Raw genomic sequence first — 144,179 nt, forward strand, 5'->3', positions numbered from 1 at the left:
TCATGGGGGGAGCATCCCACTGAAAAACACTCGGTCCTTCAAAGGGTTTAGCAAAGGTTGGTTTGCTTGAGCTCACCCTAGAAAAGTGGTTGTTACTTTATTTTTTAATATATTAAATTGAAAGCCACAGCTTGCCTTGTCAGACGTCTTTGACAGATTATTTAAGAAGCGCCATGCTTTGCATTCTTATGACAGTCATCATTTTCATGTTAAGTATTCTTCATGGTAACAGTGAAGATGCTTTCCAAGTCAATTTCTATAAATATAAGGGGACACTCTGATATTCCTTTTTACATGTTATGTCCGAGATTGGTTAAATGTAATTTTTTATTAAATGTTTCCATTAAGATTCAACTCACAGCACAACAATTTGTTATCTTATGGTGCTGCTACAGTTGTATTGATTTAAAAACTACATACTATTAGCATGTGCCTTGTTTTATGGTTACTCCTTACTCAGCAATGCGACCATAGCTTCACTCTAATATGAACTCCATTGAATGTAAAACAAAGGCCCTGTCCACACTATGCCTTTAAACCGTATTAGTTGCGTTTAAGCCGGCTTAAAAGTGCTAAATACGGTTTGCGTCCACACTACGCAGCATTTAATACCGTACTCGAGACCACCTCAGGAGGTAGTCTCGAGTCCGGTTCTAATTAGATCGCATCAGGTAGTGCGGTTTATCAGAAGTGTGGACGCTGTAATACCAAACTACATGTTTTGTGTATCCTCCAATATCCCAAAATGCTTTGTGGTATGTTTGGCGAAATACTCAGAGCAGGCGCCCGAAGGAGTTGCTATCACTGTACACTCCGCACTAGGTATTCATTTTTATGCTTCAAAAAATCTTTCAGGACATCTCTGTTAAACTAGTGGGGAAAATCGTATTTTTCTTGAATCGTACTTGTACTTGCTAGAACCAAAGTCATTGTATTTATCTTGCTCTTAACCGTATTATTACATGTACTGTGATCCTTGAAATGTATTTTTGTTTACGACTGTAAGTCGCCCAGGATAAGGGCGGCTGCTAAGAAATAAATAAATAAATAAATAAATAAATAAATAAATAAATAATAATAATAATAATAATAATAATAATAATAATAATAATAATAAATAAATAAACAAAAACACAGCGTTAAATTAGGCGACTGCAAAAATGAAATGCGAGTTAAAAGTAGGATCGGGAATGAACAAATTACGTATTTTGTCAGCTCTGTTTGAAATAAAATTAAGAGGACCAGAATTAGGCTCAGGCAAGATATGAAGGTAAAAACAAAGATTGTTTTGTAATTAACAGCTTTTTCTGAGTTTAATTATAAAACAGAATCAGCTCAATTTGTTTAAAGGGACTTCACCTGATTAAAAATAAAACCTGAAAACTTCAAGCCCTACTTGTGTGTGTGTTCGGATTTACTTTTTCCGCAATACTGGTAATATTTAATTTATGCAATATTTAATTTATGCAAACTGCAGTTACTGACAGGCTTGATAATTGAGGCAATACTGAATCTTTCAGTTAATTCTTATGAAAAAATAAATAAAAAATTGGTGTATGCTACAGCCGGTAGATGGTGTCAAGTATTAAAAAAAAAATACTATTTGCAAAATAGTATTTACTAATTTCTATTGATAATATATTTCTGGCAACCTATTTTATGTTTGTCTTTTAAATACATTTGGAGACCACTGTTGTCTTTTTAAATATTTTCCGTGACTATGTTGCCATCCTTGGCGTTCACTGTTAACCAAAAGGTTTGTGGTTTGAGCTCCAACAGGAACTCTTTTTTATATTAAACTGGCCAGCCAGATTGCCTTCCCAGGCGGCCTTCCAAGAGAGGCCAAGCTTCTAATTTCTCCAGTTGTAAAGGGTGCGGTGGCCAAGTGGTAAGGTGTTTGGTCCCGTAAATTGAGGATCACGTCTTCAAACCCTGTCTGTACCTTGTTGCTGTCTTTGAAACACTATTTTTTGCTTCTAGCTGAAATAAAAAATGTTAACGTGCATTTTGTATTTTAATTTAGAAAAAAAGGGGGCACTCGGATTTGAACCGGGGACCTCTTGATCTGCAGTCAAATGCTCTACCACTGAGCTATACCCCCAACTCACTAGCCTATTCCAGCTATGCCCTTTTCTGCCAAGCACAACCAACGGTGCCGAGCTGCAGTTTCAGAAATGCAACCTATCAATGGCTAGTTATTTTTTACCTTGTGTCCCGCAGCAATATTTTTCAACAAAACATTCAAGAAGTATTGTATAAGGTCCGTCAAGTAATAGAATAACACGTTGTTATACATGTATCTCTTTGAAAACACTAAGCGAAATAGATAATAATCAGAAAATGCTTAACGTTTTTTATTTCAAGAAATTAAACTAAATACAAAATATAGTGTTGAAAAAAAGAGAGAAGCTTTATGGTTTCTGAAGTACGTTATAACGTTCCCCAAAATGTTCTGAAAACAAGGACACCAAGTCCAAGATGCCACTGTAACACATTTTTTAGTGCATTTTGTTTTTATTGGAAGAGAGTCAAATACAGCCAAAAAATGTCTGGTCATGGGGGGAGCATCCCACTGAAAAACACTCGGTCCTTCAAAGGGTTTAGCAAAGGTTGGTTTGCTTGAGCTCACCCTAGAAAAGTGGTTGTTACTTTATTTTTTAATATATTAAATTGAAAGCCACAGCTTGCCTTGTCAGACGTCTTTGACAGATTATTTAAGAAGCGCCATGCTTTGCATTCTTATGACAGTCATCATTTTCATGTTACGTATTCTTCATGGTAACAGGGAAGATGCTTTCCAAGTCAATTTCTATAAATATAAGGGGACACTCTGATATTCCTTTTTACATGTTATGTCCGAGATTGGTTAAATGTAATTTTTTATTAAATGTTTCCATTAAGATTCAACTCACAGCACAACAATTTGTTATCTTATGGTGCTGCTACAGTTGTATTGATTTAAAAACTACATACTATTAGCATGTGCCTTGTTTTATGGTTACTCCTTACTCAGCAATGCGACCATAGCTTCACTCTAATATGAACTCCATTGAATGTAAAACAAAGGCCCTGTCCACACTATGCCTTTAAACAGTATTAGTTGCGTTTAAGCCGGCTTAAAAGTGCTAAATACGGTTTGCGTCCACACTACGCAGCATTTAATACCGTACTCGAGACCACCTCAGGAGGTAGTCTCGAGTCCGGTTCTAATTAGATCGCATCAGGTAGTGCGGTTTATCAGAAGTGTGGACGCTGTAATACCAAACTACATGTTTTGTGTATCCTCCAATATCCCAAAATGCTTTGTGGTATGTTTGGCGAAATACTCAGAGCAGGCGCCTGAAGGAGTTGCTATCACTGTACACTCCGCACTAGGTATTCATTTTTATGCTTCAAAAAATCTTTCAGGACATCTCTGTTAAACTAGTGGGGAAAATCGTATTTTTCTTGAATCGTACTTGTACTTGCTAGAACCAAAGTCATTGTATTTATCTTGCTCTTAACCGTATTATTACTTGTACTGTGATCCTTGAAATGTATTTTTGTTTACGACTGTAAGTCGCCCAGGATAAGGGCGGCTGCTAAGAAATAAATAAATAAATAAATAAATAAATAAATAAATAAATAAATAATTAATAATAATAATAATAATAATAATAATAATAATAAATAAATAAACAAAAACACAGCGTTAAATTAGGCGACTGCAAAAATGAAATGCGAGTTAAAAGTAGGATCGGGAATGAACAAATTACGTATTTTGTCAGCTCTGTTTTTAATAAAATTAAGAGGACCAGAATTAGGCTCAGGCAAGATATGAAGGTAAAAACAAAGATTGTTTTGTAATTAACAGCTTTTTCTGAGTTTAATTATAAAACAGAATCAGCTCAATTTGTTTAAAGGGACTTCACCTGATTAAAAATAAAACCTGAAAACTTCAAGCCCTACTTGTGTGTGTGTTCGGATTTACTTTTTCCGCAATACTGGTAATATTTAATTTATGCAATATTTAATTTATGCAAACTGCAGTTACTGACAGGCTTGATAATTGAGGCAATACTGAATCTTTCAGTTAATTCTTATGAAAAAATAAATAAAAAATTGGTGTATGCTACAGCCGGTAGATGGTGTCAAGTATTAAAAAAAAAATACTATTTGCAAAATAGTATTTACTAATTTCTATTGATAATATATTTCTGGCAACCTATTTTATGTTTGTATTTTAAATACATTTGGAGACCACTGTTGTCTTTTTAAATATTTTCCGTGACTATGTTGCCATCCTTGGCGTTCACTGTTAACCAAAAGGTTTGTGGTTTGAGCTCCAACAGGAACTCTTTTTTATATTAAACTGGCCAGCCAGATTGCCTTCCCAGGCGGCCTTCTCAAGAGAGGCCAAGCTTCTAATTTCTCCAGTTGTAAAGGGTGCGGTGGCCAAGTGGTAAGGTGTTTGGTCCCGTAAATTGAGGATCACGTCTTCAAACTCTGTCTGTACCTTGTTGCTGTCTTTGAAACACTATTTTTTGCTTCTAGCTGAAATAAAAAATGTTAATGTGCATTTTGTATTTTAATTTAGAAAAAAAGGGGGCACTCGGATTTGAACCGGGGACCTCTTGATCTGCAGTCAAATGCTCTACCACTGAGCTATACCCCCAACTCACTAGCCTATTCCAGCTATGCCCTTTTCTGCCAAGCACAACCAACGGTGCCGAGCTGCAGTTTCAGAAATGCAACCTATCAATGGCTAGTTATTTTTTACCTTGTGTCCCGCAGCAATATTTTTCAACAAAACATTCAAGAAGTATTGTATAAGGTCCGTCAAGTAATAGAATAACACGTTGTTATACATGTATCTCTTTGAAAACACTAAGCGAAATAGATAATAATCAGAAAATGCTTAACGTTTTTTATTTCAAGAAATTAAACTAAATACAAAATATAGTGTTGAAAAAAAGAGAGAAGCTTTATGGTTTCTGAAGTACGTTATAACGTTCCCCAAAATGTTCTGAAAACAAGGACACCAAGTCCAAGATGCCACTGTAACACATTTTTTAGTGCATTTTGTTTTTATTGGAAGAGAGTCAAATACAGCCAAAAAATGTCTGGTCATGGGGGGAGCATCCCACTGAAAAACACTCGGTCCTTCAAAGGGTTTAGCAAAGGTTGGTTTGCTTGAGCTCACCCTAGAAAAGTGGTTGTTACTTTATTTTTTAATATATTAAATTGAAAGCCACAGCTTGCCTTGTCAGACGTCTTTGACAGATTATTTAAGAAGCGCCATGCTTTGCATTCTTATGACAGTCATCATTTTCATGTTACGTATTCTTCATGGTAACAGTGAAGATGCTTTCCAAGTCAATTTCTATAAATATAAGGGGACACTCTGATATTCCTTTTTACATGTTATGTCCGAGATTGGTTAAATGTAATTTTTTATTAAATGTTTCCATTAAGATTCAACTCACAGCACAACAATTTGTTATCTTATGGTGCTGCTACAGTTGTATTGATTTAAAAACTACATACTATTAGCATGTGCCTTGTTTTATGGTTACTCCTTACTCAGCAATGCGACCATAGCTTCACTCTAATATGAACTCCATTGAATGTAAAACAAAGGCCCTGTCCACACTATGCCTTTAAACAGTATTAGTTGAGTTTAAGCCGGCTTAAAAGTGCTAAATACGGTTTGCGTCCACACTACGCAGCATTTAATATCGTACTCGAGACCACCTCAGGAGGTAGTCTCGAGTCCGGTTCTAATTAGATCGCATCAGGTAGTGCGGTTTATCAGAAGTGTGGACGCTGTAATAAAAAAATTACATGTTTTGTGTATCCTCCAATATCCCAAAATGCTTTGTGGTATGTTTGGCGAAATACTCAGAGCAGGCACCCGAAGGAGTTGCTATCACTGTACACTCCGCACTAGGTATTCATTTTTATGCTTCAAAAAATCTTTCAGGACATCTCTGTTAAACTAGTGGGGAAAATCGTATTTTTCTTGAATCGTACTTGTACTTGCTAGAACCAAAGTCATTGTATTTATCTTGCTCTTAACCGTATTATTACTTCTACTGTGATCCTTGAAATGTATTTTTGTTTACGACTGTAAGTCGCCCTGGATAAGGGCGGCTGCTAAGAAATAAATAAATAAATAAATAAATAAATAAATAAATAAATAATAATAATAATAATAATAATAATAATAATAAATAAACAAAACACAGCGTTAAATTAGGCGACTGCAAAAATGAAATGCGAGTTAAAAGTAGGATCGGGAATGAACAAATTACGTAATTTGTCAGCTCTGTTTGAAATAAAATTAAGAGGACCAGAATTAGGCTCAGGCAAGATATGAAGGTAAAAACAAAGATTGTTTTGTAATTAATAGCTTTTTCTGAGTTTAATTATAAAACAGAATCAGCTCAATTTGTTTAAAGGGACTTCACCTGATTAAAAATAAAACCTGAAAACTTCAAGCCCTACTTGTGTGTGTGTTCGGATTTACTTTTTCCGCAATACTGGTAATATTTAATTTATGCAATATTTAATTTATGCAAACTGCAGTTACTAACAGGCTTGATAATTGAGGCAATACTGAATCTTTCAGTTAATTCTTATGAATAAATAAATAAAAAATTGGTGTATGCTACAGCCGGTAGATGGTGTCAAGTATTAAAAAAAAAACACTATTTGCAAAATAGTATTTACTAATTTCTATTGATAATATATTTCTGGCAACCTATTTTATGTTTGTATTTTAAATACATTTGGAGACCACTGTTGTCTTTTTAAATATTTTCCGTGACTATGTTGCCATCCTTGGCGTACGGAGTCCATTTTAGGACATCCTCAGACCTTACCCCTCCTCAAGTCAATCCTCACCCCTCCTCGAGTCAATCCTCATCCCTCCTCGAGTCAATCGTCAGACATCAGACCTCACCCCTCCTCGAGTCAATCGTCAGACCTCCTCGAGTCAATCGTCACCCCTCCTCGAGTCAATCGTCAGACCTCCTCGAGTCAATCGTCTCCCCTCCTCGAGTCAATCGTCAGACCTCCTTGAGTTAATCGTCAGACCTCCTCGAGTCAATCCTCACCCCTCCTCGAGTCAATCGTCAGACATCAGACCTCACCCCTCCTCGAGTCAATCGTCAGACCTCCTCGAGTCAATCGTCACCCCTCCTCGAGTTAATCGTCAGACCTCCTCGAGTCAATCCTCACCCCTCCTCGAGTCAATCCTCACCCCTCCTCGAGTCAATCGTCAGACCACTTCAAGACATACTATCCCCTCCCCCTTTTTACGGTTACTGGAATAGCTGGACAGAAGTTTAGCAGTGCAGTTTTACTTGCTCGAGAGACCGGTGAGTACTAGAACAATTTAAAAAAAATAAATAAAAAATACACAAATTAAATAGGCCTATATTAATATACGTACACAAACGTACCTTAATAGGACAGCGTGAGTTAGTGCAGTTCAATGTGTTGTACGTTAATTTGAAAATACGTTAAAGAAACTACGTATATTTTTTCACATTTTTTAATTACTTTTATAATATAGGTTGCTGGTGTTTTGCAGTGTTGAAAATCAGACGATGGAAAACCAGAACCGTATCCTTTAAATGAAAACATACACCAATAACTCATATTTTTCTAAGTAACATGCACACTTACCGTTTTATTTGCTTTATTTTAATTTTAAAAGTTGTTTATGTGTTAATGTAAATATTCGTGAAAATAATGTGTTAATAAGTAAGCTAAAGATAATTGAATGTCCGAATTACTGAATTGATAGTAGCTAGCTACATATAAAGTAATATAATAAAATACAATAAAAACATTAGATTTGGTTGCAATTATGTTATTTTCGAATAATTCAAAATTACATTTACATTAACCTCATAAAATAAAGTGTATTCGATTTATTTAAATTACGGCAATCTTCACTATCACCGTACTTCATTTCAACTAATCCTGAAACTCTTTAATGATGGGTACACCCAAAAAGAGATCGTGAGAATGCTTGAAGCCCGTGGTCACAAAATGTCGTAAGTTATTTATATTTCTCATCTTACTTTTGTGCATAATATATTAATTAACTCTTTTATATATTTGAGTTATCAACAAGGTTTTTGAAAGGACATTTATACTACAAACTAAGATTAACACTTAAGTTTGTGATCGGTCATATGATTTGTATCAACACACGTTTATTTATATACAGTTTACCATCTCATTTTGATATAACAGGTTAGTGAAAATACAGTATGTTTGTTTTAAGTAAATACAGTTAATACTACAGTGCAAACTTTCACCTACCACTAATCAATAATCATTCACCTTCAACAAAAAAAATAATAAAATGTAATCTTTAATATTTCAACACTCCCCCTAAGGTTAATATGTCAGTTACAATCTTCTTCTGTTTCACCTATGTAATTAATGCCAACCTTAAGTTATGTTTACTGTTTTAAGTGAAAGGCATCTGAGAAGAATTCTTAAAGCACTGGGATTGAGGCGAAGAAGTGATCACAGACCACTGCATGCAATACGTCAGGCTATAGAGGTATTCAATAGATTTCCTAGCTATCCCTTTGTAATAAAAACAACCTTTAAACTGTGATTTACCAAACAAATTATTTTAATTGTATGTGTGTGTGTGTATATATATATATATATATATAATGTGAATCTTGGGGAGGCCTTCATCCAGCAGTGGATTGAAAAAGGCTGAAGATGATGATGATGACATATAATGTAATTTCACTCTATATTCCAGAATGAACTTAAACATTGGTCACCAGCCAAAGGTATTCGAGCAATGCACAGGAGAATAAGGGACGGAATGGGTCTCCGGCCTTGCTACAGGTATTTATCATTTTCTGTACATTAATAGATAGCTCCCTGATAAATACTTACGTTGGGATCTTTTTGTTATTTTTCCTTTTGACACCTTTGTTTCATAAGGTATTTTTCTTAGTTTGTTTTTTTTACACATAATGGTACTTATTCAATTATGTCTCAAAAGAGTTTGATTTCTTTGCTTTAGATATAATTAATGAAGAATGAAGCAAACATTATGAAACACACACAGACACACATATATACACATACATATATGCGCGCCATATATGTACATACATTGCCCTAACAAAATATTTGATGGTACGAAATATTAGAGAATACCCGTAATAGCGGGTAGGACTACCTCCAGCTGCAATTACAGCTGTTAGGGGTATTCTCTAATATGTCGTAGTCTCTAATATTTAGTTAGGGCACTGTATAATGTATATAAATAACCTTATTTTTATAGAGATGATGTCCATGAATTCATGAGAGAGCTGGATGGTAGCGGTCTTGTGAGACGTCGTGCAGGGAGAAAAAGAATAGAAAGGAGGAATTACTTTAGTCACGGACCCAATGACAGCTGGCATATAGATGGTAAGTACTAAGTATCATATTATAAGTAGGGTATATAACAAAGAAGCTAAAAGAACATTGAATCAATTTTTTTTGTATTCATTTGCAGGAAATGATAAACTAAGGTTTTATGGAATTTGGATTCACATTTGCATTGATGGGTATGTGAAAATAATAAATATACATGTAGATCAAAGACAGAAGTGCTTTGACAATGAGTACAACAAAATCAGCTTTAAAACACATGCTGTAAAATAACTTTTTTCATTTTGTTGTCTCTATATGATTTTCTATCTCTACCTTTATTTAAACATTAATGTAACCACTTATATTTTTTAAATCTTTGATAAAAATCTTTTGTATGTATCCATCCATGCATCTATCTATAATCTATCAATCTATCTTTATGTAACTTATGTTTTTTTAACTCTTTATACAAATAGGTTTTCTCGGTATCTGATCTGGATTAAAGCAGGAACCTCAAACCGTAAACAGAACTTTATTGCAAGATATTTTCTGGATGCAGTTTCAGTGTTAAATGGTTTGTATTACATTAAGGCCTAATAGCTTCATAAAAGACAGACAATAAGCTCATTTGCTGATCACAGATAAATGTAATCTTATTTGTGTGGCTGTTCTTTCATTAATTATGAAAAAGTGTATGATAAAAGAAACAAACACCAAAATAACATGTTAAAAATATAAATTATTTTGATTAAAGGAAAAAAATATTGAAAGGTGTAACATACAGCATAAGGGTTAAAAATGTCCAACATTGTAGTTCTTAGCAATACCTTTCTTATATAACTTTTAAAATGCTTTAACTTGTTTTGAAGGTTGCCCCAGGCTCATGAGAGCAGACAGAGGGCAGGAGAACACCACAGTGGCACTCATGCAGATGGCATTCAGATACCGACATGAAGATTCATTATCAGGTGCAAACAGCTTTCGATTTGGAAAGTCTGTTCATAATCAGGCAAGTTTTTTTTTTTTTTTGAGAATAAAAATTTAAGAAAAAAAATTACAAATAGAAGGGAAAATACAATTAAGAAGATAGAAAAAAATACAATTAAGATAGAAATGTTTTTGTTAGCAACATGTTGTTGCTTCAAAGTCATAATTTGTAATTTAGTTTATATTCACTATTGACTAGATCAAATACAGGTACAGGTTGTCCAACTGTATAAATTGTAAACAAATTATGCATTTTAAAGAGCTGTATTGAGGGCACGCTCACAGGAAAGCTTAGAGAGCGGCATTTGAAAGACCCCAACCTCGTCTTTCTATAGATACACAGCATGTAGGGTTGTCTTTTACAATGCCGTCGGCATGTTCAATAACATGGAGGCGGCCCTAATAATGTTAAACCTTTTCATACAGAGGGCTGAGTGCTTCAATTGTGCCTTAAAAAAGTCCTGGATAAACAAATGGCAGAACCATTTTGAGGTACACATTTCAATTGTATAATGTATTATACCATGTTTTATTCAAGGGCCCTAATACATGGTACTTGTAAGAGTATATTTTGTTATTTTACTAGTTGTTTTAATGCGTTAGTCATACATTACCAGCTGTCCTATCCCCCATCCCCATTTTTTTAGTAAGAAACTGTCTTTGCATAAATGCAAAATCAGATTTATTGTTATTACTATTAATATTATTAAGTTTTATGGCACTTTATTTTCTTAAATAGGCCATGGTGCTGTCTGAGATACTTGATCTGCAAAATCCAATTCATATGTAAGTATTTTCTTTGTTTAATATTCATGCCTTATTTTGAAAATTACAAATGTAATGTTTAAATGCCTCACACTGAACGTTGACAAAAAAAATATATATATATCGTGACAGCAACCAGCTTTTGCAATTTTAGATCTTTCCATGACCAATTTAGGGATATTGACATTATATATATTTATTTATATATATATATATATATATATATAAAGGTAATGGTATGTGAAAACATTTTAAAGTGTATATTTTATTAATAAGTACCTTTAACAGCCATTGCTTACAGTTTTCCTACCTTTCTCTGATCCAAAATGAACTGACTGTAGAACAAAAGGAATGGAACCGACACAAAATCAGGAAACAGAATAATGCTGCAGGTCCCTTCGGGAAACCAGAGGTCTTGTACATTGCACCACCCACAGGTACTTTTTAGATGCATTGTATATACCGTAGTAAATATTGTTGTAGTTTTAAACAATAAAGAATATAATTTAACATTGAATTAATTGTTATGGTTGTAATAAGAAACAATCTGTGGTTGAAGTTAGAACTGTCTTAAAAATGATATAATGCTATTGATTTGTTTAGTGGTAACTAACAAGTGCATTGTCATTAACTAGATTGTTATTTGAACATAAGCAGGAAACAAGAATGCTTCAATTTACTTAGAAAGTGATTGTTTATGTGTTTACTGCAGATTACCACTAACTTTATTATTTGGAAATTAGGAACACTACCATTAAATGCCATTCACATTGTTTTTTTTTTCTCTAGGCACAACAAACATGCTGTGTTCTGTTGATGATGACCTTCTCACGTATGCTGATCGATTCACATGCACTGAAGAAGAGCCATTGTCTGTTGCGAATGCTGCATTTAGGCAGATTTGTGAGTCAGTGCTTGAGCATGCAAACTACCGTGGGCGTTCAACAGTTGAAGAAGCCACAGCTTCTTATATGTTGTTGAGCACAAGAATAGTGTTGGCTGTAGAAAACTTAAATAGACCAGCTCCATTAACATTTTCTGAAGCATGTGCATGCTATGACAGACTTGCCCTGGAGGGATGGAATTAATGTTAAGCATTATGTCCAGCCAATGTAAGCCATTCATACCTGACTTTTTTTTTTAAATTAAGTTCATGAACAGACCATTTGTTTCATAAATGGTTCACTTTTCTCTACTGCACAAACTACAACTTCTTCGCTCTGTATTGACTTTGAAAGGTGCTTTAAGACAACTGTGTAAGACCGGCAGCTGTATAAATGAATGTCCTCCGAGATTGTGAGCTCCCACTATTTCTAGTAAATAAAGAAAACATCACAAGTCATTTCCCTTGTTCAACAGATTCATTTATTTTTGTATAAGATAACTTGTATTCCGCGTTTTACAATTTTGTTGGATGTAAGTAAATACTTCCAGAACAAAATACAGCTTGATTAAATATTCCATATGCATTTCAAATTCTGTTCAAATTATTTGCAAAAGTTTTATTCAAAAAAACACAAATTTCTTAAACAACTCAAGAATCCTTAATGTTTAAAACTTTTTTTTTCATTATCCTGTAGATTAAAGAGAAAGTATCAGGGTTTTTAAAAAACAGAGTTATCACTCCCCACGTTGCTACAGCTGTTAACACACCTGCAACTTTAACCTTCATTGTTAACATTCTGACAAGAACTATGTAGTGGAGAGCATGAACAAAAAAAACCCACTAAAAGTAAGTTACCATTGTTTTCATAGGTAGTGCAGAATGTAAAGGGACCGTTATCAAATTACCACTTAAAACCATAACGTTGCTCTAAATTGATGATGTCTAAACCCTTAAAGATTTGAACAGCCTCAGAAACAGGAGGTCGAAGATCAGAACTGTAGTTCAGACAGGGGCAAACAATTGTTTTCTGGGGAGAGTTAAGGCTAGATAGGCCATGGGGCACGGCCTCTGTCAAAAGCAGCCTACTAAGCTCTCTGCAGTTGTTTACATTCCACGGATAACAGCCAGTAAAGAGCTCTAGGAACGTTGCACCCAAAGACCACACATCAGATTTCACGCTTGGCTGCATGAAGTTGATCATGCATTCAGGCGCCATGTACAGGGCTGTTCCACCCTGAGGACCTGCTACCTGTGCAACAGTTCTGCTTCCAAGTCTTAGAGACACCGAATCTCGAACATTAGCAAGCCCCCAGTCTGTAAGAAGTGCCTTCTTTGAACGTTGCTCTACCTACAAAACATATGTACAGCATGTCAGAAGTTAAGGTTACATTACTACTGAACTGTTAGATAATCTGGGTTAATACACGCACATTATTTAAAAGGTGCAAAGATGTGTTAAGTCTAACTTTACAAGTAAAACATGTATACAAAAAATAAATAGGCACATAAATAGTTAGCGAGAACCATAATCAATATTTTAAAGGCGTATACCGTTTATTTATTGAATATATTGCACCTTTTTATGCTGATCAGAATCAATACACTTTAGTAGTCCAGCCTTTTGAGATGGTGCTCACCATGAAATGGTAGTCGGCAAATTATATATGTAACAATTTTACCAGGGCAAAATTTCAAAATGGGACGCATCTCTCATTATTATTTTTTTCAGCAGATGTGATACTGACAGTGCCTACTGACGTTTTATTATACATTTTTAATATTTGCTATTAAATCAATGAACACTTGCCAGAATATTTGCTGGTTTGATATCCTGATGTATTATATTCTTTGAATGAATGTACTCAACAGCAAGAGCTACTTCCAGTCCAATGTAGCATTGCTCTTCTTCATTCAACTGAAGGGGAAAAATAAAACATCATGAATACTTTTCTTGCATTATAGTATAGTACCTATAACATGTAGAGGGAGTTCAAGATTAAATTAATATAAATTGTGTCAGATAAAAATTAGGGTTGCTGAGAACTGTATGATAAAATACCTTGAAATTGGCATCATCTCCATGAAGCACTTTCTCTAAACTTGCTCCATGGATGTATTCATTTGCAATGAGAATTGCTCTATCAGTCTTAGAAACAGCCATCACCCTGGCTATGTGAGGATGGGAAAGCCTTCTGTAAGAGAAAAATTAAACCCACCAGACAAAAGTTGAACTTGCATGTTGTCAGAGTAAAAAAAAAAAAAAATAATAAAATAGGAATCATAAGATGCAGACCCCACCTCCTTGCCTGCCACATTGATTTCTGGCATGACCTTGAAGTTTCTAGGATCATATCCTGTGTGGTGATTCTTTCATGGTGAGTCCATATACAGTACTGTGCAAAAGTTTTAGGCAGGTGTGAAAAAATGCTGTAAAGTAAGAATGCTTTCAAAAATAGACATGTTAATAGTTTATATTTATCAATTAACAAAATGCAAAGTGAGTGAACAGAAGAAAAATCTACATCAAATCAATATTTGGTGTGACCACCCTTTGCCTTCAAAACAGCATCAATTCTTCTAGGTACATTTGCACACAGTTTTTGAAGGAACTCGGCAGGTAGGTTGGCCCAAACATCTTGGAGAACTAACCACAGTTCTTCTGTGGATTTAGGCAGCCTCAGTTGCTTCTCTCTCTTCATGTAATCCCAGGCAGACTCGATGATGTTGAGATCAGGGCTCTGTGGGGGCCATACCATCACTTCCAGGACTCCTTGTTCTTCTTTACGCTGAAGATAGTTCTTAATGACTTTCGCTGTATGTTGGGGTCGTTGTCATGCTGCAGAATAAATTTGGGGCCAATCAGATGCCTCCCTGATGGTATTGCATGATGGATAAGTATCTGCCTGTACTTCTCAGCATTGAGGAGACCATTAATTCTGACCAAATCCCCAACTCCATTTGCAGAAATGCAGCCCCAAACTTGCAAGGAACCTCCACCATGCTTCACTGTTGCCTGCAGACACTCATTCGTGTACCGCTCTCCAGCCCTTCGGCGAACAAACTGCCTTCTGCTACAGCCAAATATTTCAAATTTTGACTCATCAGTCCAGAGCACCTGCTGCCATTTTTCTGCACCCCAGTTCCTGTGTTTTCATGCATAGTTGAGTCGCTTGGCCTTGTTTCCACGTCGGAGGTATGGCTTTTTGGCCGCAAGTCTTCCATGAAGGCCACTTCTGACCAGACTTCTCCGGACAGTAGATGGGTGTACCAGGGTCCCACTGTTTTCTGCCAATTCTGAGCTGATGGCACTGCTGGACATCTTCCGATTGCGAAGGGAAGTAAGCATGATGTGTCTTTCATCTGCTGCAGTAAGTTTCCTTGGCCGACCACTGTGTCTACGGTCCTCAACGTTGCCCGTTTCTTTGTGCTTCTTCAAAAGAGCTTGGACAGTACATCTGGAAACCCCTGTCTGCCTTGAAATTTCTGCCTGGGAGAGACCTTGCTGATGCAGTATAACTACCTTGTGTCTTGTTGCTGTGCTCAGTCTTGCCATGGTGTATGACTTTTGACAGTAAACTGTCTTCAGCAACCTCACCTTGTTAGCTGAGTTTGGCTGTTCCTCACCCAGTTTTATTCCTCCTACACAGCTGTTTCTGTTTCAGTTAATGATTGTGTTTCAACCTACATATTGAATTGATGATCATTAGCACCTGTTTGGTATAATTGTTTACTCATACACCTGACTATAAGCCTACAAAATCCCTGACTGTGCGCAAGTGTACCTAGAAGAATTGATGCTGTTTTGAAGGCAAAGGGTGGTCACACCAAATATGGATTTGATTTAGATTTTTCTTCTGTTCACTCACTTTGCATTTAGTTAATTGATAAATATAATCTATTAACATGTCTATTTTTGAAAGCATTCTTACTTTACAGCATTTTTTCACACCTGCCTAAAACTTTTGCACAGTACTGTATACAAAATGAAACGGTCTGGATCTTTGGTCTAATTTTAAGATACTGGGCCATCAGAAGAGTTAATTTGCCCTACAATTTATTATTATTATTTATTTCTTAGCAGACGCCCTTATCCAGAGCGACTTACAATTGTTATAAGATATCACATTATTTCTACATACAATTACCCATTTATACAGTTGGGTTTTTACTGGAGCAATCTAGGTAAAGTACCTTGCTCAAGGGTACAGCAGCAGTGTCCTCCACCGGGGATTGAACCCACAACCCTCCAGTCAAGAGCCCAAAGCCCTAACCACTACTCCACACTGCTGTCCTAATTTAACATGTGGAAGTGGTTTCTATGACATTACTACAATATTAGATATCGTCACCACAAATTAATCTGTTGTTCCCTAGCACACTAACCATCCCACCAAATTTAAATCAAATCCATTAAATGGTTTGAGCTATTTTGTTTACTAATACTAATAACTTAATACTACATCCTACAGTCTCCTGTAGGCAGGGTAAAAATAATTAAACAAAGCCTTATGAGAAAAGAAATAGGAGGCCATACTCACATGCAGACGAGAATCTCATGTGTTATGTCATTCAGAGATCCTTGAATGGGGATTTTTTTAATGGCAGCAACTGTCCCCTGGTAGGATCCCCTGTACACAGTTCCAAAGTTACCACTACCAATCACATAGTCTTCATAGACTTTAATTTGCTCTTCACCTACATAGGGAAGCCTAGGCATGTAAACTGAAAGACAAAAATCAAGAACGGTTTCTCAGATCAAAGTTAATTTGCTTGCAGTTACAAGATATCTTACTTAAACTGATCACCAATTATGCTTCTAAAACAATAAAAGGTAAAAGGAATACTTTAGGTCAGGGGTGCCCAATCCTGGTCCTGGAGGGCCGATGTCCCTCCTGGCTTTTGTTGCAACTGTGCCCTTATTAGAAGCTTAATTGGTCCAATTAATCAATTTAGTGTACAGTTTGAACAAAAACCAGGAGGGCATCGGCCCTCCAGGACCAGGATTGGGCACCCCTGCTTTAGGTAATGGATTATACTTAATGTTTAAGTAATTGATGTATGTTACAATACATACAATTAAAATCTCTGGAAGATTTACTGTACATACGAGAATTAATATCCAGTTCTGTTGCACTGCTGGAAGGTTGAGGCTGTAGCATCTGGTTGGGTACTGCAGAAGCAGCTTCAGCTCCCTTTGGTCGATCAGGAGCAATCTGGTGGTTTAATAAAGACAAATTAAATGTTACAATACGAGAAAGGTATCTAGAAACAAAAAAGTCAAACACACAGACTACTCTATAGTCAAGTCTTATTGCTTTCAAAGAAGTAGCATACATTTTATTTTTTTTAAACAACTCTATTGCAGTAGATTAACTTTCTGGATGAAACTGAAATCATAATGTGATATTACAGGAAGATTCAGAAATGCAGATATGCAAGATAAATTACATGAAGCTCAGTTTTAATAAGATTTTTTTTAAAAAAGATGTATTTATTAGTAGATCATGTTTAATTTCAAATATATTGCTACCATTGAACATACCTCACAGAGACTTTCAGAAAACGTCAGATCTTCTGAAATAATAAATTAAAACAATTAAGTCTGGACAAAAGAAATGCATATATATATTAGACACACACACACTATATTCAATGTAGTACAAAGTGTCTTACCAAATTGGACGTCTTCACAATCCACAACCTATAAATGAAATGTTCGTAAAAGAAAATATCCATGATTATGAGAATAAAGATGTAAATTTCATGTTTCTGGTAAATTACTAAAAGATCAATATCCACTGCTGGCACTATTCAGGAATGGAATAATTGTTGTCTTGATACAATGATTAAAATGTGTGTTTTGAAGAAATGCAATACTTGCCTCTTCCACATAGTTTGTTTTGCGGTTCCTTTTTTGTTCTGCAATATACCAGTAAATAAATCTGTCACACCACATTCAACTAATACATAAAAGTACATTATTTAGTGGGGGGGGGGTTTGTTTGTTTGTTTTTTTACCTGCAATTGAGTGTTCCAAACCGCTAACTTCTTCCTAGAATAAAGAATAAAAATTATATTGGACCAAAATATTAAATGTATCCTAACGTGATTATGCTCACCACATCATAATGTATTCACAAAGGTAGATAGTAATGTCAATGCTTGAAGATAATTTTCGAATAAATGCATAAATGTTACGATGACAGCTTTGTAGTGCTGACGATGGACTATTCTGTAGTCCTGTCAGGTCTTGTATCAGGGATGCACAACTCCAGTCCTGGAGAGCCACAGTGTTTTTAGATTTGCATTCCAACTGAACGCTACTACCTAATTCATCTTATCATTGGCTTGACAAACTGAAAACTTTTTCCCGATTCATAAATTATTGGTTTAAACAAACTTATAAAATCTACTCTGGGACCAAGATTGGACACCCATGTCCTATAAACAACAGTACCAAAATATCTTTACTGTCTTCCCTACCATTTCTTCAGTCTCATAGCTCTCCCTGCTCTGGTCACTGTCTGCCTCTACAAAAATAACAATTGACGACATATGAATGTATAGGTGTGGATTTGGTTTGTATATCGAAGATAGGCACATATGTAATATACAAATTGGACAAACTACTGAGACCACATGCACATTTTAGTATAATGAATTTAGAAGAATTAACAAGCGCAATTACTTATTTTCTGTTAATTATAAAGTTTAGGTACCTATGGGTCTGCGTCCAATGTAGAAGGTTTTTTTCCAGACATCCTTAATCTCACTAAGGCTTGCATGTTCCTTTTCAAAATCCTCTATAGGCCACCGAGTACCATCCGCATGGCAAAGAGTGAATGTTCCTTCTTTCATTTGTGGATTATTCCACAAGGCTTCTTTAGCCATTAGAATGATGTCGTTGTACCCATCAGTCTCTTGCATCAGAAGTCTGGGAGGCTCTTCTTCCATGATGACCTTGATGTACTTTCCCCCCCGGTTTTTTGTTCGTCCTTTCCACTCCATAGGTCTAACCCTAACCTTTAGTACTTTTCTTTCTTCCTTTTTTAAAGGATAGTGTTTCTTTTTTATTGGTAGACTTTTGCTGTGTAGTGCCTTTTTCATTTCTGCAAAGACACTTGCTGCATCTGTAAAATATTTGTGATTTAGAGGGGGAATACATTGTAAATGTAATAGTTTAACACCTGACCAGACATTTAAAAACAACATTTGAAGTATCTGCATTTGGTTTTGTAATTTAAATATTTTGAACTACAAGTATTTGCGTTTGTATTTAATGTTTTTAAAATAATTTGCCATGTGTATTTATCAAGTTTAGACATGTTAATCACACCTCTATCAATTGCTATTTATTCAACTCAATCAAATTCACCTGTTCATGATCTTCTCAACCTCTGAATTCGCAATTACATGCATTACATCCCAAGTCTGCACTTTGATGGATAGGTTTTTTTTTTTTGGTTTTTTTTTAATTATGTAGAACTCCAAGCTGTATATAAATATCACCTATTCAGTTTCCCCAAAATTGTGACTCCATATTGTGCCCTTGTACATTCATTATTATTAATGTATCTTCAGATTAACTTTGAAGGAAACCGTATCATAATTGTGAGTTATAAAGAATAAAAAGGTGTCCAGTCTCTGAGCCACCTCATGCGTTTCCCATACAACATCAGGTCATAATAAAAGGATGACTGGATGACTGGGAGAATTGGTCGCAATACATATAGTCGTCACTACGAACAATGAAAATGTTTTACATTCATGCAAAAAGCTGTTCGGAAAATATTTATTTTTGGCATCCGTACAAAAGATGAGTATTAAAAAAAGAGTCTGGAGAAAGATGCCAAAGAGACACTGCCTAGGTAATGCTTTCTAGTTTTTTTTGTTTTTTAGGTTTCTATTAGGAAGATAGGTTAGACACATTTTAATTAGGGACGATGGCAAATAAACCCTATGTAGCTACCAGATCACTGCTTTCTATGTGTTTTTATTGGGAAGATGGGTGTTTAATACATTTTTATTTGGGAAGATGGCAAATAAACTATAATAAAAATAAAACTAATTGCATTTTTAGTTTTATTTTTATTATAGTTTATTTGCCATCTTCCCAAATAAAAATTTATTAAACACCCATCTTCCCAATAAAAACACATAGAAAGCAGTGATCTGGTAGCTACATAGGGTTTATTTGTCAACTTAATATATTTAACATTATTAAATGTGGTAAAACAATTGTCGTTGGATTGTTTGCACTGCCATCTACAGTCCGGAGGATTAATTACATACAGTACAGCCAATCATCCCGACCTTCCTTTTAGTAAGGACTTGCACTGATAGGAATACAGCCCCCTTTAAGATATTACTTTTCAAGCTTTAACACAATTTATAAGAGGACTGAAATGACTCATAATTACCTTGGCATTTACTGACGACGTCTGACTGCGATGTCCTTTTCAACAGGGCTTTCACGCGTGTATCAAACCCATTGTCTGTCAGTATTCCTATATGTACAACAATCACAAATTAAATCAAATGTGCAGTTTACAATAATGTAATTATTGATGTAGGATTGTAATGGAAAACGTTGTTGTTAGCAAGGAGTGTGCAGAGCTGAAAAACCAAGTCGACAGTCGTCTTAAGTTAGCTACCACAAAATGCTCGTGGACTCGAGGAGGGGTGAGGATTGACTCGAGGAGGGGTGAGGATTGACTCGTGGAGGACTGACGATTGACTCGAGGAGGGGTGACGATTGACTCGTGGAGGACTGACGATTGACTCGAGGAGGGGTGAGGATTGACTCGTGGAGGACTGACGATTGACTCGAGGAGGGGTGACGATTGACTCGTGGAGGACTGACGATTGACTCGAGGAGGTCTGACGATTGACTCGAGGAGGTCTGACGATTGACTCGAGGAGGGGTGAGGATTGACTCGTGGAGGACTGACGATTGACTCGAGGAGGGGTGACGATTGACTCGAGGAGGTCTGACGATTGACTCGAGGAGGTCTGACAATTGACTCGAGGAGGGGTGACGATTGACTCGAGGAGGTCTGACGATTGACTCGAGGAGGTCTGACGATTGACTCGAGGAGGGGTGAGGTCTGATGTCTGATGATTGACTCGAGGAGGGGTGACGATTGACTCGAGGAGGGGTGACGATTGACTTGAGGAGGGGTGAGGATTGACTTGACGAGGGGTAAGGTCTGAGGATGTCCTAAAATGGACACCGTATTGGTGTTCACTGTTAACCGAAAGGTTTGTGGTTTGAGCTCAAACAGGAACTCTTTTTTATATTAAACTGGCCAGCCAGATTGCCTTCCCAGGCGGCCTTCTCAAGAGAGGCCAAGCTTCTAATTTCTCCAGTTGTAAAGGGTGCGGTGGCCAAGTGGTAAGGTGTTTGGTCCCGTAAATTGAGGATCACGTCTTCAAACCCTGTCTGTACCTTGTTGCTGTCTTTGAAACACTATTTTTTGCTTCTAGCTGAAATAAAAAATGTTAACGTGCATTTTGTATTTTAATTTAGAAAAAAAGGGGGCACTCGGATTTGAACCGGGGACCTCTTGATCTGCAGTCAAATGCTCTACCACTGAGCTATACCCCCGACTCACTAGACTATTGCAGCTATGCCCTTTTCTGCCAAGCACAACCAACGGTGCCGAGCTGCAGTTTCAGAAATGCAACCTATCAATGGCTAGTTATTTTTTACCTTGTGTCCCGCAGCAATATTTTTCAACAAAACATTCAAGAAGTATTGTATAAGGTCCGTCAAGTAATAGAATAACACGTTGTTATACATGTATCTCTTTGAAAAATAGATAATAATCAGAAAATGCTTAATGTTTTTTATTTCAAGAAATTAAACTAAATACAAAATATAGTGTTGAAAAAAAGAGAGAAGCTTTATGGTTTCTGAAGTACGTTATAACGTTCCCCAAAATGTTCTGAAAACAAGGACACCAAGTCCAAGATGCCACTGTAACACATTTTTTAGTGCATTTTGTTTTTATTGGAAGAGAGTCAAATACAGCCAAAAAATGTCTGGTCATGGGGGGAGCATCCCACTGAAAAACACTCGGTCCTTCAAAGGGTTTAGCAAAGGTTGGTTTGCTTGAGCTCACCCTAGAAAAGTGGTTGTTACTTTATTTTTTAATATATTAAATTGAAAGCCACAGCTTGCCTTGTCAGACGTCTTTGACAGATTATTTAAGAAGCGCCATGCTTTGCATTCTTATGACAGTCATCATTTTCATGTTACGTATTCTTCATGGTAACAGTGAAGATGCTTTCCAAGTCAATTTCTATAAATATAAGGGGACACTCTGATATTCCTTTTTACATGTTATGTCCGAGATTGGTTAAATGTAATTTTTTATTAAATGTTTCCATTAAGATTCAACTCACAGCACAACAATTTGTTATCTTATGGTGCTGCTACAGTTGTATTGATTTAAAAACTACATACTATTAGCATGTGCCTTGTTTTATGGTTACTCCTTACTCAGCAATGCGACCATAGCTTCACTCTAATATGAACTCCATTGAATGTAAAACAAAGGCCCTGTCCACACTATGCCTTTAAACCGTATTAGTTGCGTTTAAGCCGGCTTAAAAGTGCTAAATACGGTTTGCGTCCACACTACGCAGCATTTAATATCGTACTCGAGACCACCTCAGGAGGTAGTCTCGAGTCCGGTTCTAATTAGATCGCATCAGGTAGTGCGGTTTATCAGAAGTGTGGACGCTGTAATACCAAACTACATGTTTTGTGTATCCTCCAATATCCCAAAATGCTTTGTGGTATGTTTGGCGAAATACTCAGAGCAGGTGCCCGAAGGAGTTGCTATCACTGTACACTCCGCACTAGGTATTCATTTTTATGCTTCAAAAAATCTTTCAGGACATCTCTGTTAAACTAGTGGGGAAAATCGTATTTTTCTTGAATCGTACTTGTACTTGCTAGAACCAAAGTCATTGTATTTATCTTGCTCTTAACCGTATTATTACTTGTACTGTGATCCTTGAAATGTATTTTTGATTACGACTGTAAGTCGCCCTGGATAAGGGCGGCTGCTAAGAAATAAATAAATAAATAAATAAATAAATAAATAAATAATTAATAATAATAATAATAATAATAATAAATAAATAAACAAAAACACAGCGTTAAATTAGGCGACTGCAAAAATGAAATGCGAGTTAAAAGTAGGATCGGGAATGAACAAATTACGTAATTTGTCAGCTCTGTTTGAAATAAAATTAAGAGGACCAGAATTAGGCTCAGGCAAGATATGAAGGTAAAAACAAAGATTGTTTTGTAATTAATAGCTTTTTCTGAGTTTAATTATAAAACAGAATCAGCTCAATTTGTTTAAAGGGACTTCACCTGATTAAAAATAAAACCTGAAAACTTCAAGCCCTACTTGTGTGTGTGTTCGGATTTACTTTTTCCGCAATACTGGTAATATTTAATTTATGCAATATTTAATTTATGCAAACTGCAGTTACTGACAGGCTTGATAATTGAGGCAATACTGAATCTTTCAGTTAATTCTTATGAAAAAATAAATAAAAAATTGGTGTATGCTACAGCCGGTAGATGGTGTCAAGTATTAAAAAAAAAATACTATTTGCAAAATAGTATTTACTAATTTCTATTGATCATATATTTCTGGCAACCTATTTTATGTTTGTATTTTAAATACATTTGGAGACCACTGTTGTCTTTTTAAATATTTTCCGTGACTATGTTGCCATCCTTGGCGTACGGAGTCCATTTTAGGACATCCTCAGACCTTACCCCTCCTCAAGTCAATCCTCACCCCTCCTCAAGTCAATCCTCACCCCTCCTCGAGTCAATCCTCATCCCTCCTCGAGTCAATCGTCAGACATCAGACCTCACCCCTCCTCGAGTCAATCGTCAGACCTCCTCGAGTCAATCGTCACCCCTCCTCGAGTCAATCGTCAGACCTCCTCGAGTCAATCGTCTCCCCTCCTCGAGTCAATCGTCAGACCTCCTTGAGTTAATCGTCAGACCTCCTCGAGTCAATCCTCACCCCTCCTCGAGTCAATCGTCAGACATCAGACCTCACCCCTCCTCGAGTCAATCGTCAGACCTCCTCGAGTCAATCGTCACCCCTCCTCGAGTTAATCGTCAGACCTCCTCGAGTCAATCCTCACCCCTCCTCGAGTCAATCCTCACCCCTCCTCGAGTCAATCGTCAGACCACTTCAAGCCATACTATCCCCTCCCCCTTTTTACGGTTACTGGAATAGCTGGACAGAAGTTTAGCAGTGCAGTTTTACTTGCTCGAGAGACCGGTGAGTACTAGAACAATTTAAAAAAAATAAATAAAAAATACACAAATTAAATAGGCCTATATTAATATACGTACACAAACGTACCTTAATAGGACAGCGTGAGTTAGTGCAGTTCAATGTGTTGTACGTTAATTTGAAAATACGTTAAAGAAACTACGTATATTTTTTCACATTTTTTAATTACTTTTATAATATAGGTTGCTGGTGTTTTGCAGTGTTGAAAATCAGACGATGGAAAACCAGAACCGTATCCTTTAAATGAAAACATACACCAATAACTCATATTTTTCTAAGTAACATGCACACTTACCGTTTTATTTGCTTTATTTTAATTTTAAAAGTTGTTTATGTGTTAATGTAAATATTCGTGAAAATAATGTGTTAATAAGTAAGCTAAAGATAATTGAATGTCCGAATTACTGAATTGATAGTAGCTAGCTACATATAAAGTAATATAATAAAATACAATAAAAACATTAGATTTGGTTGCAATTATGTTATTTTCGAATAATTCAAAATTACATTTACATTAACCTCATAAAATAAAGTGTATTCGATTTATTTAAATTACGGCAATCTTCACTATCACCGTACTTCATTTCAACTAATCCTGAAACTCTTTAATGATGGGTACACCCAAAAAGAGATCGTGAGAATGCTTGAAGCCCGTGGTCACAAAATGTCGTAAGTTATTTATATTTCTCATCTTACTTTTGTGCATAATATATTAATTAACTCTTTTATATATTTGAGTTATCAACAAGGTTTTTGAAAGGACATTTATACTACAAACTAAGATTAACACTTAAGTTTGTGATCGGTCATATGATTTGTATCAACACACGTTTATTTATATACAGTTTACCATCTCATTTTGATATAACAGGTTAGTGAAAATACAGTATGTTTGTTTTAAGTAAATACAGTTAATACTACAGTGCAAACTTTCACCTACCACTAATCAATAATCATTCACCTTCAACAAAAAAAATAATAAAATGTAATCTTTAATATTTCAACACTCCCCCTAAGGTTAATATGTCAGTTACAATCTTCTTCTGTTTCACCTATGTAATTAATGCCAACCTTAAGTTATGTTTACTGTTTTAAGTGAAAGGCATCTGAGAAGAATTCTTAAAGCACTGGGATTGAGGCGAAGAAGTGATCACAGACCACTGCATGCAATACGTCAGGCTATAGAGGTATTCAATAGATTTCCTAGCTATCCCTTTGTAATAAAAACAACCTTTAAACTGTGATTTACCAAACAAATTATTTTAATTGTATGTGTCTGTGTGTATATATATAGTGTGGATCTTGGGGAGGCCTTCATCCAGCAGTGGATTGAAAAAGGCTGAAGATGATGATGATGATATATAATGTAATTTCACTCTATATTCCAGAATGAACTTAAACATTGGTCACCAGCCAAAGGTATTCGAGCAATGCACAGGAAAATAAGGGACGGAATGGGTCTCCGGCCTTGCTACAGGTATTTATCATTTTCTGTACATTAATAGATAGCTCCCTGATAAATACTTACGTTGGGATCTTTTTGTTATTTTTCCTTTTGACACCTTTGTTTCATAAGGTATTTTTCTTAGTTTGTTTTTTTTACACATAATGGTACTTATTCAATTATGTCTCAAAAGAGTTTGATTTCTTTGCTTTAGATATAATTAATGAAGAATGAAGCAAACATTATGAAACACACACAGACACACATATATACACATACATATATGCGCGCCATATATGTACATACATTGCCCTAACAAAATATTTGATGGTACGAAATATTAGAGAATACCCGTAATAGCGGGTAGGACTACCTCCAGCTGCAATTACAGCTGTTAGGGGTATTCTCTAATATGTCGTAGTCTCTAATATTTAGTTAGGGCACTGTATAATGTATATAAATAACCTTATTTTTATAGAGATGATGTCCATGAATTCATGAGAGAGCTGGATGGTAGCGGTCTTGTGAGACGTCGTGCAGGGAGAAAAAGAATAGAAAGGAGGAATTACTTTAGTCACGGACCCAATGACAGCTGGCATATAGATGGTAAGTACTAAGTATCATATTATAAGTAGGGTATATAACAAAGAAGCTAAAAGAACATTGAATCAATTTTTTTTGTATTCATGTTGCAGGAAATGATAAACTAAGGTTTTATGGAATTTGGATTCACATTTGCATTGATGGGTATGTGAAAATAATAAATATACATGTAGATCAAAGACAGAAGTGCTTTGACAATGAGTACAACAAAATCAGCTTTAAAACACATGCTGTAAAATAACTTTTTTCATTTTGTTGTCTCTATATGATTTTCTATCTCTACCTTTATTTAAACATTAATGTAACCACTTATATTTTTTAAATCTTTGATAAAAATCTTTTGTATGTATCCATCCATGCATCTATCTATAATCTATCAATCTATCTTTATGTAACTTATGTTTTTTTAACTCTTTATACAAATAGGTTTTCTCGGTATCTGATCTGGATTAAAGCAGGAACCTCAAACCGTAAACAGAACTTTATTGCAAGATATTTTCTGGATGCAGTTTCAGCGTTAAATGGTTTGTATTACATTAAGGCCTAATAGCTTCATAAAAGACAGACAATAAGCTCATTTGCTGATCACAGATAAATGTAATCTTATTTGTGTGGCTGTTCTTTCATTAATTATGAAAAAGTGTATGATAAAAGAAACAAACACCAAAATAACATGTTAAAAATATAAATTATTTTGATTAAAGGAAAAAAATATTGAAAGGTGTAACATACAGCATAAGGGTTAAAAATGTCCAACATTGTAGTTCTTAGCAATACCTTTCTTATATAACTTTTAAAATGCTTTAACTTGTTTTGAAGGTTGCCCCAGGCTCATGAGAGCAGACAGAGGGCAGGAGAACACCACAGTGGCACTCATGCAGATGGCATTCAGATACCGACATGAAGATTCATTATCAGGTGCAAACAGCTTTCGATTTGGAAAGTCTGTTCATAATCAGGCAAGTTTTTTTTTTTTTTTTTGAGAATAAAAATTTAAGAAAAAAAATTACAAATAGAAGGGAAAATACAATTAAGAAGATAGAAAAAAATACAATTAAGATAGAAATGTTTTTGTTAGCAACATGTTGTTGCTTCAAAGTCATAATTTGTAATTTAGTTTATATTCACTATTGACTAGATCAAATACAGGTACAGGTTGTCCAACTGTATAAATTGTAAACAAATTATGCATTTTAAAGAGCTGTATTGAGGGCACGCTCACAGGAAAGCTTAGAGAGCGGCATTTGAAAGACCCCAACCTCGTCTTTCTATAGATACACAGCATGTAGGGTTGTCTTTTACAATGCCGTCGGCATGTTCAATAACATGGAGGCGGCCCTAATAATGTTAAACCTTTTCATACAGAGGGCTGAGTGCTTCAATGGTGCCTTAAAAAAGTCCTGGATAAACAAATGGCAGAACCATTTTGAGGTACACATTTCAATTGTATAATGTATTATACCATGTTTTATTCAAGGGCCCTAATACATGGTACTTGTAAGAGTATATTTTGTTATTTTACTAGTTGTTTTAATGCGTTAGTCATACATTACCAGCTGTCCTATCCCCCATCCCCATTTTTTTAGTAAGAAACTGTCTTTGCATAAATGCAAAATCAGATTTATTGTTATTACTATTAATATTATTAAGTTTTATGGCACTTTATTTTCTTAAATAGGCCATGGTGCTGTCTGAGATACTTGATCTGCAAAATCCAATTCATATGTAAGTATTTTCTTTGTTTAATATTCATGCCTTATTTTGAAAATTACAAATGTAATGTTTAAATGCCTCACACTGAACGTTGACAAAAAAAAAAATATATATCGTGACAGCAACCAGCTTTTGCAATTTTAGATCTTTCCATGACCAATTTAGGGATATTGACATTATATATATTTATTTATATATATATATATATATATATATATATATATATATATATATATATATATATATATATATATATATATATATATATAAAGGTAATGGTATGTGAAAACATTTTAAAGTGTATATTAATAAGTACCTTTAACAGCCATTGCTTGCAGTTTTCCTACCTTTCCCTGATCCAAAATGAACTGACTGTAGAACAAAAGGAATGGAACCGACACAAAATCAGGAAACAGAATAATGCTGCAGGTCCCTTCGGGAAACCAGAGGTCTTGTACATTGCACCACCCACAGGTACTTTTTAGATGCATTGTATATACCGTAGTAAATATTGTTGTAGTTTTAAACAAAGAATATAATTTAACATTGAATTAATTGTTATGGTTGTAATAAGAAACAATCTGTGGTTGAAGTTAGAACTATATCTTAAAAATGATATAATGCTATTGATTTGTTTAGTGGTAACTAACAAGTGCATTGTCATTAACTAGATTGTTATTTGAACATAAGCAGGAAACAAGAATGCTTCAATTTACTTAGAAAGTGATTGTTTATGTGTTTACTGCAGATTACCATTAACTTTATTATTTGGAAATTGGGAACACTACCATTAAATGCCATTCACATTGTTTTTTTTTCTCTAGGCACAACAAACATGCTGTGTTCTGTTGATGATGACCTTCTCACGTATGCTGATCGATTCACATGCACTGAAGAAGAGCCATTGTCTGTTGCGAATGCTGCATTTAGGCAGATTTGTGAGTCAGTGCTTGAGCATGCAAACTACCGTGGGCGTTCAACAGTTGAAGAAGCCACAGCTTCTTATATGTTGTTGAGCACAAGAATAGTGTTGGCTGTAGAAAACTTAAATAGACCAGCTCCATTAACATTTTCTGAAGCATGTGCATGCTATGACAGACTTGCCCTGGAGGGATGGAATTAATGTTAAGCATTATGTCCAGCCAATGTAAGCCATTCATACCTGACTTTTTTTTTTTTTTTAAATTAAGTTCATGAACAGACCATTTGTTTCATAAATGGTTCACTTTTCTCTACTGCACAAACTACAACTTCTTCGCTCTGTATTGACTTTGAAAGGTGCTTTAAGACAACTGTGTAAGACCGGCAGCTGTATAAATGAATGTCCTCCGAGATTGTGAGCTCCCACTATTTCTAGTAAATAAAGAAAACATCACAAGTCATTTCCCTTGTTCAACAGATTCATTTATTTTTGTATAAGATAACTTGTATTCCGCGTTTTACAATTTTGTTGGATGTAAGTAAATACTTCCAGAACAAAATACAGCTTGATTAAATATTCCATATACATTTCAAATTCTGTTCAAATTATTTGCAAAAGTTTTATTCAAAAAAACACAAATTTCTTAAACAACTCAAGAATCCTTAATGTTTAAAACTTTTTTTTTCATTATCCTGTAGATTAAAGAGAAAGTATCAGGGTTTTTAAAAAACAGAGTTATCACTCCCCACGTTGCTACAGCTGTTAACACACCTGCAACTTTAACCTTCATTGTTAACATTCTGACAAGAACTATGTAGTGGAGAGCATGAACAAAAAAAACCCACTAAAAGTAAGTTACCATTGTTTTCATAGGTAGTGCAGAATGTAAAGGGACCGTTATCAAATTACCACTTAAAACCATAACGTTGCTCTAAATTGATGATGTCTAAACCCTTAAAGATTTGAACAACCTCAGAAACAGGAGGTCGAAGATCAGAACTGTAGTTCAGACAGGGGCAAACAATTGTTTTCTGGGGAGAGTTAAGGCTAGATAGGCCATGGGGCACGGCCTCTGTCAAAAGCAGCCTACTAAGCTCTCTGCAGTTGTTTACATTCCACGGATAACAGCCAGTAAAGAGCTCTAGGAACGTTGCACCCAAAGACCACACATCAGATTTCACGCTTGGCTGCATGAAGTTGATCATGCATTCAGGCGCCATGTACAGGGCTGTTCCACCCTGAGGACCTGCTACCTGTGCAACAGTTCTGCTTCCAAGTCTTAGAGACACCGAATCTCGAACATTAGCAAGCCCCCAGTCTGTAAGAAGTGCCTTCTTTGAACGTTGCTCTACCTACAAAACATATGTACAGCATGTCAGAAGTTAAGGTTACATTACTACTGAACTGTTAGATAATCTGGGTTAATACACGCACATTATTTAAAAGGTGCAAAGATGTGTTAAGTCTAACTTTACAAGTAAAACATGTATACAAAAAATAAATAGGCACATAAATAGTTAGCGAGAACCATAATCAATATTTTAAAGGCGTATACCGTTTATTTATTGAATATATTGCACCTTTTTATGCTGATCAGAATCAATACACTTTAGTAGTCCAGCCTTTTGAGATGGTGCTCACCATGAAATGGTAGTCGGCAAATTATATATGTAACAATTTTACCAGGGCAAAATTTCAAAATGGGACGCATCTCTCATTATTATTTTTTTCAGCAGATGTGATACTGACAGTGCCTACTGACGTTCTATTATACATTTTTAATATTTGCTATTAAATCAATGAACACTTGCCAGAATATTTGCTGGTTTGATATCCTGATGTATTATATTCTTTGAATGAATGTACTCAACAGCAAGAGCTACTTCCAGTCCAATGTAGCATTGCTCTTCTTCATTCAACTGAAGGGGAAAAATAAAACATCATGAATACTTTTCTTGCATTATAGTATAGTACCTATAACATGTAGAGGGAGTTCAAGATTAAATTAATATAAATTGTGTCAGATAAAAATTAGGGTTGCTGAGAACTGTATGATAAAATACCTTGAAATTGGCATCATCTCCATGAAGCACTTTCTCTAAACTTGCTCCATGGATGTATTCATTTGCAATGAGAATTGCTCTATCAGTCTTAGAAACAGCCATCACCCTGGCTATGTGAGGATGGGAAAGCCTTCTGTAAGAGAAAAATTAAACCCACCAGACAAAAGTTGAACTTGCATGTTGTCAGAGTAAAAAAAATAAATAAAATAAAATAGGAATCATAAGATGCAGACCCCACCTCCTTTCCTGCCACATTGATTTCTGGCATGACCTTGAAGTTTCTAGGATCATATCCTGTGTGGTGATTCTTTCATGGTGAGTCCATATACAGTACTGTGCAAAAGTTTTAGGCAGGTGTGAAAAAATGCTGTAAAGTAAGAATGCTTTCAAAAATAGACATGTTAATAGTTTATATTTATCAATTAACAAAATGCAAAGTGAGTGAACAGAAGAAAAATCTACATCAAATCAATATTTGGTGTGACCACCCTTTGCCTTCAAAACAGCATCAATTCTTCTAGGTACATTTGCACACAGTTTTTGAAGGAACTCGGCAGGTAGGTTGGCCCAAACATCTTGGAGAACTAACCACAGTTCTTCTGTGGATTTAGGCAGCCTCAGTTGCTTCTCTCTCTTCATGTAATCCCAGACAGACTCGATGATGTTGAGATCAGGGCTCTGTGGGGGCCATACCATCACTTCCAGGACTCCTTGTTCTTCTTTACGCTGAAGATAGTTCTTAATGACTTTCGCTGTATGTTTGGGGTCGTTGTCATGCTGCAGAATAAATTTGGGGCCAATCAGATGCCTCCCTGATGGTATTGCATGATGGATAAGTATCTGCCTGTACTTCTCAGCATTGAGGAGACCATTAATTCTGACCAAATCCCCAACTCCATTTGCAGAAATGCAGCCCCAAACTTGCAAGGAACCTCCACCATGCTTCACTGTTGCCTGCAGACACTCATTCGTGTACCGCTCTCCAGCCCTTCGGCGAACAAACTGCCTTCTGCTACAGCCAAATATTTCAAATTTTGACTCATCAGTCCAGAGCACCTGCTGCCATTTTTCTGCACCCCAGTTCCTGTGTTTTCATGCATAGTTGAGTCGCTTGGCCTTGTTTCCACGTCGGAGGTATGGCTTTTTGGCCGCAAGTCTTCCATGAAGGCCACTTCTGACCAGACTTCTCCGGACAGTAGATGGGTGTACCAGGGTCCCACTGTTTTCTGCCAATTCTGAGCTGATGGCACTGCTGGACATCTTCCGATTGCGAAGGGAAGTAAGCATGATGTGTCTTTCATCTGCTGCAGTAAGTTTCCTTGGCCGACCACTGTGTCTACGGTCCTCAACGTTGCCCGTTTCTTTGTGCTTCTTCAAAAGAGCTTGGACAGCACATCTGGAAACCCCTGTCTGCCTTGAAATTTCTGCCTGGGAGAGACCTTGCTGATGCAGTATAACTACCTTGTGTCTTGTTGCTGTGCTCAGTCTTGCCATGGTGTATGACTTTTGACAGTAAACTGTCTTCAGCAACCTCACCTTGTTAGCTGAGTTTGGCTGTTCCTCACCCAGTTTTATTCCTCCTACACAGCTGTTTCTGTTTCAGTTAATGATTGTGTTTCAACCTACATATTGAATTGATGATCATTAGCACCTGTTTGGTATAATTGTTTACTCATACACCTGACTATAAGCCTACAAAATCCCTGACTGTGCGCAAGTGTACCTAGAAGAATTGATACTGTTTTGAAGGCAAAGGGTGGTCACACCAAATATGGATTTGATTTAGATTTTTCTTCTGTTCACTCACTTTGCATTTAGTTAATTGATAAATATAATCTATTAACATGTCTATTTTTGAAAGCATTCTTACTTTACAGCATTTTTTCACACCTGCCTAAAACTTTTGCACAGTACTGTATACAAAATGAAAAGGTCTGGATCTATGGTCTAATTTTAAGATACTGGGCCATCAGAAGAGTTAATTTGCCCTACAATTTATTATTATTATTTATTTCTTAGCAGACGCCCTTATCCAGAGCGACTTACAATTGTTACAAGATATCACATTATTTCTACATACAATTACCCATTTATACAGTTGGGTTTTTACTGGAGCAATCTAGGTAAAGTACCTTGCTCAAGGGTACAGCAGCAGTGTCCTCCACCGGGGATTGAACCCACAACCCTCCAGTCAAGAGTCCAAAGCCCTAACCACTACTCCACACTGCTGTCCTAATTTAACATGTGGAAGTGGTTTCTATGACATTACTACAATATTAGATATCGTCACCACAAATTAATCTGTTGTTCCCTAGCACACTAACCATCCCACCAAATTTAAATCAAATCCATTAAATGGTTTGAGCTATTTTGTTTACTAATACTAATAACTTAATACTACATCCTACAGTCTCCTGTAGGCAGGGTAAAAATAATTAAACAAAGCCTTATGAGAAAAGAAATAGGAGGCCATACTCACGTGCAGATGAGAATCTCATGTGTTATGTCATTCAGAGATCCTTGAATGGGGATTTTTTTAATGGCAGCAACTGTCCCCTGGTAGGATCCCCTGTACACAGTTCCAAAGTTACCACTACCAATCACATAGTCTTCATAGACTTTAATTTGCTCTTCACCTACATAGGGAAGCCTAGGCATGTAAACTGAAAGACAAAAATCAAGAACGGTTTCTCAGATCAAAGTTAATTTGCTTGCAGTTACAAGATATCTTACTTAAACTGATCACCAATTATGCTTCTAAAACAATAAAAGGTAAAAGGAATACTTTAGGTCAGGGGTGCCCAATCCTGGTCCTGGAGGGCCGATGTCCCTCCTGGCTTTTGTTGCAACTGTGCCCTTATTAGAAGCTTAATTGGTCCAATTAATCAATTTAGTGTACAGTTTGAACAAAAACCAGGAGGGCATCGGCCCTCCAGGACCAGGATTGGGCACCCCTGCTTTAGGTAATGGATTATACTTAATGTTTAAGTAATTGATGTATGTTACAATACATACAATTAAAATCTCTGGAAGATTTACTGTACATACGAGAATTAATATCCAGTTCTGTTGCACTGCTGGAAGGTTGAGGCTGTAGCATCTGGTTGGGTACTGCAGAAGCAGCTTCAGCTCCCTTTGGTCGATCAGGAGCAATCTGGTGGTTTAATAAAGACAAATTAAATGTTACAATACGAGAAAGGTATCTAGAAACAAAAAAGTCAAACACACAGACTACTCTATAGTCAAGTCTTATTGCTTTCAAAGAAGTAGCATACATTTTATTTTTTTTAAACAACTCTATTGCAGTAGATTAACTTTCTGGATGAAACTGAAATCATAATGTGATATTACAGGAAGATTCAGAAATGCAGATATGCAAGATAAATTACATGAAGCTCAGTTTTAATAAGATTTTTTTTAAAAAAAGATGTATTTATTAGTAGATCATGTTTAATTTCAAATATATTGCTACCATTGAACATACCTCACAGAGACTTTCAGAAAACGTCAGATCTTCTGAAATAATAAATTAAAACAATTACGTCTGGACAAAAGAAATGCATATATATATTAGACACACACACACACTATATTCAATGTAGTACAAAGTGTCTTACCAAATTGGACGTCTTCACAATCCACAACCTATAAATGAAATGTTCGTAAAAGAAAATATCCATGATTATGAGAATAAAGATGTAAATTTCATGTTTCTGGTAAATTACTAAAAGATCAATATCCACTGCTGGCACTATTCAGGAATGGAATAATTGTTGTCTTGATACAATGATTAAAATGTGTGTTTTGAAGAAATGCAATACTTGCCTCTTCCACATAGTTTGTTTTGCGGTTCCTTTTTTGTTCTGCAATATACCAGTAAATAAATCTGTCACACCACATTCAACTAATACATAAAAGTACATTATTTAGTGGGGGGGGTTTGTTTGTTTGTTTTTTTACCTGCAATTGAGTGTTCCAAACCGCTAACTTCTTCCTAGAATAAAGAATAAAAATTATATTGGACCAAAATATTAAATGTATCCTAACGTGATTATGCTCACCACATCATAATGTATTCACAAAGGTAGATAGTAATGTCAATGCTTGAAGATAATTTTCGAATAAATGCATAAATGTTACGATGACAGCTTTGTAGTGCTGACGATGGACTATTCTGTAGTCCTGTCAGGTCTTGTATCAGGGATGCACAACTCCAGTCCTGGAGAGCCACAGTGTTTTTAGATTTGCATTCCAACTGAACGCTACTACCTAATTCATCTTATCATTGGCTTGACAAACTGAAAACTTTTTCCCGATTCATAAATTATTGGTTTAAACAAACTTATAAAATCTACTCTGGGACCAAGATTGGACACCCATGTCCTATAAACAACAGTACCAAAATATCTTTACTGTCTTCCCTACCATTTCTTCAGTCTCATAGCTCTCCCTGCTCTGGTCACTGTCTGCCTCTACAAAAATAACAATTGACGACATATGAATGTATAGGTGTGGATTTGGTTTGTATATCGAAGATAGGCACATATGTAATATACAAATTGGACAAACTACTGAGACCACATGCACATTTTAGTATAATGAATTTAGAAGAATTAACAAGCGCAATTACTTATTTTCTGTTAATTATAAAGTTTAGGTACCTATGGGTCTGCGTCCAATGTAGAAGGTTTTTTTCCAGACATCCTTAATCTCACTAAGGCTTGCATGTTCCTTTTCAAAATCCTCTATAGGCCACCGAGTACCATCCGCATGGCAAAGAGTGAATGTTCCTTCTTTCATTTGTGGATTATTCCACAAGGCTTCTTTAGCCATTAGAATGATGTCGTTGTACCCATCAGTCTCTTGCATCAGAAGTCTGGGAGGCTCTTCTTCCATGATGACCTTGATGTACTTTCCCCCCCGGTTTTTTGTTCGTCCTTTCCACTCCATAGGTCTAACCCTAACCTTTAGTACTTTTCTTTCTTCCTTTTTTAAAGGATATTGTTTCTTTTTTATTGGTAGACTTTTGCTGTGTAGTGCCTTTTTCATTTCTGCAAAGACACTTGCTGCATCTGTAAAATATTTGTGATTTAGAGGGGGAATACATTGTAAATGTAATAGTTTAACACCTGACCAGACATTTAAAAACAACATTTGAAGTATCTGCATTTGGTTTTGTAATTTAAATATTTTGAACTACAAGTATTTGCGTTTGTATTTAATGTTTTTAAAATAATTTGCCATGTGTATTTATCAAGTTTAGACATGTTAATCACACCTCTATCAATTGCTATTTATTCAACTCAATCAAATTCACCTGTTCATGATCTTCTCAACCTCTGAATTCGCAATTACATGCATTACATCCCAAGTCTGCACTTTGATGGATAGGTTTTTTTTTTTGTTTTTTTTAATTATGTAGAACTCCAAGCTGTATATAAATATCACCTATTCAGTTTCCACAAAATTGTGACTCCATATTGTGCCCTTGTACATTCATTATTATTAATGTATCTTCAGATTAACTTTGAAGGAAACCGTATCATAATTGTGAGTTATAAAGAATAAAAAGGTGTCCAGTCTCTGAGCCACCTCATGCGTTTCCCATACAACATCAGGTCATAATAAAAGGATGACTGGATGACTGGGAGAATTGGTCGCAATACATATAGTCGTCACTACGAACAATGAAAATGTTTTACATTCATGCAAAAAGCTGTTCGGAAAATATTTATTTTTGGCATCCGTACAAAAGATGAGTATTAAAAAAAGAGTCTGGAGAAAGATGCCAAAGAGACACTGCCTAGGTAATGCTTTCTAGTTTTTTTTGTTTTTTAGGTTTCTATTAGGAAGATAGGTTAGACACATTTTAATTAGGGACGATGGCAAATAAACCCTATGTAGCTACCAGATCACTGCTTTCTATGTGTTTTTATTGGGAAGATGGGTGTTTAATACATTTTTATTTGGGAAGATGGCAAATAAACTATAATAAAAATAAAACTAATTGCATTTTTAGTTTTATTTTTATTATAGTTTATTTGCCATCTTCCCAAATAAAAATTTATTAAACACCCATCTTCCCAATAAAAACACATAGAAAGCAGTGATCTGGTAGCTACATAGGGTTTATTTGTCAACTTAATATATTTAACATTATTAAATGTGGTAAAACAATTGTCGTTGGATTGTTTGCACTGCCATCTACAGTCCGGAGGATTAATTACATACAGTACAGCCAATCATCCCGACCTTCCTTTTAGTAAGAACTTGCACTGATAGGAATACAGCCCCCTTTAAGATATTACTTTTCAAGCTTTAACACAATTTATAAGAGGACTGAAATGACTCATAATTACCTTGGCATTTACTGACGACGTCTGACTGCGATGTCCTTTTCAACAGGGCTTTCACGCGTGTATCAAACCCATTGTCTGTCAGTATTCCTATATGTACAACAATCACAAATTAAATCAAATGTGCAGTTTACAATAATGTAATTATTGATGTAGGATTGTAATGGAAAACGTTGTTGTTAGCAAGGAGTGTGCAGAGCTGAAAAACCAAGTCGACAGTCGTCTTAAGTTAGCTACCACAAAATGCTCGTGCTATGAATTTAATTAAAAAACAGAGTTAGCTTTTGCAACAGAACTGCAGACAATACTAATAACTTAAAATGAGTGCAACATTAAATATCTAGAAATGCTAAATACAGTTTATACTACCTTCTTTTAATTCGTTCTTCAGCTAATCATACTGATCATTGTAGTCTGCCATATTCCACTGGGAAAAAAAAAAAGATATGTAATTACTAATTCGCTAAAAACGGAACGTGGAAGCCAATGGAAGCCCATTTCCGGCACAAATAAAAAAAGAAATACATTTTAAAATTACATTATAAGTTCGACATACTATCTCATTATTTTGAATTAGTATCACCTTATTTTGATTTACTATCTCCTTATTTTGACTTCACTATCTCATAAGCATACATAATTAAGATTATTAGAAAAATTAAATAAAACGCAAACATGTATTCATGTATGCCAACTTAGAAAATCCTAGATGGCTGCGAGAAAAAAATAGTACATTTTATTTAAAAATATATATTTTTGTACAGTTAAATCTCTTTTTGTATTCAAAGGCTTGCTTAATTTATAGCAAGATTGGTCATTATTAGCAATGCATCTTAGATTTTAGTTGATTAAATTCATAAACCCACCCTATTATATACAATGTTAGAAATAAAACGTTTTCAAAGTTCAAACTACTCCTTTTACGATAAAATGTAATTATAACACTAAGATTATGAAGAAAGAGTTATTGGTGTATGTTTTCATTTAAAGGATACGGTTCTGGTTTTCCATCGTCTGATTTTCAACACTGCAAAACACCAGCAACCTATATTATAAAAGTAATTAAAAAATGTGAAAAAATATACGTAGTTTCTTTAACGTATTTTCAAATTAACGTACAACACATTGAACTGCACTAACTCATGCTGTCCTATTAAGGTACGTTTGTGTACGTATATTAATATAGGCCTATTTAATTTGTGTATTTTTTATTTTTATTTTTTTTTAATTGTTCTAGTACTCACCGGTCTCTCGAGCAAGTAAAACTGCACTGCTAAACTTCTGTCCAGCTATTCCAGTAACCGTAAAAAGGGGGAGGGGATAGTATGGCTTGAAGAGGTCTGATGATTGACTCGAGGAGGTATGACGATTGACTCGAGGAGGGGTGAGGATTGACTCGTGGAGGACTGACGATTGACTCGAGGAGGGGTGACGATTGACTCGAGGAGGTCTGACGATTGACTCGAGGAGGTCTGACGATTGACTCGAGGAGGGGTGACGATTGACTCGAGGAGGTCTGACGACTGACTCGAGGAGGTCTGACGATTGACTCGAGGAGGGGTGAGGTCTGATGTCTGATGATTGACTCGAGGAGGGGTGACGATTGACTCGAGGAGGGGTGACGATTGACTTGAGGAGGAGTGAGGATTGACTTGAGGAGGGGTAAGGTCTGAGGATGTCCTAAAATGGACACCGTATTGGCGTTCACTGTTAACCGAAAGGTTTGTGGTTTGAGCTCAAACAGGAACTCTTTTTTATATTAAACTGGCCAGCCAGATTGCCTTTCCAGGCGGCCTTCTCAAGAGAGGCCAAGCTTCTAATTTCTCCAGTTGTAAAGGGTGCGGTGGCCAAGTGGTAAGGTGTTTGGTCCTGTAAATTGAGGATCACGTCTTCAAACCCTGTCTGTACCTTGTTGCTGTCTTTGAAACACTATTTTTTGCTTCTAGCTGAAATAAAAAATGTTAACGTGCATTTTGTATTTTAATTTAGAAAAAAAGGGGGCACTCGGATTTGAACCGGGGACCTCTTGATCTGCAGTCAAATGCTCTACCACTGAGCTATACCCCCGACTCACTAGCCTATTCCAGCTATGCCCTTTTCTGCCAAGCACAACCAACGGTGCCGAGCTGCAGTTTCAGAAATGCAACCTATCAATGGCTAGTTATTTTTTACCTTGTGTCCCGCAGCAATATTTTTCAACAAAACATTCAAGAAGTATTGTATAAGGTCCGTCAAGTAATAGAATAACACGTTGTTATACATGTATCTCTTTGAAAACACTAAGCGAAATAGATAATAATCAGAAAATGCTTAACGTTTTTTATTTCAAGAAATTAAACTAAATACAAAATATAGTGTTGAAAAAAAGAGAGAAGCTTTATGGTTTCTGAAGTACGTTATAACGTTCCCCAAAATGTTCTGAAAACAAGGACACCAAGTCCAAGATGCCACTGTAACACATTTTTTAGTGCATTTTGTTTTTATTGGAAGAGAGTCAAATACAGCCAAAAAATGTCTGGTCATGGGGGGAGCATCCCACTGAAAAACACTCGGTCCTTCAAAGGGTTTAGCAAAGGTTGGTTTGCTTGAGCTCACCCTAGAAAAGTGGTTGTTACTTTATTTTTTAATATATTAAATTGAAAGCCACAGCTTGCCTTGTCAGACGTCTTTGACAGATTATTTAAGAAGCGCCATGCTTTGCATTCTTATGACAGTCATCATTTTCATGTTACGTATTCTTCATGGTAACAGTGAAGATGCTTTCCAAGTCAATTTCTATAAATATAAGGGGACACTCTGATATTCCTTTTTACATGTTATGTCCGAGATTGGTTAAATGTAATTTTTTATTAAATGTTTCCATTAAGATCGAACTCACAGCACAACAATTTGTTATCTTATGGTGCTGCTACAGTTGTATTGATTTAAAAACTACATACTATTAGCATGTGCCTTGTTTTATGGTTACTCCTTACTCAGCAATGCGACCATAGCTTCACTCTAATATGAACTCCATTGAATGTAAAACAAAGGCCCTGTCCACACTATGCCTTTAAACCGTATTAGTTGCATTTAAGCCGGCTTATAAGTGCTAAATACGGTTTGCGTCCACACTACGCAGCATTTAATACCGTACTCGAGACCACGTCAGGAGGTAGTCTCGAGTCCGGATCTAATTAGATCGCATCAGGTAGTGCAGTTTATCAGAAGTGTGGACGCTGTAATACCAAACTACATGTTTTGTGTATCCTCCAATATCCCAAAATGCTTTGTGGTATGTTTGGCGAAATACTCAGAGCAGGCGCCCGAAGGAGTTGCTATCACTGTACACTCCGCACTAGGTATTCATTTTTATGCTTCAAAAAATCTTTCAGGACATCTCTGTTAAACTAGTGGGGAAAATCGTATTTTTCTTGAATCGTACTTGTACTTGCTAGAACCAAAGTCATTGTATTTATCTTGCTCTTAACCGTATTATTACTTGTACTGTGATCCTTGAAATGAATTTTTGTTTATGACTGTAAGTCGCCCAGGATAAGGGCGGCTGCTGAGAAATAAATAAATAAATAAATAAATAAATAAATAATAATAATAATAATAATAATAATAATAATAATAATAATAAATAAATAAACAAAAACACAGCGTTAAATTAGGCGACTGCAAAAATGAAATGCGAGTTAAAAGTAGGATCGGGAATGAACAAATTACGTATTTTGTCAGCTCTGTTTGAAATAAAATTAAGAGGACCAGAATTAGGCTCAGGCAAGATATGAAGGTAAAAACAAAGATTGTTTTGTAATTAACAGCTTTTTCTGAGTTTAATTATAAAACAGAATCAGCTCAATTTGTTTAAAGGGACTTCACCTGATTAAAAATAAAACCTGAAAACTTCAAGCCCTACTTGTGTGTGTGTTCGGATTTACTTTTTCCGCAATACTGGTAATATTTAATTTATGCAATATTTAATTTATGCAAACTGCAGTTACTGACAGGCTTGATAATTGAGGCAATACTGAATCTTTCAGTTAATTCTTATGAAAAAATAAATAAAAAATTGGTGTATGCTACAGCCGGTAGATGGTGTCAAGTATTAAAAAAAAAATACTATTTGCAAAATAGTATTTACTAATTTCTATTGATAATATATTTCTGGCAACCTATTTTATGTTTGTATTTTAAATACATTTGGAGACCACTGTTGTCTTTTTAAATATTTTCCGTGACTATGTTGCCATCCTTGGCGTTCACTGTTAACCGAAAGGTTTGTGGTTTGAGCTCAAACAGGAACTCTTTTTTATATTAAACTGGCCAGCCAGATTGCCTTCCCAGGCGGCCTTCTCAAGAGAGGCCAAGCTTCTAATTTCTCCAGTTGTAAAGGGTGCGGTGGCCAAGTGGTAAGGTGTTTGGTCCCGTAAATTGAGGATCACGTCTTCAAACCCTGTCTGTACCTTGTTGCTGTCTTTGAAACACTATTTTTTGCTTCTAGCTGAAATAAAAAATGTTAACGTGCATTTTGTATTTTAATTTAGAAAAAAAGGGGGCACTCGGATTTGAACAGGGGATCTTTTGATTTGCAGTCAAATCCTCTACCACTGAGCTATACCCCCGACTCACTAGCCTATTCCAGCTATGCCCTTTTCTGCCAAGCACAACCAATGGTGCCGAGCTGCAGTTTCAGAAATGCAACCTATCAATGGCTAGTTATTTTTTTACCTTGTGTCCAGCAGCAATATTTTTCAACAAAACATTCAAGAAGTATTGTATAAGGTCCGTCAAGTAATAGAATAACACGTTGTTATACATGTATCTCTTTGAAAACACTAAGCGAAATAGATAATAATCAGAAAATGCTTAACGTTTTTTATTTCAAGAAATTAAACTAAATACAAAATATAGTGTTGAAAAAAAGAGAGAAGCTTTATGGTTTCTGAAGTACGTTATAACGTTCCCCAAAATGTTCTGAAAACAAGGACACCAAGTCCAAGATGCCACTGTAACACATTTTTTAGTGCATTTTGTTTTTATTGGAAGAGAGTCAAATACAGCCAAAAAATGTCTGGTCATGGGGGGAACATCCCACTGAAAAACGCTCGGTCCTTTAAACGGTTTAGCAAAGGTTGGTTTGCTTGAGCTCACCCTAGAAAAGTGGTTGTTACTTTATTTTTTAATATATTAAATTGAAAGCCACAGCTTGCCTTGTCAGACGTCTTTGACAGATTATTTAAGAAGCGCCATGCTTTGCATTCTTATGACAGTCATCATTTTCATGTTACGTATTCTTCATGGTAACAGTGAAGATGCTTTCCAAGTCAATTTCTATAAATATAAGGGGACACTCTGATATTCCTTTTTACATGTTATGTCCGAGATTGGTTAAATGTAATTTTTTATTAAATGTTTCCATTAAGATTCAACTCACAGCACAACAATTTGTTATCTTATGGTGCTGCTACAGTTGTATTGATTTAAAAACTACATACTATTAGCATGTGCCTTGTTTTATGGTTACTCCTTACTCAGCAATGCGACCATAGCTTCACTCTAATATGAACTCCATTGAATGTAAAACAAAGGCCCTGTCCACACTATGCCTTTAAACCGTATTAGTTGCATTTAAGCCGGCTTATAAGTGCTAAATACGGTTTGCGTCCACACTACGCAGCATTTAATACCATACTCGAGACCACCTCAGGAGGTAGTCTCGAGTCCGGTTCTAATTAGATCGCATCAGGTAGTGCGGTTTATCAGAAGTGTGGACGCTGTAATACCAAACTACATGTTTTGTGTATCCTCCAATATCCCAAAATGCTTTGTGGTATGTTTGGCGAAATACTCAGAGCAGGCGCCCGAAGGAGTTGCTATCACTGTACACTCCGCACTAGGTATTCATTTTTATGCTTCAAAAAATCTTTCAGGACATCTCTGTTAAACTAGTGGGGAAAATCGTATTTTTCTTGAATCGTACTTGTACTTGCTAGAACCAAAGTCATTGTATTTATCTTGCTCTTAACCGTATTATTACTTGTACTGTGATCCTTGAAATGTATTTTTGTTTACGACTGTAAGTCGCCCAGGATAAGGGCGGCTGCTGAGAAATAAATAAATAAATAAATAAATAAATAAATAAATAATTAATAATAATAATAATAATAATAATAATAATAATAATAATAATAATAATAATAAAAATAAATAAATAAACAAAAACACAGCGTTAAATTAGGCGACTGCAAAAATGAAATGCGAGTTAAAAGTAGGATCGGGAATGAACAAATTACGTATTTTGTCAGCTCTGTTTGAAATAAAATTAAGAGGACCAGAATTAGGCTCAGGCAAGATATGAAGGTAAAAACAAAGATTGTTTTGTAATTAACAGCTTTTTCTGAGTTTAATTATAAAACAGAATCAGCTCAATTTGTTTAAAGGGACTTCACCTGATTAAAAATAAAACCTGAAAACTTCAAGCCCTACTTGTGTGTGTGTTCGGATTTACTTTTTCCGCAATACTGGTAATATTTAATTTATGCAATATTTAATTTATGCAAACTGCAGTTACTGACAGGCTTGATAATTGAGGCAATACTGAATCTTTCAGTTAATTCTTATGAAAAAATAAATAAAAAATTGGTGTATGCTACAGCCGGTAGATGGTGTCAAGTATTAAAAAAAAAATACTATTTGCAAAATAGTATTTACTAATTTCTATTGATAATATATTTCTGGCAACCTATTTTATGTTTGTATTTTAAATACATTTGGAGACCACTGTTGTCTTTTTAAATATTTTCCGTGACTATGTTGCCATCCTTGGCGTTCACTGTTAACCGAAAGGTTTGTGGTTTGAGCTCAAACAGGAACTCTTTTTTATATTAAACTGGCCAGCCAGATTGCCTTCCCAGGCGGCCTTCTCAAGAGAGGCCAAGCTTCTAATTTCTCCAGTTGTAAAGGGTGCGGTGGCCAAGTGGTAAGGTGTTTGGTCCCGTAAATTGAGGATCACGTCTTCAAACCCTGTCTGTACCTTGTTGCTGTCTTTGAAACACTATTTTTTGCTTCTAGCTGAAATCAAAAATGTTAACGTGCATTTTGTATTTTAATTTAGAAAAAAAGGGGACACTCGGATTTGAACCGGGGACCTCTTGATCTACAGTCAAATGCTCTACCACTGAGCTATACCCCCAACTCACTAGCCTATTCCAGCTATGCCCTTTTCTGCCAAGCACAACCAACGGTGCCGAGCTGCAGTTTCAGAAATGCAACCTATCAATGGCTAGTTATTTTTTACCTTGTGTCCCGCAGCAATATTTTTCAACAAAACATTCAAGAAGTATTGTATAAGGTCCGTCAAGTAATAGAATAACACGTTGTTATACATGTATCTCTTTGAAAACACTAAGCGAAATAGATAATAATCAGAAAATGCTTAACGTTTTTTATTTCAAGAAATTAAACTAAATACAAAATATAGTGTTGAAAAAAAGAGAGAAGCTTTATGGTTTCTGAAGTACGTTATAACGTTCCCCCAAATGTTCTGAAAACAAGGACACCAAGTCCAAGATGCCACTGTAACACATTTTTTAGTGCATTTTGTTTTTATTGGAAGAGAGTCAAATACAGCCAAAAAATGTCTGGTCATGGGGGGAGCATCCCACTGAAAAACACTCGGTCCTTCAAAGGGTTTAGCAAAGGTTGGTTTGCTTGAGCTCACCCTAGAAAAGTGGTTGTTACTTTATTTTTTAATATATTAAATTGAAAGCCACAGCTTGCCTTGTCAGACGTCTTTGACAGATTATTTAAGAAGTGCCATGCTTTGCATTCTTATGACAGTCATCATTTTCATGTTACGTATTCTTCATGGTAACAGTGAAGATGCTTTCCAAGTCAATTTCTATAAATATAAGGGGACACTCTGATATTCCTTTTTACATGTTATGTCCGAGATTGGTTAAATGTAATTTTTTATTAAATGTTTCCATTAAGATTCAACTCACAGCACAACAATTTGTTATCTTATGGTGCTGCTACAGTTGTATTGATTTAAAAACTACATACTATTAGCATGTGCCTTGTTTTATGGTTACTCCTTACTCAGCAATGCGACCATCGCTTCACTCTAATATGAACTCCATTGAATGTAAAACAAAGGCCCTGTCCACACTATGCCTTTAAACCGTATTAGTTGCGTTTAAGCCGGCTTAAAAGTGCTAAATACGGTTTGCGTCCACACTACGCAGCATTTAATATCGTACTCGAGACCACCTCAGGAGGTAGTCTCGAGTCCGGTTCTAATTAGATCGCATCAGGTAGTGCGGTTTATCAGAAGTGTGGACGCTGTAATACCAAACTACATGTTTTGTGTATCCTCCAATATCCCAAAATGCTTTGTGGTATGTTTGGCGAAATACTCAGAGCAGGCACCCGAAGGAGTTGCTATCACTGTACACTCCGCACTAGGTATTCATTTTTATGCTTCAAAAAATCTTTCAGGACATCTCTGTTAAACTAGTGGGGAAAATCGTATTTTTCTTGAATCGTACTTGTACTTGCTAGAACCAAAGTCATTGTATTTATCTTGCTCTTAACCGTATTATTACTTGTACTGTGATCCTTGAAATGTATTTTTGTTTACGACTGTAAGTCGCCCAGGATAAGGGCGGCTGCTAAGAAATAAATAAATAAATAAATAAATAAATAAATAAATAATAATAATAATAATAATAATAATAATAATAATAATAATAATAATAATAAATAAATAAACAAAAACACAGCGTTAAATTAGGCGACTGCAAAAATGAAATGCGAGTTAAAAGTAGGATCGGGAATGAACAAATTACGTATTTTGTCAGCTCTGTTTGAAATAAAATTAAGAGGACCAGAATTAGGCTCAGGCAAGATATGAAGGTAAAAACAAAGATTGTTTTGTAATTAGCAGCTTTTTCTGAGTTTAATTATAAAACAGAATCAGCTCATTTTGTTCAAAGGGACTTCACCTGATTAAAAATAAAACCTGAAAACTTCAAGCCCTACTTGTGTGTGTGTTTGGATTTACTTTTTCCGCAATACTGGTAATATTTAATTTATGCAATATTTAATTTATGCAAACTGCAGTTACTGACAGGCTTGATAATTGAGGCAATACTGAATCTTTCAATTAATTCTTATGAAAAAATAAATAAAAAATTGGTGTATGCTACAGCCGGTAGATGGTGTCAAGTATTTAAAAAAAAATACTATTTGCAAAATAGTATTTACTAATTTCTATTGATAATATATTTCTGGCAACCTATTTTATGTTTGTATTTTAAATACATTTGGAGACCACTGTTGTCTTTTTAAATATTTTCCGTGACTATGTTGCCATCCTTGGCGTTCACTGTTAACCGAAAGGTTTGTGGTTTGAGCTCAAACAGGAACTCTTTTTTATATTAAACTGGCCAGCCAGATTGCCTTCCCAGGCGGCCTTCTCAAGAGAGGCCAAGCTTCTAATTTCTCCAGTTGTAAAGGGTGCGGTGGCCAAGTGGTAAGGTGTTTGGTCCCGTAAATTGAGGATCACGTCTTCAAACCCTGTCTGTACCTTGTTGCTGTCTTTGAAACACTATTTTTTGCTTCTAGCTGAAATAAAAAATGTTAACGTGCATTTTGTATTTTAATTTAGAAAAAAAGGGGGCACTCGGATTTGAACCGGGGATTATTTAAGAAGCGCCATGCTTTGCATTCTTATGACAGTCATCATTTTCATGTTACGTATTCTTCATGGTAACAGTGAAGATGCTTTCCAAGTCAATTTCTATAAATATAAGGGGACACTCTGATATTCCTTTTTACATGTTATGTCCGAGATTGGTTAAATGTAATTTTTTATTAAATGTTTCCATTAAGATTCAACTCACAGCACAACAATTTGTTATCTTATGGTGCTGCTACAGTTGTATTGATTTAAAAACTACATACTATTAGCATGTGCCTTGTTTTATGGTTACTCCTTACTCAGCAATGCGACCATCGCTTCACTCTAATATGAACTCCATTGAATGTAAAACAAAGGCCCTGTCCACACTATGCCTTTAAACCGTATTAGTTGCGTTTAAGCCGGCTTAAAAGTGCTAAATACGGTTTGCGTCCACACTACGCAGCATTTAATATCGTACTCGAGACCACCTCAGGAGGTAGTCTCGAGTCCGGTTCTAATTAGATCGCATCAGGTAGTGCGGTTTATCAGAAGTGTGGACGCTGTAATACCAAACTACATGTTTTGTGTATCCTCCAATATCCCAAAATGCTTTGTGGTATGTTTGGCGAAATACTCAGAGCAGGCACCCGAAGGAGTTGCTATCACTGTACACTCCGCACTAGGTATTCATTTTTATGCTTCAAAAAATCTTTCAGGACATCTCTGTTAAACTAGTGGGGAAAATCGTATTTTTCTTGAATCGTACTTGTACTTGCTAGAACCAAAGTCATTGTATTTATCTTGCTCTTAACCGTATTATTACTTGTACTGTGATCCTTGAAATGTATTTTTGTTTACGACTGTAAGTCGCCCAGGATAAGGGCGGCTGCTAAGAAATAAATAAATAAATAAATAAATAAATAAATAAATAATAATAATAATAATAATAATAATAATAATAATAATAATAATAAATAAATAAACAAAAACACAGCGTTAAATTAGGCGACTGCAAAAATGAAATGCGAGTTAAAAGTAGGATCGGGAATGAACAAATTACGTATTTTGTCAGCTCTGTTTGAAATAAAATTAAGAGGACCAGAATTAGGCTCAGGCAAGATATGAAGGTAAAAACAAAGATTGTTTTGTAATTAGCAGCTTTTTCTGAGTTTAATTATAAAACAGAATCAGCTCATTTTGTTCAAAGGGACTTCACCTGATTAAAAATAAAACCTGAAAACTTCAAGCCCTACTTGTGTGTGTGTTCGGATTTACTTTTTCCGCAATACTGGTAATATTTAATTTATGCAATATTTAATTTATGCAAACTGCAGTTACTGACAGGCTTGATAATTGAGGCAATACTGAATCTTTCAATTAATTCTTATGAAAAAATAAATAAAAAATTGGTGTATGCTACAGCCGGTAGATGGTGTCAAGTATTTAAAAAAAAATACTATTTGCAAAATAGTATTTACTAATTTCTATTGATAATATATTTCTGGCAACCTATTTTATGTTTGTATTTTAAATACATTTGGAGACCACTGTTGTCTTTTTAAATATTTTCCGTGACTATGTTGCCATCCTTGGCGTTCACTGTTAACCGAAAGGTTTGTGGTTTGAGCTCAAACAGGAACTCTTTTTTATATTAAACTGGCCAGCCAGATTGCCTTCCCAGGCGGGCTTCTCAAGAGAGGCCAAGCTTCTAATTTCTCCAGTTGTAAAGGGTGCGGTGGCCAAGTGGTAAGGTGTTTGGTCCCGTAAATTGAGGATCACGTCTTCAAACCCTGTCTGTACCTTGTTGCTGTCTTTGAAACACTATTTTTTGCTTCTAGCTGAAATAAAAAATGTTAACGTGCATTTTGTATTTTAATTTAGAAAAAAAGGGGGCACTCGGATTTGAACCGGGGACCTCTTGATCTGCAGTCAAATGCTCTACTACTGAGCTATACCCCCAACTCACTAGCCTATTCCAGCTATGCCCTTTTCTGCCAAGCACAACCAACGGTGCCGAGCTGCAGTTTCAGAAATGCAACCTATCAATGGCTAGTTATTTTTTACCTTGTGTCCCGCAGCAATATTTTTCAACAAAACATTCAAGAAGTATTGTATAAGGTCCGTCAAGTAATAGAATAACACGTTGTTATACATATATCTCTTTGAAAACACTAAGCGAAATAGATAATAATCAGAAAATGCTTAACGTTTTTTATTTCAAGAAATTAAACTAAATACAAAATATAGTGTTGAAAAAAAGAGAGAAGATTTATGGTTTCTGAAGTACGTTATAACGTTCCCCAAAATGTTCTGAAAACAAGGACACCAAGTCCAAGATGCCACTGTAACACATTTTTTAGTGCATTTTGTTTTTATTGGAAGAGAGTCAAATACAGCCAAAAAATGTCTGGTCATGGGGGGAGCATCCCACTGAAAAACACTCGGTCCTTCAAAGGGTTTAGCAAAGGTTGGTTTGCTTGAGCTCACCCTAGAAAAGTGGTTGTTACTTTATTTTTTAATATATTAAATTGAAAGCCACAGCTTGCCTTGTCAGACGTCTTTGACAGATTATTTAAGAAGCGCCATGCTTTGCATTCTTATGACAGTCATCATTTTCATGTTACGTATTCTTCATGGTAACAGTGAAGATGCTTTCCAAGTCAATTTCTATAAATATAAGGGGACACTCTGATATTCCTTTTTACATGTTATGTCCGAGATTGGTTAAATGTAATTTTTTATTAAATGTTTCCATTAAGATTCAACTCACAGCACAACAATTTGTTATCTTATGGTGCTGCTACAGTTGTATTGATTTAAAAACTACATACTATTAGCATGTGCCTTGTTTTATGGTTACTCCTTACTCAGCAATGCGACCATAGCTTCACTCTAATATGAACTCCATTGAATGTAAAACAAAGGCCCTGTCCACACTATGCCTTTAAACCGTATTAGTTGCGTTTAAGCCGGCTTAAAAGTGCTAAATACGGTTTGCGTCCACACTACGCAGCATTTAATATCGTACTCGAGACCACCTCAGGAGGTAGTCTCGAGTCCGGTTCTAATTAGATCGCATCAGGTAGTGCGGTTTATCAGAAGTGTGGACGCTGTAATACCAAACTACATGTTTTGTGTATCCTCCAATATCCCAAAATGCTTTGTGGTATGTTTGGCGAAATACTCAGAGCAGGCGCCTGAAGGAGTTGCTATCACTGTACACTCCGCACTAGGTATTCATTTTTATGCTTCAAAAAATCTTTCAGGACATCTCTGTTAAACTAGTGGGGAAAATCGTATTTTTCTTGAATCGTACTTGTACTTGCTAGAACCAAAGTCATTGTATTTATCTTGCTCTTAACCGTATTATTACTTGTACTGTGATCCTTGAAATGTATTTTTGTTTACGACTGTAAGTCGCCCAGGATAAGGGCGGCTGCTAAGAAATAAATAAATAAATAAATAAATAAATAAATAAATAATAATAATAATAATAATAATAATAATAATAATAATAATAAATAAACAAAAACACAGCGTTAATTTAGGCGACTGCAAAAATGAAATGCGAGTTAAAAGTAGGATCGGGAATGAACAAATTACGTAATTTGTCAGCTCTGTTTGAAATAAAATTAAGAGGACGAGAACTAGGCTCAGGCAAGATATGAAGGTAAAAACAAAGATTGTTTTGTAATTAACAGCTTTTTCTGAGTTTAATTATAAAACAGAATCAGCTCAATTTGTTTAAAGGGACTTCACCTGATTAAAAATAAAACCTGAAAACTTCAAGCCCTACTTGTGTGTGTGTTCGGATTTACTTTTTCCGCAATACTGGTAATATTTAATTTATGCAATATTTAATTTATGCAAACTGCAGTTACTGACAGGCTTGATAATTGAGGCAATACTGAATCTTTCAGTTAATTCTTATGAAAAAATAAATAAAAAATTGGTGTATGCTACAGCTGGTAGATGGTGTCAAGTATTAAAAAAAAAAATACTATTTGCAAAATAGTATTTACTAATTTCTATTGATAATATATTTCTGGCAACCTATTTTATGTTTGTATTTTAAATACATTTGGAGACCACTGTTGTCTTTTTAAATATTTTCCGTGACTATGTTGCCATCCTTGGCGTTCACTGTTAACCGAAAGGTTTGTGGTTTGAGCTCAAACAGGAACTCTTTTTTATATTAAACTGGCCAGCCAGATTGCCTTTCCAGGCGGCCTTCTCAAGAGAGGCCAAGCTTCTAATTTCTCCAGTTGTAAAGGGTGCGGTGGCCAAGTGGTAAGATGTTTGGTCCTGTAAATTGAGGATCACGTCTTCAAACCCTGTCTGTACCTTGTTGCTGTCTTTGAAACACTATTTTTTGCTTCTAGCTGAAATAAAAAATGTTAACGTGCATTTTGTATTTTAATTTAGAAAAAAAGGGGGCACTCGAATTTGAGCCGGGGACCTCTTGATCTGCAGTCAAATGCTCTACCTCTGAGCTATACCCCCGACTCACTAGCCTATTCCAGCTATGCCCTTTTCTGCCAAGCACAACCAACGGTGCCGAGCTGCAGTTTCAGAAATGCAACCTATCAATGGCTAGTTATTTTTTACCTTGTGTCCCGCAGCAATATTTTTCAACAAAACATTCAAGAAGTATTGTATAAGGTCCGTCAAGTAATAGAATAACACGTTGTTATACATGTATCTCTTTGAAAACACTAAGCGAAATAGATAATAATCAGAAAATGCTTAACGTTTTTTATTTCAAGAAATTAACTAAATACAAAATATAGTGTTGAAAAAAAGAGAGAAGCTTTATGGTTTCTGAAGTACGTTATAACGTTCCCCAAAATGTTCTGAAAACAAGGACACCAAGTCCAAGATGCCACTGAAACACATTTTTTAGTGCATTTTGTTTTTATTGGAATAGAGTCAAATACAGCCAAAAAATGTCTGGTCATGGGGGGAGCATCCCACTGAAAAACACTCGGTCCTTCAAAGGGTTTAGCAAAGGTTGGTTTGCTTGAGCTCACCCTAGAAAAGTGGTTGTTACTTTATTTTTTAATATATTAAATTGAAAGCCACAGCTTGCCTTGTCAGACGTCTTTGACAGATTATTTAAGAAGCGCCATGCTTTGCATTCTTATGACAGTCATCATTTTCATGTTACGTATTCTTCATGGTAACAGTGAAGATGCTTTCCAAGTCAATTTCTATAAATATAAGGGGACACTCTGATATTCCTTTTTACATGTTATGTCCGAGATTGGTTAAATGTAATTTTTTATTAAATGTTTCCATTAAGATTCAACTCACAGCACAACAATTTGTTATCTTATGGTGCTGCTACAGTTGTATTGATTTAAAAACTACATACTATTAGCATGTGCCTTGTTTTATGGTTACTCCTTACTCAGCAATGCGACCATAGCTTCACTCTAATATGAACTCCATTGAATGTAAAACAAAGGCCCTGTCCACACTATGCCTTTAAACCGTATTAGTTGCGTTTAAGCCGGCTTAAAAGTGCTAAATACGGTTTGCGTCCACACTACGCAGCATTTAATATCGTACTCGAGACCACCTCAGGAGGTAGTCTCGAGTCCGGTTCTAATTAGATCGCATCAGGTAGTGCGGTATATCAGAAGTGTGGACGCTGTAATACCAAACTACATGTTTTGTGTATCCTCCAATATCCCAAAATGCTTTGTGGTATGTTTGGCGAAATACTCAGAGCAGGCGCCCGAAGGAGTTGCTATCACTGTACACTCCGCACTAGGTATTCATTTTTATGCTTCAAAAAATCTTTCAGGACATCTCTGTTAAACTAGTGGGGAAAATCGTATTTTTCTTGAATCGTACTTGTACTTGCTAGAACCAAAGTCATTGTATTTATCTTGCTCTTAACCGTATTATTACTTGTACTGTGATCCTTGAAATGTATTTTTGTTTACGACTGTAAGTCGCCCAGGATAAGAGCGGCTGCTAAGAAATAAATAAATAAATAAATAAATAAATAATAATAATAATAATAATAATAATAATAATAATAATAATAATAATAATAAATAAATAAACAAAAACACAGCGTTAAATTAGGCGACTGTAAAAATGAAATGCGAGTTAAAAGTAGGATCGGGAATGAACAAATTACGTATTTTGTCAGCTCTGTTTGAAATAAAATTAAGAGGACCAGAATTAGGCTCAGGCAAGATATGAAGGTAAAAACAAAGATTGTTTTGTAATTAACAGCTTTTTCTGAGTTTAATTCTAAAACAGAATCAGCTCAATTTGTTTAAAGGGACTTCACCTGATTAAAAATAAAAGCTGAAAACTTCAAGCCCTACTTGTGTGTGTGTTCGGATTTACTTTTTCCGCAATACTGGTAATATTTAATTTATGCAATATTTAATTTATGCAAACTGCAGTTACTGACAGGCTTGATAATTGAGGCAATATTGAATCTTTCAGTTAATTCTTATGAAAAAATAAATAAAAAATTGGTGTATGCTACAGCCGGTAGATGGTGTCAAGTATTAAAAAAAAAATACTATTTGCAAAATAGTATTTACTAATTTCTATTGATAATATATTTCTGGCAACCTATTTTATGTTTGTATTTTAAATACATTTGGAGACCACTGTTGTCTTTTTAAATATTTTCCGTGACTATGTTGCCATCCTTGGCGTTCACTGTTAACCGAAAGGTTTGTGGTTTGAGCTCAAACAGGAACTCTTTTTTATATTAAACTGGCCAGCCAGATTGCCTTCCCAGGCGGCCTTCTCAAGAGAGGCCAAGCTTCTAATTTCTCCAGTTGTAAAGGGTGCGGTGGCCAAGTGGTAAGGTGTTTGGTCCCGTAAATTGAGGATCACGTCTTCAAACCCTGTCTGTACCTTGTTGCTGTCTTTGAAACACTATTTTTTGCTTCTAGCTGAAATAAAAAATGTTAACGTGCATTTTGTATTTTAATTTAGAAAAAAAGGGGGCACTCGGATTTGAACCGGGGACCTCTTGATCTGCAGTCAAATGCTCTACCACTGAGCTATACCCCCAACTCACTAGCCTATTCCAGCTATGCCCTTTTCTGCCAAGCACAACCAACGGTGCCGAGCTGCAGTTTCAGAAATGCAACCTATCAATGGCTAGTTATTTTTTACCTTGTGTCCCGCAGCAATATTTTTCAACAAAACATTCAAGAAGTATTGTATAAGGTCCGTCAAGTAATAGAATAACACGTTGTTATACATGTATCTCTTTGAAAACACTAAGCGAAATAGATAATAATCAGAAAATGCTTAACGTTTTTTATTTCAAGAAATTAAACTAAATACAAAATATAGTGTTGAAAAAAAGAGAGAAGCTTTATGGTTTCTGAAGTACGTTATAACGTTCCCCAAAATGTTCTGAAAACAAGGACACCAAGTCCAAGATGCCACTGTAACACATTTTTTAGTGCATTTTGTTTTTATTGGAAGAGAGTCAAATACAGCCAAAAAATGTCTGGTCATGGGGGGAGCATCCCACTGAAAAACACTCGGTCCTTCAAAGGGTTTAGCAAAGGTTGGTTTGCTTGAGCTCACCCTAGAAAAGTGGTTGTTACTTTATTTTTTAATATATTAAATTGAAAGCCACAGCTTGCCTTGTCAGACGTCTTTGACAGATTATTTAAGAAGCGCCATGCTTTGCATTCTTATGACAGTCATCATTTTCATGTTACGTATTCTTCATGGTAACAGTGAAGATGCTTTCCAAGTCAATTTCTATAAATATAAGGGGACACTCTGATATTCCTTTTTACATGTTATGTCCGAGATTGGTTAAATGTAATTTTTTATTAAATGTTTCCATTAAGATTCAACTCACAGCACAACAATTTGTTATCTTATGGTGCTGCTACAGTTGTATTGATTTAAAAACTACATACTATTAGCATGTGCCTTGTTTTATGGTTACTCCTTACTCAGCAATGCGACCATAGCTTCACTCTAATATGAACTCCATTGAATGTAAAACAAAGGCCCTGTCCACACTATGCCTTTAAACCGTATTAGTTGCGTTTAAGCCGGCTTAAAAGTGCTAAATACGGTTTGCGTCCACACTACGCAGCATTTAATATCGTACTCGAGACCACCTCAGGAGGTAGTCTCGAGTCCGGTTCTAATTAGATCGCATCAGGTAGTGCGGTATATCAGAAGTGTGGACGCTGTAATACCAAACTACATGTTTTGTGTATCCTCCAATATCCCAAAATGCTTTGTGGTATGTTTGGCGAAATACTCAGAGCAGGCGCCCGAAGGAGTTGCTATCACTGTACACTCCGCACTAGGTATTCATTTTTATGCTTCAAAAAATCTTTCAGGACATCTCTGTTAAACTAGTGGGGAAAATCGTATTTTTCTTGAATCGTACTTGTACTTGCTAGAACCAAAGTCATTGTATTTATCTTGCTCTTAACCGTATTATTACTTGTACTGTGATCCTTGAAATGTATTTTTGTTTACGACTGTAAGTCGCCCAGGATAAGAGCGGCTGCTAAGAAATAAATAAATAAATAAATAAATAAATAAATAAATAAATAATAATAATAATAATAATAATAATAATAATAATAATAATAATAAATAAATAAACAAAAACACAGCGTTAAATTAGGCGACTGTAAAAATGAAATGCGAGTTAAAAGTAGGATCGGGAATGAACAAATTACGTATTTTGTCAGCTCTGTTTGAAATAAAATTAAGAGGACCAGAATTAGGCTCAGGCAAGATATGAAGGTAAAAACAAAGATTGTTTTGTAATTAACAGCTTTTTCTGAGTTTAATTCTAAAACAGAATCAGCTCAATTTGTTTAAAGGGACTTCACCTGATTAAAAATAAAAGCTGAAAACTTCAAGCCCTACTTGTGTGTGTGTTCGGATTTACTTTTTCCGCAATACTGGTAATATTTAATTTATGCAATATTTAATTTATGCAAACTGCAGTTACTGACAGGCTTGATAATTGAGGCAATATTGAATCTTTCAGTTAATTCTTATGAAAAAATAAATAAAAAATTGGTGTATGCTACAGCCGGTAGATGGTGTCAAGTATTAAAAAAAAAATACTATTTGCAAAATAGTATTTACTAATTTCTATTGATAATATATTTCTGGCAACCTATTTTATGTTTGTATTTTAAATACATTTGGAGACCACTGTTGTCTTTTTAAATATTTTCCGTGACTATGTTGCCATCCTTGGCGTTCACTGTTAACCGAAAGGTTTGTGGTTTGAGCTCAAACAGGAACTCTTTTTTATATTAAACTGGCCAGCCAGATTGCCTTCCCAGGCGGCCTTCTCAAGAGAGGCCAAGCTTCTAATTTCTCCAGTTGTAAAGGGTGCGGTGGCCAAGTGGTAAGGTGTTTGGTCCCGTAAATTGAGGATCACGTCTTCAAACCCTGTCTGTACCTTGTTGCTGTCTTTGAAACACTATTTTTTGCTTCTAGCTGAAATAAAAAATGTTAACGTGCATTTTGTATTTTAATTTAGAAAAAAAGGGGGCACTCGGATTTGAACCGGGGACCTCTTGATCTGCAGTCAAATGCTCTACCACTGAGCTATACCCCCAACTCACTAGCCTATTCCAGCTATGCCCTTTTCTGCCAAGCACAACCAACGGTGCCGAGCTGCAGTTTCAGAAATGCAACCTATCAATGGCTAGTTATTTTTTACCTTGTGTCCCGCAGCAATATTTTTCAACAAAACTTTCAAGAAGTATTGTATAAGGTCCGTCAAGTAATAGAATAACACGTTGTTATACATGTATCTCTTTGAAAACACTAAGCGAAATAGATAATAATCAGAAAATGCTTAACGTTTTTTTATTTCAAGAAATTAAACTAAATACAAAATATAGTGTTGAAAAAAAGAGAGAAGCTTTATGGTTTCTGAAGTACGTTATAACGTTCCCCAAAATGTTCTGAAAACAAGGACACCAAGTCCAAGATGCCACTGTAACACATTTTTTAGTGCATTTTGTTTTTATTGGAAGAGAGTCAAATACAGCCAAAAAATGTCTGGTCATGGGGGGAGCATCCCACTGAAAAACACTCGGTCCTTCAAAGGGTTTAGCAAAGGTTGGTTTGCTTGAGCTCACCCTAGAAAAGTGGTTGTTACTTTATTTTTTAATATATTAAATTGAAAGCCACAGCTTGCCTTGTCAGACGTCTTTGACAGATTATTTAAGAAGCGCCATGCTTTGCATTCTTATGACAGTCATCATTTTCATGTTACGTATTCTTCATGGTAACAGTGAAGATGCTTTCCAAGTCAATTTCTATAAATATAAGGGGACACTCTGATATTCCTTTTTACATGTTATGTCCGAGATTGGTTAAATGTAATTTTTTATTAAATGTTTCCATTAAGATTCAACTCACAGCACAACAATTTGTTATCTTATGGTGCTGCTACAGTTGTATTGATTTAAAAACTACATACTATTAGCATGTGCCTTGTTTTATGGTTACTCCTTACTCAGCAATGCGACCATAGCTTCACTCTAATATGAACTCCATTGAATGTAAAACAAAGGCCCTGTCCACACTATGCCTTTAAACCGTATTAGTTGCGTTTAAGCCGGCTTAAAAGTGCTAAATACGGTTTGCGTCCACACTACGCAGCATTTAATATCGTACTCGAGACCACCTCAGGAGGTAGTCTCGAGTCCGGTTCTAATTAGATCGCATCAGGTAGTGCGGTTTATCAGAAGTGTGGACGCTGTAATACCAAACTACATGTTTTGTGTATCCTCCAATATCCCAAAATGCTTTGTGGTATGTTTGGCGAAATACTCAGAGCAGGTGCCCGAAGGAGTTGCTATCACTGTACACTCCGCACTAGGTATTCATTTTTATGCTTCAAAAAATCTTTCAGGACATCTCTGTTAAACTAGTGGGGAAAATCATATTTTTCTTGAATCGTACTTGTACTTGCTAGAACCAAAGTCATTGTATTTATCTTGCTCTTAACCGTATTATTACTTGTACTGTGATCCTTGAAATGTATTTTTGTTTACGACTGTAAGTCGCCCAGGATAAGAGCGGCTGCTAAGAAAGAAAGAAATAAATAAATAAATAAATAAATAAATAAATAAATAATAATAATAATAATAATAATAATAATAATAAATAAATAAACAAAAACACAGCGTTAAATTAGGCGACTGCAAAAATGAAATGCGAGTTAAAAGTAGGATCGGGAATGAACAAATTACGTATTTTGTCAGCTCTGTTTGAAATAAAATTAAGAGGACCAGAATTAGGCTCAGGCAAGATATGAAGGTAAAAACAAAGATTGTTTTGTAATTAACAGCTTTTTCTGAGTTTAATTCTAAAACAGAATCAGCTCAATTTGTTTAAAGGGACTTCACCTGATTAAAAATAAAAGCTGAAAACTTCAAGCCCTACTTGTGTGTGTGTTCGGATTTACTTTTTCCGCAATACTGGTAATATTTAATTTATGCAATATTTAATTTATGCAAACTGCAGTTACTGACAGGCTTGATAATTGAGGCAATACTGAATCTTTCAGTTAATTCTTATGAAAAAATAAATAAAAAATTGGTGTATGCTACAGCCGGTAGATGGTGTCAAGTATTAAAAAAAAAATACTATTTGCAAAATAGTATTTACTAATTTCTATTGATAATATATTTCTGGCAACCTATTTTATGTTTGTATTTTAAATACATTCGGAGACCACTGTTGTCTTTTTAAATATTTTCCGTGACTATGTTGCCATCCTTGGCGTTCACTGTTAACCGAAAGGTTTGTGGTTTGAGCTCAAACAGGAACTCTTTTTTATATTAAACTGGCCAGCCAGATTGCCTTCCCAGGCGGCCTTCTCAAGAGAGGCCAAGCTTCTAATTTCTCCAGTTGTAAAGGGTGCGGTGGCCAAGTGGTAAGGTGTTTGGTCCCGTAAATTGAGGATCACGTCTTCAAACCCTGTCTGTACCTTGTTGCTGTCTTTGAAACACTATTTTTTGCTTCTAGCTGAAATAAAAAATGTTAACGTGCATTTTGTATTTTAATTTAGAAAAAAAGGGGGCACTCGGATTTGAACCGGGGAACCTCTTGATCTGCAGTCAAATGCTCTACCACTGAGCTATACCCCCGACTCACTAGCCTGTTCCAGCTATGCCCTTTTCTGCCAAGCACAACCAACTGTTCCGAGCTGCAGTTTCAGAAATGCAACCTATCAATGGCTAGTTATTTTTTACCTTGTGTCCCGCAGCAATATTTTTCAACAAAACTTTCAAGAAGTATTGTATAAGGTCCGTCAAGTAATAGAATAACACGTTGTTATACATGTATCTCTTTGAAAACACTAAGCGAAATAGATAATAATCAGAAAATGCTTAACGTTTTTTATTTCAAGAAATTAAACTAAATACAAAATATAGTGTTGAAAAAAAGAGAGAAGCTTTATGGTTTCTGAAGTACGTTATAACGTTCCCCAAAATGTTCTGAAAACAAGGACACCAAGTCCAAGATGCCACTGTAACACATTTTTTAGTGCATTTTGTTTTTATTGGAAGAGAGTCAAATACAGCCAAAAAATGTCTGGTCATGGGGGGAGCATCCCACTGAAAAACACTCGGTCCTTCAAAGGGTTTAGCAAAGGTTGGTTTGCTTGAGCTCACCCTAGAAAAGTGGTTGTTACTTTATTTTTTAATATATTAAATTGAAAGCCACAGCTTGCCTTGTCAGACGTCTTTGACAGATTATTTAAGAAGCGCCATGCTTTGCATTCTTATGACAGTCATCATTTTCATGTTACGTATTCTTCATGGTAACAGTGAAGATGCTTTCCAAGTCAATTTCTATAAATATAAGGGGACACTCTGATATTCCTTTTTACATGTTATGTCCGAGATTGGTTAAATGTAATTTTTTATTAAATGTTTCCATTAAGATTCAACTCACAGCACAACAATTTGTTATCTTATGGTGCTGCTACAGTTGTATTGATTTAAAAACTACATACTATTAGCATGTGCCTTGTTTTATGGTTACTCCTTACTCAGCAATGCGACCATAGCTTCACTCTAATATGAACTCCATTGAATGTAAAACAAAGGCCCTGTCCACACTATGCCTTTAAACCGTATTAGTTGCGTTTAAGCCGGCTTAAAAGTGCTAAATACGGTTTGCGTCCACACTACGCAGCATTTAATACCGTACTCGAGACCACCTCAGGAGGTAGTCTCGAGTCCGGTTCTAATTAGATCGCATCAGGTAGTGCGGTTTATCAGAAGTGTGGACGCTGTAATACCAAACTACATGTTTTGTGTATCCTCCAATATCCCAAAATGCTTTGTGGTATGTTTGGTGAAATACTCAGAGCAGGCGCCTGAAGGAGTTGCTATCACTGTACACTCCGCACTAGGTATTCATTTTTATGCTTCAAAAAATCTTTCAGGACATCTCTGTTAAACTAGTGGGGAAAATCGTATTTTTCTTGAATCGTACTTGTACTTGCTAGAACCAAAGTCATTGTATTTATCTTGCTCTTAACCGTATTATTACTTGTACTGTGATCCTTGAAATGTATTTTTGTTTACGACTGTAAGTCGCCCAGGATAAGGGCGGCTGCTAATAAATAAATAAATAAATAAATTAATTAATTAATTAATAAATAATAATAATAATAATAATAATAATAATAATAATAAATAAATAAATAAACAAAAACACAGCGTTAAATTAGGCGACTGCAAAAATGAAATGCGAGTTAAAAGTAGGATCGGGAATGAACAAATTACGTATTTTGTCAGCTCTGTTTGAAATAAAATTAAGAGGACCAGAATTAGGCTCAGGCAAGATATGAAGGTAAAAACAAAGATTGTTTTGTAATTCAAACTGATTAACTCTCTGATTCAAACATTCAAAATCCTAAAAGGTATAGACAATGTCAACCCGGGGGACTTCTTTGACTTGAAAAAAGAAAAAAGGACCAGGGGTCATAAATGGAGATTAGATAAAGGGGCATTCAGAACAGAAAATAGGAGGCCCTTTTTTACACAGAGAATTGTGAGGGTCTGGAACCAACTCCCCAGTAATGTTGTTGAAGCTGACACCCTGGGATCCTTCAAGAAGCTGCTTGATGAGATTCTGGGATCAATAAGCTACTAACAACCAAACGAGCAAGATGGGCTGAATGGCCTCCTCTCGTTTGTAAACTTTCTTATGTTCTTATGTTCTTAATTAACAGCTTTTTCTGAGTTTAATTCTAAAACAGAATCACCTCAATTTGTTTAAAGGGACTTCACCTGATTAAAAATAAAACCTGAAAACTTCAAGCCCTACTTGTGTGTGTGTTCGGATTTACTTTTTCCGCAATACTGGTAATATTTAATTTATGCAATATTTAATTTATGCAAACTGCAGTTACTGACAGGCTTGATAATTGAGGCAATACTGAATCTTTCAGTTAATTCTTATGAAAAAATAAATAAAAAATTGGTGTATGCTACAGCCGGTAGATGGTGTCAAGTATTAAAAAAAAAATACTATTTGCAAAATAGTATTTACTAATTTCTATTGATAATATATTACTGGCAACCTATTTTATGTTTGTATTTTAAATACATTTGGAGACCACTGTTGTCTTTTTAAATATTTTCCGTGACTATGTTGCCATCCTTGGCGTTCACTGTTAACCGAAAGGTTTGTGGTTTGAGCTCAAACAGGAACTCTTTTTTATATTAAACTGGCCAGCCAGATTGCCTTCCCAGGCGGCCTTCTCAAGAGAGGCCAAGCTTCTAATTTCTCCAGTTGTAAAGGGTGCGGTGGCCAAGTGGTAAGGTGTTTGGTCCTGTAAATTGAGGATCACGTCTTCAAACCCTGTCTGTACCTTGTTGCTGTCTTTGAAACACTATTTTTTGCTTCTAGCTGAAATATAAAATGTTAACGTGCATTTTGTATTTTAATTTAGAAAAAAAGGGGGCACTCGGATTTGAACCGGGGACCTCTTGATCTGCAGTCAAATGCTCTACCACTGAGCTATACCCCCAATTCACTAGCCTGTTGAAGCTATGCCCTTTTCTGCCAAGCACAACCAACGGTGCCGAGCTGCAGTTTCAGAAATGCAACCTATCAATGGCTAGTTATTTTTTACCTTGTGTCCCGCAGCAATATTTTTCAACAAAACATTCAAGAAGTATTGTATGAGGTCCGTCAAGTAATAGAATAACACGTTGTTATACATGTATCTCTTTGAAAACACTAAGCGAAATAGATAATAATCAGAAAATGCTTAACGTTTTTTATTTCAAGAAATTAAACTAAATACAAAATATAGTGTTGAAAAAAAGAGAGAAGCTTTATGGTTTCTGAAGTACGTTATAACGTTCCCCAAAATGTTCTGAAAACAAGGACACCAAGTCCAAGATGCCACTGTAACACATTTTTTAGTGCATTTTGTTTTTATTGGAAGAGAGTCAAATACAGCCAAAAAATGTCTGGTCATGGGGGGAGCATCCCACTGAAAAACACTCGGTCCTTCAAAGGGTTTAGCAAAGGTTGGTTTGCTTGAGCTCACCCTAGAAAAGTGGTTGTTACTTTATTTTTTAATATATTAAATTGAAAGCCACAGCTTGCCTTGTCAGACGTCTTTGACAGATTATTTAAGAAGCGCCATGCTTTGCATTCTTATGACAGTCATCATTTTCATGTTACGTATTCTTCATGGTAACAGTGAAGATGCTTTCCAAGTCAATTTCTATAAATATAAGGGGACACTCTGATATTCCTTTTTACATGTTATGTCCGAGATTGGTTAAATGTAATTTTTTATTAAATGTTTCCATTAAGATTCAACTCACAGCACAACAATTTGTTATCTTATGGTGCTGCTACAGTTGTATTGATTTAAAAACTACATACTATTAGCATGTGCCTTGTTTTATGGTTACTCCTTACTCAGCAATGCGACCATAGCTTCACTCTAATATGAACTCCATTGAATGTAAAACAAAGGCCCTGTCCACACTATGCCTTTAAACCGTATTAGTTGCGTTTAAGCCGGCTTAAAAGTGCTAAATACGGTTTGCGTCCACACTACGCAGCATTTAATACCGTACTCGAGACCACCTCAGGAGGTAGTCTCGAGTCCGGTTCTAATTAGATCGCATCAGGTAGTGCGGTTTATCAGAAGTGTGGACGCTGTAATACCAAACTACATGTTTTGTGTATCCTCCAATATCCCAAAATGCTTTGTGGTATGTTTGGCGAAATACTCAGAGCAGACGCCTGAAGGAGTTGCTATCACTGTACACTCCGCACTAGGTATTCATTTTTATGCTTCAAAAAATCTTTCAGGACATCTCTGTTAAACTAGTGGGGAAAATCGTATTTTTCTTGAATCGTACTTGTACTTGCTAGAACCAAAGTCATTGTATTTATCTTGCTCTTAACCGTATTATTACTTGTACTGTGATCCTTGAAATGTATTTTTGTTTACGACTGTAAGTCGCCCAGGATAAGGGCGGCTGCTAAGAAAGAAATAAATAAATAAATAAATAAATAAATAAATAAATAATAATAATAATAATAATAATAATAATAATAATAAATAAATAAACAAAAACACAGCGTTAAATTAGGCGACTGCAAAAATGAAATGCGAGTTAAAAGTAGGATCGGGAATGAACAAATTACGTATTTTGTCAGCTCTGTTTGAAATAAAATTAAGAGGACCAGAATTAGGCTCAGGCAAGATATGAAGGTAAAAACAAAGATTGTTTTGTAATTAACAGCTTTTTCTGAGTTTAATTCTAAAACAGAATCAGCTCAATTTGTTTAAAGGGACTTCACCTGATTAAAAATAAAACCTGAAAACTTCAAGCCCTACTTGTGTGTGTGTTCGGATTTACTTTTTCCGCAATACTGGTAATATTTAATTTATGCAATATTTAATTTATGCAAACTGCAGTTACTGACAGGCTTGATAATTGAGGCAATACTGAATCTTTCAGTTAATTCTTATGAAAAAATAAATAAAAAATTGGTGTATGCTACAGCCGGTAGATGGTGTCAAGTATTAAAAAAAAAATACTATTTGCAAAATAGTATTTACTAATTTCTATTGATAATATATTTCTGGCAACCTATTTTATGTTTGTATTTTAAATACATTTGGAGACCACTGTTGTCTTTTTAAATATTTTCCGTGACTATGTTGCCATCCTTGGCGTTCACTGTTAACCGAAAGGTTTGTGGTTTGAGCTCAAACAGGAACTCTTTTTTATATTAAACTGGCCAGCCAGATTGCCTTCCCAGGTGGCCTTCTCAAGAGAGGCCAAGCTTCTAATTTCTCCAGTTGTAAAGGGTGCGGTGGCCAAGTGGTAAGGTGTTTGGTCCCGTAAATTGAGGATCACGTCTTCAAACCCTGTCTGTACCTTGTTGCTGTCTTTGAAACACTATTTTTTGCTTCTAGCTGAAATCAAAAATGTTAACGTGCATTTTGTATTTTAATTTAGAAAAAAAGGGGGCACTCGGATTTGAACCGGGGACCTCTTGATCTGCAGTCAAATGCTCTACCACTGAGCTATACCCCCAACTCACTAGCCTATTCCAGCTATGCCCTTCTCTGCCAAGCACAACCAACGGTGCCGAGCTGCAGTTTCAGAAATGCAACCTATCAATGGCTAGTTATTTTTTACCTTGTGTCCCGCATGCAATATTTTTCAACAAAACATTCAAGAAGTATTGTATAAGGTCCGTCAAGTAATAGAATAACACGTTGTTATACATGTATCTCTTTGAAAACACTAAGCGAAATAGATAATAATCAGAAAATGCTTAACGTTTTTTATTTCAAGAAATTAAACTAAATACAAAATATAGTGTTGAAAAAAAGAGAGAAGCTTTATGGTTTCTGAAGTACGTTATAACGTTCCCCAAAATGTTCTGAAAACAAGGACACCAAGTCCAAGATGCCACTGTAACACATTTTTTAGTGCATTTTGTTTTTATTGGAAGAGAGTCAAATACAGCCAAAAAATGTCTGGTCATGGGGGGAGCATCCCACTGAAAAACACTCGGTCCTTCAAAGGGTTTAGCAAAGGTTGGTTTGCTTGAGCTCACCCTAGAAAAGTGGTTGTTACTTTATTTTTTAATATATTAAATTGAAAGCCACAGCTTGCCTTGTCAGACGTCTTTGACAGATTATTTAAGAAGCGCCATGCTTTGCATTCTTATGACAGTCATCATTTTCATGTTACGTATTCTTCATGGTAACAGTGAAGATGCTTTCCAAGTCAATTTCTATAAATATAAGGGGACACTCTGATATTCCTTTTTACATGTTATGTCCGAGATTGGTTAAATGTAATTTTTTATTAAATGTTTCCATTAAGATTCAACTCACAGCACAACAATTTGTTATCTTATGGTGCTGCTACAGTTGTATTGATTTAAAAACTACATACTATTAGCATGTGCCTTGTTTTATGGTTACTCCTTACTCAGCAATGCGACCATAGCTTCACTCTAATATGAACTCCATTGAATGTAAAACAAAGGCCCTGTCCACACTATGCCTTTAAACCGTATTAGTTGCGTTTAAGCCGGCTTAAAAGTGCTAAATATGGTTTGCGTCCACACTACGCAGCATTTAATACCGTACTCGAGACCACCTCAGGAGGTAGTCTCGAGTCCGGTTCTAATTAGATCGCATCAGGTAGTGCGGTTTATCAGAAGTGTGGATGCTGTAATACCAAACTACATGTTTTGTGTATCCTCCAATATCCCAAAATGCTTTGTGGTATGTTTGGCGAAATACTCAGAGCAGGCGCCCGAAGGAGTTGCTATCACTGTACACTCCGCACTAGGTATTCATTTTTATGCTTCAAAAAATCTTTCAGGACATCTCTGTTAAACTAGTGGGGAAAATCGTATTTTTCTTGAATCGTACTTGTACTTGCTAGAACCAAAGTCATTGTATTTATCTTGCTCTTAACCGTATTATTACTTGTACTGTGATCCTTGAAATGTATTTTTGTTTACGACTGTAAGTCGCCCAGGATAAGGGCGGCTGCTAAGAAATAAATAAATAAATAAATAAATAAATAATAATAATAATAATAATAATAATAATAAATAAATAAACAAAAACACAGCGTTAAATTAGGCGACTGCAAAAATGAAATGCGAGTTAAAAGTAGGATCGGGAATGAACAAATTACGTATTTTGTCAGCTCTGTTTGAAATAAAATTAAGAGGACCAGAATTAGGCTCAGGCAAAATATGAAGGTAAAAACAAAGATTGTTTTGTAATTAACAGCTTTTTCTGAGTTTAATTCTAAAACAGAATCAGCTCAATTTGTTTAAAGGGACTTCACCTGATTAAAAATAAAACCTGAAAACTTCAAGCCCTACTTGTGTGTGTGTTCGGATTTACTTTTTCCGCAATACTGGTAATATTTAATTTATGCAATATTTAATTTATGCAAACTGCAGTTACTGACAGGCTTGATAATTGAGGCAATACTGAATCTTTCAGTTAATTCTTATGAAAAAATAAATAAAAAATTGGTGTATGCTACAGCCGGTAGATGGTGTCAAGTATTAAAAAAAAAATACTATTTGCAAAATAGTATTTACTAATTTCTATTGATAATATATTTCTGGCAACCTATTTTATGTTTGTATTTTAAATACATTTGGAGACCACTGTTGTCTTTTTAAATATTTTCCGTGACTATGTTGCCATCCTTGGCGTTCACTGTTAACCGAAAGGTTTGTGGTTTGAGCTCAAACAGGAACTCTTTTTTATATTAAACTGGCCAGCCAGATTGCCTTCCCAGGCGGCCTTCTCAAGAGAGGCCAAGCTTCTAATTTCTCCAGTTGTAAAGGGTGCGGTGGCCAAGTGGTAAGGTGTTTGGTCCCGTAAATTGAGGATCACGTCTTCAAACCCTGTCTGTACCTTGTTGCTGTCTTTGAAACACTATTTTTTGCTTCTAGCTGAAATCAAAAATGTTAACGTGCATTTTGTATTTTAATTTAGAAAAAAAGGGGGCACTCGGATTTGAACCGGGGACCTCTTGATCTGCAGTCAAATGCTCTACCACTGAGCTATACCCCCAACTCACTAGCCTATTCCAGCTATGCCCTTTTCTGCCAAGCACAACCAACGGTGCCGAGCTGCAGTTTCAGAAATGCAACCTATCAATGGCTAGTTATTTTTTACCTTGTGTCCCGCAGCAATATTTTTCAACAAAACATTCAAGAAGTATTGTATAAGGTCCGTCAAGTAATAGAATAACACGTTGTTATACATGTATCTCTTTGAAAACACTAAGCGAAATAGATAATAATCAGAAAATGCTTAACGTTTTTTATTTCAAGAAATTAAACTAAATACAAAATATAGTGTTGAAAAAAAGAGAGAAGCTTTATGGTTTCTGAAGTACGTTATAACGTTCCCCAAAATGTTCTGAAAACAAGGACACCAAGTCCAAGATGCCACTGTAACACATTTTTTAGTGCATTTTGTTTTTATTGGAAGAGAGTCAAATACAGCCAAAAAATGTCTGGTCATGGGGGGAGCATCCCACTGAAAAACACTCGGTCCTTCAAAGGGTTTAGCAAAGGTTGGTTTGCTTGAGCTCACCCTAGAAAAGTGGTTGTTACTTTATTTTTTAATATATTAAATTGAAAGCCACAGCTTGCCTTGTCAGACGTCTTTGACAGATTATTTAAGAAGCGCCATGCTTTGCGTTCTTATGACAGTCATCATTTTCATGTTACGTATTCTTCATGGTAACAGTGAAGATGCTTTCCAAGTCAATTTCTATAAATATAAGGGGACACTCTGATATTCCTTTTTACATGTTATGTCCGAGATTGGTTAAATGTAATTTTTTATTAAATGTTTCCATTAAGATTCAACTCACAGCACAACAATTTGTTATCTTATGGTGCTGCTACAGTTGTATTGATTTAAAAACTACATACTATTAGCATGTGCCTTGTTTTATGGTTACTCCTTACTCAGCAATGCGACCATAGCTTCACTCTAATATGAACTCCATTGAATGTAAAACAAAGGCCCTGTCCACACTATGCCTTTAAACCGTATTAGTTGCGTTTAAGCCGGCTTAAAAGTGCTAAATACGGTTTGCGTCCACACTACGCAGCATTTAATACCGTACTCGAGACCACCTCAGGAGGTAGTCTCGAGTCCGGTTCTAATTAGATCGCATCAGGTAGTGCGGTTTATCAGAAGTGTGGACGCTGTAATACCAAACTACATGTTTTGTGTATCCTCCAATATCCCAAAATGCTTTGTGGTATGTTTGGCGAAATACTCAGAGCAGGCGCCTGAAGGAGTTGCTATCACTGTACACTCCGCACTAGGTATTCATTTTTATGCTTCAAAAAATCTTTCAGGACATCTCTGTTAAACTAGTGGGGAAAATCGTATTTTTCTTGAATCGTACTTGTACTTGCTAGAACCAAAGTCATTGTATTTATCTTGCTCTTAACCGTATTATTACTTGTACTGTGATCCTTGAAATGTATTTTTGTTTACGACTGTAAGTCGCCCAGGATAAGGGCGGCTGCTAAGAAATAAATAAATAAATAAATAAATAAATAAATAATTAATAAATAATAATAATAATAATAATAATAATAATAATAATAATAATAATAATAATAATAATAATAATAAATAAATAAAGAAAAACACAGCGTTCACTTAGGCGACTGCAAAAATGAAATGCGAGTTAAAAGTAGGATCGGGAATGAACAAATTACGTATTTTGTCAGCTCTGTTTGAAATAAAATTAAGAGGACCAGAATTAGGCTCAGGCAAGATATGAAGGTAAAAACAAAGACTGTTTTGTAATTAACAGCTTTTTCTGAGTTTAATTATAAAACAGAATCAGCTCAATTTGTTTAAAGGGACTTCACCTGATTAAAAATAAAACCTGAAAACTTCAAGCCCTACTTGTGTGTGTGTTCGGATTTACTTTTTCCGCAATACTGGTAATATTTAATTTATGCAATATTTAATTTATGCAAACTGCAGTTACTGACAGGCTTGATAATTGAGGCAATACTGAATCTTTCAGTTAATTCTTATGAAAAAATAAATAAAAAATGGGTGTATGCTACAGCCGGTAGATGGTGTCAAGTATTAAAAAAAAAATACTATTTGCAAAATAGTATTTACTAATTTCTATTGATAATATATTTCTGGCAACCTATTTTATGTTTGTATTTTAAATACATTTGGAGACCACTGTTGTTTTTTTAAATATTTTCCGTGACTATGTTGCCATCCTTGGCGTTCACTGTTAACCGAAAGGTTTGTGGTTTGAGCTCAAACAGGAACTCTTTTTTATATTAAACTGGCCAGCCAGATTGCCTTCCCAGGCGGCCTTCTCAAGAGAGGCCAAGCTTCTAATTTCTCCAGTTGTAAAGGGTGCGGTGGCCAAGTGGTAAGGTGTTTGGTCCCGTAAATTGAGGATCACGTCTTCAAACCCTGTCTGTACCTTGTTGCTGTCTTTGAAACACTATTTTTTGCTTCTAGCTGAAATCAAAAATGTTAACGTGCATTTTGTATTTTAATTTAGAAAAAAAGGGGGCACTCGGATTTGAACCGGGGACCTCTTGATCTGCAGTCAAATGCTCTACCACTGAGCTATACCCCCAACTCACTAGCCTATTCCAGCTATGCCCTTTTCTGCCAAGCACAACCAACGGTGCCGAGCTGCAGTTTCAGAAATGCAACCTATCAATGGCTAGTTATTTTTTACCTTGTGTCCCGCAGCAATATTTTTCAACAAAACATTCAAGAAGTATTGTATAAGGTCCGTCAAGTAATAGAATAACACGTTGTTATACATGTATCTCTTTGAAAACACTAAGCGAAATAGATAATAATCAGAAAATGCTTAACGTTTTTTATTTCAAGAAATTAAACTAAATACAAAATATAGTGTTGAAAAAAAGAGAGAAGCTTTATGGTTTCTGAAGTACGTTATAACGTTCCCCAAAATGTTCTGAAAACAAGGACACCAAGTCCAAGATGCCACTGTAACACATTTTTTAGTGCATTTTGTTTTTATTGGAAGAGAGTCAAATACAGCCAAAAAATGTCTGGTCATGGGGGGAGCATCCCACTGAAAAACACTCGGTCCTTCAAAGGGTTTAGCAAAGGTTGGTTTGCTTGAGCTCACCCTAGAAAAGTGGTTGTTACTTTATTTTTTAATATATTAAATTGAAAGCCACAGCTTGCCTTGTCAGACGTCTTTGACAGATTATTTAAGAAGCGCCATGCTTTGCATTCTTATGACAGTCATCATTTTCATGTTACGTATTCTTCATGGTAACAGTGAAGATGCTTTCCAAGTCAATTTCTATAAATATAAGGGGACACTCTGATATTTCTTTTTACATGTTATGTCCGAGATTGGTTAAATGTAATTTTTTATTAAATGTTTCCATTAAGATTCAACTCACAGCACAACAATTTGTTATCTTATGGTGCTGCTACAGTTGTATTGATTTAAAAACTACATACTATTAGCATGTGCCTTGTTTTATGGTTACTCCTTACTCAGCAATGCGACCATAGCTTCACTCTAATATGAACTCCATTGAATGTAAAACAAAGGCCCTGTCCACACTATGCCTTTAAACCGTATTAGTTGCGTTTAAGCCGGCTTAAAAGTGCTAAATACGGTTTGCGTCCACACTACGCAGCATTTAATACCGTACTCGAGACCACCTCAGGAGGTAGTCTCGAGTCCGGTTCTAATTAGATCGCATCAGGTAGTGCGGTTTATCAGAAGTGTGGACGCTGTAATACCAAACTACATGTTTTGTGTATCCTCCAATATCCCAAAATGCTTTGTGGTATGTTTGGCGAAATACTCAGAGCAGGCGCCCGAAGGAGTTGCTATCACTGTACACTCCGCACTAGGTATTCATTTTTATGCTTCAAAAAATCTTTCAGGACATCTCTGTTAAACTAGTGGGGAAAATCGTATTTTTCTTGAATCGTACTTGTACTTGCTAGAACCAAAGTCATTGTATTTCTCTTGCTCTTAACCGTATTATTACTTGTACTGTGATCCTTGAAATGTATTTTTGTTTACGACTGTAAGTCGCCCAGGATAAGGGCGGCTGCTAAGAAATAAATAAATAAATAAATAAATAAATAAATAATAATAATAATAATAATAATAATAATAAATAAATAAACAAAAACACAGCGTTAAATTAGGCGACTGCAAAAATGAAATGCGAGTTAAAAGTAGGATCGGGAATGAACAAATTACGTATTTTGACAGCTCTGTTTGAAATAAAATTAAGAGGACCAGAATTAGGCTCAGGCAAGATATGAAGGTAAAAACAAAGATTGTTTTGTAATTAACAGCTTTTTCTGAGTTTAATTATAAAACAGAATCAGCTCAATTTGTTTAAAGGGACTTCACCTGATTAAAAATAAAACCTGAAAACTTCAAGCCCTACTTGTGTGTGTGTTCGGATTTACTTTTTCCGCAATACTGGTAATATTTAATTTATGCAATATTTAATTTATGCAAACTGCAGTTACTGACAGGCTTGATAATTGAGGCAATACTGAATCTTTCAGTTAATTCTTATGAAAAAATAAATAAAAAATTGGTGTATGCTACAGCCGGTAGATGGTGTCAAGTATTAAAAAAAAAAATACTATTTGCAAAATAGTATTTACTAATTTCTATTGATAATATATTTCTGGCAACCTATTTTATGTTTGTATTTTAAATACATTTGGAGACCACTGTTGTCTTTTTAAATATTTTCCGTGACTATGTTGCCATCCTTGGCGTTCACTGTTAACCAAAAGGTTTGTGGTTTGAGCTCAAACAGGAACTCTTTTTTATATTAAACTGGCCAGCCAGATTGCCTTCCCAGGCGGCCTTCTCAAGAGAGGCCAAGCTTCTAATTTCTCCAGTTGTAAAGGGTGCGGTGGCCAAGTGGTAAGGTGTTTGGTCCCGTAAATTGAGGATCACGTCTTCAAACCCTGTCTGTACCTTGTTGCTGTCTTTGAAACACTATTTTTTGCTTCTAGCTGAAATCAAAAATGTTAACGTGCATTTTGTATTTTAATTTAGAAAAAAAGGGGTGACTCGGATTTGAACCGGGGACCTCTTGATCTGCAGTCAAATGCTCTACCACTGAGCTATACCCCCAACTCACTAGCCTATTCCAGCTATGCCCTTTTCTGCCAAGCACAACCAACGGTGCCGAGCTGCAGTTTCAGAAATGCAACCTATCAATGGCTAGTTATTTTTTACCTTGTGTCCCGCAGCAATATTTTTCAACAAAACATTCAAGAAGTATTGTATAAGGTCCGTCAAGTAATAGAATAACACGTTGTTATACATGTATCTCTTTGAAAACACTAAGCGAAATAGATAATAATCAGAAAATGCTTAACGTTTTTTATTTCAAGAAATTAAACTAAATACAAAATATAGTGTTGAAAAAAAGAGAGAAGCTTTATGGTTTCTGAAGTACGTTATAACGTTCCCCAAAATGTTCTGAAAACAAGGACACCAAGTCCAAGATGCCACTGTAACACATTTTTTAGTGCATTTTGTTTTTATTGGAAGAGAGTCAAATACAGCCAAAAAATGTCTGGTCATGGGGGGAGCATCCCACTGAAAAACACTCGGTCCTTCAAAGGGTTTAGCAAAGGTTGGTTTGCTTGAGCTCACCCTAGAAAAGTGGTTGTTACTTTATTTTTTAATATATTAAATTGAAAGCCACAGCTTGCCTTGTCAGACGTCTTTGACAGATTATTTAAGAAGCGCCATGCTTTGCATTCTTATGACAGTCATCATTTTCATGTTACATATTCTTCATGGTAACAGTGAAGATGCTTTCCAAGTCAATTTCTATAAATATAAGGGGACACTCTGATATTCCTTTTTACATGTTATGTCCGAGATTGGTTAAATGTAATTTTTTATTAAATGTTTCCATTAAGATTCAACTCACAGCACAACAATTTGTTATCTTATGGTGCTGCTACAGTTGTATTGATTTAAAAACTACATACTATTAGCATGTGCCTTGTTTTATGGTTACTCCTTACTCAGCAATGCGACCATAGCTTCACCCTAATATGAACTCCATTGAATGTAAAACAAAGGCCCTGTCCACACTATGCCTTTAAACCGTATTAGTTGCGTTTAAGCCGGCTTAAAAGTGCTAAATACGGTTTGCGTCCACACTACGCAGCATTTAATATCGTACTCGAGACCACCTCAGGAGGTAGTCTCGAGTCCGGTTCTAATTAGATCGCATCAGGTAGTGCGGTATATCAGAAGTGTGGACGCTGTAATACCAAACTACATGTTTTGTGTATCCTCCAATATCCTAAAATGCTTTGTGGTATGTTTGGCGAAATACTCAGAGCAGGCGCCCGAAGGAGTTGCTATCACTGTACACTCCGCACTAGGTATTCATTTTTATGCTTCAAAAAATCTTTCAGGACATCTCTGTTAAACTAGTGGGGAAAATCGTATTTTTCTTGAATCGTACTTGTACTTGCTAGAACCAAAGTCATTGTATTTATCTTGCTCTTAACCGTATTATTACTTGTACTGTGATCCTTGAAATGTATTTTTGTTTACGACTGTAAGTCGCCCAGGATAAGGGCGGCTGCTAAGAAATAAATAAATAAATAAATAAATAAATAAATAAATAAATAATTAATAATAATAATAATAATAATAATAATAATAATAATAATAATAATAATAAATAAATAAACAAAAACACAGCGTTAAATTAGGCGACTGCAAAAATGAAATGCGAGTTAAAAGTAGGATCAGGAATGAACAAATTACGTATTTTGTCAGCTCTGTTTGAAATAAAATTAAGAGGACCAGAATTAGGCTCAGGCAAGATATGAAGGTAAAAACAAAGATTGTTTTGTAATTAACAGCTTTTTCTGAGTTTAATTATAAAACAGAATCAGCTCAATTTGTTTAAAGGGACTTCACCTGATTAAAAATAAAACCTGAAAACTTCAAGCCCTACTTGTGTGTGTGTTCGGATTTACTTTTTCCGCAATACTGGTAATATTTAATTTATGCAATATTTAATTTATGCAAACTGCAGTTACTGACAGGCTTGATAACTGAGGCAATACTGAATCTTTCAGTTAATTCTTATGAAAAAATAAATAAAAAATTGGTGTATGCTACAGCCGGTAGATGGTGTCAAGTATTAAAAAAAAAATACTATTTGCAAAATAGTATTTACTAATTTCTATTGATAATATATTTCTGGCAACCTATTTTATGTTTGTATTTTAAATACATTTGGAGACCACTGTTGTCTTTTTAAATATTTTCCGTGACTATGTTGCCATCCTTGGCGTTCACTGTTAACCGAAAGGTTTGTGGTTTGAGCTCAAACAGGAACTCTTTTTTATATTAAACTGGCCAGCCAGATTGCCTTCCCAGGCGGCCTTCTCAAGAGAGGCCAAGCTTCTAATTTCTCCAGTTGTAAAGGGTGCGGTGGCCAAGTGGTAAGGTGTTTGGTCCCGTAAATTGAGGATCACGTCTTCAAACCCTGTCTGTACCTTGTTGCTGTCTTTGAAACACTATTTTTTGCTTCTAGCTGAAATCAAAAATGTTAACGTGCATTTTGTATTTTAATTTAGAAAAAAAGGGGGCACTCGGATTTGAACCGGGGACCTCTTGATCTGCAGTCAAATGCTCTACCACTGAGCTATACCCCCAACTCACTAGCCTATTCCAGCTATGCCCTTTTCTGCCAAGCACAACCAACGGTGCCGAGCTGCAGTTTCAGAAATGCAACCTATCAATGGCTAGTTATTTTTTACCTTGTGTCCCGCATGCAATATTTTTCAACAAAACATTCAAGAAGTATTGTATAAGGTCCGTCAAGTAATAGAATAACACGTTGTTATACATGTATCTCTTTGAAAACACTAAGCGAAATAGATAATAATCAGAAAATGCTTAAAGTTTTTTATTTCAAGAAATTAAACTAAATACAAAATATAGTGTTGAAAAAAGAGAGAAGCTTTATGGTTTCTGAAGTACGTTATAACGTTCCCCAAAATGTTCTGAAAACAAGGACACCAAGTCCAAGATGCCACTGTAACACATTTTTTAGTGCATTTTGTTTTTATTGGAAGAGAGTCAAATACAGCCAAAAAATGTCTGGTCATGGGGGGAGCATCCCACTGAAAAACACTCGGTCCTTCAAAGGGTTTAGCAAAGGTTGGTTTGCTTGAGCTCACCCTAGAAAAGTGGTTGTTACTTTATTTTTTAATATATTAAATTGAAAGCCACAGCTTGCCTTGTCAGACGTCTTTGACAGATTATTTAAGAAGCGCCATGCTTTGCATTCTTATGACAGTCATCATTTTCATGTTACGTATTCTTCATGGTAACAGTGAAGATGCTTTCCAAGTCAATTTCTATAAATATAAGGGGACACTCTGATATTCCTTTTTACATGTTATGTCCGAGATTGGTTAAATGTAATTTTTTATTAAATGTTTCCATTAAGATTCAACTCACAGCACAACAATTTGTTATCTTATGGTGCTGCTACAGTTGTATTGATTTAAAAACTACATACTATTAGCATGTGCCTTGTTTTATGGTTACTCCTTACTCAGCAATGCGACCATAGCTTCACTCTAATATGAACTCCATTGAATGTAAAACAAAGGCCCTGTCCACACTATGCCTTTAAACCTTATTAGTTGCGTTTAAGCCGGCTTAAAAGTGCTAAATACGGTTTGCGTCCACACTACGCAGCATTTAATACCGTACTCGAGACCACCTCAGGAGGTTGTCTCGAGTCCGGTTCTAATTAGATCGCATCAGGTAGTGCGGTTTATCAGAAGTGTGGATGCTGTAATACCAAACTACATGTTTTGTGTATCCTCCAATATCCCAAAATGCTTTGTGGTATGTTTGGCGAAATACTCAGAGCAGGCGCCCGAAGGAGTTGCTATCACTGTACACTCCGCACTAGGTATTCATTTTTATGCTTCAAAAAATCTTTCAGGACATCTCTGTTAAACTAGTGGGGAAAATCGTATTTTTCTTGAATCGTACTTGTACTTGCTAGAACCAAAGTCATTGTATTTCTCTTGCTCTTAACCGTATTATTACTTGTACTGTGATCCTTGAAATGTATTTTTGTTTACGACTGTAAGTCGCCCAGGATAAGGGCGGCTGCTAAGAAATAAATAAATAAATAAATAAATAAATACATAATTAATTAATTAATAATAATAATAATAATAATAATAATAATAATAATAAACAAAAACACAGCGTTAAATTAGGCGACTGCAAAATTGAAATGCGAGTTAAAAGTAGGATCGGGAATGAACAAATTACGTATTTTGTCAGCTCTGTTTGAAATAAAATTAAGAGGCCCAGAATTAGGCTCAGGCAAGATATGAAGGTAAAAACAAAGATTGTTTTGTAATTAACAGCTTTTTCTGAGTTTAATTATAAAACAGAATCAGCTCAATTTGTTTAAAGGGACTTCACCTGATTAAAAATAAAACCTGAAAACTTCAAGCCCTACTTGTGTGTGTGTTCGGATTTACTTTTTCCGCAATACTGGTAATATTTAATTTATGCAATATTTAATTTATGCAAACTGCAGTTACTGACAGGCTTGATAATTGAGGCAATACTGAATCTTTCAGTTAATTCTTATGAAAAAATAAATAAAAAATTGGTGTATGCTACAGCCGGTAGATGGTGTCAAGTATTAAAAAAAAAATACTATTTGCAAAATAGTATTTACTAATTTCTATTGATAATATATTTCTGGCAACCTATTTTATGTTTGTATTTTAAATACATTTGGAGACCACTGTTGTCTTTTTAAATATTTTCCGTGACTATGTTGCCATCCTTGGCGTTCACTGTTAACCGAAAGGTTTGTGGTTTGAGCTCAAACAGGAACTCTTTTTTATATTAAACTGGCCAGCCAGATTGCCTTCCCAGGCGGCCTTCTCAAGAGAGGCCAAGCTTCTAATTTCTCCAGTTGTAAAGGGTGCGGTGGCCAAGTGGTAAGGTGTTTGGTCCCGTAAATTGAGGATCACGTCTTCAAACCCTGTCTGTACCTTGTTGCTGTCTTTGAAACACTATTTTTTGCTTCTAGCTGAAATAAAAAATGTTAACGTGCATTTTGTATTTTAATTTAGAAAAAAAAGGGGGCACTCGGATTTGAACCGGGGACTTCTTGATCTGCAGTCAAATGCTCTACCACTGAGCTATACCCCCGACTCACTAGCCTATTCCAGCTATGCCCTTTTCTGCCAAGCACAACCAACGGTGCCGAGCTGCAGTTTCAGAAATGCAACCTATCAATGGCTAGTTATTTTTTACCTTGTGTCCCGCAGCAATATTTTTCAACAAAACATTCAAGAAGTATTGTATAAGGTCCGTCAAGTAATAGAATAACACGTTGTTATACATGTATCTCTTTGAAAACACTAAGCGAAATAGATAATAATCAGAAAATGCTTAATGTTTTTTATTTCAAGAAATTAAACTAAATACAAAATATAGTGTTGAAAAAAAGAGAGAAGCTTTATGGTTTCTGAAGTACGTTATAACGTTCCCCAAAATGTTCTGAAAACAAGGACACCAAGTCCAAGATGCCACTGTAACACATTTTTTAGTGCATTTTGTTTTTATTGGAAGAGAGTCAAATACAGCCAAAAAATGTCTGGTCATGGGGGGAGCATCCCACTGAAAAACACTCGGTCCTTCAAAGGGTTTAGCAAAGGTTGGTTTGCTTGAGCTCAACCTAGAAAAGTGGTTGTTACTTTATTTTTTAATATATTAAATTGAAAGCCACAGCTTGCCTTGTCAGACGTCTTTGACAGATTATTTAAGAAGCGCCATGCTTTGCATTCTTATGACAGTCATCATTTTCATGTTACGTATTCTTCATGGTAACAGTGAAGATGCTTTCCAAGTCAATTTCTATAAATATAAGGGGACACTCTGATATTCCTTTTTACATGTTATGTCCGAGATTGGTTAAATGTAATTTTTTATTAAATGTTTCCATTAAGATTCAACTCACAGCACAACAATTTGTTATCTTATGGTGCTGCTACAGTTGTATTGATTTAAAAACTACATACTATTAGCATGTGCCTTGTTTTATGGTTACTCCTTACTCAGCAATGCGACCATAGCTTCACTCTAATATGAACTCCATTGAATGTAAAACAAAGGCCCTGTCCACACTATGCCTTTAAACCGTATTAGTTGCGTTTAAGCCGGCTTAAAAGTGCTAAATACGGTTTGCGTCCACACTACGCAGCATTTAATACCGTACTCGAGACCACCTCAGGAGGTAGTCTCGAGTCCGGTTCTAATTAGATCGCATCAGGTAGTGCGGTTTATCAGAAGTGTGGACGCTGTAATACCAAACTACATGTTTTGTGTATCCTCCAATATCCCAAAATGCTTTGTGGTATGTTTGGCGAAATACTCAGAGCAGGCGCCTGAAGGAGTTGCTATCACTGTACACTCCGCACTAGGTATTCATTTTTATGCTTCAAAAAATCTTTCAGGACATCTCTGTTAAACTAGTGGGGAAAATCGTATTTTTCTTGAATCGTACTTGTACTTGCTAGAACCAAAGTCATTGTATTTATCTTGCTCTTAACCATATTATTACTTGTACTGTGATCCTTGAAATGTATTTTTGTTTACGACTGTAAGTCGCCCAGGATAAGAGCGGCTGCTAAGAAATAAATAAATAAATAAATAAATAAATAAATAAATAAATAAATAATAATAATAATAATAATAATAATAATAATAATAATAATAAATAAATAAACAAAAACACAGCGTTAAATTAGGCGACTGCAAAAATGAAATGCGAGTTAAAAGTAGGATCGGGAATGAACAAATTACGTATTTTGTCAGCTCTGTTTGAAATAAAATTAAGAGGACCAGAATTAGGCTCAGGCAAGATATGAAGGTAAAAACAAAGATTGTTTTGTAATTAACAGCTTTTTCTGAGTTTAATTATAAAACAGAATCAGCTCAATTTGTTTAAAGGGACTTCACCTGATTAAAAATAAAACCTGAAAACTTCAAGCCCTACTTGTGTGTGTGTTCGGATTTACTTTTTCCGCAATACTGGTAATATTTCATTTATGCAATATTTAATTTATGCAAACTGCAGTTACTGACAGGCTTGATAATTGAGGCAATACTGAATCTTTCAGTTAATTCTTATGAAAAAATAAATAAAAAATTGGTGTATGCTACAGCCGGTAGATGGTGTCAAGTATTAAAAAAAAAATACTATTTGCAAAATAGTATTTACTAATTTCTATTGATAATATATTTCTGGCAACCTATTTTATGTTTGTATTTTAAATACATTTGGAGACCACTGTTGTCTTTTTAAATATTTTCCGTGACTATGTTGCCATCCTTGGCGTTCACTGTTAACCGAAAGGTTTGTGGTTTGAGCTCAAACAGGAACTCTTTTTTATATTAAACTGGCCAGCCAGATTGCCTTCCCAGGCGGCCTTCTCAAGAGAGGCCAAGCTTCTAATTTCTCCAGTTGTAAAGGGTGCGGTGGCCAAGTGGTAAGGTGTTTGGTCCCGTAAATTGAGGATCACGTCTTCAAACCCTGTCTGTACCTTGTTGCTGTCTTTGAAACACTATTTTTTGCTTCTAGCTGAAATAAAAAATGTTAACGTGCATTTTGTATTTTAATTTAGAAAAAAAAGGGGGCACTCGGATTTGAACCGGGGACCTCTTGATCTGCAGTCAAATGCTCTACCACTGAGCTATACCCCCAACTCACTAGCCTATTCCAGCTATGCCCTTTTCTGCCAAGCACAACCAACGGTGCCGAGCTGCAGTTTCAGAAATGCAACCTATCAATGGCTAGTTATTTTTTACCTTGTGTCCCGCAGCAATATTTTTCAACAAAACATTCAAGAAGTATTGTATAAGGTCCGTCAAGTAATAGAATAACACGTTGTTATACATGTATCTCTTTGAAAACACTAAGCGAAATAGATAATAATCAGAAAATGCTTAACGTTTTTTATTTCAAGAAATTAAACTAAATACAAAATATAGTGTTGAAAAAAAGAGAGAAGCTTTATGGTTTCTGAAGTACGTTATAACGTTCCCCAAAATGTTCTGAAAACAAGGACACCAAGTCCAAGATGCCACTGTAACACATTTTTTAGTGCATTTTGTTTTTATTGGAAGAGAGTCAAATACAGCCAAAAAATGTCTGGTCATGGGGGGAGCATCCCACTGAAAAACACTCGGTCCTTCAAAGGGTTTAGCAAAGGTTGGTTTGCTTGAGCTCACCCTAGAAAAGTGGTTGTTACTTTATTTTTTAATATATTAAATTGAAAGCCACAGCTTGCCTTGTCAGACGTCTTTGACAGATTATTTAAGAAGCGCCATGCTTTGCATTCTTATGACAGTCATCATTTTCATGTTACGTATTCTTCATGGTAACAGTGAAGATGCTTTCCAAGTCAATTTCTATAAATATAAGGGGACACTCTGATATTCCTTTTTACATGTTATGTCCGAGATTGGTTAAATGTAATTTTTTATTAAATGTTTCCATTAAGATTCAACTCACAGCACAACAATTTGTTATCTTATGGTGCTGCTACAGTTGTATTGATTTAAAAACTACATACTATTAGCATGTGCCTTGTTTTATGGTTACTCCTTACTCAGCAATGCGACCATAGCTTCACTCTAATATGAACTCCATTGAATGTAAAACAAAGGCCCTGTCCACACTATGCCTTTAAACCGTATTAGTTGCGTTTAAGCCGGCTTAAAAGTGCTAAATACGGTTTGCGTCCACACTACGCAGCATTTAATACCGTACTCGAGACCACCTCAGGAGGTAGTCTCGAGTCCGGTTCTAATTAGATCGCATCAGGTAGTGCGGTTTATCAGAAGTGTGGACGCTGTAATACCAAACTACATGTTTTGTGTATCCTCCAATATCCCAAAATGCTTTGTGGTATGTTTGGCGAAATACTCAGAGCAGGCGCCTGAAGGAGTTGCTATCACTGTACACTCCGCACTAGGTATTCATTTTTATGCTTCAAAAAATCTTTCAGGACATCTCTGTTAAACTAGTGGGGAAAATCGTATTTTTCTTGAATCGTACTTGTACTTGCTAGAACCAAAGTCATTGTATTTATCTTGCTCTTAACCATATTATTACTTGTACTGTGATCCTTGAAATGTATTTTTGTTTACGACTGTAAGTCGCCCAGGATAAGAGCGGCTGCTAAGAAATAAATAAATAAATAAATAAATAAATAAATAATAATAATAATAATAATAATAATAATAAATAAATAAACAAAAACACAGCGTTAAATTAGGCGACTGCAAAAATGAAATGCGAGTTAAAAGTAGGATCGGGAATGAACAAATTACGTATTTTGTCAGCTCTGTTTGAAATAAAATTAAGAGGACCAGAATTAGGCTCAGGCAAGATATGAAGGTAAAAACAAAGATTGTTTTGTAATTAACAGCTTTTTCTGAGTTTAATTATAAAACAGAATCAGCTCAATTTGTTTAAAGGGACTTCACCTGATTAAAAATAAAACCTGAAAACTTCAAGCCCTACTTGTGTGTGTGTTCGGATTTACTTTTTCCGCAATACTGGTAATATTTAATTTATGCAATATTTAATTTATGCAAACTGCAGTTACTGACAGGCTTGATAATTGAGGCAATACTGAATCTTTCAGTTAATTCTTATGAAAAAATAAATAAAAAATTGGTGTATGCTACAGCCGGTAGATGGTGTCAAGTATTAAAAAAAAAATACTATTTGCAAAATAGTATTTACTAATTTCTATTGATAATATATTTCTGGCAACCTATTTTATGTTTGTATTTTAAATACATTTGGAGACCACTGTTGTCTTTTTAAATATTTTCCGTGACTATGTTGCCATCCTTGGCGTTCACTGTTAACCGAAAGGTTTGTGGTTTGAGCTCAAACAGGAACTCTTTTTTATATTAAACTGGCCAGCCAGATTGCCTTCCCAGGCGGCCTTCTCAAGAGAGGCCAAGCTTCTAATTTCTCCAGTTGTAAAGGGTGCGGTGGCCAAGTGGTAAGGTGTTTGGTCCCGTAAATTGAGGATCACGTCTTCAAACCCTGTCTGTACCTTGTTGCTGTCTTTGAAACACTATTTTTTGCTTCTAGCTGAAATAAAAAATGTTAACGTGCATTTTGTATTTTAATTTAGAAAAAAAAGGGGGCACTCGGATTTGAACCGGGGACCTCTTGATCTGCAGTCAAATGCTCTACCACTGAGCTATACCCCCAACTCACTAGCCTATTCCAGCTATGCCCTTTTCTGCCAAGCACAACCAACGGTGCCGAGCTGCAGTTTCAGAAATGCAACCTATCAATGGCTAGTTATTTTTTACCTTGTGTCCCGCAGCAATATTTTTCAACAAAACATTAAAGAAGTATTGTATAAGGTCCGTCAAGTAATAGAATAACACGTTGTTATACATGTATCTCTTTGAAAACACTAAGCGAAATAGATAATAATCAGAAAATGCTTAACGTTTTTTATTTCAAGAAATTAAACTAAATACAAAATATAGTGTTGAAAAAAAGAGAGAAGCTTTATGGTTTCTGAAGTACGTTATAACGTTCCCCAAAATGTTCTGAAAACAAGGACACCAAGTCCAAGATGCCACTGTAACACATTTTTTAGTGCATTTTGTTTTTATTGGAAGAGAGTCAAATACAGCCAAAAAATGTCTGGTCATGGGGGGAGCATCCCACTGAAAAACACTCGGTCCTTCAAAGGGTTTAGCAAAGGTTGGTTTGCTTGAGCTCACCCTAGAAAAGTGGTTGTTACTTTATTTTTTAATATATTAAATTGAAAGCCACAGCTTGCCTTGTCAGACGTCTTTGACAGATTATTTAAGAAGCGCCATGCTTTGCATTCTTATGACAGTCATCATTTTCATGTTACGTATTCTTCATGGTAACAGTGAAGATGCTTTCCAAGTCAATTTCTATAAATATAAGGGGACACTCTGATATTCCTTTTTACATGTTATGTCCGAGATTGGTTAAATGTAATTTTTTATTAAATGTTTCCATTAAGATTCAACTCACAGCACAACAATTTGTTATCTTATGGTGCTGCTACAGTTGTATTGATTTAAAAACTACATACTATTAGCATGTGCCTTGTTTTATGGTTACTCCTTACTCAGCAATGCGACCATAGCTTCACTCTAATATGAACTCCATTGAATGTAAAACAAAGGCCCTGTCCACACTATGCCTTTAAACAGTATTAGTTGCGTTTAAGCCGGCTTAAAAGTGCTAAATACGGTTTGCGTCCACACTACGCAGCATTTAATACCGTACTCGAGACCACCTCAGGAGGTAGTCTCGAGTCCGGTTCTAATTAGATCGCATCAGGTAGTGCGGTTTATCAGAAGTGTGGACGCTGTAATACCAAACTACATGTTTTGTGTATCCTCCAATATCCCAAAATGCTTTGTGGTATGTTTGGCGAAATACTCAGAGCAGGCGCCTGAAGGAGTTGCTATCACTGTACACTCCGCACTAGGTATTCATTTTTATGCTTCAAAAAATCTTTCAGGACATCTCTGTTAAACTAGTGGGGAAAATCGTATTTTTCTTGAATCGTACTTGTACTTGCTAGAACCAAAGTCATTGTATTTATCTTGCTCTTAACCGTATTATTACTTGTACTGTGATCCTTGAAATGTATTTTTGTTTACGACTGTAAGTCGCCCAGGATAAGGGCGGCTGCTAAGAAATAAATAAATAAATAAATAAATAAATAAATAAATAAATAATAATAATAATAATAATAATAATAATAATAATAATAATAATAATAAATAAATAAACAAAAACACAGCGTTAAATTAGGCGACTGCAAAAATGAAATGCGAGTTAAAAGTAGGATCGGGAATGAACAAATTACGTATTTTGTCAGCTCTGTTTGAAATAAAATTAAGAGGACCAGAATTAGGCTCAGGCAAGATATGAAGGTAAAAACAAAGATTGTTTTGTAATTAACAGCTTTTTCTGAGTTTAATTCTAAAACAGAATCAGCTCAATTTGTTTAAAGGGACTTCACCTGATTAAAAATAAAACCTGAAAACTTCAAGCCCTACTTGTGTGTGTGTTCGGATTTACTTTTTCCGCAATACTGGTAATATTTAATTTATGCAATATTTAATTTATGCAAACTGCAGTTACTGACAGGCTTGATAACTGAGGCAATACTGAATCTTTCAGTTAATTCTTATGAAAAAATAAATAAAAAATTGGTGTATGCTACAGCCGGTAGATGGTGTCAAGTATTAAAAAAAAAATAATATTTGCAAAATAGTATTTACTAATTTCTATTGATAATATATTTCTGGCAACCTATTTTATGTTTGTATTTTAAATACATTTGGAGACCACTGTTGTCTTTTTAAATATTTTCCGTGACTATGTTGCCATCCTTGGCGTTCACTGTTAACCAAAAGGTTTGTGGTTTGAGCTCCAACAGGAACTCTTTTTTATATTAAACTGGCCAGCCAGATTGCCTTCCCAGGCGGCCTTCTCAAGAGAGGCCAAGCTTCTAATTTCTCCAGTTGTAAAGGGTGCGGTGGCCAAGTGGTAAGGTGTTTGGTCCCGTAAATTGAGGATCACGTCTTCAAACTCTGTCTGTACCTTGTTGCTGTCTTTGAAACACTATTTTTTGCTTCTAGCTGAAATAAAAAATGTTAACGTGCATTTTGTATTTTAATTTAGAAAAAAAGGAGGCACTCGGATTTGAGCCGGGGACCTCTTGATCTGCAGTCAAATGCTCTACCACTGAGCTATACCCCCAACTCACTAGCCTATTCCAGCTATGCCCTTTTCTGCCAAGCACAACCAACGGTGCCGAGCTGCAGTTTCAGAAATGCAACCTATCAATGGCTAGTTATTTTTTACCTTGTGTCCCGCAGCAATATTTTTCAACAAAACATTCAAGAAGTATTGTATAAGGTCCGTCAAGTAATAGAATAACACGTTGTTATACATGTATCTCTTTGAAAACACTAAGCGAAATAGATAATAATCAGAAAATGCTTAACGTTTTTTATTTCAAGAAATTAAACTAAATACAAAATATAGTGTTGAAAAAAAGAGAGAAGCTTTATGGTTTCTGAAGTACGTTATAACGTTCCCCAAAATGTTCTGAAAACAAGGACACCAAGTCCAAGATGCCACTGTAACACATTTTTTAGTGCATTTTGTTTTTATTGGAAGAGAGTCAAATACAGCCAAAAAATGTCTGGTCATGGGGGGAGCATCCCACTGAAAAACACTCGGTCCTTCAAAGGGTTTAGCAAAGGTTGGTTTGCTTGAGCTCACCCTAGAAAAGTGGTTGTTACTTTATTTTTTAATATATTAAATTGAAAGCCACAGCTTGCCTTGTCAGACGTCTTTGACAGATTATTTAAGAAGCGCCATGCTTTGCATTCTTATGACAGTCATCATTTTCATGTTACGTATTCTTCATGGTAACAGTGAAGATGCTTTCCAAGTCAATTTCTATAAATATAAGGGGACACTCTGATATTCCTTTTTACATGTTATGTCCGAGATTGGTTAAATGTAATTTTTTATTAAATGTTTCCATTAAGATTCAACTCACAGCACAACAATTTGTTATCTTATGGTGCTGCTACAGTTGTATTGATTTAAAAACTACATACTATTAGCATGTGCCTTGTTTTATGGTTACTCCTTACTCAGCAATGCGACCATAGCTTCACTCTAATATGAACTCCATTGAATGTAAAACAAAGGCCCTGTCCACACTATGCCTTTAAACCGTATTAGTTGCGTTTAAGCCGGCTTAAAAGTGCTAAATACGGTTTGCGTCCACACTACGCAGCATTTAATACCGTACTCGAGACCACCTCAGGAGGTAGTCTTGAGTCCGGTTCTAATTAGATCGCATCAGGTAGTGCGGTTTATCAGAAGTGTGGACGCTGTAATACCAAACTACATGTTTTGTGTATCCTCCAATATCCCAAAATGCTTTGTGGTATGTTTGGCGAAATACTCAGAGCAGGCGCCTGAAGGAGTTGCTATCACTGTACACTCCGCACTAGGTATTCATTTTTATGCTTCAAAAAATCTTTCAGGACATCTCTGTTAAACTAGTGGGGAAAATCGTATTTTTCTTGAATCGTACTTGTACTTGCTAGAACCAAAGTCATTGTATTTATCTTGCTCTTAACCGTATTATTACTTGTACTGTGATCCTTGAAATGTATTTTTGTTTACGATTGTAAGTCACCCAGGATAAGAGCGGCTGCTAAGAAATAAATAAATAAATAAATAAATAATTAATTAATTAATTAATAATAATAATAATAATAATAATAATAATAATAATAATAATAATAAATAAATAAACAAAAACACAGCGTTAAATTAGGCGACTGCAAAAATGAAATGCGAGTTAAAAGTAGGATCGGGAATGAACAAATTACGTATTTTGTCAGCTCTGTTTGAAATAAAATTAAGAGGACCAGAATTAGGCTCAGGCAAGATATGAAGGTAAAAACAAAGATTGTTTTGTAATTAACAGCTTTTTCTGAGTTTAATTATAAAACAGAATCAGCTCAATTTGTTTAAAGGGACTTCACCTGATTAAAAATAAAACCTGAAAACTTCAAGCCCTACTTGTGTGTGTGTTCGGATTTACTTTTTCCGCAATACTGGTAATATTTAATTTATGCAATATTTAATTTATGCAAACTGCAGTTACTGACAGGCTTGATAATTGAGGCAATACTGAATCTTTCAGTTAATTCTTATGAAAAAATAAATAAAAAATTGGTGTATGCTACAGCCGGTAGATGGTGTCAAGTATTAAAAAAAAAATACTATTTGCAAAATAGTATTTACTAATTTCTATTGATAATATATTTCTGGCAACCTATTTTATGTTTGTATTTTAAATACATTTGGAGACCACTGTTGTCTTTTTAAATATTTTCCGTGACTATGTTGCCATCCTTGGCGTTCACTGTTAACCGAAAGGTTTGTGGTTTGAGCTCAAACAGGAACTCTTTTTTGTATTAAACTGGCCAGCCAGATTGCCTTCCCAGGCGGCCTTCTCAAGAGAGGCCAAGCTTCTAATTTCTCCAGTTGTAAAGGGTGCGGTGGCCAAGTGGTAAGGTGTTTGGTCCCGTAAATTGAGGATCACGTCTTCAAACCCTGTCTGTACCTTGTTGCTGTCTTTGAAACACTATTTTTTGCTTCTAGCTGAAATAAAAAATGTTAACGTGCATTTTGTATTTTAATTTAGAAAAAAGGGGGCACTCGGATTTGAACCGGGGACCTCTTGATCTGCAGTCAAATGCTCTACCACTGAGCTATACCCCCAACTCACTAGCCTATTCCAGCTATGCCCTTTTCTGCCAAGCACAACCAACGGTGCCGAGCTGCAGTTTCAGAAATGCAACCTATCAATGGCTAGTTATTTTTTACCTTGTGTCCCGCAGCAATATTTTTCAACAAAACATTCAAGAAGTATTGTATAAGGTCCGTCAAGTAATAGAATAACACGTTGTTATACATGTATCTCTTTGAAAACACTAAGCGAAATAGATAATAATCAGAAAATGCTTAACGTTTTTTATTTCAAGAAATTAAACTAAATACAAAATATAGTGTTGAAAAAAAGAGAGAAGATTTATGGTTTCTGAAGTACGTTATAACGTTCCCCAAAATGTTCTGAAAACAAGGACACCAAGTCCAAGATGCCACTGTAACACATTTTTTAGTGCATTTTGTTTTTATTGGAAGAGAGTCAAATACAGCCAAAAAATGTATGGTCATGGGGGGAGCATCCCACTGAAAAACACTCGGTCCTTCAAAGGGTTTAGCAAAGGTTGGTTTGCTTGAGCTCACCCTAGAAAAGTGGTTGTTACTTTATTTTTTAATATATTAAATTGAAAGCCACAGCTTGCCTTGTCAGACGTCTTTGACAGATTATTTAAGAAGCGCCATGCTTTGCATTCTTATGACAGTCATCATTTTCATGTTACGTATTCTTCATGGTAACAGTGAAGATGCTTTCCAAGTCAATTTCTATAAATATAAGGGGACACTCTGATATTCCTTTTTACATGTTATGTCCGAGATTGGTTAAATGTAATTTTTTATTAAATGTTTCCATTAAGATTCAACTCACAGCACAACAATTTGTTATCTTATGGTGCTGCTACAGTTGTATTGATTTAAAAACTACATACTATTAGCATGTGCCTTGTTTTATGGTTACTCCTTACTCAGCAATGCGACCATAGCTTCACTCTAATATGAACTCCATTGAATGTAAAACAAAGGCCCTGTCCACACTATGCCTTTAAACCGTATTAGTTGCGTTTAAGCCGGCTTAAAAGTGCTAAATACGGTTTGCGTCCACACTACGCAGCATTTAATACCGTACTCGAGACCACCTCAGGAGGTAGTCTCGAGTCCGGTTCTAATTAGATCGCATCAGGTAGTGCGGTTTATCAGAAGTGTGGACGCTGTAATACCAAACTACATGTTTTGTGTATCCTCCAATATCCCAAAATGCTTTGTGGTATGTTTGGCGAAATACTCAGAGCAGGCGCCTGAAGGAGTTGCTATAACTGTACATTCCGCACTAGGTATTCATTTTTATGCTTCAAAAAATCTTTCAGGACATCTCTGTTAAACTAGTGGGGAAATCGTATTTTTCTTGAATCGTACTTGTACTTGCTAGAACCAAAGTCATTGTATTTATCTTGCTCTTAACCGTATTATTACTTGTACTGTGATCCTTGAAATGTATTTTTGTTTACGACTGTAAGTCGCCCAGGATAAGAGCGGCTGCTAAGAAATAAATAAATAAATAAATAAATAAATAAATAATAATAATAATAATAATAATAATAATAATAAATAAATAAACAAAAACACAGCGTTAAATTAGGCGACTGCAAAAATGAAATGCGAGTTAAAAGTAGGATCGGGAATGAACAAATTACGTATTTTGTCAGCTCTGTTTGAAATAAAATTAAGAGGACCAGAATTAGGCTCAGGCAAGATATGAAGGTAAAAACAAAGATTGTTTTGTAATTAACAGCTTTTTCTGAGTTTAATTCTAAAACAGAATCAGCTCAATTTGTTTAAAGGGACTTCACCTGATTAAAAATAAAACCTGAAAACTTCAAGCCCTACTTGTGTGTGTGTTCGGATTTACTTTTTCCGCAATACTGGTAATATTTAATTTATGCAATATTTAATTTATGCAAACTGCAGTTACTGACAGGCTTGATAATTGAGGCAATACTGAATCTTTCAGTTAATTCTTATGAAAAAATAAATAAAAAATTGGTGTATGCTACAGCAGGTAGATGGTGTCAAGTATTAAAAAAAAAATACTATTTGCAAAATAGTATTTACTAATTTCTATTGATAATATATTTCTGGCAACCTATTTTATGTTTGTATTTTAAATACATTTGGAGACCACTGTTGTCTTTTTAAATATTTTCCGTGACTATGTTGCCATCCTTGGCGTTCACTGTTAACCGAAAGGTTTGTGGTTTGAGCTCAAACAGGAACTTTTTTTTATATTAAACTGGCCAGCCAGATTGCCTTCCCAGGCGGCCTTCTCAAGAGAGGCCAAGCTTCTAATTTCTCCAGTTGTAAAGGGTGCGGTGGCCAAGTGGTAAGGTGTTTGGTCCCGTAAATTGAGGATCACGTCTTCAAACCCTGTCTGTACCTTGTTGCTGTCTTTGAAACACTATTTTTTGCTTCTAGCTGAAATAAAAAATGTTAACGTGCATTTTGTATTTTAATTTACAAAAAAAGGGGGCACTCGGATTTGAACCGGGGATTATTTAAGAAGCGCCATGCTTTGCATTCTTATGACAGTCATCATTTTCATGTTACGTATTCTTCATGGTAACAGTGAAGATGCTTTCCAAGTCAATTTCTATAAATATAAGGGGACACTCTGATATTCCTTTTTACATGTTATGTCCGAGATTGGTTAAATGTAATTTTTTATTAAATGTTTCCATTAAGATTCAACTCACAGCACAACAATTTGTTATCTTATGGTGCTGCTACAGTTGTATTGATTTAAAAACTACATACTATTAGCATGTGCCTTGTTTTATGGTTACTCCTTACTCAGCAATGCGACCATAGCTTCACTCTAATATGAACTCCATTGAATGTAAAACAAAGGCCCTGTCCACACTATGCCTTTAAACCGTATTAGTTGCGTTTAAGCCGGCTTAAAAGTGCTAAATACGGTTTGCGTCCACACTACGCAGCATTTAATACCGTACTCGAGACCACCTCAGGAGGTAGTCTCGAGTCCGGTTCTAATTAGATCGCATCAGGTAGTGCGGTTTATCAGAAGTGTGGACGCTGTAATACCAAACTACATGTTTTGTGTATCCTCCAATATCCCAAAATGCTTTGTGGTATGTTTGGCGAAATACTCAGAGCAGGCGCCTGAAGGAGTTGCTATAACTGTACATTCCGCACTAGGTATTCATTTTTATGCTTCAAAAAATCTTTCAGGACATCTCTGTTAAACTAGTGGGGAAATCGTATTTTTCTTGAATCGTACTTGTACTTGCTAGAACCAAAGTCATTGTATTTATCTTGCTCTTAACCGTATTATTACTTGTACTGTGATCCTTGAAATGTATTTTTGTTTACGACTGTAAGTCGCCCAGGATAAGAGCGGCTGCTAAGAAATAAATAAATAAATAAATAAATAAATAAATAATAATAATAATAATAATAATAATAATAAATAAATAAACAAAAACACAGCGTTAAATTAGGCGACTGCAAAAATGAAATGCGAGTTAAAAGTAGGATCGGGAATGAACAAATTACGTATTTTGTCAGCTCTGTTTGAAATAAAATTAAGAGGACCAGAATTAGGCTCAGGCAAGATATGAAGGTAAAAACAAAGATTGTTTTGTAATTAACAGCTTTTTCTGAGTTTAATTCTAAAACAGAATCAGCTCAATTTGTTTAAAGGGACTTCACCTGATTAAAAATAAAACCTGAAAACTTCAAGCCCTACTTGTGTGTGTGTTCGGATTTACTTTTTCCGCAATACTGGTAATATTTAATTTATGCAATATTTAATTTATGCAAACTGCAGTTACTGACAGGCTTGATAATTGAGGCAATACTGAATCTTTCAGTTAATTCTTATGAAAAAATAAATAAAAAATTGGTGTATGCTACAGCAGGTAGATGGTGTCAAGTATTAAAAAAAAAATACTATTTGCAAAATAGTATTTACTAATTTCTATTGATAATATATTTCTGGCAACCTATTTTATGTTTGTATTTTAAATACATTTGGAGACCACTGTTGTCTTTTTAAATATTTTCCGTGACTATGTTGCCATCCTTGGCGTTCACTGTTAACCGAAAGGTTTGTGGTTTGAGCTCAAACAGGAACTTTTTTTTATATTAAACTGGCCAGCCAGATTGCCTTCCCAGGCGGCCTTCTCAAGAGAGGCCAAGCTTCTAATTTCTCCAGTTGTAAAGGGTGCGGTGGCCAAGTGGTAAGGTGTTTGGTCCCGTAAATTGAGGATCACGTCTTCAAACCCTGTCTGTACCTTGTTGCTGTCTTTGAAACACTATTTTTTGCTTCTAGCTGAAATAAAAAATGTTAACGTGCATTTTGTATTTTAATTTACAAAAAAAGGGGGCACTCGGATTTGAACCGGGGATTATTTAAGAAGCGCCATGCTTTGCATTCTTATGACAGTCATCATTTTCATGTTACGTATTCTTCATGGTAACAGTGAAGATGCTTTCCAAGTCAATTTCTATAAATATAAGGGGACACTCTGATATTCCTTTTTACATGTTATGCCCGAGATTGGTTAAATGTAATTTTTTATTAAATGTTTCCATTAAGATTCAACTCACAGCACAACAATTTGTTATCTTATGGTGCTGCTACAGTTGTATTGATTTAAAAACTACATACTATTAGCATGTGCCTTGTTTTATGGTTACTCCTTACTCAGCAATGCGACCATAGCTTCACTCTAATATGAACTCCATTGAATGTAAAACAAAGGCCCTGTCCACACTATGCCTTTAAACCGTATTAGTTGCGTTTAAGCCGGCTTAAAAGTGCTAAATACGGTTTGCGTCCACACTACGCAGCATTTAATACCGTACTCGAGACCACCTCAGGAGGTAGTCTCGAGTCCGGTTCTAATTAGATCGCATCAGGTAGTGCGGTTTATCAGAAGTGTGGACGCTGTAATACCAAACTACATGTTTTGTGTATCCTCCAATATCCCAAAATGCTTTGTGGTATGTTTGGCGAAATACTCAGAGCAGGCGCCCGAAGGAGTTGCTATCACTGTACACTCCGCACTAGGTATTCATTTTTATGCTTCAAAAAATCTTTCAGGACATCTCTGTTAAACTAGTGGGGAAAATCGTATTTTTCTTGAATCGTACTTGTACTTGCTAGAACCAAAGTCATTGTATTTATCTTGCTCTTAACCGTATTATTACTTGTACTGTGATCCTTGAAATGTATTTTTGTTTACGACTGTAAGTCGCCCAGGATAAGAGCGGCTGCTAAGAAAGAAATAAATAAATAAATAAATAAATAAATAAATAAATAATAATAATAATAATAATAATAATAATAATAATAATAAATAAATAAACAAAAACACAGCGTTAAATTAGGCGACTGCAAAAATGAAATGTGAGTTAAAAGTAGGATCGGGAATGAACAAATTACGTAATTTGTCAGCTCTGTTTGAAATAAAATTAAGAGGACCAGAATTAGGCTCAGGCAAGATATGAAGGTAAAAACAAAGATTGTTTTGTAATTAACAGCTTTTTCTGAGTTTAATTATAAAACAGAATCAGCTCAATTTGTTTAAAGGGACTTCACCTGATTAAAAATAAAACCTGAAAACTTCAAGCCCTACTTGTGTGTGTGTTCGGATTTACTTTTTCCGCAATACTGGTAATATTTAATTTATGCAATATTTAATTTATGCAAACTGCAGTTACTGACAGGCTTGATAATTGAGGCAATACTGAATCTTTCAGTTAATTCTTATGAAAAAATAAATAAAAAATTGGTGTATGCTACAGCCGGTAGATGGTGTCAAGTATTAAAAAAAAAATACTATTTGCAAAATAGTATTTACTAATTTCTATTGATAATATATTTCTGGCAACCTATTTTATGTTTGTATTTTAAATACATTTGGAGACCACTGTTGTCTTTTTAAATATTTTCCGTGACTATGTTGCCATCCTTGGCGTTCACTGTTAACCGAAAGGTTTGTGGTTTGAGCTCAAACAGGAACTCTTTTTTATATTAAACTGGCCAGCCAGATTGCCTTCCCAGGCGGCCTTCTCAAGAGAGGCCAAGCTTCTAATTTCGCAAGTTGTAAAGGGTGCGGTGGCCAAGTGGTAAGGTGTTTGGTCCCGTAAATTGAGGATCACGTCTTCAAACCTTGTCTGTACCTTGTTGCTGTCTTTGAAACACTATTTTTTGCTTCTAGCTGAAATAAAAAATGTTAACGTGCATTTTGTATTTTAATTTAGAAAAAAAGGGGGCACTCGGATTTGAACCGGGGATTATTTAAGAAGCGCCATGCTTTGCATTCTTATGACAGTCATCATTTTCATGTTACGTATTCTTCATGGTAACAGTGAAGATGCTTTCCAAGTCAATTTCTATAAATATAAGGGGACACTCTGATATTCCTTTTTACATGTTATTTCCGAGATTGGTTAAATGTAATTTTTTATTAAATGTTTCCATTAAGATTCAACTCACAGCACAACAATTTGTTATCTTATGGTGCTGCTACAGTTGTATTGATTTAAAAACTACATACTATTAGCATGTGCCTTGTTTTATGGTTACTCCTTACTCAGCAATGCGACCATAGCTTCACTCTAATATGAACTCCATTGAATGTAAAACAAAGGCCCTGTCCACACTATGCCTTTAAACCGTATTAGTTGCGTTTAAGCCGGCTTAAAAGTGCTAAATACGGTTTGCGTCCACACTACGCAGCATTTAATACCATACTCGAGACCACCTCAGGAGGTAGTCTCGAGTCCGGTTCTAATTAGATCGCATCAGGTAGTGCGGTTTATCAGAAGTGTGGACGCTGTAATACCAAACTACATGTTTTGTGTATCCTCCAATATCCCAAAATGCTTTGTGGTATGTTTGGCGAAATACTCAGAGCAGGCGCCCGAAGGAGTTGCTATCACTGTACACTCCGCACTAGGTATTCATTTTTATGCTTCAAAAAATCTTTCAGGACATCTCTGTTAAACTAGTGGGGAAAATCGTATTTTTCTTGAATCGTACTTGTACTTGCTAGAACCAAAGTCATTGTATTTATCTTGCTCTTAACCGTATTATTACTTGTACTGTGATCCTTGAAATGTATTTTTGTTTACGACTGTAAGTAGCCCAGGATAAGAGCGACTGCTAAGAAAGAAAGAAAGAAAGAAATAAATAATAATAATAATAATAATAATAATAATAATAATAATAAATAAATAAACAAAAACACAGCGTTAAATTAGGCGACTGCAAAAATGAAATGTGAGTTAAAAGTAGGATCGGGAATGAACAAATTACGTAATTTGTCAGCTCTGTTTGAAATAAAATTAAGAGGACCAGAATTAGGCTCAGGCAAGATATGAAGGTAAAAACAAAGATTGTTTTGTAATTAACAGCTTTTTCTGAGTTTAATTCTAAAACAGAATCAGCTCAATTTGTTTAAAGGGACTTCACCTGATTAAAAATAAAACCTGAAAACTTCAAGCCCTACTTGTGTGTGTGTTCGGATTTACTTTTTCCGCAATACTGGTAATATTTAATTTATGCAATATTTAATTTATGCAAACTGCAGTTACTGACAGGCTTGATAATTGAGGCAATACTGAATCTTTCAGTTAATTCTTATGAAAAAATAAATAAAAAATTGGTGTATGCTACAGCCGGTAGATGGTGTCAAGTATTAAAAAAAAAATACTATTTGCAAAATAGTATTTACTAATTTCTATTGATAATATATTTCTGGCAACCTATTTTATGTTTGTATTTTAAATACATTTGGAGACCACTGTTGTCTTTTTAAATATTTTCCGTGACTATGTTGCCATCCTTGGTGTTCACTGTTAACCGAAAGGTTTGTGGTTTGAGCTCAAACAGGAACTCTTTTTTATATTAAACTGGCCAGCCAGATTGCCTTCCCAGGCGGCCTTCTCAAGAGAGGCCAAGCTTCTAATTTCTCCAGTTGTAAAGGGTGCGGTGGCCAAGTGGTAAGGTGTTTGGTCCCGTAAATTGAGGATCACGTCTTCAAACCCTGTCTGTACCTTGTTGCTGTCTTTGAAACACTATTTTTTGCTTCTAGCTGAAATAAAAAATGTTAACGTGCATTTTGTATTTTAATTTAGAAAAAAAGGGGGCACTCGGATTTGAACCGGGGATTATTTAAGAAGCGCCATGCTTTGCATTCTTATGACAGTCATCATTTTCATGTTACGTATTCTTCATGGTAACAGTGAAGATGCTTTCCAAGTCAATTTCTATCAATATAAGGGGACACTCTGATATTCCTTTTTACATGTTATGTCCGAGATTGGTTAAATGTAATTTTTTATTAAATGTTTCCATTAAGATTCAACTCACAGCACAACAATTTGTTATCTTATGGTGCTGCTACAGTTGTATTGATTTAAAAACTACATACTATTAGCATGTGCCTTGTTTTATGGTTACTCCTTACTCAGCAATGCGACCATAGCTTCACTCTAATATGAACTCCATTGAATGTAAAACAAAGGCCCTGTCCACACTATGCCTTTAAACCGTATTAGTTGCGTTTAAGCCGGCTTAAAAGTGCTAAATACGGTTTGCGTCCACACTACGCAGCATTTAATACCGTACTCGAGACCACCTCAGGAGGTAGTCTCGAGTCCGGTTCTAATTTGATCGCATCAGGTAGTGCGGTTTATCAGGTGTGGACGCTGTAATACCAAACTACATGTTTTGTGTATCCTCCAATATCCCAAAATGCTTTGTGGTATGTTTGGCGAAATACTCAGAGCAGGCGCCCGAAGGAGTTGCTATCACTGTACACTCCGCACTAGGTATTCATTTTTATGCTTCAAAAAATCTTTCAGGACATCTCTGTTAAACTAGTGGGGAAAATCGTATTTTTCTTGAATCGTACTTGTACTTGCTAGAACCAAAGTCATTGTATTTATCTTGCTCTTAACCGTATTATTACTTGTACTGTGACCCTTGAAATGTATTTTTGTTTACGACTGTAAGTCGCCCAGGATAAGAGCGGCTGCTGAGAAATAAATAAATAAATAAATAAATAAATAAATAATAATAATAATAATAATAATAATAATAATAAATAAATAAACAAAAACACAGCGTTAAATTAGGCGACTGCAAAAATGAAATGCGAGTTAAAAGTAGGATCGGGAATGAACAAATTACGTAATTTGTCAGCTCTGTTTGAAATAAAATTAAGAGGACCAGAATTAGGCTCAGGCAAGATATGAAGGTAAAAACAAAGATTGTTTTGTAATTAACAGCTTTTTCTGAGTTTAATTATAAAACAGAATCAGCTCAATTTGTTTAAAGGGACTTCACCTGATTAAAAATAAAACCTGAAAACTTCAAGCCCTACTTGTGTGTGTGTTCGGATTTACTTTTTCCGCAATACTGGTAATATTTAATTTATGCAATATTTAATTTATGCAAACTGCAGTTACTGACAGGCTTGATAATTGAGGCAATACTGAATCTTTCAGTTAATTCTTATGAAAAAATAAATAAAAAATTGGTGTATGCTACAGCCGGTAGATGGTGTCAAGTATTAAAAAAAAAATACTATTTGCAAAATAGTATTTACTAATTTCTATTGATAATATATTTCTGGCAACCTATTTTATGTTTGTATTTTAAATACATTTGGAGACCACTGTTGTCTTTTTAAATATTTTCCGTGACTATGTTGCCATCCTTGGCGTTCACTGTTAACCGAAAGGTTTGTGGTTTGAGCTCAAACAGGAACTCTTTTTTATATTAAACTGGCCAGCCAGATTGCCTTCCCAGGCGGCCTTCTCAAGAGAGGCCAAGCTTCTAATTTCTCCAGTTGTAAAGGGTGCGGTGGCCAAGTGGTAAGGTGTTTGGTCCCGTAAATTGAGGATCACGTCTTCAAACCCTGTCTGTACCTTGTTGCTGTCTTTGAAACACTATTTTTTGCTTCTAGCTGAAATAAAAAATGTTAACGTGCATTTTGTATTTTAATTTAGAAAAAAAGGGGGCACTCGGATTTGAACCGGGGATTATTTAAGAAGCGCCATGCTTTGCATTCTTATGACAGTCATCATTTTCATGTTACGTATTCTTCATGGTAACAGTGAAGATGCTTTCCAAGTCAATTTCTATCAATATAAGGGGACACTCTGATATTCCTTTTTACATGTTATGTCCGAGATTGGTTAAATGTAATTTTTTATTAAATGTTTCCATTAAGATTCAACTCACAGCACAACAATTTGTTATCTTATGGTGCTGCTACAGTTGTATTGATTTAAAAACTACATACTATTAGCATGTGCCTTGTTTTATGGTTACTCCTTACTCAGCAATGCGACCATAGCTTCACTCTAATATGAACTCCATTGAATGTAAAACAAAGGCCCTGTCCACACTATGCCTTTAAACCGTATTAGTTGCGTTTAAGCCGGCTTAAAAGTGCTAAATACGGTTTGCGTCCACACTACGCAGCATTTAATACCGTACTCGAGACCACCTCAGGAGGTAGTCTCGAGTCCGGTTCTAATTAGATCGCATCAGGTAGTGCGGTTTATCAGAAGTGTGGACGCTGTAATACCAAACTACATGTTTTGTGTATCCTCCAATATCCCAAAATGCTTTGTGGTATGTTTGGCGAAATACTCAGAGCAGGCGCCCGAAGGAGTTGCTATCACTGTACACTCCGCACTAGGTATTCATTTTTATGCTTCAAAAAATCTTTCAGGACATCTCTGTTAAACTAGTGGGGAAAATCGTATTTTTCTTGAATCGTACTTGTACTTGCTAGAACCAAAGTCATTGTATTTATCTTGCTCTTAACCGTATTATTACTTGTACTGTGATCCTTGAAATGTATTTTTGTTTACGACTGTAAGTCGCCCAGGATAAGAGCGGCTGCTAAGAAATAAATAAATAAATAAATAAATAAATAAATAATAATAATAATAATAATAATAATAATAATAATAATAATAATAAATAAATAAACAAAAACACAGCGTTAAATTAGGCGACTGCAAAAATGAAATGTGAGTTAAAAGTAGGATCGGGAATGAACAAATTACGTAATTTGTCAGCTCTGTTTGAAATAAAATTAAGAGGACCAGAATTAGGCTCAGGCAAGATATGAAGGTAAAAACAAAGATTGTTTTGTAATTAACAGCTTTTTCTGAGTTTAATTATAAAACAGAATCAGCTCAATTTGTTTAAAGGGACTTCACCTGATTAAAAATAAAACCTGAAAACTTCAAGCCCTACTTGTGTGTGTGTTCGGATTTACTTTTTCCGCAATACTGGTAATATTTAATTTATGCAATATTTAATTTATGCAAACTGCAGTTACTGACAGGCTTGATAATTGAGGCAATACTGAATCTTTCAGTTAATTCTTATGAAAAAATAAATAAAAAATTGGTGTATGCTACAGCCGGTAGATGGTGTCAAGTATTAAAAAAAAAATACTATTTGCAAAATAGTATTTACTAATTTCTATTGATAATATATTTCTGGCAACCTATTTTATGTTTGTATTTTAAATACATTTGGAGAACACTGTTGTCTTTTTAAATATTTTCCGTGACTATGTTGCCATCCTTGGCGTTCACTGTTAACCGAAAGGTTTGTGGTTTGAGCTCAAACAGGAACTCTTTTTTATATTAAACTGGCCAGCCAGATTGCCTTCCCAGGCGGCCTTCTCAAGAGAGGCCAAGCTTCTAATTTCTCCAGTTGTAAAGGGTGCGGTGGCCAAGTGGTAAGGTGTTTGGTCCCGTAAATTGAGGATCACGTCTTCAAACCTTGTCTGTACCTTGTTGCTGTCTTTGAAACACTATTTTTTGCTTCTAGCTGAAATAAAAAATGTTAACGTGCATTTTGTATTTTAATTTAGAAAAAAAGGGGGCACTCGGATTTGAACCGGGGATTATTTAAGAAGCGCCATGCTTTGCATTCTTATGACAGTCATCATTTTCATGTTACGTATTCTTCATGGTAACAGTGAAGATGCTTTCCAAGTCAATTTCTATCAATATAAGGGGACACTCTGATATTCCTTTTTACATGTTATGTCCGAGATTGGTTAAATGTAATTTTTTATTAAATGTTTCCATTAAGATTCAACTCACAGCACAACAATTTGTTATCTTATGGTGCTGCTACAGTTGTATTGATTTAAAAACTACATACTATTAGCATGTGCCTTGTTTTATGGTTACTCCTTACTCAGCAATGCGACCATAGCTTCACTCTAATATGAACTCCATTGAATGTAAAACAAAGGCCCTGTCCACACTATGCCTTTAAACCGTATTAGTTGCGTTTAAGCCGGCTTAAAAGTGCTAAATACGGTTTGCGTCCACACTACGCAGCATTTAATACCGTACTCGAGACCACCTCAGGAGGTAGTCTCGAGTCCGGTTCTAATTAGATCGCATCAGGTAGTGCGGTTTATCAGAAGTGTGGACGCTGTAATACCAAACTACATGTTTTGTGTATCCTCCAATATCCCAAAATGCTTTGTGGTATGTTTGGCGAAATACTCAGAGCAGGCGCCCGAAGGAGTTGCTATCACTGTACACTCCGCACTAGGTATTCATTTTTATGCTTCAAAAAATCTTTCAGGACATCTCTGTTAAACTAGTGGGGAAAATCGTATTTTTCTTGAATCGTACTTGTACTTGCTAGAACCAAAGTCATTGTATTTATCTTGCTCTTAACCGTATTATTACTTGTACTGTGATCCTTGAAATGTATTTTTGTTTACGACTGTAAGTCGCCCAGGATAAGAGCGGCTGCTGAGAAATAAATAAATAAATAAATAAATAAATAAATAAATAAATAAATAATAATAATAATAATAATAATAATAATAATAATAATAAATAAATAAACAAAAACACAGCGTTAAATTAGGCGACTGCAAAAATGAAATGTGAGTTAAAAGTAGGATCGGGAATGAACAAATTACGTAATTTGTCAGCTCTGTTTGAAATAAAATTAAGAGGACCAGAATTAGGCTCAGGCAAGATATGAAGGTAAAAACAAAGATTGTTTTGTAATTAACAGCTTTTTCTGAGTTTAATTATAAAACAGAATCAGCTCAATTTGTTTAAAGGGACTTCACCTGATTAAAAATAAAAGCTGAAAACTTCAAGCCCTACTTGTGTGTGTGTTCGGATTTACTTTTTCCGCAATACTGGTAATATTTAATTTATGCAATATTTAATTTATGCAAACTGCAGTTACTGACAGGCTTGATAATTGAGGCAATACTGAATCTTTCAGTTAATTCTTATGAAAAAATAAATAAAAAATTGGTGTATGCTACAGCCGGTAGATGGTGTCAAGTATTAAAAAAAAAATACTATTTGCAAAATAGTATTTACTAATTTCTATTGATAATATATTTCTGGCAACCTATTTTATGTTTTTATTTTAAATACATTTGGAGACCACTGTTGTCTTTTTAAATATTTTCCGTGACTATGTTGCCATCCTTGGCGTTCACTGTTAACCGAAAGGTTTGTGGTTTGAGCTCAAACAGGAACTCTTTTTTATATTAAACTGGCCAGCCAGATTGCCTTCCCAGGCGGCCTTCTCAAGAGAGGCCAAGCTTCTAATTTCTCCAGTTGTAAAGGGTGCGGTGGCCAAGTGGTAAGGTGTTTGGTACCGTAAATTGAGGATCACGTCTTCAAACCCTGTCTGTACCTTGTTGCTGTCTTTGAAACACTATTTTTTGCTTCTAGCTGAAATAAAAAATGTTAACGTGCATTTTGTATTTTAATTTAGAAAAAAAGAGGGCACTCGGATTTGAACCGGGGACCTCTTGATCTGCAATCAAATGCTCTACCACTGAGCTATACCCCCAACTCACTAGCCTATTCCAGCTATGCCCTTTTCTGCCAAGCACAACCAACGGTGCCGAGCTGCAGTTTCAGAAATGTAACCTATCAATGGCTAGTTATTTTTTACCTTGTGTCCCGCAGCAATATTTTTCAACAAAACATTCAAGAAGTATTGTATAAGGTCCGTCAAGTAATAGAATAACACGTTGTTATACATGTATCTCTTTGAAAACACTAAGCGAAATAGATAATAATCAGAAAATGCTTAACGTTTTTTATTTCAAGAAATTAAACTAAATACAAAATATAGTGTTGAAAAAAAGAGAGAAGCTTTATGGTTTCTGAAGTACGTTATAACGTTCCCCAAAATGTTCTGAAAACAAGGACACCAAGTCCAAGATGCCACTGTAACACATTTTTTAGTGCATTTTGTTTTTATTGGAAGAGAGTCAAATACAGCCAAAAAATGTCTGGTCATGGGGGGAGCATCCCACTGAAAAACACTCGGTCCTTCAAAGGGTTTAGCAAAGGTTGGTTTGCTTGAGCTCACCCTAGAAAAGTGGTTGTTACTTTATTTTTTAATATATTAAATTGAAAGCCACAGCTTGCCTTGTCAGACGTCTTTGACAGATTATTTAAGAAGCGCCATGCTTTGCATTCTTATGACAGTCATCATTTTCATGTTACGTATTCTTCATGGTAACAGTGAAGATGCTTTCCAAGTCAATTTCTATAAATATAAGGGGACACTCTGATATTCCTTTTTACATGTTATGTCCGAGATTGGTTAAATGTAATTTTTTATTAAATGTTTCCATTAAGATTCAACTCACAGCACAACAATTTGTTATCTTATGGTGCTGCTACAGTTGTATTGATTTAAAAACTACATACTATTAGCATGTGCCTTGTTTTATGGTTACTCCTTACTCAGCAATGCGACCATAGCTTCACTCTAATATGAACTCCATTGAATGTAAAACAAAGGCCCTGTCCACACTATGCCTTTAAACCGTATTAGTTGCGTTTAAGCCGGCTTAAAAGTGCTAAATACGGTTTGCGTCCACACTACGCAGCATTTAATACCGTACTCGAGACCACCTCAGGAGGTAGTCTCGAGTCCGGTTCTAATTAGATCGCATCAGGTAGTGCGGTTTATCAGAAGTGTGGACGCTGTAATACCAAACTACATGTTTTGTGTATCCTCCAATATCCCAAAATGCTTTGTGGTATGTTTGGCGAAATACTCAGAGCAGGCGCCCGAAGGAGTTGCTATCACTGTACACTCCGCACTAGGTATTCATTTTTATGCTTCAAAAAATCTTTCAGGACATCTCTGTTAAACTAGTGGGGAAAATCGTATTTTTCTTGAATCGTACTTGTACTTGCTAGAACCAAAGTCATTGTATTTATCTTGCTCTTAACCGTATTATTACTTGTACTGTGATCCTTGAAATGTATTTTTGTTTACGACTGTAAGTCGCCCAGGATAAGAGCGGCTGCTAAGAAAGAAAGAAATAAATAAATAAATAAATAAATAAATAAATAATAATAATAATAATAATAATAATAATAATAATAATAATAAATAAATAAACAAAAACACAGCGTTAAATTAGGCGACTGCAAAAATGAAATGTGAGTTAAAAGTAGGATCGGGAATGAACAAATTACGTAATTTGTCAGCTCTGTTTGAAATAAAATTAAGAGGACCAGAATTAGGCTCAGGCAAGATATGAAGGTAAAAACAAAGATTGTTTTGTAATTAACAGCTTTTTCTGAGTTTAATTATAAAACAGAATCAGCTCAATTTGTTTAAAGGGACTTCACCTGATTAAAAATAAAACCTGAAAACTTCAAGCCCTACTTGTGTGTGTGTTCGGATTTACTTTTTCCGCAATACTGGTAATATTTAATTTATGCAATATTTAATTTATGCAAACTGCAGTTACTGACAGGCTTGATAATTGAGGCAATACTGAATCTTTCAGTTAATTCTTATGAAAAAATAAATAAAAAATTGGTGTATGCTACAGCCGGTAGATGGTGTCAAGTATTAAAAAAAAAATACTATTTGCAAAATAGTATTTACTAATTTCTATTGATAATATATTTCTGGCAACCTATTTTATGTTTGTATTTTAAATACATTTGGAGACCACTGTTGTCTTTTTAAATATTTTCCGTGACTATGTTGCCATCCTTGGCGTTCACTGTTAACCGAAAGGTTTGTGGTTTGAGCTCAAACAGGAACTCTTTTTTATATTAAACTGGCCAGCCAGATTGCCTTCCCAGGCGGCCTTCTCAAGAGAGGCCAAGCTTCTAATTTCTCCAGTTGTAAAGGGTGCGGTGGCCAAGTGGTAAGGTGTTTGGTCCCGTAAATTGAGGATCACGTCTTCAAACCTTGTCTGTATCTTGTTGCTGTCTTTGAAACACTATTTTTTGCTTCTAGCTGAAATAAAAAATGTTAACGTGCATTTTGTATTTTAATTTAGAAAAAAAGGGGGCACTCGGATTTGAACCGGGGATTATTTAAGAAGCGCCATGCTTTGCATTCTTATGACAGTCATCATTTTCATGTTACGTATTCTTCATGGTAACAGTGAAGATGCTTTCCAAGTCAATTTCTATAAATATAAGGGGACACTCTGATATTCCTTTTTACATGTTATGTCCGAGATTGGTTAAATGTAATTTTTTATTAAATGTTTCCATTAAGATTCAACTCACAGCACAACAATTTGTTATCTTATGGTGCTGCTACAGTTGTATTGATTTAAAAACTACATACTATTAGCATGTGCCTTGTTTTATGGTTACTCCTTACTCAGCAATGCGACCATAGCTTCACTCTAATATGAACTCCATTGAATGTAAAACAAAGGCCCTGTCCACACTATGCCTTTAAACCGTATTAGTTGCGTTTAAGCCGGCTTAAAAGTGCTAAATACGGTTTGCGTCCACACTACGCAGCATTTAATACCGTACTCGAGACCACCTCAGGAGGTAGTCTCGAGTCCGGTTCTAATTAGATCGCATCAGGTAGTGCGGTTTATCAGAAGTGTGGACGCTGTAATACCAAACTACATGTTTTGTGTATCCTCCAATATCCCAAAATGCTTTGTGGTATGTTTGGCGAAATACTCAGAGCAGGCGCCCGAAGGAGTTGCTATCACTGTACACTCCACACTAGGTATTCATTTTTATGCTTCAAAAAATCTTTCAGGACATCTCTGTTAAACTAGTGGGGAAAATCGTATTTTTCTTGAATCGTACTTGTACTTGCTAGAACCAAAGTCATTGTATTTATCTTGCTCTTAACCGTATTATTACTTGTACTGTGATCCTTGAAATGTATTTTTGTTTACGACTGTAAGTAGCCCAGGATAAGAGCGGCTGCTAAGAAAGAAAGAAAGAAATAAATAAATAATAATAATAATAATAATAATAATAATAATAATAATAATAATAAATAAATAAACAAAAACACAGCGTTAAATTAGGCGACTGCAAAAATGAAATGCGAGTTAAAAGTAGGATCGGGAATGAACAAATTACGTAATTTGTCAGCTCTGTTTGAAATAAAATTAAGAGGACCAGAATTAGGCTCAGGCAAGATATGAAGGTAAAAACAAAGATTGTTTTGTAATTAACAGCTTTTTCTGAGTTTAATTCTAAAACAGAATCAGCTCAATTTGTTTAAAGGGACTTCACCTGATTAAAAATAAAACCTGAAAACTTCAAGCCCTACTTGTGTGTGTGTTCGGATTTACTTTTTCCGCAATACTGGTAATATTTAATTTATGCAATATTTAATTTATGCAAACTGCAGTTACTGACAGGCTTGATAATTGAGGCAATACTGAATCTTTCAGTTAATTCTTATGAAAAAATAAATAAAAAATTGGTGTATGCTACAGCCGGTAGATGGTGTCAAGTATTAAAAAAAAAATACTATTTGCAAAATAGTATTTACTAATTTCTATTGATAATATATTTCTGGCAACCTATTTTATGTTTGTATTTTAAATACATTTGGAGACCACTGTTGTCTTTTTAAATATTTTCCGTGACTATGTTGCCATCCTTGGCGTTCACTGTTAACCGAAAGGTTTGTGGTTTGAGCTCAAACAGGAACTCTTTTTTATATTAAACTGGCCAGCCAGATTGCCTTCCCAGGCGGCCTTCTCAAGAGAGGCCAAGCTTCTAATTTCTCCAGTTGTAAAGGGTGCGGTGGCCAAGTGGTAAGGTGTTTGGTCCCGTAAATTGAGGATCACGTCTTCAAACCCTGTCTGTACCTTGTTGCTGTCTTTGAAACACTATTTTTTGCTTCTAGCTGAAATAAAAAATGTTAACGTGCATTTTGTATTTTAATTTAGAAAAAAAGGGGGCACTCGGATTTGAACCGGGGATTATTTAAGAAGCGCCATGCTTTGCATTCTTATGACAGTCATCATTTTCATGTTACGTATTCTTCATGGTAACAGTGAAGATGCTTTCCAAGTCAATTTCTATCAATATAAGGGGACACTCTGATATTCCTTTTTACATGTTATGTCCGAGATTGGTTAAATGTAATTTTTTATTAAATGTTTCCATTAAGATTCAACTCACAGCACAACAATTTGTTATCTTATGGTGCTGCTACAGTTGTATTGATTTAAAAACTACATACTATTAGCATGTGCCTTGTTTTATGGTTACTCCTTACTCAGCAATGCGACCATAGCTTCACTCTAATATGAACTCCATTGAATGTAAAACAAAGGCCCTGTCCACACTATGCCTTTAAACCGTATTAGTTGCGTTTAAGCCGGCTTAAAAGTGCTAAATACGGTTTGCGTCCACACTACGCAGCATTTAATACCGTACTCGAGACCACCTCAGGAGGTAGTCTCGAGTCCGGTTCTAATTAGATCGCATCAGGTAGTGCGGTTTATCAGAAGTGTGGACGCTGTAATACCAAACTACATGTTTTGTGTATCCTCCAATATCCCAAAATGCTTTGTGGTATGTTTAGCGAAATACTCAGAGCAGGCGCCCGAAGGAGTTGCTATCACTGTACACTCCGCACTAGGTATTCATTTTTATGCTTCAAAAAATCTTTCAGGACATCTCTGTTAAACTAGTGGGGAAAATCATATTTTTCTTGAATCGTACTTGTACTTGCTAGAACCAAAGTCATTGTATTTATCTTGCTCTTAACCGTATTATTACTTGTACTGTGATCCTTGAAATGTATTTTTGTTTACGACTGTAAGTCGCCCAGGATAAGAGCGGCTGCTAAGAAATAAATAAATAAATAAATAAATAAATAAATAAATAATAATAATAATAATAATAATAATAATAAATAAATAAACAAAAACACAGCGTTAAATTAGGCGACTGCAAAAATGAAATGTGAGTTAAAAGTAGGATCGGGAATGAACAAATTACGTAATTTGTCAGCTCTGTTTGAAATAAAATTAAGAGGACCAGAATTAGGCTCAGGCAAGATATGAAGGTAAAAACAAAGATTGTTTTGTAATTAACAGCTTTTTCTGAGTTTAATTATAAAACAGAATCAGCTCAATTTGTTTAAAGGGACTTCACCTGATTAAAAATAAAACCTGAAAACTTCAAGCCCTACTTGTGTGTGTGTTCGGATTTACTTTTTCCGCAATACTGGTAATATTTAATTTATGCAATATTTAATTTATGCAAACTGCAGTTACTGACAGGCTTGATAATTGAGGCAATACTGAATCTTTCAGTTAATTCTTATGAAAAAATAAATAAAAAATTGGTGTATGCTACAGCCGGTAGATGGTGTCAAGTATTAAAAAAAAAATACTATTTGCAAAATAGTATTTACTAATTTCTATTGATAATATATTTCTGGCAACCTATTTTATGTTTGTATTTTAAATACATTTGGAGACCACTGTTGTCTTTTTAAATATTTTCCGTGACTATGTTGCCATCCTTGGCGTTCACTGTTAACCGAAAGGTTTGTGGTTTGAGCTCAAACAGGAACTCTTTTTTATATTAAACTGGCCAGCCAGATTGCCTTCCCAGGCGGCCTTCTCAAGAGAGGCCAAGCTTCTAATTTCTCCAGTTGTAAAGGGTGCGGTGGCCAAGTGGTAAGGTGTTTGGTCCCGTAAATTAAGGATCACGTCTTCAAACCTTGTCTGTACCTTGTTGCTGTCTTTGAAACACTATTTTTTGCTTCTAGCTGAAATAAAAAATGTTAACGTGCATTTTGTATTTTAATTTAGAAAAAAAGGGGGCACTCGGATTTGAACCGGGGATTATTTAAGAAGCGCCATGCTTTGCATTCTTATGACAGTCATCATTTTCATGTTACGTATTCTTCATGGTAACAGTGAAGATGCTTTCCAAGTCAATTTCTATCAATATAAGGGGACACTCTGATATTCCTTTTTACATGTTATGTCCGAGATTGGTTAAATGTAATTTTTTATTAAATGTTTCCATTAAGATTCAACTCACAGCACAACAATTTGTTATCTTATGGTGCTGCTACAGTTGTATTGATTTAAAAACTACATACTATTAGCATGTGCCTTGTTTTATGGTTACTCCTTACTCAGCAATGCGACCATAGCTTCACTCTAATATGAACTCCATTGAATGTAAAACAAAGGCCCTGTCCACACTATGCCTTTAAACCGTATTAGTTGCGTTTAAGCCGGCTTAAAAGTGCTAAATACGGTTTGCGTCCACACTACGCAGCATTTAATACCGTACTCGAGACCACCTCAGGAGGTAGTCTCGAGTCCGGTTCTAATTAGATCGCATCAGGTAGTGCGGTTTATCAGAAGTGTGGACGCTGTAATACCAAACTACATGTTTTGTGTATCCTCCAATATCCCAAAATGCTTTGTGGTATGTTTGGCGAAATACTCAGAGCAGGCGCCCGAAGGAGTTGCTATCACTGTACACTCCGCACTAGGTATTCATTTTTATGCTTCAAAAAATCTTTCAGGACATCTCTGTTAAACTAGTGGGGAAAATCGTATTTTTCTTGAATCGTACTTGTACTTGCTAGAACCAAAGTCATTGTATTTATCTTGCTCTTAACCGTATTATTACTTGTACTGTGATCCTTGAAATGTATTTTTGTTTACGACTGTAAGTCGCCCAGGATAAGAGCGGCTGCTGAGAAATAAATAAATAAATAAATAAATAAATAAATAATAATAATAATAATAATAATAATAATAATAATAATAAATAAATAAACAAAAACACAGCGTTAAATTAGGCGACTGCAAAAATGAAATGTGAGTTAAAAGTAGGATCGGGAATGAACAAATTACGTAATTTGTCAGCTCTGTTTGAAATAAAATTAAGAGGACCAGAATTAGGCTCAGGCAAGATATGAAGGTAAAAACAAAGATTGTTTTGTAATTAACAGCTTTTTCTGAGTTTAATTATAAAACAGAATCAGCTCAATTTGTTTAAAGGGACTTCACCTGATTAAAAATAAAACCTGAAAACTTCAAGCCCTACTTGTGTGTGTGTTCGGATTTACTTTTTCCGCAATACTGGTAATATTTAATTTATGCAATATTTAATTTATGCAAACTGCAGTTACTGACAGGCTTGATAATTGAGGCAATACTGAATCTTTCAGTTAATTCTTATGAAAAAATAAATAAAAAATTGGTGTATGCTACAGCCGGTAGATGGTGTCAAGTATTAAAAAAAAAATACTATTTGCAAAATAGTATTTACTAATTTCTATTGATAATATATTTCTGGCAACCTATTTTATGTTTTTATTTTAAATACATTTGGAGACCACTGTTGTCTTTTTAAATATTTTCCGTGACTATGTTGCCATCCTTGGCGTTCACTGTTAACCGAAAGGTTTGTGGTTTGAGCTCAAACAGGAACTCTTTTTTATATTAAACTGGCCAGCCAGATTGCCTTCCCAGGCAGCCTTCTCAAGAGAGGCCAAGCTTCTAATTTCTCCAGTTGTAAAGGGTGCGGTGGCCAAGTGGTACGGTGTTTGGTCCCGTAAATTGAGGATCACGTCTTCAAACCCTGTCTGTACCTTGTTGCTGTCTTTGAAACACTATTTTTTGCTTCTAGCTGAAATAAAAAATGTTAACGTGCATTTTGTATTTTAATTTAGAAAAAAAGGGGGCACTCGGATTTGAACCGGGGACCTCTTGATCTGCAGTCAAATGCTCTACCACTGAGCTATACCCCCAACTCACTAGCCTATTCCAGCTATGCCCTTTTCTGCCAAGCACAACCAACGGTGCCGAGCTGCAGTTTCAGAAATGTAACCTATCAATGGCTAGTTATTTTTTACCTTGTGTCCCGCAGCAATATTTTTCAACAAAACATTCAAGAAGTATTGTATAAGGTCCGTCAAGTAATAGAATAACACGTTGTTATACATGTATCTCTTTGAAAACACTAAGCGAAATAGATAATAATCAGAAAATGCTTAACGTTTTTTATTTCAAGAAATTAAACTAAATACAAAATATAGTGTTGAAAAAAAGAGAGAAGCTTTATGGTTTCTGAAGTACGTTATAACGTTCCCCAAAATGTTCTGAAAACAAGGACACCAAGTCCAAGATGCCACTGTAACACATTTTTTAGTGCATTTTGTTTTTATTGGAAGAGAGTCAAATACAGCCAAAAAATGTCTGGTCATGGGGGGAGCATCCCACTGAAAAACACTCGGTCCTTCAAAGGGTTTAGCAAAGGTTGGTTTGCTTGAGCTCACCCTAGAAAAGTGGTTGTTACTTTATTTTTTAATATATTAAATTGAAAGCCACAGCTTGCCTTGTCAGACGTCTTTGACAGATTATTTAAGAAGCGCCATGCTTTGCATTCTTATGACAGTCATCATTTTCATGTTACGTATTCTTCATGGTAACAGTGAAGATGCTTTCCAAGTCAATTTCTATAAATATAAGGGGACACTCTGATATTCCTTTTTACATGTTATGTCCGAGATTGGTTAAATGTAATTTTTTATTAAATGTTTCCATTAAGATTCAACTCACAGCACAACAATTTGTTATCTTATGGTGCTGCTACAGTTGTATTGATTTAAAAACTACATACTATTAGCATGTGCCTTGTTTTATGGTTACTCCTTACTCAGCAATGCGACCATAGCTTCACTCTAATATGAACTCCATTGAATGTAAAACAAAGGCCCTGTCCACACTATGCCTTTAAACCGTATTAGTTGCGTTTAAGCCGGCTTAAAAGTGCTAAATACGGTTTGCGTCCACACTACGCAGCATTTAATACCGTACTCGAGACCACCTCAGGAGGTAGTCTCGAGTCCGGTTCTAATTAGATCGCATCAGGTAGTGCGGTTTATCAGAAGTGTGGACGCTGTAATACCAAACTACATGTTTTGTGTATCCTCCAATATCCCAAAATGCTTTGTGGTATGTTTGGCGAAATACTCAGAGCAGGCGCCCGAAGGAGTTGCTATCACTGTACACTCCGCACTAGGTATTCATTTTTATGCTTCAAAAAATCTTTCAGGACATCTCTGTTAAACTAGTGGGGAAAATCGTATTTTTCTTGAATCGTACTTGTACTTGCTAGAACCAAAGTCATTGTATTTATCTTGCTCTTAACCGTATTATTACTTGTACTGTGATCCTTGAAATGTATTTTTGTTTACGACTGTAAGTCGCCCAGGATAAGAGCGGCTGCTAAGAAATAAATAAATAAATAAATAAATAAATAAATAAATAATAATAATAATAATAATAATAATAATAATAATAAATAAATAAACAAAAACACAGCGTTAAATTAGGCGACTGCAAAAATGAAATGTGAGTTAAAAGTAGGATCGGGAATGAACAAATTACGTAATTTGTCAGCTCCGTTTGAAATAAAATTAAGAGGACCAGAATTAGGCTCAGGCAAGATATGAAGGTAAAAACAAAGATTGTTTTGTAATTAACAGCTTTTTCTGAGTTTAATTATAAAACAGAATCAGCTCAATTTGTTTAAAGGGACTTCACCTGATTAAAAATAAAACCTGAAAACTTCAAGCCCTACTTGTGTGTGTGTTCGGATTTACTTTTTCCGCAATACTGGTAATATTTAATTTATGCAATATTTAATTTATGCAAACTGCAGTTACTGACAGGCTTGATAATTGAGGCAATACTGAATCTTTCAGTTAATTCTTATGAAAAAATAAATAAAAAATTGGTGTATGCTACAGCCGGTAGATGGTGTCAAGTATTAAAAAAAAAATACTATTTGCAAAATAGTATTTACTAATTTCTATTGATAATATATTTCTGGCAACCTATTTTATGTTTGTATTTTAAATACATTTGGAGACCACTGTTGTCTTTTTAAATATTTTCCGTGACTATGTTGCCATCCTTGGCGTTCACTGTTAACCGAAAGGTTTGTGGTTTGAGCTCAAACAGGAACTCTTTTTTATATTAAACTGGCCAGCCAGATTGCCTTCCCAGGCGGCCTTCTCAAGAGAGGCCAAGCTTCTAATTTCTCCAGTTGTAAAGGGTGCGGTGGCCAAGTGGTAAGGTGTTTGGTCCCGTAAATTGAGGATCACGTCTTCAAACCTTGTCTGTACCTTGTTGCTGTCTTTGAAACACTATTTTTTGCTTCTAGCTGAAATAAAAAATGTTAACGTGCATTTTGTATTTTAATTTAGAAAAAAAGGGGGCACTCGGATTTGAACCGGGGATTATTTAAGAAGCGCCATGCTTTGCATTCTTATGACAGTCATCATTTTCATGTTACGTATTCTTCATGGTAACAGTGAAGATGCTTTCCAAGTCAATTTCTATCAATATAAGGGGACACTCTGATATTCCTTTTTACATGTTATGTCCGAGATTGGTTAAATGTAATTTTTTATTAAATGTTTCCATTAAGATTCAACTCACAGCACAACAATTTGTTATCTTATGGTGCTGCTACAGTTGTATTGATTTAAAAACTACATACTATTAGCATGTGCCTTGTTTTATGGTTACTCCTTACTCAGCAATGCGACCATAGCTTCACTCTAATATGAACTCCATTGAATGTAAAACAAAGGCCCTGTCCACACTATGCCTTTAAACCGTATTAGTTGCGTTTAAGCCGGCTTAAAAGTGCTAAATACGGTTTGCGTCCACACTACGCAGCATTTAATACCGTACTCGAGACCACCTCAGGAGGTAGTCTCGAGTCCGGTTCTAATTAGATCGCATCAGGTAGTGCGGTTTATCAGAAGTGTGGACGCTGTAATACCAAACTACATGTTTTGTGTATCCTCCAATATCCCAAAATGCTTTGTGGTATGTTTGGCGAAATACTCAGAGCAGGTGCCCGAAGGAGTTGCTATCACTGTACACTCCGCACTAGGTATTCATTTTTATGCTTCAAAAAATCTTTCAGGACATCTCTGTTAAACTAGTGGGGAAAATCGTATTTTTCTTGAATCGTACTTGTACTTGCTAGAACCAAAGTCATTGTATTTATCTTGCTCTTAACCGTATTATTACTTGTACTGTGATCCTTGAAATGTATTTTTGTTTACGACTGTAAGTCGCCCAGGATAAGAGCGGCTGCTAAGAAAGAAATAAATAAATAAATAAATAAATAAATAAATAAATAAATAAATAATAATAATAATAATAATAATAATAATAATAATAATAATAATAAATAAATAAACAAAAACACAGCGTTAAATTAGGCGACTGCAAAAATGAAATGCGAGTTAAAAGTAGGATCGGGAATGAACAAATTACGTATTTTGTCAGCTCTGTTTGAAATAAAATTAAGAGGACCAGAATTAGGCTCAGGCAAGATATGAAGGTAAAAACAAAGATTGTTTTGTAATTAACAGCTTTTTCTGAGTTTAATTCTAAAACAGAATCAGCTCAATTTGTTTAAAGGGACTTCACCTGATTAAAAATAAAACCTGAAAACTTCAAGCCCTACTTGTGTGTGTGTTCGGATTTACTTTTTCCGCAATACTGGTAATATTTAATTTATGCAATATTTAATTTATGCAAACTGCAGTTACTGACAGGCTTGATAATTGAGGCAATACTGAATCTTTCAGTTAATTCTTATGAAAAAATAAATAAAAAATTGGTGTATGCTACAGCCGGTAGATGGTGTCAAGTATTAAAAAAAAAATACTATTTGCAAAATAGTATTTACTAATTTCTATTGATAATATATTTCTGGCAACCTATTTTATGTTTGTATTTTAAATACATTTGGAGACCACTGTTGTCTTTTTAAATATTTTCCGTGACTATGTTGCCATCCTTGGCGTTCACTGTTAACCGAAAGGTTTGTGGTTTGAGCTCAAACAGGAACTCTTTTTTATATTAAACTGGCCAGCCAGATTGCCTTCCCAGGCGGCCTTCTCAAGAGAGGCCAAGCTTCTAATTTCTCTAGTTGTAAAGGGTGCGGTGGCCAAGTGGTAAGGTGTTTGGTCCCGTAAATTGAGGATCACGTCTTCAAACCCTGTCTGTACCTTGTTGCTGTCTTTGAAACACTATTTTTTGCTTCTAGCTGAAATAAAAAATGTTAACGTGCATTTTGTATTTTAATTTAGAAAAAAAGGGGGCACTCGGATTTGAACCGGGGATTATTTAAGAAGCGCCATGCTTTGCATTCTTATGACAGTCATCATTTTCATGTTACGTATTCTTCATGGTAACAGTGAAGATGCTTTCCAAGTCAATTTCTATCAATATAAGGGGACACTCTGATATTCCTTTTTACATGTTATGTCCGAGATTGGTTAAATGTAATTTTTTATTAAATGTTTCCATTAAGATTCAACTCACAGCACAACAATTTGTTATCTTATGGTGCTGCTACAGTTGTATTGATTTAAAAACTACATACTATTAGCATGTGCCTTGTTTTATGGTTACTCCTTACTCAGCAATGCGACCATAGCTTCACTCTAATATGAACTCCATTGAATGTAAAACAAAGGCCCTGTCCACACTATGCCTTTAAACCGTATTAGTTGCGTTTAAGCCGGCTTAAAAGTGCTAAATACGGTTTGCGTCCACACTACGCAGCATTTAATACCGTACTCGAGACCACCTCAGGAGGTAGTCTCGAGTCCGGTTCTAATTAGATCGCATCAGGTAGTGCGGTTTATCAGAAGTGTGGACGCTGTAATACCAAACTACATGTTTTGTGTATCCTCCAATATCCCAAAATGCTTTGTGGTATGTTTGGCGAAATACTCAGAGCAGGCGCCCGAAGGAGTTGCTATCACTGTACACTCCGCACTAGGTATTCATTTTTATGCTTCAAAAAATCTTTCAGGACATCTCTGTTAAACTAGTGGGGAAAATCGTATTTTTCTTGAATCGTACTTGTACTTGCTAGAACCAAAGTCATTGTATTTATCTTGCTCTTAACCGTATTATTACTTGTACTGTGATCCTTGAAATGTATTTTTGTTTACGACTGTAAGTCGCCCAGGATAAGAGCGGCTGCTGAGAAATAAATAAATTAATAAATAAATAAATTAATAAATAAATAAATAATAATAATAATAATAATAATAATAATAATAATAATAATAATAATAATAATAAATAAATAAACAAAAACACAGCGTTAAATTAGGCGACTGCAAAAATGAAATGTGAGTTAAAAGTAGGATCGGGAATGAACAAATTACGTAATTTGTCAGCTCTGTTTGAAATAAAATTAAGAGGACCAGAATTAGGCTCAGGCAAGATATGAAGGTAAAAACAAAGATTGTTTTGTAATTAACAGCTTTTTCTGAGTTTAATTATAAAACAGAATCAGCTCAATTTGTTTAAAGGGACTTCACCTGATTAAAAATAAAACCTGAAAACTTCAAGCCCTACTTGTGTGTGTGTTCGGATTTACTTTTTCCGCAATACTGGTAATATTTAATTTATGCAATATTTAATTTATGCAAACTGCAGTTACTGACAGGCTTGATAATTGAGGCAATACTGAATCTTTCAGTTAATTCTTATGAAAAAATAAATAAAAAATTGGTGTATGCTACAGCCGGTAGATGGTGTCAAGTATTAAAAAAAAAATACTATTTGCAAAATAGTATTTACTAATTTCTATTGATAATATATTTCTGGCAACCTATTTTATGTTTGTATTTTAAATACATTTGGAGACCACTGTTGTCTTTTTAAATATTTTCCGTGACTATGTTGCCATCCTTGGCGTTCACTGTTAACCGAAAGGTTTGTGGTTTGAGCTCAAACAGGAACTCTTTTTTATATTAAACTGGCCAGCCAGATTGCCTTCCCAGGCGGCCTTCTCAAGAGAGGCCAAGCTTCTAATTTCTCCAGTTGTAAAGGGTGCGGTGGCCAAGTGGTAAGGTGTTTGGTCCCGTAAATTAAGGATCACGTCTTCAAACCTTGTCTGTACCTTGTTGCTGTCTTTGAAACACTATTTTTTGCTTCTAGCTGAAATAAAAAATGTTAACGTGCATTTTGTATTTTAATTTAGAAAAAAAGGGGGCACTCGGATTTGAACCGGGGATTATTTAAGAAGCGCCATGCTTTGCATTCTTATGACAGTCATCATTTTCATGTTACGTATTCTTCATGGTAACAGTGAAGATGCTTTCCAAGTCAATTTCTATCAATATAAGGGGACACTCTGATATTCCTTTTTACATGTTATGTCCGAGATTGGTTAAATGTAATTTTTTATTAAATGTTTCCATTAAGATTCAACTCACAGCACAACAATTTGTTATCTTATGGTGCTGCTACAGTTGTATTGATTTAAAAACTACATACTATTAGCATGTGCCTTGTTTTATGGTTACTCCTTACTCAGCAATGCGACCATAGCTTCACTCTAATATGAACTCCATTGAATGTAAAACAAAGGCCCTGTCCACACTATGCCTTTAAACCGTATTAGTTGCGTTTAAGCCGGCTTAAAAGTGCTAAATACGGTTTGCGTCCACACTACGCAGCATTTAATACCGTACTCGAGACCACCTCAGGAGGTAGTCTCGAGTCCGGTTCTAATTAGATCGCATCAGGTAGTGCGGTTTATCAGAAGTGTGGACGCTGTAATACCAAACTACATGTTTTGTGTATCCTCCAATATCCCAAAATGCTTTGTGGTATGTTTGGCGAAATACTCAGAGCAGGCGCCCGAAGGAGTTGCTATCACTGTACACTCCGCACTAGGTATTCATTTTTATGCTTCAAAAAATCTTTCAGGACATCTCTGTTAAACTAGTGGGGAAAATCGTATTTTTCTTGAATCGTACTTGTACTTGCTAGAACCAAAGTCATTGTATTTATCTTGCTCTTAACCGTATTATTACTTGTACTGTGATCCTTGAAATGTATTTTTGTTTACGACTGTAAGTCGCCCAGGATAAGAGCGGCTGCTAAGAAATAAATAAATAAATAAATAAATAAATAAATAATAATAATAATAATAATAATAATAATAATAATAAATAAATAAACAAAAACACAGCGTTAAATTAGGCGACTGCAAAAATGAAATGTGAGTTAAAAGTAGGATCGGGAATGAACAAATTACGTAATTTGTCAGCTCTGTTTGAAATAAAATTAAGAGGACCAGAATTAGGCTCAGGCAAGATATGAAGGTAAAAACAAAGATTGTTTTGTAATTAACAGCTTTTTCTGAGTTTAATTATAAAACAGAATCAGCTCAATTTGTTTAAAGGGACTTCACCTGATTAAAAATAAAACCTGAAAACTTCAAGCCCTACTTGTGTGTGTGTTCGGATTTACTTTTTCCGCAATACTGGTAATATTTAATTTATGCAATATTTAATTTATGCAAACTGCAGTTACTGACAGGCTTGATAATTGAGGCAATACTGAATCTTTCAGTTAATTCTTATGAAAAAATAAATAAAAAATTGGTGTATGCTACAGCCGGTAGATGGTGTCAAGTATTAAAAAAAAAATACTATTTGCAAAATAGTATTTACTAATTTCTATTGATAATATATTTCTGGCAACCTATTTTATGTTTGTATTTTAAATACATTTGGAGACCACTGTTGTCTTTTTAAATATTTTCCGTGACTATGTTGCCATCCTTGGCGTTCACTGTTAACCGAAAGGTTTGTGGTTTGAGCTCAAACAGGAACTCTTTTTTATATTAAACTGGCCAGCCAGATTGCCTTCCCAGGCGGCCTTCTCAAGAGAGGCCAAGCTTCTAATTTCTCCAGTTGTAAAGGGTGCGGTGGCCAAGTGGTAAGGTGTTTGGTCCCGTAAATTAAGGATCACGTCTTCAAACCTTGTCTGTACCTTGTTGCTGTCTTTGAAACACTATTTTTTGCTTCTAGCTGAAATAAAAAATGTTAACGTGCATTTTGTATTTTAATTTAGAAAAAAAGGGGGCACTCGGATTTGAACCGGGGATTATTTAAGAAGCGCCATGCTTTGCATTCTTATGACAGTCATCATTTTCATGTTACGTATTCTTCATGGTAACAGTGAAGATGCTTTCCAAGTCAATTTCTATCAATATAAGGGGACACTCTGATATTCCTTTTTACATGTTATGTCCGAGATTGGTTAAATGTAATTTTTTATTAAATGTTTCCATTAAGATTCAACTCACAGCACAACAATTTGTTATCTTATGGTGCTGCTACAGTTGTATTGATTTAAAAACTACATACTATTAGCATGTGCCTTGTTTTATGGTTACTCCTTACTCAGCAATGCGACCATAGCTTCACTCTAATATGAACTCCATTGAATGTAAAACAAAGGCCCTGTCCACACTATGCCTTTAAACCGTATTAGTTGCGTTTAAGCCGGCTTAAAAGTGCTAAATACGGTTTGCGTCCACACTACGCAGCATTTAATACCGTACTCGAGACCACCTCAGGAGGTAGTCTCGAGTCCGGTTCTAATTAGATCGCATCAGGTAGTGCGGTTTATCAGAAGTGTGGACGCTGTAATACCAAACTACATGTTTTGTGTATCCTCCAATATCCCAAAATGCTTTGTGGTATGTTTGGCGAAATACTCAGAGCAGGTGCCCGAAGGAGTTGCTATCACTGTACACTCCGCACTAGGTATTCATTTTTATGCTTCAAAAAATCTTTCAGGACATCTCTGTTAAACTAGTGGGGAAAATCGTATTTTTCTTGAATCGTACTTGTACTTGCTAGAACCAAAGTCATTGTATTTATCTTGCTCTTAACCGTATTATTACTTGTACTGTGATCCTTGAAATGTATTTTTGTTTACGACTGTAAGTCGCCCAGGATAAGAGCGGCTGCTAAGAAATAAATAAATAAATAAATAAATAAATAATAATAATAATAATAATAATAATAATAATAATAATAAATAAATAAACAAAAACACAGCGTTAAATTAGGCGACTGCAAAAATGAAATGCGAGTTAAAAGTAGGATCGGGAATGAACAAATTACGTATTTTGTCAGCTCTGTTTGAAATAAAATTAAGAGGACCAGAATTAGGCTCAGGCAAGATATGAAGGTAAAAACAAAGATTGTTTTGTAATTAACAGCTTTTTCTGAGTTTAATTCTAAAACAGAATCAGCTCAATTTGTTTAAAGGGACTTCACCTGATTAAAAATAAAACCTGAAAACTTCAAGCCCTACTTGTGTGTGTGTTCGGATTTACTTTTTCCGCAATACTGGTAATATTTAATTTATGCAATATTTAATTTATGCAAACTGCAGTTACTGACAGGCTTGATAACTGAGGCAATACTGAATCTTTCAGTTAATTCTTATGAAAAAATAAATAAAAAATTGGTGTATGCTACAGCCGGTAGATGGTGTCAAGTATTAAAAAAAAAATACTATTTGCAAAATAGTATTTACTAATTTCTATTGATAATATATTTCTGGCAACCTATTTTATGTTTGTATTTTAAATACATTTGGAGACCACTGTTGTCTTTTTAAATATTTTCCGTGACTATGTTGCCATCCTTGGCGTTCACTGTTAACCGAAAGGTTTGTGGTTTGAGCTCAAACAGGAACTCTTTTTTATATTAAACTGGCCAGCCAGATTGCCTTCCCAGGCGGCCTTCTCAAGAGAGGCCAAGCTGCAAGTCCAAGATGCCACTGTAACACATTTTTTAGTGCATTTTGTTTTTATTGGAAGAGAGTCAAATACAGCCAAAAAATGTCTGGTCATGGGGGGAGCATCCCACTGAAAAACACTCGGTCCTTCAAAGGGTTTAGCAAAGGTTGGTTTGCTTGAGCTCACCCTAGAAAAGTGGTTGTTACTTTATTTTTTAATATATTAAATTGAAAGCCACAGCTTGCCTTGTCAGACGTCTTTGACAGATTATTTAAGAAGCGCCATGCTTTGCATTCTTATGACAGTCATCATTTTCATGTTACGTATTCTTCATGGTAACAGTGAAGATGCTTTCCAAGTCAATTTCTATAAATATAAGGGGACACTCTGATATTCCTTTTTACATGTTATGTCCGAGATTGGTTAAATGTAATTTTTTATTAAATGTTTCCATTAAGATTCAACTCACAGCACAACAATTTGTTATCTTATGGTGCTGCTACAGTTGTATTGATTTAAAAACTACATACTATTAGCATGTGCCTTGTTTTATGGTTACTCCTTACTCAGCAATGCGACCATAGCTTCACTCTAATATGAACTCCATTGAATGTAAAACAAAGGCCCTGTCCACACTATGCCTTTAAACCGTATTAGTTGCGTTTAAGCCGGCTTAAAAGTGCTAAATACGGTTTGCGTCCACACTACGCAGCATTTAATACCGTACTCGAGACCACCTCAGGAGGTAGTCTCGAGTCCGGTTCTAATTAGATCGCATCAGGTAGTGCGGTTTATCAGAAGTGTGGACGCTGTAATACCAAACTACATGTTTTGTGTATCCTCCAATATCCCAAAATGCTTTGTGGTATGTTTGGCGAAATACTCAGAGCAGGTGCCCGAAGGAGTTGCTATCACTGTACACTCCGCACTAGGTATTCATTTTTATGCTTCAAAAAATCTTTCAGGACATCTCTGTTAAACTAGTGGGGAAAATCGTATTTTTCTTGAATCGTACTTGTACTTGCTAGAACCAAAGTCATTGTATTTATCTTGCTCTTAACCGTATTATTACTTGTACTGTGATCCTTGAAATGTATTTTTGTTTACGACTGTAAGTCGCCCAGGATAAGAGCGGCTGCTAAGAAATAAATAAATAAATAAATAAATAAATAATAATAATAATAATAATAATAATAATAATAATAATAATAATAATAAATAAACAAAAACACAGCGTTAAATTAGGCGACTGCAAAAATGAAATGCGAGTTAAAAGTAGGATCGGGAATGAACAAATTACGTATTTTGTCAGCTCTGTTTGAAATAAAATTAAGAGGACCAGAATTAGGCTCAGGCAAGAAATGAAGGTAAAAACAAAGATTGTTTTGTAATTAACAGCTTTTTCTGAGTTTAATTCTAAAACAGAATCAGCTCAATTTGTTTAAAGGGACTTCACCTGATTAAAAATAAAACCTGAAAACTTCAAGCCCTACTTGTGTGTGTGTTCGGATTTACTTTTTCCGCAATACTGGTAATATTTAATTTATGCAATATTTAATTTATGCAAACTGCAGTTACTGACAGGCTTGATAACTGAGGCAATACTGAATCTTTCAGTTAATTCTTATGAAAAAATAAATAAAAAATTGGTGTATGCTACAGCCGGTAGATGGTGTCAAGTATTAAAAAAAAAATACTATTTGCAAAATAGTATTTACTAATTTCTATTGATAATATATTTCTGGCAACCTATTTTATGTTTGTATTTTAAATACATTTGGAGACCACTGTTGTCTTTTTAAATATTTTCCGTGACTATGTTGCCATCCTTGGCGTTCACTGTTAACCGAAAGGTTTGTGGTTTGAGCTCAAACAGGAACTCTTTTTTATATTAAACTGGCCAGCCAGATTGCCTTCCCAGGCGGCCTTCTCAAGAGAGGCCAAGCTTCTAATTTCTCCAGTTGTAAAGGGTGCGGTGGCCAAGTGGTAAGGTGTTTGGTCCCGTAAATTGAGGATCACGTCTTCAAACCCTGTCTGTACCTTGTTGCTGTCTTTGAAACACTATTTTTTGCTTCTAGCTGAAATAAAAAATGTTAACGTGCATTTTGTATTTTAATTTAGAAAAAAAAGGGGGCACTCGGATTTGAACCGGGGACCTCTTGATATGCAGTCAAATGCTCTACCACTGAGCTATACCCCCGACTCACTAGCCTATTCCAGCTATGCCCTTTTCTGCCAAGCACAACCAATGGTGCCGAGCTGCAGTTTCAGAAATGCAACCTATCAATGGCTAGTTATTTTTTCCCTTGTGTCCCGCAGCAATATTTTTCAACAAAACATTCAAGAAGAATTGTATAAGGTCCGTCAAGTAATAGAATAACACGTTGTTATACATGTATCTCTTTGAAAACACTAAGCGAAATAGATAATAATCAGAAAATGCTTAACGTTTTTTATTTCAAGAAATTAAACTAAATACAAAATATAGTGTTGAAAAAAAGAGAGAAGCTTTATGGTTTCGGAAGTACGTTATAACGTTCCCCAAAATGTTCTGAAAACAAGGACACCAAGTCCAAGATGCCACTGTAACACATTTTTTAGTGCATTTTGTTTTTATTGGAAGAGAGTCAAATACAGCCAAAAAATGTCTGGTCATGGGGGGAGCATCCCACTGAAAAACGCTCGGTCCTTTAAACGGTTTAGCAAAGGTTGGTTTGCTTGAGCTCACCCTAGAAAAGTGGTTGTTATTTTATTTTTTAATATATTAAATTGAAAGCCACAGCTTGCCTTGTCAGACATCTTTGACAGATTATTTAAGAAGCGCCATGCTTTGCATTCTTATGACAGTCATCATTTTCATGTTACGTATTCTTCATGGTAACAGTGAAGATGCTTTCCAAGTCAATTTCTATAAATATAAGGGGACACTCTGATATTCCTTTTTACATGTTATGTCCGAGATTGGTTAAATGTAATTTTTTATTAAATGTTTCCATTAAGATTCAACTCACAGCACAACAATTTGTTATCTTATGGTGCTGCTACAGTTGTATTGATTTAAAAACTACATACTATTAGCATGTGCCTTGTTTTATGGTTACTCCTTACTCAGCAATGCGACCATAGCTTCACTCTAATATGAACTCCATTGAATGTAAAACAAAGGCCCTGTCCACACTATGCCTTTAAACCGTATTAGTTGTGTTTAAGCCGGCTTAAAAGTGCTAAATACGGTTTGCGTCCACACTACGCAGCATTTAATACCGTACTCGAGACCACCTCAGGAGGTAGTCTCGAGTCCGGTTCTAATTAGAACGCATCAGGTAGTGCGGTTTATCAGAAGTGTGGACGCTGTAATACCAAACTACATGTTTTGTGTATCCTCCAATATCCCAAAATGCTTTGTGGTATGTTTGGCGAAATACTCAGAGCAGGCGCCCGAAGGAGTTGCTATCACTGTACACTCCGCACTAGGTATTCATTTTTATGCTTCAAAAAATCTTTCAGGACATCTCTGTTAAACTAGTGGGGAAAATCGTATTTTTCTTGAATCGTACTTGTACTTGCTAGAACCAAAGTCATTGTATTTATCTTGCTCTTAACCGTATTATTACTTGTACTGTGATCATTGAAATGTATTTTTGTTTATGACTGTAAGTCGCCCAGGATAAGGGCGGCTGCTAAGAAATAAATAAATAAATAAATTAATAAATAAATAAATAAATAATTAATAATAATAATAATAATAATAATAATAATAATAATAATAATAATAATAATAATAAATAAATAAACAAAAACACAGCGTTAAATTAGGCGACTGCAAAAATAAAATGCGAGTTAAAAGTAGGATCGGGAATGAACAAATTACGTATTTTGTCAGCTCTGTTTGAAATAAAATTAAGAGGACCAGAATTAGGCTCAGGCAAGATATGAAGGTAAAAACAAAGATTGTTTTGTAATTAACAGCTTTTTCTGAGTTTAATTCTAAAACAGAATCAGCTCAATTTGTTTAAAGGGACTTCACCTGATTAAAAATAAAACCTGAAAACTTCAAACCCTACTTGTGTGTGTGTTCGGATTTACTTTTTCCGCAATACTGGTAATATTTAATTTATGCAATATTTAATTTATGCAAACTGCAGTTACTGACAGGCTTGATAATTGAGGCAATACTGAATCTTTCAGTTAATTCTTATGAAAAAATAAATAAAAAATTGGTGTATGCTACAGCCGGTAGATGGTGTCAAGTATTAAAAAAAAAATACTATTTGCAAAATAGTATTTACTAATTTCTATTGATAATATATTTCTGGCAACCTATTTTATGTTTGTATTTTAAATACATTTGGAGACCACTGTTGTCTTTTTAAATATTTTCCGTGACTATGTTGCCATCCTTGGCGTTCACTGTTAACCGAAAGGTTTGTGGTTTGAGCTCAAACAGGAACTCTTTTTTATATTAAACTGGCCAGCCAGATTGCCTTCCCAGGCGGCCTTCTCAAGAGAGGCCAAGCTTCTAATTTCTCCAGTTGTAAAGGGTGCGGTGGCCAAGTGGTAAGGTGTTTGGTCCCGTAAATTGAGGATCACGTCTTCAAACCCTGTCTGTACCTTGTTGCTGTCTTTGAAACACTATTTTTTGCTTCTAGCTGAAATAAAAAATGTTAACGTGCATTTTGTATTTTAATTTAGAAAAAAAAGGGGGCACTCGGATTTGAGCCGGGGACCTCTTGATCTGCAGTCAAATGCTCTACCACTGAACTATACCCCCGACTCACTAGCCTATTCCAGCTATGCCCTTTTCTGCCAAGCACAACCAACGGTGCCGAGCTGCAGTTTCAGAAATGCAACCTATCAATGGCTAGTTATTTTTTACCTTGTGTCCCGCAGCAATATTTTTCAACAAAACATTCAAGAAGTATTGTATAAGGTCCGTCAAGTAATAGAATAACACGTTGTTATACATGTATCTCTTTGAAAACACTAAGCGAAATAGATAATAATCAGAAAATGCTTAACGTTTTTTATTTCAAGAAATTAAACTAAATACAAAATATAGTGTTGAAAAAAAGAGAGAAGCTTTATGGTTTCTGAAGTACGTTATAACGTTCCCCAAAATGTTCTGAAAACAAGGACACCAAGTCCAAGATGCCACTGTAACACATTTTTTAGTGCATTTTGTTTTTATTGGAAGAGAGTCAAATACAGCCAAAAAATGTCTGGTCATGGGGGGAGCATCCCACTGAAAAACACTCGGTCCTTCAAAGGGTTTAGCAAAGGTTGGTTTGCTTGAGCTCACCCTAGAAAAGTGGTTGTTACTTTATTTTTTAATATATTAAATTGAAAGCCACAGCTTGCCTTGTCAGACGTCTTTGACAGATTATTTAAGAAGCGCCATGCTTTGCATTCTTATGACAGTCATCATTTTCATGTTACGTATTCTTCATGGTAACAGTGAAGATGCTTTCCAAGTCAATTTCTATAAATATAAGGGGACACTCTGATATTCCTTTTTACATGTTATGTCCGAGATTGGTTAAATGTAATTTTTTATTAAATGTTTCCATTAAGATTCAACTCACAGCACAACAATTTGTTATCTTATGGTGCTGCTACAGTTGTATTGATTTAAAAACTACATACTATTAGCATGTGCCTTGTTTTATGGTTACTCCTTACTCAGCAATGCGACCATAGCTTCACTCTAATATGAACTCCATTGAATGTAAAACAAAGGCCCTGTCCACACTATGCCTTTAAACCGTATTAGTTGCGTTTAAGCCGGCTTAAAAGTGCTAAATACGGTTTGCGTCCACACTACGCAGCATTTAATACCGTACTCGAGACCACCTCAGGAGGTAGTCTCGAGTCCGGTTCTAATTAGATCGCATCAGGTAGTGCGGTTTATCAGAAGTGTGGACGCTGTAATACCAAACTACATGTTTTGTGTATCCTCCAATATCCCAAAATGCTTTGTGGTATGTTTGGCGAAATACTCAGAGCAGGCGCCCGAAGGAGTTGCTATCACTGTACACTCCGCACTAGGTATTCATTTTTATGCTTCAAAAAATCTTTCAGGACATCTCTGTTAAACTAGTGGGGAAAATCGTATTTTTCTTGAATCGTACTTGTACTTGCTAGAACCAAAGTCATTGTATTTATCTTGCTCTTAACCGTATTATTACTTGTACTGTGATCCTTGAAATGTATTTTTGTTTACGACTGTAAGTCGCCCAGGATAAGGGCGGCTGCTAAGAAATAAATAAATAAATAAATAAATAAATAAATAAATAATAATAATAATAATAATAATAATAAATAAATAAACAAAAACACAGCGTTAAATTAGGCGACTGCAAAAATGAAATGCGAGTTAAAGGTAGGACCGGGAATGAACAAATTACGTATTTTGTCAGCTCTGTTTGAAATAAAATTAAGAGGACCAGAATTAGGCTCAGGCAAGATATGAAGGTAAAAACAAAGATTGTTTTGTAATTAACAGCTTTTTCTGAGTTTAATTATAAAACAGAATCAGCTCAATTTGTTTAAAGGGACTTCACCTGATTAAAAATAAAAGCTGAAAACTTCAAGCCCTACTTGTGTGTGTGTTCGGATTTACTTTTTCCGCAATACTGGTAATATTTAATTTATGCAATATTTAATTTATGCAAACTGCAGTTACTGACAGGCTTGATAATTGAGGCAATACTGAATCTTTCAGTTAATTCTTATGAAAAAATAAATAAAAAATTGGTGTATGCTACAGCCGGTAGATGGTGTCAAGTATTAAAAAAAAAATACTATTTGCAAAATAGTATTTACTAATTTCTATTGATAATATATTTCTGGCAACCTATTTTATGTTTGTATTTTAAATACATTTGGAGACCACTGTTGTCTTTTTAAATATTTTCCGTGACTATGTTGCCATCCTTGGCGTTCACTGTTAACCGAAAGGTTTGTGGTTTGAGCTCAAACAGGAACTCTTTTTTATATTAAACTGGCCAGCCAGATTGCCTTCCCAGGCGGCCTTCTCAAGAGAGGCCAAGCTTCTAATTTCTCCAGTTGTAAAGGGTGCGGTGGCCAAGTGGTAAGGTGTTTGGTCCCGTAAATTGAGGATCACGTCTTCAAACCCTGTCTGTACCTTGTTGCTGTCTTTGAAACACTATTTTTTGCTTCTAGCTGAAATAAAAAATGTTAACGTGCATTTTAATTTAGAAAAAAAGGGGGCACTCAGATTTGAACCGGGGACCTCTTGATCTGCAGTCAAATGCTCTACCACTGAGCTATACCCCCAACTCACTAGCCTATTCCAGCTATGCCCTTTTCTGCCAAGCACAACCAACGGTGCCGAGCTGCAGTTTCAGAAATGCAACCTATCAATGGCTAGTTATTTTTTACCTTGTGTCCCGCAGCAATATTTTTCAACAAAACATTCAAGAAGTATTGTATAAGGTCCGTCAAGTAATAGAATAACACGTTGTTATACATGTATCTCTTTGAAAACACTAAGCGAAATAGATAATAATCAGAAAATGCTTAACGTTTTTTATTTCAAGAAATTAAACTAAATACAAAATATAGTGTTGAAAAAAGAGAGAAGCTTTATGGTTTCTGAAGTACGTTATAACGTTCTCCAAAATGTTCTGAAAACAAGGACACCAAGTCCAAGATGCCACTGTAACACATTTTTTAGTGCATTTTGTTTTTATTGGAAGAGAGTCAAATACAGCCAAAAAATGTCTGGTCATGGGGGGAGCATCCCACTGAAAAACACTCGGTCCTTCAAAGGGTTTAGCAAAGGTTGGTTTGCTTGAGCTCACCCTAGAAAAGTGGTTGTTACTTTATTTTTTAATATATTAAATTGAAAGCCACAGCTTGCCTTGTCAGACGTCTTTGACAGATTATTTAAGAAGCGCCATGCTTTGCATTCTTATGACAGTCATCATTTTCATGTTACGTATTCTTCATGGTAACAGTGAAGATGCTTTCCAAGTCAATTTCTATAAATATAAGGGGACACTCTGATATTCCTTTTTACATGTTATGTCCGAGATTGGTTAAATGTAATTTTTTATTAAATGTTTCCATTAAGATTCAACTCACAGCACAACAATTTGTTATCTTATGGTGCTGCTACAGTTGTATTGATTTAAAAACTACATACTATTAGCATGTGCCTTGTTTTATGGTTACTCCTTACTCAGCAATGCGACCATAGCTTCACTCTAATATGAACTCCATTGAATGTAAAACAAAGGCCCTGTCCACACTACGCCTTTAAACCGTATTAGTTGCGTTTAAGCCGGCTTAAAAGTGCTAAATACGGTTTGCGTCCACACTACGCAGCATTTAATATCGTACTCGAGACCACCTCAGGAGGTAGTCTCGAGTCCGGTTCTAATTAGATCGCATCAGGTAGTGCGGTTTATCAGAAGTGTGGACGCTGTAATACCAAACTACATGTTTTGTGTATCCTCCAATATCCCAAAATGCTTTGTGGTATGTTTGGCGAAATACTCAGAGCAGGCGCCCGAAGGAGTTGCTATCACTGTACACTCCGCACTAGGTATTCATTTTTATGCTTCAAAAAATCTTTCAGGACATCTCTGTTAAACTAGTGGGGAAAATCGTATTTTTCTTGAATCGTACTTGTACTTGCTAGAACCAAAGTCATTGTATTTATCTTGCTCTTAACCGTATTATTACTTGTACTGTGATCCTTGAAATGTATTTTTGTTTACGACTGTAAGTCGCCCAGGATAAGGGCGGCTGCTAAGAAATAAATAAATAAATAAATAAATAAATAAATAAATAATTAATAATAATAATAATAATAATAATAATAATAATAATAATAATAATAATAAATAAATAAACAAAAACACAGCGTTAAATTAGGCGACTGCAAAAATGAAATGCGAGTTAAATGTAGGATCGGGAATGAACAAATTACGTATTTTGTCAGCTCTGTTTGAAATAAAATTAAGAGGACCAGAATTAGGCTCAGGCAAGATATGAAGGTAAAAACAAAGATTGTTTTGTAATTAACAGCTTTTTCTGAGTTTAATTATAAAACAGAATCAGCTCAATTTGTTTAAAGGGACTTCACCTGATTAAAAATAAAAGCTGAAAACTTCAAGCCCTACTTGTGTGTGTGTTCGGATTTACTTTTTCCGCAATACTGGTAATATTTAATTTATGCAATATTTAATTTATGCAAACTGCAGTTACTGACAGGCTTGATAATTGAGGCAATACTGAATCTTTCAGTTAATTCTTATGAAAAAATAAATAAAAAATTGGTGTATGCTACAGCCGGTAGATGGTGTCAAGTATTAAAAAAAAAATACTATTTGCAAAATAGTATTTACTAATTTCTATTGATAATATATTTCTGGCAACCTATTTTATGTTTGTATTTTAAATACATTTGGAGACCACTGTTGTCTTTTTAAATATTTTCCGTGACTATGTTGCCATCCTTGGCGTTCACTGTTAACCGAAAGGTTTGTGGTTTGAGCTCAAACAGGAACTCTTTTTTATATTAAACTGGCCAGCCAGATTGCCTTCCCAGGCGGCCTTCTCAAGAGAGGCCAAGCTTCTAATTTCTCCAGTTGTAAAGGGTGCGGTGGCCAAGTGGTAAGGTGTTTGGTCCCGTAAATTGAGGATCACGTCTTCAAACCCTGTCTGTACCTTGTTGCTGTCTTTGAAACACTATTTTTTGCTTCTAGCTGAAATAAAAAATGTTAACGTGCATTTTAATTTAGAAAAAAAGGGGGCACTCAGATTTGAACCGGGGACCTCTTGATCTGCAGTCAAATGCTCTACCACTGAGCTATACCCCCAACTCACTAGCCTATTCCAGCTATGCCCTTTTCTGCCAAGCACAACCAACGGTGCCGAGCTGCAGTTTCAGAAATGCAACCTATCAATGGCTAGTTATTTTTTACCTTGTGTCCCGCAGCAATATTTTTCAACAAAACTTTCAAGAAGTATTGTATAAGGTCCGTCAAGTAATAGAATAACACGTTGTTATACATGTATCTCTTTGAAAACACTAAGCGAAATAGATAATAATCAGAAAATGCTTAACGTTTTTTATTTCAAGAAATTAAACTAAATACAAAATATAGTGTTGAAAAAAAGAGAGAAGCTTTATGGTTTCTGAAGTACGTTATAACGTTCCCCAAAATGTTCTGAAAACAAGGACACCAAGTCCAAGATGCCACTGTAACACATTTTTTAGTGCATTTTGTTTTTATTGGAAGAGAGTCAAATACAGCCAAAAAATGTCTGGTCATGGGGGGAGCATCCCACTGAAAAACACTCGGTCCTTCAAAGGGTTTAGCAAAGGTTGGTTTGCTTGAGCTCACCCTAGAAAAGTGGTTGTTACTTTATTTTTTAATATATTAAATTGAAAGCCACAGCTTGCCTTGTCAGACGTCTTTGACAGATTATTTAAGAAGCGCCATGCTTTGCATTCTTATGACAGTCATCATTTTCATGTTACGTATTCTTCATGGTAACAGTGAAGATGCTTTCCAAGTCAATTTCTATAAATATAAGGGGACACTCTGATATTCCTTTTTACATGTTATGTCCGAGATTGGTTAAATGTAATTTTTTATTAAATGTTTCCATTAAGATTCAACTCACAGCACAACAATTTGTTATCTTATGGTGCTGCTACAGTTGTATTGATTTAAAAACTACATACTATTAGCATGTGCCTTGTTTTATGGTTACTCCTTACTCAGCAATGCGACCATAGCTTCACTCTAATATGAACTCCATTGAATGTAAAACAAAGGCCCTGTCCACACTATGCCTTTAAACCGTATTAGTTGCGTTTAAGCCGGCTTAAAAGTGCTAAATACGGTTTGCGTCCACACTACGCAGCATTTAATATCGTACTTGAGACCACCTCAGGAGGTAGTCTCGAGTCCGGTTCTAATTAGATCGCATCAGGTAGTGCGGTATATCAGAAGTGTGGACGCTGTAATACCAAACTACATGTTTTGTGTATCCTCCAATATCCCAAAATGCTTTGTGGTATGTTTGGCGAAATACTCAGAGCAGGCGCCCGAAGGAGTTGCTATCACTGTACACTCCGCACTAGGTATTCATTTTTATGCTTCAAAAAATCTTTCAGGACATCTCTGTTAAACTAGTGGGGAAAATCGTATTTTTCTTGAATCGTACTTGTACTTGCTAGAACCAAAGTCATTGTATTTATCTTGCTCTTAACCGTATTATTACTTGTACTGTGATCCTTGAAATGTATTTTTGTTTACGACTGTAAGTCGCCCAGGATAAGAGCGGCTGCTAAGAAATAAATAAATAAATAAATAAATAAATAAATAAATAAATAATAATAATAATAATAATAATAATAATAATAATAATAATAATAATAATAATAATAATAAATAAATAAACAAAAACACAGCGTTAAATTAGGCGACTGTAAAAATGAAATGCGAGTTAAAAGTAGGATCGGGAATGAACAAATTACGTATTTTGTCAGCTCTGTTTGAAATAAAATTAAGAGGACCAGAATTAGGCTCAGGCAAGATATGAAGGTAAAAACAAAGATTGTTTTGTAATTAACAGCTTTTTCTGAGTTTAATTCTAAAACAGAATCAGCTCAATTTGTTTAAAGGGACTTCACCTGATTAAAAATAAAAGCTGAAAACTTCAAGCCCTACTTGTGTGTGTGTTCGGATTTACTTTTTCCGCAATACTGGTAATATTTAATTTATGCAATATTTAATTTATGCAAACTGCAGTTACTGACAGGCTTGATAATTGAGGCAATATTGAATCTTTCAGTTAATTCTTATGAAAAAATAAATAAAAAATTGGTGTATGCTACAGCCGGTAGATGGTGTCAAGTATTAAAAAAAAAATACTATTTGCAAAATAGTATTTACTAATTTCTATTGATAATATATTTCTGGCAACCTATTTTATGTTTGTATTTTAAATACATTTGGAGACCACTGTTGTCTTTTTAAATATTTTCCGTGACTATGTTGCCATCCTTGGCGTTCACTGTTAACCGAAAGGTTTGTGGTTTGAGCTCAAACAGGAACTCTTTTTTATATTAAACTGGCCAGCCAGATTGCCTTCCCAGGCGGCCTTCTCAAGAGAGGCCAAGCTTCTAATTTCTCCAGTTGTAAAGGGTGCGGTGGCCAAGTGGTAAGGTGTTTGGTCCCGTAAATTGAGGATCACGTCTTCAAACCCTGTCTGTACCTTGTTGCTGTCTTTGAAACACTATTTTTTGCTTCTAGCTGAAATAAAAAATGTTAACGTGCATTTTAATTTAGAAAAAAAGGGGGCACTCAGATTTGAACCGGGGACCTCTTGATCTGCAGTCAAATGCTCTACCACTGAGCTATACCCCCAACTCACTAGCCTATTCCAGCTATGCCCTTTTCTGCCAAGCACAACCAACGGTGCCGAGCTGCAGTTTCAGAAATGCAACCTATCAATGGCTAGTTATTTTTTACCTTGTGTCCCGCAGCAATATTTTTCAACAAAACTTTCAAGAAGTATTGTATAAGGTCCGTCAAGTAATAGAATAACACGTTGTTATACATGTATCTCTTTGAAAACACTAAGCGAAATAGATAATAATCAGAAAATGCTTAACGTTTTTTATTTCAAGAAATTAAACTAAATACAAAATATAGTGTTGAAAAAAAGAGAGAAGCTTTATGGTTTCTGAAGTACGTTATAACGTTCCCCAAAATGTTCTGAAAACAAGGACACCAAGTCCAAGATGCCACTGTAACACATTTTTTAGTGCATTTTGTTTTTATTGGAAGAGAGTCAAATACAGCCAAAAAATGTCTGGTCATGGGGGGAGCATCCCACTGAAAAACACTCGGTCCTTCAAAGGGTTTAGCAAAGGTTGGTTTGCTTGAGCTCACCCTAGAAAAGTGGTTGTTACTTTATTTTTTAATATATTAAATTGAAAGCCACAGCTTGCCTTGTCAGACGTCTTTGACAGATTATTTAAGAAGCGCCATGCTTTGCATTCTTATGACAGTCATCATTTTCATGTTACGTATTCTTCATGGTAACAGTGAAGATGCTTTCCAAGTCAATTTCTATAAATATAAGGGGACACTCTGATATTCCTTTTTACATGTTATGTCCGAGATTGGTTAAATGTAATTTTTTATTAAATGTTTCCATTAAGATTCAACTCACAGCACAACAATTTGTTATCTTATGGTGCTGCTACAGTTGTATTGATTTAAAAACTACATACTATTAGCATGTGCCTTGTTTTATGGTTACTCCTTACTCAGCAATGCGACCATAGCTTCACTCTAATATGAACTCCATTGAATGTAAAACAAAGGCCCTGTCCACACTATGCCTTTAAACCGTATTAGTTGCGTTTAAGCCGGCTTAAAAGTGCTAAATACGGTTTGCGTCCACACTACGCAGCATTTAATATCGTACTCGAGACCACCTCAGGAGGTAGTCTCGAGTCCGGTTCTAATTAGATCGCATCAGGTAGTGCGGTATATCAGAAGTGTGGACGCTGTAATACCAAACTACATGTTTTGTGTATCCTCCAATATCCCAAAATGCTTTGTGGTATGTTTGGCGAAATACTCAGAGCAGGCGCCCGAAGGAGTTGCTATCACTGTACACTCCGCACTAGGTATTCATTTTTATGCTTCAAAAAATCTTTCAGGACATCTCTGTTAAACTAGTGGGGAAAATCGTATTTTTCTTGAATCGTACTTGTACTTGCTAGAACCAAAGTCATTGTATTTATCTTGCTCTTAACCGTATTATTACTTGTACTGTGATCCTTGAAATGTATTTTTGTTTACGACTGTAAGTCGCCCAGGATAAGAGCGGCTGCTAAGAAATAAATAAATAAATAAATAAATAAATAAATAAATAAATAAATAATAATAATAATAATAATAATAATAATAATAATAATAATAATAAATAAATAAACAAAAACACAGCGTTAAATTAGGCGACTGTAAAAATGAAATGCGAGTTAAAAGTAGGATCGGGAATGAACAAATTACGTATTTTGTCAGCTCTGTTTGAAATAAAATTAAGAGGACCAGAATTAGGCTCAGGCAAGATATGAAGGTAAAAACAAAGATTGTTTTGTAATTAACAGCTTTTTCTGAGTTTAATTCTAAAACAGAATCAGCTCAATTTGTTTAAAGGGACTTCACCTGATTAAAAATAAAAGCTGAAAACTTCAAGCCCTACTTGTGTGTGTGTTCGGATTTACTTTTTCCGCAATACTGGTAATATTTAATTTATGCAATATTTAATTTATGCAAACTGCAGTTACTGACAGGCTTGATAATTGAGGCAATATTGAATCTTTCAGTTAATTCTTATGAAAAAATAAATAAAAAATTGGTGTATGCTACAGCCGGTAGATGGTGTCAAGTATTAAAAAAAAAATACTATTTGCAAAATAGTATTTACTAATTTCTATTGATAATATATTTCTGGCAACCTATTTTATGTTTGTATTTTAAATACATTTGGAGACCACTGTTGTCTTTTTAAATATTTTCCGTGACTATGTTGCCATCCTTGGCGTTCACTGTTAACCGAAAGGTTTGTGGTTTGAGCTCAAACAGGAACTCTTTTTTATATTAAACTGGCCAGCCAGATTGCCTTCCCAGGCGGCCTTCTCAAGAGAGGCCAAGCTTCTAATTTCTCCAGTTGTAAAGGGTGCGGTGGCCAAGTGGTAAGGTGTTTGGTCCCGTAAATTGAGGATCACGTCTTCAAACCCTGTCTGTACCTTGTTGCTGTCTTTGAAACACTATTTTTTGCTTCTAGCTGAAATAAAAAATGTTAACGTGCATTTTGTATTTTAATTTAGAAAAAAAGGGGGCACTCGGATTTGAACCGGGGACCTCTTGATCTGCAGTCAAATGCTCTACCACTGAGCTATACCCCCAACTCACTAGCCTATTCCAGCTATGCCCTTTTCTGCCAAGCACAACCAACGGTGCCGAGCTGCAGTTTCAGAAATGCAACCTATCAATGGCTAGTTATTTTTTACCTTGTGTCCCGCAGCAATATTTTTCAACAAAACATTCAAGAAGTATTGTATAAGGTCCGTCAAGTAATAGAATAACACGTTGTTATACATGTATCTCTTTGAAAACACTAAGCGAAATAGATAATAATCAGAAAATGCTTAACGTTTTTTATTTCAAGAAATTAAACTAAATACAAAATATAGTGTTGAAAAAAAGAGAGAAGCTTTATGGTTTCTGAAGTACGTTATAACGTTCCCCAAAATGTTCTGAAAACAAGGACACCAAGTCCAAGATGCCACTGTAACACATTTTTTAGTGCATTTTGTTTTTATTGGAAGAGAGTCAAATACAGCCAAAAAATGTCTGGTCATGGGGGGAGCATCCCACTGAAAAACACTCGGTCCTTCAAAGGGTTTAGCAAAGGTTGGTTTGCTTGAGCTCACCCTAGAAAAGTGGTTGTTACTTTATTTTTTAATATATTAAATTGAAAGCCACAGCTTGCCTTGTCAGACGTCTTTGACAGATTATTTAAGAAGCGCCATGCTTTGCATTCTTATGACAGTCATCATTTTCATGTTACGTATTCTTCATGGTAACAGTGAAGATGCTTTCCAAGTCAATTTCTATAAATATAAGGGGACACTCTGATATTCCTTTTTACATGTTATGTCCGAGATTGGTTAAATGTAATTTTTTATTAAATGTTTCCATTAAGATTCAACTCACAGCACAACAATTTGTTATCTTATGGTGCTGCTACAGTTGTATTGATTTAAAAACTACATACTATTAGCATGTGCCTTGTTTTATGGTTACTCCTTACTCAGCAATGCGACCATAGCTTCACTCTAATATGAACTCCATTGAATGTAAAACAAAGGCCCTGTCCACACTATGCCTTTAAACCGTATTAGTTGCGTTTAAGCCGGCTTAAAAGTGCTAAATACGGTTTGCGTCCACACTACGCAGCATTTAATATCGTACTCGAGACCACCTCAGGAGGTAGTCTCGAGTCCGGTTCTAATTAGATCGCATCAGGTAGTGCGGTATATCAGAAGTGTGGACGCTGTAATACCAAACTACATGTTTTGTGTATCCTCCAATATCCCAAAATGCTTTGTGGTATGTTTGGCGAAATACTCAGAGCAGGCGCCCGAAGGAGTTGCTATCACTGTACACTCCGCACTAGGTATTCATTTTTATGCTTCAAAAAATCTTTCAGGACATCTCTGTTAAACTAGTGGGGAAAATCGTATTTTTCTTGAATCGTACTTGTACTTGCTAGAACCAAAGTCATTGTATTTATCTTGCTCTTAACCGTATTATTACTTGTACTGTGATCCTTGAAATGTATTTTTGTTTACGACTGTAAGTCGCCCAGGATAAGAGCGGCTGCTAAGAAATAAATAAATAAATAAATAAATAAATAAATAAATAAATAATAATAATAATAATAATAATAATAATAATAATAATAATAATAATAATAATAATAAATAAATAAACAAAAACACAGCGTTAAATTAGGCGACTGTAAAAATGAAATGCGAGTTAAAAGTAGGATCGGGAATGAACAAATTACGTATTTTTTCAGCTCTGTTTGAAATAAAATTAAGAGGACCAGAATTAGGCTCAGGCAAGATATGAAGGTAAAAACAAAGATTGTTTTGTAATTAACAGCTTTTTCTGAGTTTAATTCTAAAACAGAATCAGCTCAATTTGTTTAAAGGGACTTCACCTGATTAAAAATAAAAGCTGAAAACTTCAAGCCCTACTTGTGTGTGTGTTCGGATTTACTTTTTCCGCAATACTGGTAATATTTAATTTATGCAATATTTAATTTATGCAAACTGCAGTTACTGACAGGCTTGATAATTGAGGCAATATTGAATCTTTCAGTTAATTCTTATGAAAAAATAAATAAAAAATTGGTGTATGCTACAGCCGGTAGATGGTGTCAAGTATTAAAAAAAAAATACTATTTGCAAAATAGTATTTACTAATTTCTATTGATAATATATTTCTGGCAACCTATTTTATGTTTGTATTTTAAATACATTTGGAGACCACTGTTGTCTTTTTAAATATTTTCCGTGACTATGTTGCCATCCTTGGCGTTCACTGTTAACCGAAAGGTTTGTGGTTTGAGCTCAAACAGGAACTCTTTTTTATATTAAACTGGCCAGCCAGATTGCCTTCCCAGGCGGCCTTCTCAAGAGAGGCCAAGCTTCTAATTTCTCCAGTTGTAAAGGGTGCGGTGGCCAAGTGGTAAGGTGTTTGGTCCCGTAAATTGAGGATCACGTCTTCAAACCCTGTCTGTACCTTGTTGCTGTCTTTGAAACACTATTTTTTGCTTCTAGCTGAAATAAAAAATGTTAACGTGCATTTTGTATTTTAATTTAGAAAAAAAGGGGGCACTCGGATTTGAACCGGGGACCTCTTGATCTGCAGGCAAATGCTCTACCACTGAGCTATACCCCCAACTCACTAGCCTATTCCAGCTATGCCCTTTTCTGCCAAGCACAACCAACGGTGCCGAGCTGCAGTTTCAGAAATGCAACACATCAATGGCTAGTTATTTTTTACCTTGTGTCCCGCAGCAATATTTTTCAACAAAACTTTCAAGAAGTATTGTATAAGGTCCGTCAAGTAATAGAATAACACGTTGTTATACATGTATCTCTTTGAAAACACTAAGCGAAATAGATAATAATCAGAAAATGCTTAACGTTTTTTATTTCAAGAAATTAAACTAAATACAAAATATAGTGTTGAAAAAAAGAGAGAAGCTTTATGGTTTCTGAAGTACGTTATAACGTTCCCCAAAATGTTCTGAAAACAAGGACACCAAGTCCAAGATGCCACTGTAACACATTTTTTAGTGCATTTTGTTTTTATTGGAAGAGAGTCAAATACAGCCAAAAAATGTCTGGTCATGGGGGGAGCATCCCACTGAAAAACACTCGGTCCTTCAAAGGGTTTAGCAAAGGTTGGTTTGCTTGAGCTCACCCTAGAAAAGTGGTTGTTACTTTATTTTTTAATATATTAAATTGAAAGCCACAGCTTGCCTTGTCAGACGTCTTTGACAGATTATTTAAGAAGCGCCATGCTTTGCATTCTTATGACAGTCATCATTTTCATGTTACGTATTCTTCATGGTAACAGTGAAGATGCTTTCCAAGTCAATTTCTATAAATATAAGGGGACACTCTGATATTCCTTTTTACATGTTATGTCCGAGATTGGTTAAATGTAATTTTTTATTAAATGTTTCCATTAAGATTCAACTCACAGCACAACAATTTGTTATCTTATGGTGCTGCTACAGTTGTATTGATTTAAAAACTACATACTATTAGCATGTGCCTTGTTTTATGGTTACTCCTTACTCAGCAATGCGACCATAGCTTCACTCTAATATGAACTCCATTGAATGTAAAACAAAGGCCCTGTCCACACTATGCCTTTAAACCGTATTAGTTGCGTTTAAGCCGGCTTAAAAGTGCTAAATACGGTTTGCGTCCACACTACGCAGCATTTAATATCGTACTCGAGACCACCTCAGGAGGTAGTCTCGAGTCCGGTTCTAATTAGATCGCATCAGGTAGTGCGGTTTATCAGAAGTGTGGACGCTGTAATACCAAACTACATGTTTTGTGTATCCTCCAATATCCCAAAATGCTTTGTGGTATGTTTGGCGAAATACTCAGAGCAGGTGCCCGAAGGAGTTGCTATCACTGTACACTCCGCACTAGGTATTCATTTTTATGCTTCAAAAAATCTTTCAGGACATCTCTGTTAAACTAGTGGGGAAAATCATATTTTTCTTGAATCGTACTTGTACTTGCTAGAACCAAAGTCATTGTATTTATCTTGCTCTTAACCGTATTATTACTTGTACTGTGATCCTTGAAATGTATTTTTGTTTACGACTGTAAGTCGCCCAGGATAAGAGCGGCTGCTAAGAAAGAAAGAAATAAATAAATAAATAAATAAATAAATAAATAAATAATAATAATAATAATAATAATAATAATAATAAATAAATAAACAAAAACACAGCGTTAAATTAGGCGACTGCAAAAATGAAATGCGAGTTAAAAGTAGGATCGGGAATGAACAAATTACGTATTTTGTCAGCTCTGTTTGAAATAAAATTAAGAGGACCAGAATTAGGCTCAGGCAAGATATGAAGGTAAAAACAAAGATTGTTTTGTAATTAACAGCTTTTTCTGAGTTTAATTCTAAAACAGAATCAGCTCAATTTGTTTAAAGGGACTTCACCTGATTAAAAATAAAAGCTGAAAACTTCAAGCCCTACTTGTGTGTGTGTTCGGATTTACTTTTTCCGCAATACTGGTAATATTTAATTTATGCAATATTTAATTTATGCAAACTGCAGTTACTGACAGGCTTGATAATTGAGGCAATACTGAATCTTTCAGTTAATTCTTATGAAAAAATAAATAAAAAATTGGTGTATGCTACAGCCGGTAGATGGTGTCAAGTATTAAAAAAAAAATACTATTTGCAAAATAGTATTTACTAATTTCTATTGATAATATATTTCTGGCAACCTATTTTATGTTTGTATTTTAAATACATTCGGAGACCACTGTTGTCTTTTTAAATATTTTCCGTGACTATGTTGCCATCCTTGGCGTTCACTGTTAACCGAAAGGTTTGTGGTTTGAGCTCAAACAGGAACTCTTTTTTATATTAAACTGGCCAGCCAGATTGCCTTCCCAGGCGGCCTTCTCAAGAGAGGCCAAGCTTCTAATTTCTCCAGTTGTAAAGGGTGCGGTGGCCAAGTGGTAAGGTGTTTGGTCCCGTAAATTGAGGATCACGTCTTCAAACCCTGTCTGTACCTTGTTGCTGTCTTTGAAACACTATTTTTTGCTTCTAGCTGAAATAAAAAATGTTAACGTGCATTTTGTATTTTAATTTAGAAAAAAAGGGGGCACTCGGATTTGAACCGGGGAACCTCTTGATCTGCAGTCAAATGCTCTACCACTGAGCTATACCCCCGACTCACTAGCCTGTTCCAGCTATGCCCTTTTCTGCCAAGCACAACCAACTGTTCCGAGCTGCAGTTTCAGAAATGCAACCTATCAATGGCTAGTTATTTTTTACCTTGTGTCCCGCAGCAATATTTTTCAACAAAACTTTCAAGAAGTATTGTATAAGGTCCGTCAAGTAATAGAATAACACGTTGTTATACATGTATCTCTTTGAAAACACTAAGCGAAATAGATAATAATCAGAAAATGCTTAACGTTTTTTATTTCAAGAAATTAAACTAAATACAAAATATAGTGTTGAAAAAAAGAGAGAAGCTTTATGGTTTCTGAAGTACGTTATAACGTTCCCCAAAATGTTCTGAAAACAAGGACACCAAGTCCAAGATGCCACTGTAACACATTTTTTAGTGCATTTTGTTTTTATTGGAAGAGAGTCAAATACAGCCAAAAAATGTCTGGTCATGGGGGGAGCATCCCACTGAAAAACACTCGGTCCTTCAAAGGGTTTAGCAAAGGTTGGTTTGCTTGAGCTCACCCTAGAAAAGTGGTTGTTACTTTATTTTTTAATATATTAAATTGAAAGCCACAGCTTGCCTTGTCAGACGTCTTTGACAGATTATTTAAGAAGCGCCATGCTTTGCATTCTTATGACAGTCATCATTTTCATGTTACGTATTCTTCATGGTAACAGTGAAGATGCTTTCCAAGTCAATTTCTATAAATATAAGGGGACACTCTGATATTCCTTTTTACATGTTATGTCCGAGATTGGTTAAATGTAATTTTTTATTAAATGTTTCCATTAAGATTCAACTCACAGCACAACAATTTGTTATCTTATGGTGCTGCTACAGTTGTATTGATTTAAAAACTACATACTATTAGCATGTGCCTTGTTTTATGGTTACTCCTTACTCAGCAATGCGACCATAGCTTCACTCTAATATGAACTCCATTGAATGTAAAACAAAGGCCCTGTCCACACTATGCCTTTAAACCGTATTAGTTGCGTTTAAGCCGGCTTAAAAGTGCTAAATACGGTTTGCGTCCACACTACGCAGCATTTAATACCGTACTCGAGACCACCTCAGGAGGTAGTCTCGAGTCCGGTTCTAATTAGATCGCATCAGGTAGTGCGGTTTATCAGAAGTGTGGACGCTGTAATACCAAACTACATGTTTTGTGTATCCTCCAATATCCCAAAATGCTTTGTGGTATGTTTGGCGAAATACTCAGAGCAGGCGCCTGAAGGAGTTGCTATCACTGTACACTCCGCACTAGGTATTCATTTTTATGCTTCAAAAAATCTTTCAGGACATCTCTGTTAAACTAGTGGGGAAAATCGTATTTTTCTTGAATCGTACTTGTACTTGCTAGAACCAAAGTCATTGTATTTATCTTGCTCTTAACCGTATTATTACTTGTACTGTGATCCTTGAAATGTATTTTTGTTTACGACTGTAAGTCGCCCAGGATAAGGGCGGCTGCTAAGAAATAAATAAATAAATAAATAAATAAATAAATAAATAAATAATAATAATAATAATAATAATAATAATAATAATAATAATAATAATAATAATAAATAAATAAACAAAAACACAGCGTTAAATTAGGCGACTGCAAAAATGAAATGCGAGTTAAAAGTAGGATCGGGAATGAACAAATTACGTATTTTGTCAGCTCTGTTTGAAATAAAATTAAGAGGACCAGAATTAGGCTCAGGCAAGATATGAAGGTAAAAACAAAGATTGTTTTGTAATTAACAGCTTTTTCTGAGTTTAATTATAAAACAGAATCAGCTCAATTTGTTTAAAGGGACTTCACCTGATTAAAAATAAAACCTGAAAACTTCAAGCCCTACTTGTGTGTGTGTTCGGATTTACTTTTTCCGCAATACTGGTAATATTTAATTTATGCAATATTTAATTTATGCAAACTGCAGTTACTGACAGGCTTGATAATTGAGGCAATACTGAATCTTTCAGTTAATTCTTATGAAAAAATAAATAAAAAATTGATGTATGCTACAGCCGGTAGATGGTGTCAAGTATTAAAAAAAAAATACTATTTGCAAAATAGTATTTACTAATTTCTATTGATAATATATTTCTGGCAACCTATTTTATGTTTGTATTTTAAATACATTTGGAGACCACTGTTGTCTTTTTAAATATTTTCCGTGACTATGTTGCCATCCTTGGCGTTCACTGTTAACCAAAAGGTTTGTGGTTTGAGCTCCAACAGGAACTCTTTTTTATATTAAACTGGCCAGCCAGATTGCCTTCCCAGGCGGCCTTCCAAGAGAGGCCAAGCTTCTAATTTCTCCAGTTGTAAAGGGTGCGGTGGCCAAGTGGTAAGGTGTTTGTTCCCGTAAATTGAGGATCACGTCTTCAAACCCTGTCTGTACCTTGTTGCTGTCTTTGAAACACTATTTTTTGCTTCTAGCTGAAATAAAAAATGTTAACGTGCATTTTGTATTTTAATTTAGAAATAAAGGGGGCACTCGGATTTGAACCGGGGACCTCTTGATCTGCAGTCAAATGCTCTACCACTGAGCTATACCCCCAACTCACTAGCCTATTCCAGCTATGCCCTTTTCTGCCAAGCACAACCAACGGTGCCGAGCTGCAGTTTCAGAAATGCAACCTATCAATGGCTAGTTATTTTTTACCTTGTGTCCCGCAGCAATATTTTTCAACAAAACATTCAAGAAGTATTGTATAAGGTCCGTCAAGTAATAGAATAACACGTTGTTATACATGTATCTCTTTGAAAACACTAAGCGAAATAGATAATAATCAGAAAATGCTTAACGTTTTTTATTTCAAGAAATTAAACTAAATACAAAATATAGTGTTGAAAAAAAGAGAGAAGCTTTATGGTTTCTGAAGTACGTTATAACGTTCCCCAAAATGTTCTGAAAACAAGGACACCAAGTCCAAGATGCCACTGTAACACATTTTTTAGTGCATTTTGTTTTTATTGGAAGAGAGTCAAATACAGCCAAAAAATGTCTGGTCATGGGGGGAGCATCCCACTGAAAAACACTCGGTCCTTCAAAGGGTTTAGCAAAGGTTGGTTTGCTTGAGCTCACCCTAGAAAAGTGGTTGTTACTTTATTTTTTAATATATTAAATTGAAAGCCACAGCTTGCCTTGTCAGACGTCTTTGACAGATTATTTAAGAAGCGCCATGCTTTGCATTCTTATGACAGTCATCATTTTCATGTTACGTATTCTTCATGGTAACAGTGAAGATGCTTTCCAAGTCAATTTCTATAAATATAAGGGGACACTCTGATATTCCTTTTTACATGTTATGTCCGAGATTGGTTAAATGTAATTTTTTATTAAATGTTTCCATTAAGATTCAACTCACAGCACAACAATTTGTTATCTTATGGTGCTGCTACAGTTGTATTGATTTAAAAACTACATACTATTAGCATGTGCCTTGTTTTATGGTTACTCCTTACTCAGCAATGCGACCATAGCTTCACTCTAATATGAACTCCATTGAATGTAAAACAAAGGCCCTGTCCACACTATGCCTTTAAACCGTATTAGTTGCGTTTAAGCCGGCTTAAAAGTGCTAAATACGGTTTGCGTCCACACTACGCAGCATTTAATACCGTACTCGAGACCACCTCAGGAGGTAGTCTCGAGTCCGGTTCTAATTAGATCGCATCAGGTAGTGCGGTTTATCAGAAGTGTGGACGCTGTAATACCAAACTACATGTTTTGTGTATCCTCCAATATCCCAAAATGCTTTGTGGTATGTTTGGCGAAATACTCAGAGCAGGCGCCTGAAGGAGTTGCTATCACTGTACACTCCGCACTAGGTATTCATTTTTATGCTTCAAAAAATCTTTCAGGACATCTCTGTTAAACTAGTGGGGAAAATCGTATTTTTCTTGAATCGTACTTGTACTTGCTAGAACCAAAGTCATTGTATTTATCTTGCTCTTAACCGTATTATTACTTGTACTGTGATCCTTGAAATGTATTTTTGTTTACGACTGTAAGTCGCCCAGGATAAGGGCGGCTGCTAAGAAATAAATAAATAAATAAATAAATAAATAAATAAATAATTAATTAATAATAATAATAATAATAATAATAATAATAATAAATAAATAAATAAACAAAAACACAGCGTTAAATTAGGCGACTGCAAAAATGAAATGCGAGTTAAAAGTAGGATTGGGAATGAACAAATTACGTATTTTGTCAGCTCTGTTTGAAATAAAATTAAGAGGACCAGAATTAGGCTCAGGCAAGATATGAAGGTAAAAACAAAGATTGTTTTGTAATTAACAGCTTTTTCTGAGTTTAATTATAAAACAGAATCAGCTCAATTTGTTTAAAGGGACTTCACCTGATTAAAAATAAAACCTGAAAACTTCAAGCCCTACTTGTGTGTGTGTTCGGATTTACTTTTTCCGCAATACTGGTAATATTTAATTTATGCAATATTTAATTTATGCAAACTGCAGTTACTGACAGGCTTGATAATTGAGGCAATA

At 35.3% G+C, this 144,179-nt stretch overlaps 2 long non-coding RNA genes and 31 other non-coding genes across 33 annotated transcripts; all 33 read right to left on the reverse strand.

Annotated features, from left to right (window-relative positions):
* Positions 1–2,029: 2,029 nt before the first annotated feature.
* On the reverse strand, positions 2,030–2,101 carry trnac-gca (transfer RNA cysteine (anticodon GCA)). The gene has a single exon. It is a non-coding gene; the product is annotated as a tRNA-Cys (tRNA).
* A 2,481-nt stretch (positions 2,102–4,582) lies between these two features.
* On the reverse strand, positions 4,583–4,654 carry trnac-gca (transfer RNA cysteine (anticodon GCA)). The gene has a single exon. It is a non-coding gene; the product is annotated as a tRNA-Cys (tRNA).
* Positions 4,655–13,828: 9,174 nt separating this feature from the next.
* LOC117421710 (uncharacterized) lies at positions 13,829–17,788 on the reverse strand. Its single transcript, XR_004547567.3, has 5 exons — positions 17,696–17,788; positions 17,565–17,596; positions 17,130–17,235; positions 16,561–16,744; positions 13,829–13,937 (listed from the first exon to the last, which is right to left on the reverse strand). It is a non-coding gene; the product is annotated as an uncharacterized LOC117421710 (long non-coding RNA).
* Positions 17,789–21,557: 3,769 nt separating this feature from the next.
* On the reverse strand, positions 21,558–21,629 carry trnac-gca (transfer RNA cysteine (anticodon GCA)). Its single transcript has one exon. It is a non-coding gene; the product is annotated as a tRNA-Cys (tRNA).
* Positions 21,630–33,602: 11,973 nt separating this feature from the next.
* LOC131699693 (uncharacterized) lies at positions 33,603–34,815 on the reverse strand. Its single transcript, XR_009308269.1, has 4 exons — positions 34,723–34,815; positions 34,590–34,621; positions 34,154–34,259; positions 33,603–33,768 (listed from the first exon to the last, which is right to left on the reverse strand). It is a non-coding gene; the product is annotated as an uncharacterized LOC131699693 (long non-coding RNA).
* Positions 34,816–39,456: 4,641 nt separating this feature from the next.
* Positions 39,457–39,528, reverse strand: trnac-gca (transfer RNA cysteine (anticodon GCA)). The gene has a single exon. It is a non-coding gene; the product is annotated as a tRNA-Cys (tRNA).
* A 5,041-nt stretch (positions 39,529–44,569) lies between these two features.
* On the reverse strand, positions 44,570–44,641 carry trnay-gua (transfer RNA tyrosine (anticodon GUA)). The gene has a single exon. It is a non-coding gene; the product is annotated as a tRNA-Tyr (tRNA).
* A 4,380-nt stretch (positions 44,642–49,021) lies between these two features.
* Positions 49,022–49,093, reverse strand: trnac-gca (transfer RNA cysteine (anticodon GCA)). The gene has a single exon. It is a non-coding gene; the product is annotated as a tRNA-Cys (tRNA).
* Positions 49,094–54,112: 5,019 nt separating this feature from the next.
* On the reverse strand, positions 54,113–54,184 carry trnac-gca (transfer RNA cysteine (anticodon GCA)). The gene has a single exon. It is a non-coding gene; the product is annotated as a tRNA-Cys (tRNA).
* Positions 54,185–56,666: 2,482 nt separating this feature from the next.
* trnac-gca (transfer RNA cysteine (anticodon GCA)) lies at positions 56,667–56,738 on the reverse strand. The gene has a single exon. It is a non-coding gene; the product is annotated as a tRNA-Cys (tRNA).
* A 2,475-nt stretch (positions 56,739–59,213) lies between these two features.
* On the reverse strand, positions 59,214–59,286 carry trnac-gca (transfer RNA cysteine (anticodon GCA)). The gene has a single exon. It is a non-coding gene; the product is annotated as a tRNA-Cys (tRNA).
* A 2,828-nt stretch (positions 59,287–62,114) lies between these two features.
* On the reverse strand, positions 62,115–62,186 carry trnac-gca (transfer RNA cysteine (anticodon GCA)). Its single transcript has one exon. It is a non-coding gene; the product is annotated as a tRNA-Cys (tRNA).
* Positions 62,187–64,659: 2,473 nt separating this feature from the next.
* trnac-gca (transfer RNA cysteine (anticodon GCA)) lies at positions 64,660–64,731 on the reverse strand. Its single transcript has one exon. It is a non-coding gene; the product is annotated as a tRNA-Cys (tRNA).
* Positions 64,732–67,187: 2,456 nt separating this feature from the next.
* trnac-gca (transfer RNA cysteine (anticodon GCA)) lies at positions 67,188–67,259 on the reverse strand. Its single transcript has one exon. It is a non-coding gene; the product is annotated as a tRNA-Cys (tRNA).
* Positions 67,260–69,762: 2,503 nt separating this feature from the next.
* Positions 69,763–69,834, reverse strand: trnac-gca (transfer RNA cysteine (anticodon GCA)). The gene has a single exon. It is a non-coding gene; the product is annotated as a tRNA-Cys (tRNA).
* Positions 69,835–72,293: 2,459 nt separating this feature from the next.
* On the reverse strand, positions 72,294–72,366 carry trnac-gca (transfer RNA cysteine (anticodon GCA)). The gene has a single exon. It is a non-coding gene; the product is annotated as a tRNA-Cys (tRNA).
* Positions 72,367–74,858: 2,492 nt separating this feature from the next.
* trnac-gca (transfer RNA cysteine (anticodon GCA)) lies at positions 74,859–74,930 on the reverse strand. Its single transcript has one exon. It is a non-coding gene; the product is annotated as a tRNA-Cys (tRNA).
* A 2,473-nt stretch (positions 74,931–77,403) lies between these two features.
* Positions 77,404–77,475, reverse strand: trnac-gca (transfer RNA cysteine (anticodon GCA)). Its single transcript has one exon. It is a non-coding gene; the product is annotated as a tRNA-Cys (tRNA).
* A 2,484-nt stretch (positions 77,476–79,959) lies between these two features.
* Positions 79,960–80,031, reverse strand: trnac-gca (transfer RNA cysteine (anticodon GCA)). The gene has a single exon. It is a non-coding gene; the product is annotated as a tRNA-Cys (tRNA).
* A 2,460-nt stretch (positions 80,032–82,491) lies between these two features.
* Positions 82,492–82,563, reverse strand: trnac-gca (transfer RNA cysteine (anticodon GCA)). Its single transcript has one exon. It is a non-coding gene; the product is annotated as a tRNA-Cys (tRNA).
* A 2,485-nt stretch (positions 82,564–85,048) lies between these two features.
* On the reverse strand, positions 85,049–85,120 carry trnac-gca (transfer RNA cysteine (anticodon GCA)). The gene has a single exon. It is a non-coding gene; the product is annotated as a tRNA-Cys (tRNA).
* Positions 85,121–87,604: 2,484 nt separating this feature from the next.
* On the reverse strand, positions 87,605–87,676 carry trnac-gca (transfer RNA cysteine (anticodon GCA)). Its single transcript has one exon. It is a non-coding gene; the product is annotated as a tRNA-Cys (tRNA).
* A 13,777-nt stretch (positions 87,677–101,453) lies between these two features.
* trnac-gca (transfer RNA cysteine (anticodon GCA)) lies at positions 101,454–101,525 on the reverse strand. The gene has a single exon. It is a non-coding gene; the product is annotated as a tRNA-Cys (tRNA).
* Positions 101,526–109,655: 8,130 nt separating this feature from the next.
* On the reverse strand, positions 109,656–109,727 carry trnac-gca (transfer RNA cysteine (anticodon GCA)). The gene has a single exon. It is a non-coding gene; the product is annotated as a tRNA-Cys (tRNA).
* An 11,979-nt stretch (positions 109,728–121,706) lies between these two features.
* Positions 121,707–121,778, reverse strand: trnac-gca (transfer RNA cysteine (anticodon GCA)). Its single transcript has one exon. It is a non-coding gene; the product is annotated as a tRNA-Cys (tRNA).
* Positions 121,779–124,277: 2,499 nt separating this feature from the next.
* Positions 124,278–124,349, reverse strand: trnac-gca (transfer RNA cysteine (anticodon GCA)). Its single transcript has one exon. It is a non-coding gene; the product is annotated as a tRNA-Cys (tRNA).
* Positions 124,350–126,802: 2,453 nt separating this feature from the next.
* trnac-gca (transfer RNA cysteine (anticodon GCA)) lies at positions 126,803–126,874 on the reverse strand. Its single transcript has one exon. It is a non-coding gene; the product is annotated as a tRNA-Cys (tRNA).
* Positions 126,875–129,354: 2,480 nt separating this feature from the next.
* On the reverse strand, positions 129,355–129,426 carry trnac-gca (transfer RNA cysteine (anticodon GCA)). The gene has a single exon. It is a non-coding gene; the product is annotated as a tRNA-Cys (tRNA).
* A 2,490-nt stretch (positions 129,427–131,916) lies between these two features.
* trnac-gca (transfer RNA cysteine (anticodon GCA)) lies at positions 131,917–131,988 on the reverse strand. The gene has a single exon. It is a non-coding gene; the product is annotated as a tRNA-Cys (tRNA).
* Positions 131,989–134,474: 2,486 nt separating this feature from the next.
* On the reverse strand, positions 134,475–134,546 carry trnac-gca (transfer RNA cysteine (anticodon GCA)). The gene has a single exon. It is a non-coding gene; the product is annotated as a tRNA-Cys (tRNA).
* A 2,494-nt stretch (positions 134,547–137,040) lies between these two features.
* On the reverse strand, positions 137,041–137,112 carry trnac-gca (transfer RNA cysteine (anticodon GCA)). Its single transcript has one exon. It is a non-coding gene; the product is annotated as a tRNA-Cys (tRNA).
* Positions 137,113–139,586: 2,474 nt separating this feature from the next.
* Positions 139,587–139,659, reverse strand: trnac-gca (transfer RNA cysteine (anticodon GCA)). Its single transcript has one exon. It is a non-coding gene; the product is annotated as a tRNA-Cys (tRNA).
* Positions 139,660–142,149: 2,490 nt separating this feature from the next.
* Positions 142,150–142,221, reverse strand: trnac-gca (transfer RNA cysteine (anticodon GCA)). Its single transcript has one exon. It is a non-coding gene; the product is annotated as a tRNA-Cys (tRNA).
* Positions 142,222–144,179: the final 1,958 nt, after the last annotated feature.

Source organism: Acipenser ruthenus, chromosome 23, assembly GCF_902713425.1.
Source record: "Acipenser ruthenus chromosome 23, fAciRut3.2 maternal haplotype, whole genome shotgun sequence".
In the NCBI taxonomy this organism is placed as follows: domain Eukaryota; kingdom Metazoa; phylum Chordata; class Actinopteri; order Acipenseriformes; family Acipenseridae; genus Acipenser; species Acipenser ruthenus.